Below are 144,179 nucleotides of genomic sequence, written 5' to 3'. Positions count from 1 at the left end.
GAGAAATTCGAATGTGTGTTGATTTAAGGGATTTAAACAACAGAATATGGGTTGATCGCCACCCTTTACCAAACATAGGAGAGATGCTCTCAACAATGGAACCTGCCAAATACTTTACCACGCTTGATTTATCTTCCGCATATCAACAGATTGTGTTAGAGGAAGAATCGAGACATCTCACGTCCTTCATAACTCCGTTGGGTGTTTTTCAATTCAAGAGGATGCCATTCGGATTAGCATCTGCAGCTGCTGTTTTTCAAAGACTAATGCAAGTCTTGTTTGAAGGCTTAAGTGGCGTATATTTTTTTCAGGATGATATTTTGATTTCAGCTATGTCGGAAGAAGATCATGATGCCAAACTTATTGGAGTTTTGCAAATACTCACATTAAAAATTGAAAAATGCAAAATAAAAAGGAGAGAAGTAACATATTTGGGTCATTGCATCGATAGTGAAGGAATAAGACCCAAGGAGGGTCTGGTGGATACCATACTCAGTTTGCCTGAACCATCAAACAAAGACCAGTTGAGGAGTTTGTTGGGCTTGACGGAGTATTATTCCAAATTCATTGATCACTACACGGACAGAACGAATTGTATGAGGAGTTTGATGAAAAAAGGTGTTAAATTTGAGTGGTCAGCCGAATGCAAAAGTGAATTGGATACCATCAAGACATTGATAAACAAAGCCCCCGCTTTGAAGATGTTTGACTGTAGGACTTAATCCATCATATCAGTTGATGCCAGCAATGTGGGACTAGGAGGTGTACTAGAACAAATTCAACATGGACTAGCAGTTCCAATTGCTTTTGCTTCTAGATCTTTAAGAGATGCTGAAAAAAATTATTCCACTATAGAAAAGGAAGCTTTGGCATTAATGTGGATTTTGGAGCACTTCAAAGGTTTAATATGGGGGAGTCCCATTGAGATCAAGACTGACCATAAGCCCTTGATCCATATCTTGAATCCAAAAAATTCACATTTGATGTCTCCTCGGATCAGAAGGTGGATTCTGATCATAATGCAATACAATGTGACTGTTAGCTTCACTCCAGGCAGAACTAACATGGTTGCTGATTGTTTTTCTCGTTTGCCATGTTTCTCGATAGATGAGGAGGCCAAAGGAGAAGAAGTAGAGATGGACAGTGTAATAGCACAAATACATCCCAGTTTTACAAAGGAAGATTGGATCCAAGCCAGCGGGATGGATGAAGAACAGGTGAAGTTAAGAAAAGCTATTAAAAGTGATTGGAAAGAAATGGATAATGAAGTTTCAGCTTGGCAGGATAAGAAGGATGAAATGTCTTGTGATGAAGTCTGTATATTCCGTGGAGATCGAATAGTTCCACCCTCGAGTTTGAGAGAGAAGATAATGGAAATAGCACACGAGGGACATATAGGCAGAAACCTTACAAAAGGAGAGTAAGAGAGACTTTTTGGTGGCCAAATATGTGGAGTGAAATTGAAAATATTGTTAGAGAATGCTCTGCATGTGCAGTTAGCGACAAAGGAAGGATCACCAGAGCCACACCCTTACAGCCTGTTTCCATACCAGATTCTGTTTGGACGAAATTGGCTATTGATATAGCAGGTCCATATGAGATTTTGGAACCTCACAAAATGTATATTATTGTTTTACATCAAAGTGGATAGAATGCGGTATTATGGAGGAATCTGTGTCAGCCATGAAAGTCAAGAAATTTCTTGAAGAAATTTTTAACAGGGAAGGAGAGCCATTAGAGTTAATATCAGATAATGGTGCACAATTCATGTCGAATGAGATACAAAAGTTTCTCAAAGAGAGAGCTATCAAACACAAGACCACAGCTTTGTATCATCCCATGGGGAATGGACTAGTGGAAAGAATGAATCGTTTCATTAAGGATACCATTCAATTGGCTATAGTAAACAATATGCCATGGAGAGAAACTCTCAAGGAAGCTATAATCACTTATAGATTCACGCCACATTCCACAAGAGAGGAAGAACCATTCACTATGATGAGGGGAAGAGTTGCTAATAACAGGTTGAGGCCAGCTTGGTTGATGTCAAATAAAGTTGTGGATATGGAAGCAGTCATTAGGAGAGTAAAGGATAAACAAGAAGAAAAATACAAGAAATATTATGACAAAAAAAAAATGTAGTAGAGAGCAAGACTAAAGTTGGAGATTGGATTCAAGTGAGAGAACCAAGAAGAGTCATGAAAGGTGAATCTAAGTATCGTTATCCACAAAGAGTTGTAGATTGTTCTAATAAGTCTGTGACATTAGAAGACGGAAGCAGGTGGTCATGTGATGACATTGTCAGGTCTGATGAGAAAGTAAAACGGATGATGGATGACAACGAAAGGATGGAAGGGAGAGGTGTCCAGGAGGAAGTCCAGCCATCATCATCCGAAATGGCATGCCATAGAGACAGCATAGACAATGATAGCTCTGAAATGAAAACCAGGAAAAGGATACCACGTGTCAAGGAAGATTAAATATATTATTATTAGCAGACATGTGACTTTACTGAAGTATTAACAAATTCAAGGAAGATTCCATGTTCTGTATCCTTTCAAGTATTTACATTATTATTTGAATGTTCACTATTTATAATGTTCTTATTCTTTGACAAGTTGTTGTTGTGTTCATTTTTTTTTTGTTTTTGTTGTTGAGGAAGGGAGATGTTATGATGTTGTTAATTCTAGAACCCATTCCCGGGTTCGGTGCGACGTCTCCTGGAACGAAGGAATTAAGTTCTCGGTCGGAGGAGACGTTGTACCAAGGCCGGGGGAACTCTCTTATTAATAAACAACCTAAAGAAGTAAATGATTGTGTATCTTTATATATATATATATTGTAACTGTAAATTCAACAATCTGTGCAGCCAGAAGCAGCCTTTGCTTCTCCTAAGGGCCACATTGCTCAAAAAACGGACTGCAAAGACGAGGCGTGGGAGCTGGCTGCACAGATCAAGCAAGAGGGTAAAACACAGCACACAATGCCAGGGGTCGACTCTTGATACCCATCATCCCATAGTGCACCCCCAGAGCACCAACTGACCTCCCCCCGACACAGCGATTATCCGTCATGACTTTTGAACTCACTGGTACCAAGGCAACACTCCCCATTTTACATCTCCCCTTGACTGCATCTCCCATGACAGCCTACCTAACACCACCACCTCCATGATTGCTGGGCATGGGTACAAAGATCATTCAACATCCAACATATTATGCCCTCTTCTAATTGCTTCCCATGGTAGCACACATTTGTTGCCACCGATCCATGGTCCATGAAAAAGAGCACATGTGCCTCATTACCCAACTACCCCTTGAGAGCCATTACTGCTGAGGATGAGCAGGTCAATCTTGGCACCTGCTCCCGGTGAGATGGCCAGCATTCTGGTAAAGTATTTGCTGGATTTCAATAGGATGAGCAATGAAATTAAAAGATTAACTTCAATGTTTTAGACAGTAAGGTGTGAGCCTGTAAAATGAAGGATAAATTTCAAATTTCATATTGGAGAAACACTCAAACCAAAGAACCAACCACCCGACAGAGCATAAGACATAATGGAAAATAGCCACAAAGGAAGGCTGCAGAGACTGACCACATACCTAGACCCAGACGAAAGCCCTCAAGTGACTCTCCCACTCGTACGCACCGGACGAACATATCCAGACCGGCAGATGCATCTAGATAGATGTTGGCCTGCGTAGCATCTGGATAGGATCGATTGAAGGATAACATGCCCACGCCTAGAAAAACGTGAATGCTAGCATGTGCCACACTTAGAGTTGTGAACACCAGCCTGCGTGAGCGCCTGCGGACCAATTCCGCCTGAGCGCCTGCGTACCAATTCCGTTGGTGACGGTGCGCGGTACAAATACCTTTAACATTTAACATTTAACATAAATGTATCACCACACAAAGCACTATGCAGTACCAAACGGTGCATACATAGCCACAAAGATTAATACTGATTTGATCAACTTAAAATAAATAGTCCCAATACAGCCTATTGCAAACCCAATGCTGCTCAGTAGGGAGGGGTGAAGAAATATTTTCCACAGTGGTCTAGGCACACACCACTCAGGATCTTCATGGGCACCCTGGATGTGCCCCGATTCAGTGAAGAGAAGACGAATGGGTGTGACACCTGTAAATAATATGCAACGACACCCATTGAGATACATGATGTGCTAATAATAAGATGGGGTATTATAATGGTTGAATTATCAAATGTATGACTTGTAGATACACTGGCAAAGGCAAGGCTTCACCCTGCATTGCATAGAAATTGGGGAGATTGAAGGCAAACTATACAGACTATTTGAAATGAGTTAATGTACTTGCAGTAGAGCAAATACAGACATTTCTGTTTTGTTTTACAGCACCTATCTTGCTCTTATCTCTGCGTGACTGAAAGGCTTGCAGATAAACTGGGGGGCCCGTTGGAGGCCAACATTTTCAAATACTTCCAAACATCTTTATCAAATACTAACAGAAAGTACCCGTACTTTGTATGGGTTCTGTAGACAGACATAGGAGGTCATTACAACTCAGGCGTTAAGGGTTAACGCCATCATAAACCCTTAACGCCTGATTCCAATTTTAACGGCTGCTTTTAGCAGGCGTTAAAATCCATGGCGCTAAACCGCCTTGGTGCTAATCACGGCACCATAATTTACGGTGCCGTAATTAGCGCCTTCTTCACTCCCATTATGCCCTATGGGGCAAAAATGGGAATGGGGAAGGGTAAATGGGAAATGGGTATTTACCGCCCCACTCACCTTGGAATGGGGTGGTAAATCCGCCATCCACCATGGCGTAAACGTAGTTTACACCATGGTGGTATAGTTGGTGTACTTACCGCCTGGGTCGTAATGACCTCCATAGCATTCTCATCAATTGTTCACAATCACTGATCCTGTAGGTCCCTGTTGTGCGTCGCTTATGACAATCAATGTTCCTGTAGATCCCTGTTCCGAGACGCTTATAGTTTGATGCACTTTGCACTCTGAAGTTAACGACAGTGAAAATGGGCGCGTGTGTCTGGCTTACATACTCCGGAGCAGAGGGGAGGTGAGAGTTGTCTTGCTGCAGCATGATGGGACCTTCTCTGCGCTGTCCCCACCTGTCACCTCACCCTGGCGCGGTAAAGTGTTGCGCAGTGTGTCCTAGGGCATTGAAACGTGGTTTTCGAGGACTTTGAATTTTGTTCCTATCATTGAGATTTTGTGCGTTGCTGTCATGATCTCTGCTTCCAAAAGATCAGGACTTGCCCGACTCCCTTGGAAGCAGACCCATAACCCCGGTTCCGAGTGCCAGCCAGTCCCAATTGGGACCTTTTGGACCCTGTCCTGGCGCCAGTGGCACCAGGCTCATAAAGATGCCCAGTCCCAGCGCTGGAAGCGCCGGGCTCATAATGCTTGGGTGGACTTACCTGCAGCAGACCATGCTGCTTACTTACCTGCCAGTTGAACCCCTGATCCTCTTCTGTTTGGGACTACTTTTCCTGTTGGGTGGGGCAGGAGCCACTCCCTAGGTTCAGAACACTGGAACTCTTCTGGAAAGCAGGAACTCTTTTCTTACCTAGGCGTGGCTGTGGAAGGAGACACCTAAGCACTACAGGAGGCTATTTAAACCACACCCGATGGATGAATCTTGCTTTGCGTTATTCTGCATCCTCTGCAGCAGAACGCTCATCGTGTCTTCTGCTTCTGATCCTGGGCCTAAGGGAACAAAGGCTTACCATCCTGGAATCCAGTCTTCAGCAGCACCTGTAAAGACAAAGAAAGAACAGGTTAGCACTACGGTCTTCAGTGGCAGCGCATCTCTTACCTGGTCCATCGGCTGTCACCAACGCCTCGCGCTGCATTCCGGCATCTGAAAGACAAAGGCTTACCTAATCTTCGCATGCTCCGGAGGTCTTCGCACTGCATTCCGGCATCTGAAAGACAAAAGCTTAACAGCTCTTCGCACGCTCCGGAGGCCTTCGGCGCTGCATCCCGCATCTGAAAGACAAAAGAAGGTGCGTTTAAAGACATTGGGCAACTTTATTACTCACGTGCCATTACTCCTTCCCACGCCGAATCCAGTGGGTATTCCAGCACCCTTCAGCTTCTCTAAAGCTCCGAACTTGTACCTGCAAGATAAAAGGGACAGTTAGTGCGCATTGTGAAGCAGGCTACAAGCGCTTACTTACGTGCTTCCAGGCGCTTCTATTCCTCACGCGGGTTCGATCCTCAACTCTCATCAGCCCGCCATCCGCCATCGCCGGAACCCTGCAAAACAAGAGATATCATTACAAAAGACTTTTAAGACATTTGAAATGCCCAGAACTTACCGTTCGTGCAGTTAACGACGGACAGCAGTCCTCTGAGGTCAAGAGGCCTGCACCCTTATCCAGTGAAGAAACTGGTTACGGCACCCTGCCCCGAGGCAGATGGAGAGCTCGGCGTTCACTTACCTAAGGTGAGGGTGTTAACATTTGGGGTTCTACAGGAGAAGAGAAAGGGAAGAGGAGAGAGGCACCCAATAACCCCAGTTCATTAATCCCATATTTTCTATCTGCAGACATATTACTCTTCGAGTCAGACATACAGTGCACAGAGGTCCAGCCCAAAGAGCCAACCGTGTGTTACACATCACCTTTGAAGATACGGCATTCACCCAGTCAAGACCGGCGCCTCTGCGGGAATCAGGTGAGCGTTACAGAACACAAAGCCTATCGCAAAACTCCCACCTAGGCGCTATGGAAACCTCGGATACCAACCAGCTAGCCCAGTTACTTGGGGAACTAAGAGCAGAAGTGCATGCAGCCCGTCAGGAAATGAATGCTCTAAGAAGGGAACTGATTATTTCCAAGGAGCGAAAAGACGATCTCGCTAGACAATTGCTACAGTCACAAGCCGGACAAACTCCGTTACCCGCATCAGGGGCAAATCTTCCTTCAACATCCTCTACGAACCCAGTGCAGATCAACCTACCTGGGAATGGACCTCTGGCTCCGCCCGAACGATTTTCTGGTGATCCAAAGAGGTTTGCAGTATTTATTAATCAGTGCCGGTTGCACTTCTTATGCCGGCCAGCAGCCTTTCCAACTGATCAAGCTAAGGTAGCTTTCGTGCTTTCGTACCTTAGTGGCAATGCGGCAGACTGGTCGATCCCTCTAGTTAATCAAGATGATCCGGTTCTCCATGATTTTCAAGCTTTTCAGCTCAGTATGGAAAAACTGTTTGCAAGACATTCACAGGGGCAGGCCTTGGACAATGAGCTCCTTTCATTGCGACAGGGTAATCAAGACCTTTTGGCTTATATTGCGTCTTTCAACAGACTGATAGTGGAAACTCGATGGCCTGTGGACAAAAGGATTACGCTGTTTTATAGAGGTCTACGTGGAGAGCTCAAAGATGTGTTAGCCCAAGTAGTGAATCCCCTGCAAGACTGTTCGGACTATATTGACTTAGTCGTTCAAATTGACCACAGACTGCAGAACAGGAAGGCCGATCGTTCCAAGTTTGATGCTCGAGTATTTTCCAAACCACCAACTCCTACCAAAGGAGTAGACTCCGGGGAACCCATGCAAATAGGGGGCCTGAAAGGACCACTAACACAAAAGGAGCGGGAAAGGAGAAAACAGCTGCAATTATGCCTCTATTGCGGAAACTCGGGGCACTTTCTTCGAGACTGTCCAGTGAAACCAGCCAAGAAGGCAGTAGGAGCTGCAGTTACCAGGGTCACAAACTCTGAGCAGGGAAACGACCTCGCCCGACAAGAATAGAGGTCCTCTTGCCGAGCGTTAATACCAGTTCCGTGACCTCGCATTTCGTGATACCTATGGTCCTCATTAGCCCTGAACATCCGGATCGATTACATGCGATTGAAGCTTACGTCGACAGCGGTGCCATCGGCAATTATGTGGATCATGATATGGTTTTGAGGATGAATCTGACTCTTTGTCCAAAGGCTGTAAAGGACGTCATTACTACGGTGGATGGTACGGAAATAGCCTCCGGACCAGTAACGCATACCACCCAAGAAGTGACGCTAGTAAGTCAAGATGGACACCATGAGAAGATCGTGTTCGATGTGATCAAGGCCCCTCAGTTCCAGATTATTCTAGGAATTCCTTGGTTAGAGAAGCACAATCCTCAGATCGATTGGCGAGCAAGAACGGTTCAGTTTCCAGAATGTGTCTCTACTTGTCACCCTCGACCTGGTGTTGCACTGGCAGCAATTTCCTCGGAGGCTCCCCAGTTACCTCCTGAATACCTAGAATTCCAAGATGTTTTCCGGAAGGATCAGGCTAACTCTCTACCTCCTCATAGGTCTTATGACTGCCAGATAGACCTGATACCTGGATCTACTCCTCCTTGTAGTAGAATTTATGCCCTCACCGAGCCTGAGAATCTTCACCTCCGACAATACCTGGATCAATACCTAGCGAATGGGTTTATTCGTCCTTCCAAGTCCCCTGCTTCCTCAGCTTTGTTCTACGTTCCAAAAAAAGAAGGGGATCTTAGAACTTGTATAGATTATCGCGCCCTGAACCAGATCACTGTTAAGAATAGATATCCATTACCTTTGATCCCTGAACTCCTGGACCAAGTCAGAAAAGCATGCATATATACAAAGCTGGATCTTAGAGGAGCCTACCACTTGATACGAGTAAAAGAGGGCGATGAATGGAAGACGGCCTTCCGCACCAAGTATGGGCTATTTGAATATCAGGTCATGCCCTTCGGACTTTGCAATGCCCCGGCCGCCTTTCAATATTTTATGAACGATGTCCTCAGAGAGCTCATAGATGTGTGTGTTGTTGTTTAGAGTGACGACATCCTCGTTTATTCTTCATCGGAACCTGAACATCGGAAACACGTGAAAATGGTCCTCGAGAGATTGCGTCAACACAAACTTTTCGCTAAGTTGGAAAAATGTGTTTTCAACGTGACTGAAGTTGAATTCTTGGGATTCATATTATCACCTAGCGGAGTGCGTATGGATTCAAAGAAGGTCGATGCAATTCTCAAATGGCCATCGCCATCCTCCGTAAAAGGTGTTCAAAGCATGTTAGGCTTCGCTAACCTTTACCGCAGGTTTATCCCCGAATTCTCTCGAATAGTCCAGCCCATCACCGCCTTGTTAAAGAAAAACAAACGTTTTGAATGGTCTACCGAGGCGGAACAAGCTTTCCAGAATTTGAAGACTAGATTTATCTCTGCACCGATCTTAAAACATCCTCGCCCAGAACTCCCCTACATCGTTGAAACTGATGCTTCGAGCCTTGCCATGGGGGCAGTTCTATCACAAAAGGACCCAGTAACCAATCAGTTGCATCCCGTGGCATTTTGGTCCCGCAAATTCTCGCCTCCTGAAATCAATTACACTATTACTGATAAGGAACTTCTAGCTATCAAGTCCGCCTTCAAGGCTTGGCGGCATTATCTTCTGGGGGCCCGACACACCGTTACTGTGATTACAGATCACCGAAACCTGCAATATGTCAAAACCGCAAAAGCTCAATCCTCTAGGCAACTCCGTTGGGCACTATTCTTTGCCGAGTTTGACTTCATAATTACCTATCGACCTGGTACAAAAAACGGTAAAGCTGATGCCCTTTCTCGGATGGGAGTGGAAGAACATTTGATCAATCCTAAACCTGTACCTATCATTCCCGAACAAAGAATTCTAGGTGTAATCGCCACACAATCCATAGAGGAAGTTAAGGATAAAGCCAGGCTACTGGTAACTCCAGCAGACATACAGAATTGGCATCTGCAGGGAAAGGACTTTACGGTGAAGGACAACCTATTATATTTCCAAGAACGGTTATACCTGCCCAGCACAGATTTACAGAAAAAGGTAATCTCTTGTTATCACGATTCTTTAATGGAAGGACATCCCGGTATTACCAAGACCTCGGAAAAGATCAAGCACTACTTCTGGTGGCCGTCTTGGAAAAAAGATATCAGAGACTTTATAATGTCCTGTGGAGTATGCGCCCAAAACAAGAGTCAAAAGGAAAAACCAGCCGGCCTCTTACGCCCTATTGACATCCCGCCTCGCCCTTGGCATACGCTTTCTATGGACTTCATCACCGATCTACCTCCATGCTCCGGATACAATACGATCCTAGTAATCGTGGACCTATTCTCCAAGATGGCGCATTTCATTCCACTCAAAGGCTTACCAACAGCAGCAACTCTGGCCCGAGAATTTCTCGAAAACATCGTCCGACTGCACGGTTTTCCTTCAGTTCTAATTTCGTATCGAGGTAGTCAATTTATTTCTCATTTTTGGCGAAGTTGCTGTCGGTCGGCTCAAATTGATGTGAGACTTTCGACCAGCCACCACCCTCAAACCGACGGACAAACCGAGAGGACCAATCAAACTCTGGAACAGTATTTGCGCTGCAGGCTACAACAAACTGAAAAAACTTGGAAAGATATCCTTTGGATAGCTGAATATGCCTACAATAACTCTGTCCACTCGGGAACTGGGAAGACCCCGTTTTTTCTTTTATACGGTAGTCACCCTCGAACCTCGGAGTTGGATCCACTCCAAGATCTTGGAACACCAGCAGTAGACCACCTGCATTCTACAATCAACCAAGCCTTTAAGGAAGCCGTTTCTCACCTTCAAAGGGCTAAAGAACAATACAGGAAAGGAGCAGACCAACATCGGAAGGAAGCCCCCCAATATCAAGTAGGAGATCAAGTCTGGTTATCCACCAAATATCTACCTCTAAAAGGACCACGCACATTCAACCCAAGATACCTTGGTCCCTATTCCATCACTACCATAGTAAATCTAGTAGCGGTCAAGTTGGACTTGCCCCCTCACATGAAGATACATCCGGTCTTCCACGTCTCTCTATTAAAACCCATGCAACCTCAAACCCGACTAACTACATCTCCAAAACCTATTCTAGTTGATGGAGAACTTGAGTTTGAAGTCAAAAGCATCCTGGATTCCAAGATCTCCAAATCTAAACTATTTTACCTGATTGACTGGAAAGGCTACGGTCCCCAAGAAAGATCCTGGGAACCTGCAGAATATGTCCACGCGCCTCGTCTAATCAAAAGATTTCATCGAACATTTCCTAACAAGCCCAAACCCCCGGAGAAGCCCGGTTTGGGAGGGGCTTTGAGGGGGGGTGCTGTCATGATCTCTGCTTCCAAAAGATCAGGACTTGCCCGTCTCCCTTGGAAGCAGACCCATAACCCCGGTTCCGAGTGCCAGCCAGTCCCAATTGGGACCTTTTGGACCCTGTCCTGGCGCCAGTGGCACCAGGCTCATAAAGATGCCCAGTCCCAGCGCTGGAAGCGCCGGGCTCATAATGCTTGGGTGGATTTACCTGCAGCAGACCATGCTGCTTACTTACCTGCCAGTTGAACCCCTGATCCTCTTCTTTTTGGGACTACTTTTCCTGTTGGGTGGGGCAGGAGCCACTCCCTAGGTTCAGAACACTGGAACTCTTCTGGAAAGCAGGAACTCTTTTCTTACCTAGGCGTGGCTGTGGAAGGAGACACCTAAGCACTACAGGAGGCTATTTAAACCACACCCGATGGATGAATCTTGCTTTGCGTTATTCTGCATTCTCTGCAGCAGAACGCTCATCGTGTCTTCTGCTTCTGATCCTGGGCCTAAGGGAACAAAGGCTTACCATCCTGGAATCCAGTCTTCAGCAGCACCTGTAAAGACAAAGAAAGAACAGGTTAGCACTACGGTCTTCAGTGGCAGCGCATCTCTTACCTGGTCCATCGGCTGTCACCAACGCCTCGCGCTGCATTCCGGCATCTGAAAGACAAAGGCTTACCTACTCTTCGCATGCTCCGGAGGTCTTCGCACTGCATTCCGGCATCTGAAAGACAAAAGCTTAACAGCTCTTCGCACGTTCCGGAGGCCTTCGGCGCTGCATCCCGCATCTGAAAGACAAAATAAGGTGCGTTTAAAGACATTGGGCAACTTTATTACTCACGTGCCATTACTCCTTCCCACGCCGAATCCAGTGGGTATTCCAGCACCCTTCAGCTTCTCTAAAGCTCCGAACTTGTACCTGCAAGATAAAAGGGACAGTTAGTGCGCATCGTGAAGCAGGCTACAAGCGCTTACTTACGTGCTTCCAGGCGCTTCTATTCCTCACGCGGGTTCGATCCTCAACTCTCATCAGCCCGCTATCCGCCATCGCCGGAACCCTGCAAAACAAGAGATATCATTACAAAAGACTTTTAAGACATTTGAAGTGCCCAGAACTTACCGTTCGTGCAGTTAACGACGGACAGCAGTCCTCTGAGGTCAAGAGGCCTGCACCCTTATCCAGTGAAGAAACTGGTTACGGCACCCTGCCCCGAGGCAGATGGAGAGCTCGGCGTTCACTTACCTAAGGTGAGGGTGTTAACCTTTGGGGTTCTACAGGAGAAGAGAAAGGGAAGAGGAGAGAGGCACCCAATAACCCCAGTTCATTAATCCCATATTTTCTATCTGCAGACATATTACTCTTCGAGTCAGACATACAGTGCACAGAGGTCCAGCCCAAAGAGCCAACCGTGTGTTACACATCACCTTTGAAGATGCGGTATTCACCCAGTCAAGACCGGCGCCTCTGCGGGAATCAGGTGAGCGTTACATTGCAATGCAAATATCTACATGGTTTTCAAGAAGAACTTTGAGTTTTGTTCCTGGCATCAAGACGGTTCAAATTAGCTTTGTCTGGTCCTTCTACAACCACATTGATGTTTCGCCGATTTTGAGCATTGTGGTTCACATATACCCGTACTCCGCACAGGTTCTGTAGAAAGACATGATGACACTCTCAAGTGTTGAAAATCAATGGTCCTGTAAGTGTGAGTCGCTTATCGCTTGGTGTGCTTTTCACTCTGCACTGAGAAGCTTGATGTTTCACCGCTTTCAGGCAACCGTCTCATGTGTGCAGGGGATGAAATCCAGGGAACGGGGTGGGGTGTCCACATGTAATGCAGCCAGTGATGCCCGGAAGGTCCTAACAGGTAACTATGCAAAACGTGGTGAAGATTGGTGGAACGATGTGGAATTGAAGGAGGCTCAAACAAACAGACAAACAAACAAACAAACTAATTTTACGTTTTATATATATATATAGATTACAGGCATTAGAGAGTGACATATATAGTTATCGATAAACCAATTAACTAAAGGTGTCAAATACACATTAAAGGGCTAGTTTGATCAGAATATTTTTTGTCCCAATTGATCAGGGATGTATTTTAGAGCATACATCGAACGTTCTTAAAAGAAATTCAAATGCAACTTACCTGAGTATTTTTCACTCTAACACATGTGAAAATGATGGATCGGGTACCTCCATCTTGTGCAAATCCTATCCATTGATCCATCGCCCTAAATTCAAGTGCCCTCGTGGCACTAATTCAGATTACCCACCGCTCAAGCTGACATCACTAGATGCTCACCATAAGCTTTACCTATTTTAATGACGTAAGTGGGCAGCATAGCCAAATGTACCCTGTCAACACCAATGTCAGAACGTTATCTAATGCAGAACCAGGGACATAAACACGCATATCCACAAACAGACGCAAAACCTTTGTTTCTTTTCACAAAAATGATAAAAAAAACAGTTAATTTTGAATAAAACAGGCAATAGTCGGGAGCGTAACAAGTACATTTAACAAGTATGTTTAATTTTGACGTAACGCATGAAAAGAGATAATTCAGTTCACGAAAACTTTGATTAAGTCAAAACTATATAATTCTAAAGCATAAAAGCATGCCCACATGCCCTTTGATTAAGTCAAAACTGTATAATTCTAAAGCACAAAAGCATTCCTTAATATTGCACAACACTCGTGTTGTTACAACTATTGGTCCATATAATTATGCAATTTCGGTTAAACTCAGTCAACAAGAGTTACCCAAGTGCAGGCGCCTTGTTCGCCTTTGATCTAGTCTGCATCATTTGATTTGAAACCATTATCTATTAGAGTACAATTCATGTTGTCATGAATGCCCACGCGACGTAGATTCTTGTTCGTGGTGGCACGGTGCCTTTGAACCAATGATGTAAATCCATGTGTCCTCTTCTTCTTAGGCCTCTAATCGAAGAGAATAAAAACATGCTTAATTTATAGCACACATACAGAATATATGAATTACAACATGAAAATGTAACATCAATGAAAAAACGGATAAACCAATTATGTTTTTTTTTAAAAAAAAAACTTCTGTTATACACCTTTGTTTTTCTGAATTTTCCTTGAAACAGTCAAATTGGATTTGCTGACCACCGGCCTAAGCTGGAAAATAGCATTTTGAAATTGTATAAACCTTGAAATGTGCTCTTCCATTTAAATAATCATATATACATATAAGCATATATAACTAAATATCACTATGGTAAGCACTAAAATATATTAAATATTACATCACAGTTACAAGGGATAACTGATATTTTACAATATCTTATGTATACCTCTTGTCCATGTGTGTCTTCAATTTCAACCGCTTCAGTAGTACATTCCTTGTACACAACAAATTCAAAGAACATTTATTAAATTGTTAAACAAATTAATGTTAAAATCTTTGAACTCACAAAGTACATCTTGAGAAAGTTGATTTAATGATTGTCGACCTTTCAATATCAGTTAAACCATGTAAAAAGATATGGTTAGTCGTCTGATTAAAATGTTTAAATTAGTTTTGACATAAAGTCAAACCATGTGTACATGTAAAATTTTAAAAAGACAAAAATGAAAACTGTACCTGATAACTTTGAGAGATGTCGCTTGGAATTGGTGAGAGATCATCCTGCAAAACATATTGATTACATTGTAGCTCTTTTAATCCATTGTTATGTTATTTTGTTTCACCAATTCCATTTTTCGCTAGGCAGCTAAAGGTTTAGAAACAAAGACATGCACCATTCATATAGTGAAAGGGTCTATGTTATTCAGTGACAAAGTACGTTTTTCTGAATGCTTACTTCATTGTTGCATGTGTTTCTATGATGAATACATCAAGGTGTTGACCTAATGCCCTGCAATTTGCTGACAATGTTCCAAATTATAAAAATGATAAGTTGTCTTACATGTAAAAAAGATATTGTTAATCAATAACTATTAGTATAAATCAATAAATTATCACTTCTCATATCTCATCCTCCATTCCGGTTGCAGTAGATGAATAGTAAACTGTTGAAGGTCCAGACTCCACCTATAAAACAGTAATCGTAATAATAAATTAATATTACATGTAAACGATGGTCGATATGACAAGGAAGCATACAAGCCAGTTTGTATCAAAACTATCACTATACATAACAATAATCAATATGTTTTAAGTTGAACTTGAACAAATACATATTTTGTATAGTCGCATTAGAAGGAATATACAAAAAAATTACTTTAAAGGTGAGTGAGGTTGCTGTTGACTCTGGAATCAGAAGTGTTGCTGCTGGGGGGGGGGGGTTCTGAAGGGGCTATAGCCCCGGATCTTTTAGTTGTAGCCATGGATAGAAGCTCAGGGGTTACAACCAAATAGGCTAGCTAACCCCCTGTCCCGACAGTCCAGAAATTAGCTTTGCCCTGGATCTTTTCCAGACCTGCCAACACCACTGTCCAGAATAGTGATCCAGAACAGTGATATATGCCATGTTACATGATCAAGGACTTAGCACTGATTGATGTACTGAAGCAAAACTGTGAGTTCCATTGTTTTCGTTTTCATTTATGTCTAAGAGTATTTGAATTTCCACACACAAAGTATTTGTAAATGTTTTCTTGTTTATGTTTGAATGATCTTCATCTCAATACAAACCACGTTTTATTCATCACCATGGTTGTATGTGATTCTCTTTGTTTAAACCTTATCTTCTTTCTGTATGTTTCCCAGTAATACCACTAATATCAGGATTCCCGTCCACTAGGATATAATTGTTTCATTCATTGATAACATATGGGAACATACCTGGTCAGTAGCAGTACTCATTTTTCTTGGTTCATGCATGCCCTTAAAAAGGGCATCTCTACCTCCAAACTCGTAATGAGGCCTGGAAACTTTGTTGGTGTGGAATTAAGAGCTGGAGGACATTCCGCCACCCTGCCAGCAACACTCGCTGGTATTACCGGCACCAGTAGTACCAGTGCCGGTAATACATGCAAATCTCCCATGGAATGGGGAGTTACCACCGTTACCTGCATTCAGAATACAGTGAACATTCCACCAGGCGGGGTGCTGGTAACGGTGTTACAGTTTGCCGGTATCCTGGTGGTATTACCACCAGAATATATTGTTGGTGAATACTCAGAGCTATGTGTTGTTACATTATCTCCTTTTATGACTATTTTCATTTTATTGTTATTAATACGAAAGTCAGTAAATTCGATTGTAAACCATGCACTTGCTTAAAAAAAATGAACACTGCTATTTTGCATGTTTTCTTTCGTCTCTTTAGGAATATCTTACTGCCACAATGAGAACACTGACTTGTAAGTAGAAATCACACTGAAATTATAGACACTGTGAGTGTAAGGTTTTTTCTTTATGTTCTTTGGTATATTGTTGCTGCCTAAGGAGTCCCAGAAAATGGTACGCTTCTACATATGCACCTTTACTGTGGCAAAGGAGATGGGGAGATGGGGAGATGGTCGGGTTGGGTAAGCATTGCAGGATGATGGCACAGCAACCTGACTTGATGGGCCTGTTGCTAGATCTTCAGTATTGAGTTGTATTGGTTGAATCTTTTATTCCTGCATTTAATTTAAATTTGACTGTTTTCAGTATGCTACTTCAAAATATGTATAAAATAAAGCACAAAAACAAGAACTTAAAAAAAGAATCTACTGAAATTGGCAGGCCATAAAATTAATTTGACAAAATCTGAACTTATGGGGTTGGGTCTCTCAAGAGAACAAACACATAACATGCATACATCCTCCCCGTTTCGTACATCCAGTAGTGAGTTAACATATTTGGGGGGAAAGCTGACTAATAATGTTATTCGCGTATATAAGACAAATTACCGGAATTTCTTAGAGAAACTGAGGGAGGACTTCCATAGATGGACTGCCTTAGAGTGTCCTGGTTGGGGCATATTAACACTATTAAAATGATGTCTCTGCCAAGATTGCTATATCTGTTCCAGTCCCTCCCAATCCGGATCCCTCTGTTTTTTTCGAAACAGTCCACACAATGTTAACAAAATGTATTTGGCAAAATAAACGTCTGAGAGTTTCCCTTCAGATGTTAATGAGCTATAGCGGTAGAGGAAGGTTGTGACTTCCAAGTATGAGTAGAAACTATGAAGCAGCTCCGTTTGCGGGTGATCCACAAATGTTTCACTAATAGTAGGGAAAAAATGCCACCACGTATGGCTAGAGCGGTGGCAGGGCTATCATTGGTGGGTCTGCTATGGCTACCAGAAAAGGGAAGACCGTTAAGCGCTCGGAGGAGTGTGGTATTGAGGACAACGTGTGACATATGGCATAGATATCTGAAGAGGGGTCACTTAACACCTCGCCCCTCTCCATTTAGATCGCTATTCGAGAACCCTCAATTCTCTCCGGAACTGTCAAAAGGGGCTTTTACCCAATGGAAGAGACACGGTTGTTCGAAGTTAGCAGACATTACAAGTGAAGGGGCATACCGACGTTCGAAATATGCAAAAGCCGTTTGGGTTTAAAAGAGGCAGACAAATTTGAATATGGTCAGATGATGCAATCTGAAAATAGACAAGCCACAATTAGACCTGCTAACCAAATTTTGAGACATATAGAACTACCCATCTAGGAGACAGACAATTGGCGTCGCAATTGTATCCGATACTGTTAGCTTGCAATCCCCAAAACCCTTGGCCCTATCAAAAGGCATGGGAGGGAACGTTAGGGTAAGGATTTCACAGGGGCAATGGGAAAAACTGTGGGGACATATTGTGACACTGACTCACTCACTACAATTAAGAGAGATGGGGTACAAAATAATGATGCAGTGGCATTATACACCTCAAGGGCTGCACAGAATGTATGATACAACGTCATCTGAATGTTGGAAGGGATGCAGGGCGCAGGGGCACTGGGATCACATTTGGTGGGAATGTCCACGGATGAAGGGTTTTTGGGACGATGTTAAAACAAAAATGAAGAGCGTGTACCCAGGAATAGGCTCTCTGTCAGTGGGTGAGAGTGTATGTGGGCTGCTTGGCTCTGAGCTAAGTCAAATTCCGAAACCAACAAAGAAAGCACTAATGTATATGTTAATATGTGTGGTTGGTGCTTGCAAAAAATTGGAAAAGTGTGGACCCCCGACAATAACGATTTGGTTGCACAAACTGTCGGAGATACTGTCAATGGAATGGATTATATACAGAAGTCAGGGGGGACTTGATATGTTTAGGAGTGACTGTGGAGTGATGATGAAGAATTTTAGAAGCGATTTTATGCTGCAATGGTGCCCACAAAACATTTGATTGCTGGACATTATGTGAACCTCAGGGACGGAAATTATGGACATTTGAACTATGTGACTCAGTATAGTGTCTACCAAATGGAACGAACAAGGGAACTGTGTTCTTGGGGGGAGGGTAGATGGTGGAAGGGGGAACGGGTGGGAGAGGTTTTTTTTTCTTTGTTTCGTATGTACCGATGGAAATGCTAATAAAAATACTTAAAAGAAAAACAAATAAAAGACTCTACTGAGGTGCGATTGCCCCATAGGCATCGAAGTTCTTACACAATTACTGCTGATTAGCACTTTCAGTCAAAGTCACTGCTCGCTTTGAGCTTCCCTACCCATTCCCTCCCACCATAGCGACTGCCTAATATTGAACGAAGTTACACTATTAGGACAATCAAGTATACCATTCCTACATTGCCTCCCAAGTATACAGGAATAGCAGGATGTTAATGCACACCTTCAATGTGACAACCATATAGCTTGCGGATACTGAAAAAAGAAAGTGTTTACATGAAAGAGCACCTACTGACTTGTCATTGGTCCTTGTAAAGCTTGACATTGAGAGAAAAAGATTCCCCAAGCCAATCTGTGTTCCACATTTACATTTCACTGAAATGGTTCTGACTCATATCTCTAGCTTTCTCACCACTGTCAACTACACAAAGCTCTTCTCTGCTGTCACCCTACTTGGCCTGTCAGAGGACCATGTCATGGTTGACGACCCCACTCACCACTTAACCCTCATTCTCCAAGTACGAAGGCTCTGCACTTGTGTGGAATACCTGCCACATCTCTGAGTGTTATTTTTCCATTTAATGTCCACCTGCCTATGGAGTCTCCCAAGAGGGCATCCATAGAACCCAACTCTTTGCATTCTACACTCTACACCTACTCACTTGGTATGATCATCTCCTTTGTTGGCTTCTTTAATCACCAATTTTCACACAATAAACAAATCTTCTCTTCCCATCCCGGCAGCGCCAGGCTCCTGAGGGCTCTCATCGCATCAATCCTATGATCAGAGGGAGTGCTGTGCCAAGAACCCTGAGTGGAGCGCCACTCCTCCTCCCGGCTGCACCTGACAGGCGCGGCACGGGCAAAAAACCCTCCCCGCCCCTTATGTCCCTATTTATGTTACTGAGGCTGGGAGGTGGTTCGCTCCTTTCCCTGCCTCAATGGATACCATTTTCCCTGGCATCTCCTCAATGACCAACACCACCAGGCCAATACCTTGCAGTCATGACCTGATTCCTTAGTAAGCCCGCCCCCCTTTCTTATCACGTTGCGTACGTGGTTGCTGAGAACTAGAATGTTTCCAGCAATCATGGCAGGCAGATTGCCTTTTATTTTAAAGCCCCTCACTTTACAGACCACGCCCTCAGGCCGTACCTGAAGTTGTCGGCCTGTAGACCTTGTTAAAAACTTTTGTTATGCTTGAGCCTTTAACTTGGTGTTCAGGGCCCATAACTCGGCTAGGTCTAAAAAACGTAATTATAACTACATGTGACTCTGATGTTCCTACTCATTTTTACGACTCTGATTGGCACTACATCAACTGGTCCTTACTGTTCAATCAGTCACCTGCCCTTTTTATGGGACCCTGAAAAGGAATTGCTATGATCACTGTTAACCTTCATATATTCAGTCTTTCGGATCGAAGTACTCTTTCCTTGTATCCATAAATACGATACTATCCAAAAATGCAATAACATGCTTTGCAAATCATCCTCAGTGAGGTTGTCACCTGATTTTTTTCTCTTTTCCACTCTCCCGAAAAAGTCCCATGCTTTTTAGTGTAATCACTTTCCTAGCAATTCTTTATCCACCACCAGATGTATGTTCACCTCTATTGATTAAACTAGGACCTCTTCCAAAACCATATGGCACCACCCTCTTGCATTACACTGCATACTGTGTCAACAGTAATATTTTGTACATGGCTTGAACATGCTATATTTTTGTGTTCTTTAGTACCAACAGCACAGCTGCCCCAACCAGTGTTAGACCTCATACGGGAAAATGTCTTGGAGGAGGCACTGAAGACGACACCACTGGACGACACTAACACGTTTGTGAAAGAGCAGGAGCCAGAACAGCTTGGCAACTTCCTCAATGATAAAACAAAAGAGGACACTGTGCAGACAGTGTCTGGAACAGTAGAACATGACGAAGAGAAGGATTCCAGGGCAAATCAGTGAATCTTGTTTGCTCACTAAAGAACTTGGAACCTTCATGGTTGCCCTGATTCCCACATGCTTCTGGATGCAAGGGTTGTGGAATGATCTGTGCAGCCAGAAGCAGCCTTTGCATCTCCTAAGTGCCACATTGCTCATAAAATGGACTGCAAAGACGAGGCGTGGGAGCTGGCTGCACAGATCAAGTAAGAGGGTAAAACACAGCACACAATGCCAGGGGTCAACTCTTGATACCCATCATCCCATAGTGCACCCCCAGAGCACCATCTGACCTCCCCCCGACACAGTGCTTACCCGTCATGACTTTTGAACTCACTGGTACCAAGGCAACACTCCCCATTTTACATCTCCCCTTGACTGCGTCTCCCATGACAGCCTACCTAACACCACCACTTCCATAATTGCTGGGCATGGGTACAAAGATCATTCAGAGTCCAACATCTTATGCCCTCTTCTGATTGCTTCCCCTGGTAGCACACATTTGTTGCCACTGATCCATGGTCCAGGGAAAAAGAGCACATGTGCCTCATTACCCAACTACCCCTTGAGAGCCATTACTGCAGAGGATGAGCAGGTCAATCTTGGCACCTGCTCCCTGTGAGATGGCCAGCATACTGGTAAAGTATTTGGTGGGTTTCAATAGGATGAGCAATGAAATGAAAAGGTTAACTTCAATGTTTTAGACAGCAAGGTGTGAGCCTGTAAGATGAAGGATACATGTAGTACCACACAAAGCACTATGCAGTACAATACGGTGCATACATAGCCACAAAGATTAATACTGATTTGATCAACTTAAAATAAATAGTCCCAATACAGCCTGGCAGTATGCAAACACAATGCTGCTCAGTAGGGAGGGGTGAAGAAATATTTGCCACAGTGGTCTAGGCACACACCACTCAGGATCTTCATGGGCACCCTGGATGTGCCCTGATTCAGTGAAGAGAAGAGGAATGGGTGAGACACCTGTAAATAATATGCAACGATACCCATTGAGATACATGATGTGCTAATAATAAGATGGGGTATTATAATGGTTGAATTGTCAAATGTATGATTTGTAGATACACTGGCAAAGGCAAGGCTTCACCCTGCATTGCATAGAAATTGGGGAGATTGAAGGCAAACTATACAGACTATTTGAAGTGAGTTAATGTACTTGCAGTAGAGCAAATACAGACATTTCTATTTTGTTTTACAGCACCTACCTTGCTCTTGTCTCTGCGTGACTGAAAGGCTTGCAGATAAACTGGGGGGCCCGTTGGAGGCCAACATTTTCAAATACTTCCAAACATCTTTATCAAATACTAACAGAAAGTACCCGTACTTTGTATGGGTTCTGTAGACAGACATAGCATTCTCATCAATTGTTCACAATCACTGATCCTGCAGGTCCCTGTTCTGCGTTGCTTATGACAATCAATGTTCCTGTAGATCCCTGTTCCGAGACGCTTATAGTTTGATGCACTTTGCACTCTGAAGTTAACGACAGTGAAAATGGGCGCGTGTGTCTGGCTTACATACTCCGGAGCAGAGGGGAGGTGAGAGTTGTCTTGCTGCAGCATGATGGGACCTTCTCTGCGCTGTCCCCACCTGTCACCTCGCCCTGGCGCGGTAAAGTGTTGCGCAGTGTGTCCTAGGGCATTGAAACGTGGTTTTCGAGGACTTCGAATTTTGTTCCTGTCATTGAGATTTTGTGCGTTGCAATGCAAATATCTACATGGTTTTCAAGAAGAACTTTGAGTTTTGTTCCTGGCGTCAAGATGCTTCAAATTAGCTTTGTCTGGTCCTTCTACAACCACATTGATGTTTCGCCGATTTTGAGCATTGTGGTTCACATATACCCATACTCCGCACAGGTTCTGTAGAAAGACATGATGACACTCTCAAGTGTTGAAAATCAATGGTCCTGTAAGTCCCTGGTGTGAGTCGCTTATCGCTTGGTGTGCTTTTCACTCTGCACTGAGAAGCTTGATGTTTCACCGCTTTCAGGCAACCGTCTCATGTGTGCAGGGGATGAAATCCAGGGAACGGGGTGGGGTGTCCACATGTAATGTAGCCAGTGATGTCCGGAAGGTCCTAACAGATAACTATGCAAAACTGGTGCAGATTGGTGGAACGATGTGGAATTGAAGGAGGATCAAACAAACAGACAAACAAACAAACAAACTGATTTTACGTTTTATATATATATATAGATTACAGGCATTAGAGAATGAGAGATATAGTTATCGATAAACCAATTAACTAAAGGTGTCAAATACACATTAAAGGGCTAGTTTGATCAGAATATTTTTTGGCCCAATCGATCAGGGATGTATTTTAGAGCATACATTGAACGTTCTTAAAAGAAATTCAAATGCAACTTACCTGAGTATTTTTCACTCTAACACATGTGAAAACGATGGATCGGGTACCTCCATCTTGTGCAAATACTATCCATTGATCCATCGCCCAAATTCAAGTGCCCTCGTGGCACTAATTCAGATCATCCACTGCTCAAACTGACCACTAGATGCTCACCATAAGCTCTACCTATTTTAATGACGTAAGTGGGCAGCATAGCCATATGTACCCTGTCAACACCAATGTCAGAACGTTATCTAATGCAGAACCAGGGACATAAACACGCATTTCCACAAACAGACGCAAAACCTTTGTTTCTTTTCACAAAAATGATAAAAAAAACAGTTATTTTTAATAAAACAGGCAATAGTCAGGAGCGTAACAAGTACATTTAAGTATGTTTAATTTTGACGTAACGCATGAAAAGAGATAATTCAGTTCACGAAAACTTTGATTAAGTCAAAACTGTATAATTCTAAAGCATAAAAGCATGCCCACATGCCCTTTGATTAAGTCAAAACTGTATAATTCTAAAGCACAAAAGCATTCCTTAATATTGCACGACACTCGTGTTGTTACAACTATTGGTCCATATAATTATGCAATTTCGGTTATACTCAGTCAACAAGAGTTACCCAAGTGCAGGCGCCTCGTTCGCCTTTGATCTAGTCTGCATCATTTGATTTGAAACCATTATCTATTAGAGTACAATTCATGTTGTCATGAATGCCCACGCGACGTAGATTCTTGTCCGTGGTGGCACGGTGCCTTTGAACCAATGATGTAAATCCATGTGTCCTCTTCTTCCTAGGCCTCTAATCGAAGAGAATAAAAAAATGCATAATTTATAGCACACATACAGAATATATGAATTACAACATGAAAATGTAACATCAATGAAAAAACGGATAAACCACTTATGTTTTTATACACCTTTGTTTTTCTGAATTTTCCTTGAAACAGTCAAATTGGATTTGCTGACCACCGGCCTAAGCTGGAAAATAGCATTTTGAAATTGTATAAACCTTGAAATGTGCTCTTCCATTTAAATAATCATATATACATATAAGCATATATAACTAAATATCACTATGGTAAGCACTAAAATATATTAAATATTACATCACAGTTACAAGGGATAACTGATATTTTACAATATCTTATGTATACCTCTTATCCATGTGTGTCTTCAATTTCAACCGCTTCAGTAGTACATTCCTTGTACACAACAAATTCAAAGAACATTTATTAAATTGTTAAACAAATTAATGTTAAAATCTTTGAACTCACAAAGTACATCTTGAGAAAGTTGATTTAATGATTGTCGACCTTTCAATATCAGTTAAACTGTGTAAAAAGATATGGTTAGTCGTCTGATTAAAATGTTTAAATTAGTTTTGACATAAAGTCAAACACTGTGTACATGTAAAATTTTGAAAAGACAAAAATGAAACTGTACCTGATAACTTTGAGAGATGTCGCAGGGAGTTGGTGAGAGATCATCAAAATGTTTAAATTAGTTTTGACATAAAGTCAAACACTGTGTACATGTAAAATTTTAAAAAGACAAAAATGAAAACTGTACCTGATAACTTTGAGAGATGTCGCAGGGAGTTGGTGAGAGATCATCCTGCAAGACATATTGATTACATTGTAGCTCTTTTAATCCATTGTTATGTTATTTTGTTTCACCAATTCCATTTTTCGCTAGGCAGCTAAAGGTTTAGAAACAAAAACATACACCATTCATATAGTGAAAGGGTCTATGTTATTCAGTGACAAAGTACGTTTTTCTGAATGCTTACTTCATTGTTGCATGTGTTTCTATGATGAATACATCAAGGTGTTGACCTAATACCCTGCAATTTGCTGACAATGTTGCAAATTATAAAAATGATAAGTTGTCTTACATGTAAAAAGATATTGTTAATCAATAACTATTAGTATAAATCAATAAATTATCACTTCTCATATCTCATCCTCCATTCCGGTTGCAGTAGATGAATAGTAAACTGTTGAAGGTCCAGACTCCACCTATAAAACAGTAATCGTAATAATAAATTAAAATTACATGTAAACGATGGTCGATATGACAAGGAAGCATACAAGCCAGTTTGTATCAAAACTATCACTATACATAACAATAATCAATATGTTTTAAGTTGAACTTGAACAAATACATATTTTGTATAGTCGCATTAGAAGGAATATACAAAAAAATTACTTTAAAGGTGAGTGAGGTTGCTGTTGACTCTGGAATCAGAAGTGTTGCTGGTGAGGGGGTTGTGAAGGGGCTATAGCCCCGGATCTTTTAGTTGTAGCCATGGATAGAAGCTCAGGGGTTACAACCAAATAGGCTAGCTAACCCTCTGTCCTGACAGTCCCGAAATTAGCTTTGCCCTGGATCTTTTCCAGATCTGCCAACACCCCTGTCCAGAATAGTGATCAATGTAGCATCACAGTCCTTTCATCGATGTTTATATTCATACCATTGATGGACATTAGTATTATAATTTAGACCACAACAAATACGATAAAATAAGTTTGTGCGCAAGTTGCTTGGCCTCACCATTAGGATGTTCGACCTGCCTGTGGTGTCCTCCAAGGTAATGTTCTGTAATTCCATCAGTTCGGTGTACGTAAAGACAGACATGGTAATTTTACAAAAAATGACTTATTTTTAAAGGACGCATTGTGAATGTGTTTGGAAAGGCTCCCATTGCACTGAACTATTGGAGTATCTCTAAAGTAGGGATACACAGAGTGATCTAAAGTTCAAAACGTACAAACCACAGTACATCGTGTAACAAAGGAAACTTTTAGCATGGCTGTTATCAGTGCAACTCAAAACGATACAAGAAGTCATTGTTGGATTGTCTCTATGATCTGTAAAGAAATATAAATAAGTAATACTGTTAAAAAAGTATCATTTAGTAAATCAAACATCATATTGATTTGATACAAAAGAATTACTTTATAAAAAAAATGGCACATAAAGCAAACATGCATTGAAAACATGCACTACAAATGATTACATTTGAAAACAATACCCTGTAACGTTATGTGCTAATTACAGAGATAGAAATGCGCAGGACGGTTCATAATGGTGTAGACTTTTTGAATAAAGTAAAATGAGAATAGGGTGAACATTGAGTTTAAAGCAATAGAAAGTGAGTATAAAGCAATAGAAAGTAGCCTAGCGGCATAGAACGTTGGCACTACAGAAAACAATAGTAAAAGTTGACTAACCGTTACTTGGAGAAAAAGATGAGCCGACTCAGCAAGCAAGGTAAAAGGTGGTGAGCTGGCAATATCCGCTGTCGATCTCACAGATGTTTTCTTGTTAGCCCCCACAATGTTTACAAAGGATTACAGGAGGGGGTGTGTATGTGGATGTCTGACGTGTTCGTTCACACTCACCAAGCCTCTATGACAATGTTTGAGGTGCAAACAGCCAATGATAGCGGAGGGGGGATGGATGTGGATGAGGCGGGCACAATAAGCTCTGAAGACAGTCAAAGGACACAGAAATGTTGATTGCAGGGACAGGGTCTTCAAAGGGGAGTCTGGAGATACTGGGTCTGGGGAGGTCATGTGGATAAGGGTGCTGATGCAAAAGAGCCCTTTGTGGTGTACATAGAATTCAGCACCTTGAGCGTTCCCATCCTCCGAGCCCCCTTACGAGTGCACTCCAACAGATGCGAACTGTCATTGATAGCGGAGGGGGATGGATGTGGGTGAGGCGAGCGCAATAGGACCGGAAGGCAGGCAAAGGACACAGACATATGTTGATGGCAGGGACAGGGTCTTCAAGATGGCCATGTGGATAAGGATGCCCATGCAAGAGAACCCTTTGTAGTGTACATGGTTCTCAGTACCTTGTGCGTTCCCATCCTCCTAGCCCCCTTGCGAGCCCACGCCCGCAGGTGCGAACTGTCATTGATAGCTGAGGGGCATGGATGTGGATGAGGCGAGCGCAATAGGCCCAGAAGACAGGCAAAGGACACAGACATATACTGATGGCAGGGACAGAGGACCTCATTCCGGGTAGGGCGGTAAGGGATACCAGGCACCGTTAAGGAGACTGGTGCCGGTAATCCCTTACTGCCCTACTACGAGGTCCCTTAGCGGGTCCCTCCTTTAACGCCTGGTCTGACCAGGCGCTATGGACGGGACCCGTTAAGGGACTTCGGAGCTAATAACGGTACTGCAAATTGCGGTACCATTATTAGCTACTTCCCCATTCCCATTGAGCCCTAATGGGGCTCAATGGGAATGGGGTATGGATTTTTCAATGGGGACTTACCGGTCCCGCAAAGGTCGGACTACACCGGTAAATCCCCATTAAACCAAGTCGGAGTCGGTACCGGTATTGGAGGTAGTCATGGCGCAACTAGCGCCATGACTACAACCATACTCGGAATGGGGTCCAGGGTCTTCAAAGGAGAGCCTGGAGACACCAGGTCTGCAGTTACCCTGTGGATAAGGGTGCCCATGCAAATGATCCCTTTGTGGTGTGCATGGTATCCGGCAACTTGAGCGTTCCCATCATCCTAGTCCCCTTGCGTGAGCCCTCCCACAGGTGCGAATAGCCATTGATAGCAGAGGGGGGATTGATGTGGATGAGGGTAGCGCGATATGCTAGTAAACATGTTAAAGAACACCAATCTTTTACAACGCTCTTAGATGTTTGGACGTGTTGTGAACTTACAAAAGATTCTAACAAATGTCCAGATTAACTAATTTTTTATTTTTTTTATTTAGTCTGGTAAAGTGGATGGCAATATACTGCTGCAATTGTGTAAATCCATGGTATTGTCCTTGGTCACTGGGGAATTCATCACGAATGGCTCGAACCATATAGGCAGGTATTACTTGTCAAACGCCAAATCCGAGTCGCCCATGAATCCACCATCTAAAGGCGTGATATGCCACAAGTCTGTACCACCTGTGTGAGAGATACAGCAATAGTTTACTTGAATGTACCCAATAATTGAGTTTGTTTTGTTTGCACTACCTTGCGAAATGTAAGGCATTGTTATGCTTTAAAGAGTACCTTTCCATGCAAAGTACTGACAGTACTTGCGATTTCAAGTAGGGATCAATTAGAAATGTGAACGCACATTCCAGGAAAAACAGTTTGGGAGATACTTCCAAATGAAAGAAACAGAATTGTTTGGACAATAAATCTCAAGATGAAAACTTTGGTTTCAGATTAAATGAGTAATGTATCCAATTTACAGAAAGATTATTTCGTCAGTGATCCTTCAAAGTTATATTGATGTAGGGGACCAACATATTATGTTAGTCGTCTCGGTCGTCAAACACACAACATATGTAAAGTGAATTTACTCGTTACTTGGATTACGAGTGCGAACTGTAGCTCGAAGTTCCTGCATAAGGACCATCATCATTTGCAACACAGACCTTGTAAGGCGGGCGGCCCTGAAGTCATGCAGCTGGGTAACGCATAGCAGTGGTATGTCTTCTTGGGCAATGTACGCCAAGCAGCCAAAGTTTTCGCTGCAACAGCAGTTCTCCACCAGAGTAGGCATAAGCTTACAATGATGGCAGGTGCACCAGGTGGAAACATCTTCCATGCGACTGGGTTCAGGCTCCAGTGATTGATCCACATCGTCTTGAGTTTTTTCCTCTTTCAAGGATTTCGTCCTCTGAATATTCAGGCTCGTACAGGTAGGGCTGAATTGTTGTCATAGTTCCTGAATAGAGAAGAAGCACAGAATCAACAGTCAGGTAAATAAATATGTTTTTGCTTGTGTACAGTAAAGAAAAGAGGTTTTCCATTAACATTGAATGTTAAAGAAAGGCAAGCGAAGAAACAGCCATGTTACAAAAACACAGTGAAAAGGCAAGATTAATAGGCTCAAACTTTAAAGGTTTGCAAGGACATTTGTCCATAATATAAGAAATGAAAAGCGACTACTGAGTTAATTCATTTTAGACAATATAAGTACCGGTTCTCAGTGTGTCATACTTGGCAGATAGCTGAGCAGAGCAGAAACAAGTCAGGGAAGCAGAAAGGGTTTGTTTACACTTGTCGGGGAACAAGGCGTCTTGCCATTTCCATGGAGACACATCAATAGATTGCTCACAGAGGACGTTGACGTGAGACGTGCACTGGTGTTGTGAAAAGGGGTGTGAGCATCTTAGTGATGTCAGCTTGAGGGGCAGGAGATCTGAATTAGTCCCTGAATTAGGGCACTGGAACTTAGGGTGATGGATCAACAGATATGATTAGCACAAGATGGCAGTACCCGATCCGTCGTTTTCGAATGTGTTAAAGTGAGAAAAACTTGGGTGAGTTGTTTTGGATTTTTTTTTAAGACCGATCTATGTATTCTCTAAAATACATAAAATACATGCCCTATCGATTGGCCCAATAAAATACCTGACCGAACAACGTCTTTAAGTATATAACAGCGTGCAAATAAAATGGAGTTCCAGAGACCATATACTGAAAGTACATGTAAAGTTCTATATTATCATTTTAGAAAAATTACAAATTCTTTGGGGGAAGTGACACGCACTTTGATGTTATATTTAGCAGAGGTTATGTGTCAGTTATGTGGTTCCAGTAGTTTTGCTATGTCAGTGAATAAGTGATTGCTGTCCTTGGAACCGATTTTGGGCTTCGGCTCAACAAACTATGATATGGGTGCTGCACCAAAAGGTGTAGTGAGCAGCTATAAATGCAACTCTCTGTCCCTGGAACAAGTGATTTCAGCTGTGGGCTCTGCAATTATATGTTAAATGGCACATTACACTGCATGCATAGTCGGTAGACTGACATTTGGCCATTCGATAGGAAAAATATTTGTTAAACTCAATGGCCCTCTTTACAAGGTGGGCGCAAAGGGATACCGAGTAATGACTCCGGTGCCAGTAATCCCTTTGCGCCCTATTCCGAGGTCCCTTTGCGGGTCCTTCCCTTAACATCTGGTTTTACCAGGCGTTAAGGACGGGACCCTCAAAGGGATACCGGGGTCAATAACGGTAGCGCAATTTACGGTACCGTTATTGACGTCTTCCCCCTTCACATTGAGCCCAATGGGGGCTCAAATGGGAATGGGGAATGGCTTTTCAAATGGGGACTTACCAGTCCCGCAATGGTCGGAATAGACTGGTAAATCCCCATACCACCAAGTCGGAGGCGGTACCGGTATTGGTGCTAGTCATGGCGCTAACAGCGCCATGGCTAGCACCAACCTCAGAATGAGGGCCAATGACTTTTCTAACTGAAAATAACCACTACTTTGACAAACATGAAGAATATTGTAAAGTAATCTTTAGTAAATGTATGTGTCGGGGGGCAAGTGCTGTATATTTACTTATGTCAGTACAAAAGTACAAAAGTGATTGCTAGCATGAGACGTGTCTGTGGGATTAGTCAACTAATATCAGGTGGTTCTGTGAAACTTTGCTGACTTTTTTTACCGACCTACACTTTTGCCGAATTTGTATTACCGATTTTACCTCTTTTGTTACTGCATAATGTTTACCCCTAATCCACCTTTTCTATACACCTTTTCCAAACTTACCAACTGCATTTTGCGGCAAAAAAGTGGTAAATAATTTGGTCAAAAGTCATTTGGCAAATGTGTAGTTTGTAAAAGTGGGATCTAGCTATCTGGTGACTGTATGAAAAGAGTGAAAGACCAATTTGAGGTGATGTAGACCTGTTTGCATTTACTGCGGGATGCCTAATTTGCTATGTGCTCCCTAATAGGGTTGGCAACACAGAGCCTTATAGGAAGTAGTGGGATGGCTACCCATAGTATTACCTAATTTGTATTTCCGAGTTCCTGGACCCAATTTGGAGCAGATTGGTGGTTTATGAAAGGGTTTCCTGTGCATGCATTGGTCTGTATTAGCTGGTGAAATATACATAAAATGTCCATGAATTAAAGGACATTCACGTTTTACAGGACGAGGTGGCAACGGACAAACAGGACTGTCCGCATAGAATGAAAAATATGGGTTGAACAAGTCTGAGAGAACAAACTGATTCAGTTTGTTCTCTCGGTACATGGTGATGCTTGGTTGTTGCTAGGCTGCGAAGTATCCTTCGGTGGATGTGATTGGTTGGTGGTGGATTGGTTATTGAGGTGGACATTGGATAGGTTGGTTGACTGGGTAAAGTGAGCAATGGTAAGCATTAGGTAATTGAAGAGCTTAACGAGCCCACTTTGAGCAAACTCCTGCAGAAGGGGTTGTGGTGGTTGAGGAAAGGGGGCAATTGCGTACGCTATTTCTGATCTGCTGGAGACGAAGTAGGTTGACGGGTGACTAACCCGCAGTTCATGGAGTATACCCGTGAGCCTTTGGAGTCACATGCTGCAGGGAGATCAGGGAGCATGAGAGCAGATGTTCCTTCTGTATCTGCTTGTCATTTGAGATCATACCATATTTATTAATTGGGTTCCCCTGAGGAACATAGTCAAGGTTGTTTTTTGATTCCATGAGGTGGACTAATTAAGTGCTAATTAGAGGTAAGCAATCTCAGTCAAGCAGCTTGACTACAAAATGGCTGCCTCTGTCTGTGTCGCATTTGATTATTAGTATGTTGGCTTTGTGTACCAAGCTGGTTAGATTGATGCAGAAAGGATTTAAATAGTGTCTTTGACGGCAGATCCATTCCTAATGGGTCAAGGGCACTGGGCATGTGGGTGCAGGACACTGTTGGTTGGTGAGTGTGCTAGGCTAATGCTACAGTCTCACGCACAGAGATGGCGTAGGAGTGAGTAGATCATGGGTCAACAGTTTGGTTCTTTGAGTTTGCTCAAACTTTCTTCAAATTATCTGAGGTTTTTCATTTGTCCACGCCCTAACAGTGCGGTTTGAATAAAGATTGAGTCGAAGCATTCTATACACGCTGGAGTTGCCGGTTACCACTTGTTAATGACCACCTTGTATTACAAATCTCTTGAAATGTGAGGTTTCTCAGTCATATTTCTTGACAGTGGCTTAGTAGATTCACTGAAAGAAAGACGGGCGGCAGGGTCAGATTGGCCCATCTGCCACTCGGCCCCTTGGCCGGGCCAAAATCATGTGTAGTCCCTGGGGGCTGGTTTCTGCCATGCCTGGGCCGGTTTGAAAGAAAAGCACCTGCAATGGCATAATTCATCAAAGCAAGGTAACACATGTTACCTTATTTTGATGATTGATTTGCATGCATGATTTGTGCATCATAAATTATGATCCATGCATCATTCACATGTTGGTGCAGCATGCAGCAAACTTTGCACCAGACCTGAAGACCTTTCATGATCATCGTCCTGTGTGGGAGGTGGCCGTTCTAGGCAGTGCAGCCTGACGGGGTGTTGTTTCTGAATAGGGTCCTTTCCTCTGATTCTCACAGCTGGGGAGCAGTGTTGCAAGTTCATTCTGTGTGGCTGTCGGACAGCCTTCCCTTTCTTCCTTCACTGGTGTGCCTTACTGCCCTTGGCTCCCTGCCTACGGGCTTACAGATTTTTGCTTGACGGTCTGAAGCCCTTGGCTTCCGTAGCACCCACCTTGGACCGGCATTGGTTTGCGCTGCAGCTGTGCCGTGTGTTGCGTGGCAGGCCGTGGTGCTCGCAGGCTGTGGTGAGTGTTTCTTCCATTGTTGTCCTTTGCATCTTTCAGTCTTTTGGTCCGCCAGCTCTTTGCTGAGTTTTGTGTCCTGACGGTGCGGTGTGTGTATTTGAGGTCGGTGACTTCTGCCCATTTTTGGGGGTTAGCGCATTTCACCACTCTCTCCCCGTACTGCCATGTCATCCTATTTAATAGGTCATCATCTAATTCGGCATCAACATGCCAGTCACGAGGCTGCAAGGAATGCAATTAACGACCAGTAGGGACAAGGACACAGATTCCCTACCCAACTCCCCTACTTCCCCCTGCATTAGAGAGGGGCATGTTGGTAACCAGCCTGTCACTTTGGCCATAGGTGATCGCATCATACTTTCACCACCTAGGGTTCCGAGTAGGAGCGGAAGTCGTTTCTCTGAAGTTCTGGCCCTGTGTGCCAAAAGAAGACAATAATCAGCAATAAAGACCATAAGATCAACAACAGTCTATCCTGCTCCCCTTTGGGGACGCCTATGCAACCGAATTCAAAGGCTATGGACCTTCACAAAATAATTGGAGGGGCTATTGGGGCCCCATTCGAGGACAAGCCTTTCGATCAAGTAGAAAGTCCTGTTTCAATGAGCTTCCCGGGTCAGTTAAATCAGCATTTGGAAAAAGGTGAGCAGTCTGAAGGAGTTACGGCAATAAGTGTCAAGAGGGATCGGAGGACCCCAAAACATCTGACAACTGGCTGCGCTTTAAGGATCGCATGTTGGGGGATCTTGCGACATGCTCCCATTTTGAGGATTTCCAGTTCTGGGCAGGATCTGTTGGAGTAAAAGTGCCTATGCCACACTTGTGGTCTCCTATGAAGTCCATCTTTATGAAGCCAATAAGGGTGGATAAAGCCTGCCAAACCCCCGTCCTTCAGAAGAGGATTTATTTATTTATTTATTACATTTATATAGCGCGCAGGCAGCCCAAGGGCATGGTGGTGCTGTTACTTGTAAGGGAACTTAGTTACAGGTACAGTTACAGTTGTGCCCTGGGTTAAAGTGAGGCGGGATGTGTTAATCAATAGGGAGACTCATACAACGGGGTATATCATAGACCATAGTACATCATACATGTTAGACGTTAAAGTTTAAATATGAGAGGTTGGTTAGGTGAACAAGGTAGTTTTCATGGCTTTGCGGAAAGCAGTCAGCAGTCAGCAGTCAGTGGGTGTTCCAATGTAGTGCAGCAAGGTAGGGGAAGCTGGCGCCGCAAAGAGGAGTGCAGGCCTTGTCCTCTGGCCTTCTCCTCGCGGCTTTGCCTGGTGGTGAGCCCCGTCTCCCTTTATGGTGAGGGGGGGTGGAGCTGGCAGTGCGGGAAGCCGAATCAGGCTGCGGGCTGCGGGCAGGAGCAGGCATCTGAGCGGCGGGAAATTCAAAAGATGCTTTTTCAAAAGCATTGCAGATGGTGATCGGGCCTTCCATGGTGGAGGCCTCTGTAATGTGCGCGAGGCACGCTGGGGCTCCAAAATGAAGGTTGAACGTTGCAGTGAGCTGTTCAGGCTCAGCTGATGGAGGCACTCACAGCGGAGCTGCAAAGAGGAGTGCAGGCCTTGTCCTCTGGCCTTCTCCTCGCGGCTTCGCCTGGCGGTGAGCCCCGTCTCCCTTTATGGTGGGGGGGTGGAGCCAGCAGGGCGGGAAGCCGAATCAGGCTGCGGGCGGGAACAGGCATCGGAGCGGCGGGAAATTCAAAAGATGCTATTTCAAAAGCATTGCAGACGGTGATCAGGCCTTCCATGGTGGAGGCCTCCGTAATGTGCGCGAGGCACGCTGGGGCTCCAAAACGAAGGTTGAACGTTGCAGTCAGCTGTTCAAGCTCAGCTGATGGAGGCACTCGCAGCGGAACTGCAAAGAGGAGTGCAGGCCTTGTCCTCTGGCCTTCTCTTCGCGGTATCTGGGCTCACAAACAGATCCCCTGGAGCTCCTTTATATAGCCTCCCCCATCCTCTGTCCAGGTCGGGCAGCTCGTCTGGAGGGTTTCCCGCCTACTATTAAGACTGGGTCAACTTCGGGCCCCCTTCCGCCCAATGATATCGGTCGAAAAAAATCCACCATGGCCAGAATCGAGGACCCCAATGTCTGGACCCAAGAAACATTATTCTAACTAATGTGGTTAAGTCTAGACAAGAGGAATAAAGAGAGTCCCTAAAAAACAACATTTTAATTCTAAGGTGGGCCCTATGTGTGTTAAATCTCAGGATTTTAAAGTCCTCCGGAGACTGCAGATGTGTAACTGATGTGCCGAAGATAATACGGATTGTATTCTCATAGGTTGTGGGTCCAGCAGCCTGTCTGCGTTTATAAATAGACTCTCAAATGTTCGGGACATGTCATCACTCACAAAAATAAGAATTGTCTTGAACTAATTTTTTCTTTATCTTCATATGTTTATGATTAGCCCACTAGGAAAGTCGTGGTATTTATATGTAGTCCACTTAGTCTATGTGTTACTTTGAGATGTTTGTGTCTTTGGATGTGTTCACTTTTATGTAATTGTTTATCTTGTGGCGCTTGTATGCCTCAGGGTCTGTGGCACAAATAAATAAAAAAAATAAAAAGATGAATTTAACTGGTCTGTTGTTAAATCTCAGTTATCAGTTTAATGGTAGCCACTACAGAATAATTGCTCATTTTACTATAGCCGATATGATAGCTCAGTCTGTTGAGCGCTTGTTGCTGCAATGTGTGTGTGATCTGCAGGTTGCAGGTTAAAATCCCAGCAAGGACATCTCATCCTTTCACCCTTCTGAGGTCAATAAATGAGTACCAACACAGGTTGGGTGATATTGGGTGCATATTTGTTCTATAAAAAAGAGCTTAAGCGTAAGTGCTATGCAATAACATGTTATCATTTGGCGTTGGACGTCTGCCTGCATGCACAGTAATTTTACAATATGGAGACATTGCACACAGATATTAATGATACATATGGTGATCCATTCTTGTATGAAATGTATATCACATTAGTGAAGTCATAACCATATTTTTCGTAGTGTACTTAGGCACAATGCCATTTGATGCCACTTCCTGTTTTGTCAAGGGGTGAAAAGTCGTGTTTCATCGCTTCCCAGGATGTCACTTTCGGGTGGGGTGAAATGACATCACTTCTGGTGATTTCATCAGAGATCAAGGGTCGTGAGGCGAGGAGTGGGCCACCTTTTCTTGGGTGTCCGGGCCTATTTCTTGTCCCAGTCCGAACCTGACTGGTTGTCATGGTTGGGCCTGTCTTGAAGCTCCTGTACATGTCTGCTAATAGGGGAATGGGTAAGAGGTGACGACCATACAGGATATCACAGCAAGTAGAGAAGTGCTTTGACATCCGTGCAGAGCCTGCTGATGCAGGTTCGAATCCGGGCAGGGCCAAACTCAGCCTTTCATCCTTCCGAGGTCGATAAATGAGCACCACACATAGTGGTAAATAAGCAGCGCTCAGATACCTGAGGGTTCGTAGCCCTATATAAATGCACAAACAGGATACTCTTCATATACAATATTAAAAGCCCGTAGGCACTCATTAGGCCCTCCTGATGAACAAACTCACACTATTGGGCTCATATATCCTTAAATGCTTGCTCTCTTTCTTTCAGTTTGCAGGCTACAAGCGCAGGTGTTGCCCTATTCGAAAGTCAACCAGGACTTAATATTTAATTTACAATTTGAGTTCAAATTGACCTGAAATTAATTTAACTGTTCATAATACACCCCGTTATTGTCCTGCTTAAACTTCATTATAGATCGTTGTTTTTGTATTTTGTAAGGTGCAGAAATCTGACTCTTGACCTTTCACCCTTTTCACGGGTGGTGGAATTGTGAAAATAAAATCTAAAAGAAATGCAAATCAAATAGCACAGGAATTGTGAGTCTGTGTTGTTTCTTTTTATTTTTTATTTTTTTATCTATGCATTTAGTTCATATTCAATCAAGAACAAACATTTGCACATTTAAAAACATTATAATATCATATTTACTCTAAAACAATACAAAACAACATTCCTAATTCAAAATCTAATCTGTGTTGTTTCTTCACTGGCCGGCATAGTAAACAGACCGAGACTCTGTTGCTAGCTGGGAATATTTTCCATGTCACAGGCACTTTTGACATTTGAACACCCTGCATGGCTTGGGAGCTTCAGCTACCATTTGATCCCATTGCTCGAGACACCGCTTGACTCACTTGTGTATGTGACCCTCTTCAAGGCATCCTTCTCCACTCTTGCAGAGCTGTTTCTATTTGCAAGTGCTTTTCATGTGTTGCTACTATACCCAGTGTCCATTATAAATATGTGTTAATAAGTAGCTGATTTTGTAAGTGACTATGGTTATAATTACTGCCTGCTTGTAAATTCAGGGTGTTGTGACTTGTGAGATCAAATCATTTGCTTTGCTTGCTCCCCCAAATTGCAACATTTGCTAATGGGACTTTTTCAAGCAATCTTAGAGCTTCAATAAGAGTTTAGCAGTGAGGTTAAAATGTGGCGATAATGGGATTACGGTCACCCTTACTACCCCCCAGGTTTATAGTTTAAAATGTCCTCCATGCAAAAGCATCACTGCATAAGGTAATTACCACATGTGGTAATATGCAACCCCCATGCGGTTCTATGGGCCATCAAAGTTGAGAATAGCTGCAGGATCTACAGATTAGAATCATGAGGACCCGCCCCTTTATCACTTGCTTATCAGATGCAGTCACACTGCATGATAGTGATTGCATCTTCAAAGGAAATACAGTCACACAGAGCTCCCACTAGCCTCACACAGGACACTTGGGCAACACTTCAGGGCCGGCTTATTTTTTTGGGACAGAATTTCATGGTAAAAACTGATGGTATCGGAAATGCTGCCTGTTTTTATCAGCTGAGGACTATGAAGTGACTATCGCATGAAGTTCTAGTGCACGTGGAATCAAAACAATCGACCGACTGTATTTGCCACAAACTGAACATTTAATACCGCATGTGGTATTCCTAGAAGATTCACGTTTGCTATGTGTTGCCTGATTTTTGGATGAACACCACACAAAATTCTTTACAAATATCTCCATAGTTTACCTCCAGCTAAACAGTGGAGGTAATGATGTTGCAGGTCATTGTATGAAAACAATGTAATTCCATGCAACATCAACGCTAGCACCAACGCTAGCACTTATGTGTTGTTGGTGGTGTAAAACTGAATTGTAAAACCAAGCCAAATCTCCTTTATTTTTCAGTGTTACTCTCCACCTTTCAAAAAGTATCTGATGCCTGCAAATTACGCTTTGCAGACAGCGCTTACTAGTAAATCCACATGGGACCTGCCTACTCAAAAGATCTGAGGCGTATTGCACAGGAATCCATTTGTCTGACACCTGCAACAACATCTCATGCAGGCATAAATCGTGGTACTCTTCCAGGATAGAGGGGCAACTCTCGGAGCAGATGCAAACTCGGTTTCCTGCTCGTACTGCGCTTTAGATCGGGGTGAAAATGAGGTGGAGCACAAAATGAAGGCGTAATAGCGTTGCGCCAGCTTTTAGGCTCTCCGATTGGACTTGGCTCCTTCCAAAATGATATCAGTTTCATTTGAATCTCATATGACATAGCAGAAAATATGTGTTTAGGCCAAAGACATATACACAACACAAATGCCCTCATTACAGTTTTTCCGGTAACCGGCTGGTAATTCCGTGGGATACCCGCAAATCTCCATTACCATTTCTGCCCCCAATATCCTAGTATTACCGGGATATTACGGGTGGTAGAGACACCGGTAAGTTCCCATTCCATGGACTCGAGAATTACCAGCACTGGTACCACCGGTGCCAGTGATTCCGGCATTTATTTGCCGGTAAGAGCCTGAACTCCCGGAAGGTCAGGCCTGTTGGTAGTTTACTGACCCCACCACCAAACTTGTGTTAATTTCCGGAATTACTAGCATTTCCTCCAGCATTTTTACGGACCAGGGAACTCATAATGAGCCCCAAAGAGTGATATCCTATTCGAGGTGCCTTCCAATTCTATAACGTTATGGGGCTATTAAGGGACAACATGGCCTCTAGCACTGAGCTTGTTTCTGGCGTATTCTGGTGTGTTTCATGGACGACACAGACTTTACAGGCAGAACTGTAAAAAGACATGGAAACTTGGGCCTCATTACGAGGCTGGAGGTAGCCATGCCTACCTCCAAACTCGAATCCGGGTCCGGCAGCCGTGAATGGGCAATTACCGGGCTATTCCGGCCCAGCCAGACCCCGTAATTGCCCTTTCGTGGGTGCCGGGCCCGGTACATCCCCATTCCCATTGAGTCCCATAGGGCTGCAAGGGCACCCGCAAGTAGAACTTCTAGTATGGCGGTACGGTAGCACCGGTGCCGGTAGCGATACCAGCGCCGTTGTTGCCTTACCGCCATACTTGTGATGAGGCCCATTACGTGCATATTCTACATCAATGCAGGAAAAATATGTGGACAGTACTTGCAGGGAATGCATAGGCATACAGTGGTTTTCTGGGAACCAAAAGTGGCCCTGGAAATGTTTTTCAAAGTGGCATCATATTACACGGTCTGAGCAAATGCAGGAGCAAGACCAACCCATGTAATAGGGTCTCCACCCAAAAACTTGTAAAGAGAATTGATCCAAATGGTGAATTTGAAAGCATGTTTGCCCTTATGTACATGTGAATAGTTGATCAAAAATAAGAACATCTGACGTGTAAGATTTGTCAACAGTGAGGAATAATACTAGAAGCTGTATAACAAATGATTGACGTGAAATGTATGGGGGATGAGAAGGGATGAGAAGAGATGGAAGGAGTGGAGCGGTGTGGATGAGAGAAACGCAGGAGGAGCCGAAAACCACTGGACCCACACAAAAGAGGCCCATGATAGAGTGGACATCTCCAGAGTTCCCTGTAGGCCAGCCCACCACGGCAGGCATGCCCTTTCCACTTTTACAACTGTTGAGAAGCAAAGGAACCATGACCTTCCCACCAACCTTTGGACCGCCAAAGATCACACCACACTCCTGTGCAACATTTCCCACATCTTGCCTCATCTCCTTGCCCACCATCACCATCATGCTGCTGATGGCATCCTTCCCTGCTTCACCTCTTCTGCTGTCCAGCTCCCCTCGTTCTCTCTCCTGCCCTGTCCTGACTCAAAGAGGCGGTACAGCTCATGACTTTTACGGAAAATATAACGGGAATAGCCATCTGGACCATGGCTTGGAAGAGTCATAAGGCCAAGTTCTCAGACATAGAACTCAGAGTCCTAGTAGATGGAATTGTGAAGGAAGAGGCCAGTGGTTTTGGCCATGAGATGAGGTTATATGGTGTTGTGTATACCCTGTTTTCTGACATTTTAATGCATATTGGTTATAGATCCTGTAAGAAAATGGCAAGTGGGGACGGGGAGGGTAGGAGGAGGGAGAGAGCAAGGCAAGATGAAAAAACTGACATGCTAATGAAAGCAGACCGGACTGTGACAAATTGACCTCATGAGCATCACCAGGTCTTTGAAGCCATCTGCACCTCCTAAATCCATATGTTGAGGCCAAGTCACCAAGCCTATTTCGAAAAGCCCATTCATCAAAACCTACAATTTTTATTGGAGGCGTGGCTTGTTGTCCATGCAGTAGGAGGCTGATTTCCATAGCTCCGTAGCGATACTGAGCAAGAGAGGGCATAACTTGCCGGATACATGGACTAATGAAGCAGAAATATGAAGAGAGGTGTCCGAAGGTCTGAAGGCACGCTAGAACAACTCCTATGAGAAACCGCAAACTAGCCCTCCAGGAAGCCAGAAGGGGGCATACAGGCCAGTGGGCGGGCAAAGATGGTGACAGGACTCGTGAGGCCCGGAGTGCACTTCGGTGGACGTGCAGGTGGCGTGAGGAGGCCGGCCCGCACCCAGCGGATGACAGAGACAAGGAAACCCAGTGGAGTCTGGTGCCTGGGAACCCCCAGAAAAACAGAGGCTCTAATAATCGCAAACCACGCGGGAACCCCAGGAGGCAGAGCCAGAGCATAACGGGTAAGAGACTCGCTGCATTAGATAAGGCGGGACGCCGTAACTTGATCGAGGCTTGCCGATGCAGCTCCCCCCCTGCAGGCATCACAATCTCCTGCAGGGGAACAGAGCCAACCTGTAACCTCACCTGCTGAGAACATGAGCACTGTGAAGCCCGGGGGAGTAAATTGAGGCCCGAGGTACGCTCCGCGAGTGCCAGAGGCAGCCCTCTGAGCACAACACCGGAGGAACCGACAGCTCCACGAAGGGCTGCAAGTCTACCAAAACAGAAGGGTGTGCATCACGAGACACGTGGAGTGACACAGTCCATTAGTAATATTGACAGATATCCAGGGGGCACTCCACCAGGCAGACAACATAGCTTAAAGGAGAGCAGTGCACCGCGCCACACAAGGCATGCAGGGGTGCCCCTGCCCCATAGGCAGCACTGGCTTCAGTAGCTCCGCAACACTGAAGGAACTTTGGGGAAGACCACTGCCAATAGACACCAAATAGTTAGAGGATACGCAGGCTGAGGAACATCTTACCCACAATACGAGGTTGCAGGGCAAGACTCACAGCAGCTACATGGAGGGAGAAGGACATGCTGGCCCATGGACAGCCCCTAACAGCACCTACAAAGGGTGGGACTGAATAGTTGCATAGACAACTAAGAAGGGGGCTAGAGGGAGAAGCACAAGCGACAAGGGAATTAAGGGCAACCACCAGGGGGACTACACCCACGGAGCACAACATCTAAGTAAGGTGAAGGAAAGGACGAAGATTGGCATAATACCTCGGGCACGGGGGGTGCCACCTGAACAGAAGAAATAGACAGTGATAGATTGAAGGGAGAGGACGTAACCCACTCGTTGAACAATAGAGGGGAACAGAAGGCCAGGTACAAAGTTGAGATCCAATGCAGGAGGGATTAAATTGGGCCGGGGACGGTTCACACTGCAGGAGACAAGACAGAATACGCTGTAAAGTCCTGCTCAGGGCAAATCTAGACTGGAGCAGACTGCGGGGAAGGGGGACCTACACCCCACCTGAAGAAGGAATGCCAGGCATAGCAAAGGGGAGCAAGGGCAAACAAACAAGCATTGGACCCTTTACTAAGAAATCAGACTTGGGCCAACCCACACCGTCGGAAGCAACCATTGCCACCTCTAGTGCAGTACAGTAGGAAGAAGACACCAGCCGATACTAGAAGCGATAATGGCCCTGAAGGTGTCTCTGGAGAATAAGGTAGACACAGCTATAGCAGCCTTAAAGATGTCCCTGGAGAAAAAAATAGACACAGTGATGGTGGACGTGAGCCTCCTTTGGCAGGATTTGAGGACCCTGGCAGACCGAATGGGTGCGGCGGAACAACAGGTGCAGCAAAACACCACAGACGTGGCAGCAGCCCAGACCCAAATGTCAGACGTGCTCCGGAGAGTCAAGGTCCTGGAACAGAGGGCAGAAGATGCAGAAGAAAGGGCTAGAAGGAATAACATTTGGATCGTTGGATTACCGGAGGGAGTGGAGGGGCAGGATGCTACGAATTACGTGGAAAACCTCTCGCTCCAGGAGATCGGAGCAGGAGCATTATCCCAAGGCTTCGCAGTGGAGAGAGCACATAGGGCCCAGGCTAGAGGGCCCCAACCCAGAGCCCCCCCCCGAGTACAATGATCATGAGAATCATGAATTTCAAGGACCGAGAGAAAATATTCACGTTCTTCAGAGAAGGGGGGTCGATAACCAGGAACTCCACCAAGGTGACGATTTACCCGGATTACACAATCCTGGTACAGAGTCAATGGGCACGGTATGGTCCCACCAAGGAATGCCTCAGAGCAACGGGAATACGCTACATGCTGTTATACCCAGCAAAACTGAAGGTGTTACGAGAAGGCAGATCGTATTTCTTTGAGACGACAGAAGAGGCCCAAGCATGGATGGACCAACAGGGTATCCCGCAAGGGAGACCCAGGAATGCCAACAATGACGCAAATCAACCCATGGGGCAACGAGAATGAGACTGCCAGGGGGAAGAAGGTTCCGACATCAGGAGAAACGCATAAGTCAGATGGAATGTAAATAAAGGAGCAACGAATGACGGCACTGCCGCTGAGGGAGACGGGACACGAAACCCCAAGACTTTTGTTAGTTAGGATGCCAGTTTTAAGGCACCAAGCCTCCGCGGCCCAGTCCCACCTTGGTGGGCGAAGCAAGGAAGGCAGCGGAACCCGAGCAGGGGGAGAGAGGCTGGGAGTTTGGTTAATAGTTAAGGTTAGAGAGTGGTTTGTTAGGAAGAATGAAGGCATGAGTGGAGGAGGAATAACCGAGAAGTTGGAAAGAAGCGCATACAGCAGGCAAACACACACACATCTGAACGTGGACTAACGGGGAATCAACAGGCAACCTACTTGCGATGAACCCATACCTGCGGGACAAAGCACGAAGGGGGGGAGAGTGAACCAGTCACTGACAGGTCAAGATCACCATCAGCCAGACGGGCCTATGGGAACAGATGGGCCAAGGGACAATATAACTAGATGGGCGATGATAGGGCGGTCATAGCCACGTGGAATGTCAGGGGGCTAAACGCTTATGTCAAGAGATCGCAGGGCTGAGGGGGGAGAACCGGAAGAGCTTATAATGCTGCGATTGAAGTGTTGCTCGATCTGGGAGAAACTGGGTAAATTAGACTATGGGTAGTATGTGCAGCGATTAAATGCAGAAGGGGATAAGCCGGGCAGGCTTCTGGCCTGGCTCACTAAACAAGAGAATAGGCACGAACCAATAGCTGCCATCAGGGATTAATGGGGTGAGGAAGTGAGAACCCACAACAGGATTAATGGGGTGTTCTCGCGGTTCTATGCAGAACTGTATACCAGGAAACAAGAAGCGGAGGAGGAAGATATCATCGACGCACTAGGGGAGATTCCCCTCCGCAGGCTGTCAGAGGACCAGGCGCAGACCTTAGACGCGTCCCTTCCGCTTGAGGAGCTGACCGCAGTGATAGCCGACCTCCCAACCGGCAAAGCCCCGGGCCCGGATGGGCTACCTGGGGAATTCTATAAGGAATACAAAGACGCCCTGGCCCCACAGTTGCTGGAGACGTTTCAGGAGGCATACGAGAGGAGAAGGTCGCCACAGAGCCTGTCGGAATCGGTCATCATACCCATATTGAAATCAGGGAAGCTGCCCCTTGAGTGCGGCTCCTACAGACTGATCTCCCTAATCAATCAGGACTCAAAAATCCTGACTGCAGTCCTTGCAAACCAACTCAAGCGGGTCATAGCCACACTGGTACACACAGACCAGCCGGCATATGTACCGGGAAGGAACACGACATGGAATCTGCGTAGACTCCACCACGTAATCGGAGCACGAATCACGAACAGGGAGAATGCGCAATGGCATCACTAGATGTGCTTAAAGCGTTTGATTCAGTAAACTGGGATTGGCTCCTGGGATCTCTTGCCCATTTTGGGATATGGGAAGGATTCCTCTGTTGTATTCAGATTCTTTACAATGACCCCAGGGTGAGGGTGAAAACAGGGAGACACGTTTCAGAGGGGTGGAAGATCGGCAGGGGCACAAAGCAGGGATGCCCACTGTCCCCAATGCTACATATATTGGCACTGAAACCGTTTGCAAAGTTTCTTAGGGCAGAGTACGGGAATGCTGAGATAGAGATAGATGGGGGGATACACTTAATTTCGATATATGCGGATGACATGCTCCTTTATGTTGAGGACCCAAAGGTAAATATGCCAGACCTGCTGGAAGCACTGGGGGCATTTGCTAAATTGTCGGGTATCACGATTAATAAGGAGATGTCCTCGCTCTTCCCCTTAGCGGGTCTGAGGAAGGTCGTCCCGGAACAGCAACTGAGCCTGGGACTCAAATGAACCCCAATCACCTTTCGCTATCTGGGAGTGGACATACACCAAAGCGCAACAGCATCACACGTGGCAAATACACAGGCGGCCCTTGCCAAAACAGAAAAGCTATGAAGTTTTGGAAGACACTCCCAGTGGGGATAGGAAGAACAGCCCTACTGAAGATGACGGTCCTGCCCCGCCTATTGTATTATTTTACTAACATCCCACACAACATACCCAGACCCTTCTTTAGACGATTGTAGACACTGACAAGAGAGTTCCTTTGGGGTGGGGGGAGAAACAGGATAGCGTTAAACACACTACAGAGGGGCTATGAATGGGCGGGGAGGTCAAACTACCAGACTTTGAATCTTACTACCTGGCGGGCCAGTTCTAATTTGTTGTGAAATGGCTGGGAGATGACACGTCTGTAGACACACTGCTTTTTCAGCCAGCAATACAACAGTATTATTTGAGGGAACTCCCATGGCTGGATGAAACCCAGCCAAACCACTCCCTACCATAGTTCAACTGGGTTTCACCCTGTAGAAGAGGGCATGGAAGATGCAAAAGGTTGGTGACCCCTACTCGAAACAGATCCCCCTGGCAGGTCTAGTCGACAGGCGAACAGCTCCCCTGGCCACCTAATGCACGCAGTGAGAAGACAAGGAAGTGGCACAGACCGGAAACCTATGGAAAGAAGGAAAGTGGGTGGGTTTCCAGACCCTGATGGCTAACCAGGATATAAACCGCTGACAATTCCTATTGTATAATAGCATGATAAAGAAGATCAAAAGGAGGTGGAGGACACTGCCAGGAGACGCTGATGGAGAGGGAGTGTTGGACGCGTGGTAGAATGTGTCGGAAGGCTGGCACACGATATCCAGACTCTATGAACAGCTCCTGCGGGTTAACAATGAAAGGAAGTTACAAACAAGGATTGGATGGGAAGAGGAGCTCCACAAGACCTTCACAAGCGACTATGAAATTATAGGGCTATTAGGGGACAACATCGCCTCTAGCACTTAGCTTGTTTTTTGGGTATTCTGGTGTGTTTCACAGACGATGCAGACTTTACATGCATAACTGTGAAAAGGCATGGACACATCTTTGCAAAGTCTGCATCACTGCAGGAAAAATATGTGGACAGTACTTGCAGGGAATGCATAGGCATGCAGTGGTTTTCTGGGAACCAAAAGTGGCCCTTTGTATTGTGCCTCCTTTTCGAAAGTGTTCTAGGATATTTTCCCTGTCTCGATAGTTCAGGATTTTGGCAATTATTGGTCTTGGCGGGGGGGGGCTCCTGGCGGTGGCCTCCTTGTTAGGGCTCTATGCGCTCTTTCCACTGCGAATCCTTGAGAGAGCACCCCTCCTCCAATTTCTTGCAGCAACATCGTCTTGACATAGTCCATTGGGTTTGGTCCTTCTGCTCCTTCTGGTAGTCCCACGATACGTATGTTGTTCCTCCGGGCACGTCCCTCCGCTTCTTCCGCTCTACTTTCCAGGTTGCTCACGCGTTGTTCCAGAATGTGGATCTCCAATGTATGAGACGCACATGCCTCTGTATTCGGGGCCACCTCTTTCTCCAGCTTGCCTGTGCATTCTTATAGCACTCTGACATCTTGTCTGAGGAGATTCACCTCCTCCTGCACTGTGCCAACTTTAAGTTCCAGTGCTGTCTTCAGTTCGACCATGGTTGATTCCAGCTTTGTTTCTCATGCTAGTTTCAGGTCCGCAATTGCTTCCAGGATCTGCTCGTCTTTGCTTGCCGTGGTGGTATCCGTGGCAGGGATCTTCTCCTTACTTCTTGCCCCTTCTGCCGACTGCAGTGTTCTTGCGTATTCCTCCAGCGTGGGTTGTTTCCCCATTGCCTTGGGCTGTCTGTTCGCCATCTCAGTGTCGTCCTGTACTTTGATTTGGGCTATCAAGAGTATGGTCTCCGGCTCTTCGGGGCTCTTTTTTATATTCGACTATGGTGCGTGAGGGAGGCTGTGGTAGAGGTCCTCCTGCACTATTCGTGTTGTTCCTCGAGTGGGTAGTGTCCTCCCACGTACCTGGCCCTGCTACTTTTGTTGTCTTTATATCCAAGCCCTTGTTGGGTCATGTCGCTGTCCACACTCCCGAGGGCTCCTGCTCTGGAATTGTACCGGACCCGGTGGTTCTTTATATTGGTCCCAGTATTTCGCTCTGGGCAGGCGCCTTGGATTTATCCACCTTCTTGCCGGCCCCGTCGGGGCCCCTCCTCCGCTGTACTATCCTCCCGGGTACCAGTTGCATTTCCCTCTCGGTTGTGCGCTGTGCTTTGGGTCGCCACCCGAGTGCTCTCCTGCGTATCGCTTGTATTGTACCTCTGTCCTGCTCGAGCCAAATTTTTGGATGGTTTTATGTTTTCTCTGCCTCTCAGGGACTTTTGCGTGATGCTTCACCCTAATTTAAGGTTCAGGTCCGATTGTGGTATAACCTACACCGGCACCTTACCACACTTTGCCTCTCTCAGCTGGCAGCCTGCGTGCAGTTTGGAGCAGATCTGCAACTCGTACCGCACTGCTCGTTGGATCGCTATTTTCCTTTTCACCAGGAGGGTGTGTTGTTTGTTTCAGTACGTCTGTTCATTCCCTTCCTATACTGACACGGATAGGCCTTTTATTTGGGCTCTCACACTGAGTGACTGCGGGTCATCTATCCCTCTGTGGTACCATAGGGACAAAATGCTGCACTCTCGGTGTTCGTGCCTCGCCAATGGGGCTCACAACTCCACGCCCGTCTGGATACACTGTTGGCATATGCGGGCATCTGTTCCGCAAGCTGTTGCATGCCCTCGTTGGCTTACGTGGGAGCCAGCATACAGCAAGTTTGGGTAAAATAATGTGCTTTCATGATATTGCAGATGCAGCGCTGCCTGCTCATGAACTTGCATGCCCGTCAAGCCTGTGGTACTTTCCTTCTTGTGTGCCACCCTTGTGGATGTACCTCCAATTCAGATGTTATGCAACCCTGCCCCAGCAACCCTTCATATGGCAAGCTTACTAGCACATAAGCACTGCTCTCGGTCAATGTCTCCTGGTCCCAATGTCCTGGCCGTAGACCCCCTTCCCTCTTCAAGCCTGCCCAGCAGTGCCTCTGATTTGCTGTGATTCCATTAGTAACGCTTCTCATGAAGTGCGTCCGCGCTATTGTTTACAGAGGTTTTTCCTGCACAACGGCTCCTCTGTCATCTGTCCGATCAGGGCCTTAAAGATGTACATTCATGGTGTTTGCTACATTGTTTGGGGCTGATCGTGTAGCAATCCAGCACACGCCCACGCTTTCATCTGCGGCACCTTTATTGCTACTATGTAATGTTATGCAGGCAGTCCACTGCCCGGGTCCTTTGCCACTATCGTTTTCTGTGTGCATCGCACACTGCAGGGGGCTGGTCTCCTCCGTGCGACGGCATCTATCAGCAATCAACGGGCACCCGATCTCATCATATGACCAATGGTGACCATTGGTGACAGCTTATTCACTGGTGTCCCGTTGCGAGTCGCTGGAGCCCACAAGCCCCTATTCCATAATCGCTGCATCCGGGTCCATTTGTCTTGCTGCTCCTCCTTTGTTCACGCCGGCCATCTTGGCTGCCTCCTCCTCTGCCTGCTGGAACGAAACTTGTCGGGCGCTCACTAGTTCAGTGCTGTGCTCATCCTATTATCTTTTTACGCTCAACTGTGCCTGGCATGTTTATGAATGCATGCATCAGTTTGTATGCCTCGCAGCATGATATCTGCACTGTTTCTTCCAGGATCAATCACGGATCGGCAGGAGCCATGCACGAGACACATCCTACTCCATGGCTTCTTAGCCACGCCCCCCAAATCTAGGGTTGACAAGAATGTGGCCTTTCCTAATTTATCTATCAAAACATATACGTTGCATAGGATAAGGATCGACGGCAGAGATGGCGTTGACCTGATTAAAGTCTATGCAAAACCTCCAAGAGTGATCAAGTTTAGTCACCAACACAATAGGGGAAGACCGTGGACTTGAAGAGGGCTCGATGATATTTGACTTTAAAAATGTTTTAACCTCATCAATCACTACTTGCTTTGGTGCTTCTGGGAGTCTGTATGGCTTCAAATGCAGAACGCCGCATTATTTCAGACAACTGCCGTATTCTTTCAGACTAGAAGGTGCATGGTCCTAACCAGTTGTACCTAACATTCGAGCGAGCAGGAATTCGTTGAAGCATATACTAAAGAGTCAAAAGGTGAAAAGCAGGTTTTTAATGAAGCAACTTAACCGTTGCGTACCTTTGACACTGTTTTTTGATGAATATGTGGTTCTCATAGGATGAAACCACACAATTGGCAAAAGTAAATGAGATCGGAGGTACACAATCAAGCTGGAATCATTGGCCACAAGAACAAGAAACAATAGGCTCCAAGGCCCTGAATAAGGAGTCAGGAAGAATCCGAAATGCGTTGGCAAACCCTAACAAAACCATCATTAGTGTTGCTCAGTAGGATGTTCATGATTGCATTTTTGGTTAGAAATTTGTAAAACTTTGATGCAACTATACTACGTTGTGTGAGAAATGTAACACAACTCATCACTGTATAACTTGAGTTTTGCGACACATATGTTAATTTTGTTTAATTGAATCTGAAGAATTTCTTTTGTCCTTCATGATATCTACTTAAAAATTATACTTCTGTAAACAACCTTACTGAGTCTGAAGATTTTCATTATTTACTTAAATATCTAATTGTTTGGATTTGTTTAAAGCCCCATATTAATCATGAAAGTACACGTTGGTACTATCCATCTAGCCCAGGCAGGACATACTACTTTAATACTGTAACTACGCAAATGCACAAGTGGGACCCGATCGTTAAGGTCAAAGTCCTTAGTCCATTTGATGAATTATATAGGGATTATTTAATCCCACAGGAGTGCATAGAGAGGTTACTTGTTGCCATACAACAGGTCTTGTTTTTGCTGGCTTCAAATGGACCACATTCCCCTTTTGTCAAAAAATACATCGGGATATACAGTAATAAGGTTGTTCAAATACCTTTGTTTATCTTTATATAGTTCTTGGGGAATAAGTTCTGAGTTGTCTATCTCTTCAGGGAAACAAACAAGACAATATAGAGGTTGTAGTAGCGGAAGGATATTCTTTCCAGTGTTTTGCGCGATTTACGTGGCAGAGGTGGGTCTTTTGCCTTTAATCCGGTACTATTTTAAAGGTACAGGTTCCTGTTCGCTCTGGTACCTCATAGGACCTGTGCCGCTATGAAACAAGTTTATTTCTGGCGGTATGTAAAAGGACTAACACTTTCTGACCTACGGAAAATGATCTTAGATTTACCTTCTTGTCATAAGTAAGTTTCTCTTGGGCTTGGGCTTTCTCTGTGTGAGTGTGGACTCATCTTTGGATGAGTTTCATATTCTCTCGCAGTCAGGTAGCTGTCTGTAAGAGTGGTATTCTTCTCTTCCTTCCCATGTCTCCCAGAGCATATCTAAGACATGTCATGGTTCTCTATTGTAGAGTAACACGAAAGGGGAGAAACCAGTGGATGCCTGAGTGGTCTTTCGCACTGCAAACAGGACCGAAGGGATCATACTATCCCAGGCCTTCCCATCCTCATCTACTACCTTTCTCAGCATAACTTTGAGGGTCTTCTTAAATCTCTCCACCAATCTGTCCTTTTGGGGGTGGTAAACTGAGGTTCTTAAGGTGGTAATGTATAGTAATTCTTTAACTTCACCCATGAGCTTACTCATGAAATTGGATCCCTGATCTGCTAGAATTTGCTTGGGGAAACCAACCCTAAAAAAGAATGGTAGCAGGTGTATTCAAATTTGCTGGGTTGTGTTGTTCTGCATGGGGAAAGGCTTCTGGGTACTGGGTGGCGTAATCAATGATTATGAGAACATATTTATTGCCCAGTTTAGAAGTTTCCAATGGTCCAATAATATCCATCCCGATTGTAGAGAAGGGAACTTCTATTATCAGTAGCTGGTTTAGAGGGGCAGGTAGGGGAATATGTGAGAATATGTGAGCTGATTTTTTGGCATATCTTACATCTCTGAATGAAGTTCTTTATGTCAGCATGGATACCCGGCCAATAGACTTTCCCACTGATGTGAGCTTGGGTTTTAGATTGTCCCAAGTGTTCCCCTGTCAATGGAGAATGTGCTTTCTCTAGCACAATCTTAGGGTGGGTTTTGGGTATTACTAATTGAGTCTTACCTAGACCTTCATTGGCGGTTTCCCTTTTGTATAGTATTTCCTGTTTCAGAAAGAAAAAGTAGCTTCCCTTTTCTTGTCTTTCTCCCTCAGGAATCACTTGCAAGAAAGCCTCTGTGAGTACTGGATCCTTTTGCTGGGCGAAGGCTAGGTCGGGAAGTATGGTAAGTTTGTCTTCCCCTTTTGCTTATGTAATGAGGCATGGTATCACAAGTAAGTCCCTGACACAGAGTTACAAGTTTCAAAACCTTTATCAGATTGTTGGGGTTTGGAGAAACTCCCACTATGCCCTATAGCAATGACAGAAGTAGTCTCTACCATAAAATAATAGAGAAAACACAGTCCTAGTCAGTCTTTGTCAAATCAAAATGACCTATACTAACAACACCTAATGCCTGCCATACCTTTGATATGCAAAGTGTGTAAAGGGGAATATGTATGCAAAGGAAAATCAGTGTTATAATATAAAGGATCAAAGTGGCTGAGTTAGCTCTCCTCTCCCCATTGGATAGCACGGAGAAAGGCGGCCACCGTAGATAGGAGAACACACTCTGGCTCAGGTTCTAAAAATAAAGGCAGTTCAAAACGTGGATCAAGGTTCGCATGGCCTTCCAGCGATCCAAAAGTTATTTCACAGTTCAACAAAAAGTTCACGTAGGTCTCGCTCAACCGGGGTCAGACCTCTCAATCAACAAATACCTGATTCAACACAGATCTCCCTCAGCCGGGTTCGGACCTCACAATCACAGCAGTTGCACGGGTTGCCTTCCCAAAGCTTAATTCACATTCGTTTGGGTTACCTTCCCCTAACTTATCATACTTCGGTCTCCCTCAGTCGACTCTGACCTTTTTCCGATGTTGAATACTTTCCAATGTGTGAGGATTTAACCGTAGACCTCCACAGGACCACTTTGACGTTCTCTTCGGCTCACACTCTTATGTTATTTGCCCCAGTGTCTCTTGGTCTTGGTAGTTCAGTACCATAAGCGCAAATGTTCAAAGAAATCTTTCTCTTCAAGCATTCACCCTTTAACATCCCCTTTTGCCAGGGTTAATCTTGACCATTACGCGTTTCAGAGTTCATTCACTTTGCCGCTTTATGACAAAACATTTCACATTTTGTGGAGACTTCCGAGTGGGCTACTTCCTTTCGCCGGAACACTCTGCTACTCTGTATCACTGGCTTCACAGTTATCAGCCACTTAAAGGTTAATTACTGGTTAGCTTTCTTTTGCGTCTCATCAGCATGTGAGCAACCTTCATATGTAAGATACACTATTGTGGCTTCAATCTTTCCTTGACACAACCCGGCCTTTCATGTCTTTCACCAACTCACCAGTTGCGCGCGTTCCTTTCTTATCTCTGCGGCTTTGATTGACGAGTCATGGTTAATGCCACAGGCTTAGCCTCGCCTCCCCAACTCCTTTGCTCACCCAGTAGGGTTGCTGGCATCCATGAAACACAATGCAGGTTTCTTCTTGGCTGCGATTTGGCTTTCTCTGCGTCTCTTTCATGGTTTCCTGGAAGGAACAACCTCCTGCGAGGATCTTCATGGTTTCTCTACCCTTTGCTCAAGTCGCTCGATCGGTCGCCCTGCTCCAGTAGGTTCACCTTTGCCCAGGAAATGCTGCTCCTTCCTGTTTTCCACCTTGCTCCCAGTTTGTATCTATGTTCCGCCTTTTTTCCCTGTGGGGGGAGCACATGGGTATCAGATGTACGTGATTAAAGTCAAGTGCCTGACATTGCCTGACCTGATTAGCGGGAAATGTCCAATGAGATATGTAAGTGTTAGCCTCTTTACTCTCAGTCGCCGTCTTCCTCTGACCAGTTTTTGTGTAGAAAGGGAGGTGGGAGTTGGGACGTTGGAGGATCCTATAAAGTAGGATGGAGCATGACTACGGGAAAGGGGAGAATACCGCATCTCACCATCAGTTGCCTCACTCCCAATCCCCGAAGACCCCTCACTTAGGTGATCCGACCACACTGGTTCACCCCCAGGGTCTGGATCCAAGGGCAATGGTCCTGCCCTGGCCACCTGCGAGAGAGATCCCTGGGGACTAGTAAGTGAGACGACCTTTGGTTTCTCACAACACACATTCCAAACTTCACACTGGGTGGCCAGTAGAACAAGCCAGCCAGGAGAACACATGACATAATGTCTCACTCCAGACACATACCCCATTCACACTCTCAGGAATAACCCACTCACAGCAGCATTCACTCAAACATCCACTACCAACACCCCCATTCACTAAAAATAACACTGCACTCATCCTAACCCTTACAGACCCTCACAAGAAGAAAGAAGACAAGCCAAGCTAACCACACCACAAGACAGTGGAGACAAGGATCTGAAACCTGAGGACAATGCGGAGGCATCCCCACGCATGTGCCTGACAATATTCAGTAAGCATGGCCGACATGACATGAAACTATCATTCTACCGGAAACACGATGGACCGTGAGAGCTCTGGCCTACCGAAGGGAACTATTCATGGAGAAACTTCCTGAATGACTCTCATACACACAGAATAGGGCCTGTGTTATGCTCACATCCCTGACACACAAGGACCACAAGGCCATGTAGTAGAGGCACTAACCAACTCACCAATCCCTGCCACCGAGGGAAACATTGTACCTACTAACACACCTGGGCTGGCCACATCCTTGAACACTCTCACCTCCCAGAATCAGTAGTTGCCAAATCCAGAAAAGCAACAAACCAATCACCCGGACTTCCACCACGGGAACCTCCCATGAGCTCAGCCCAGTCGTCCTGCCATGTACTTCAGAAACACAAACCAAACCCTATTAAGGAGGAGCACCTTCACCTGACGGTCACCGGATAAACACTCACAAACATAGACCATCAGAATGAGGGTGCAGTTGTAAGCGACCCAATGTTCTTGTGAATACAAGGACCGCACATTTTAGGTGGAGTGGTTTTCTGTTCAGCACCCCAGATGTTGGTGTTGGTGAAAGGTTTCTGTGTTCTGCTGCACACATTCATCTGTGAGGTGTTGGTTTGGAGTTTTGACCCTTGAGGTTTGGAAGATAGGGCTTGTATTGCAAATGGTGGGTCCTGAATAGAACCATCTAGGGGGCAGGGGGAGGGGTCTCCTCATATTTTCTGCCTCAGGCTTTCTTCTTAACTTTTTGCTGGTTCTTGCTTCTTTCTGACCCATTACCTCTATCACTCTGCTTGGAGAATTTGAATGTGCATCAGTGTGTGGGTGCTGGTATGTGCTTGTACAGGTGTGCAGTGTGAGTCGGGCTCCCTTTTTGTATTGTGACGGGAGAGGTGTGTTGGGTCTGGTGTGATACCTGAATTAGATGTCTGATGTCCTTGTCCTGCTGACTCCCCATGCATGCTGTTGTTGGTGTCTGTTAGTGAACCACACCGCAGGGAATGTTAGATGAGTGTTAATGTATACATGTTCTGTCGATATCAGTTGGGGGCTGAGATGTAATGTCTGAGGATAGATTGGTGGGTGTGCTGTCTAAAATGGAACCTGTAACAATGTACAATAAAGCTACGTGTTTTCTACAAGACTGGACTTGCATCATCTGTGCCTGCAGTATCACAATTCTAGCTTGCGTTTTCACAATTGAGTAGTGCCCAGACCCCCACGCACACATCCACAGTGTTGTCCCAAGGCGCAGAACGTGGGTGAACATGTGTTAAAACTGTTTGTGTAATAAACATCAAAAATATGCTTTGTACTTGCAGACATAAATAACAATGAACACAACACATATCAGTAAATAGGGTTCCTTTCGATTTTTTTTACCAAACGATTTTTTATTGACCAATTATTTCACCCTACTTTTATTTTACTGCTGATGTTTTGCTGCAAGATGCTGGGAGAGACTTGCCTTCTGCCTACCACCACCATTCACTCTCCACCATCCATTTGTGCTACACCCACACCACTTTTTAGCGGCCCAAACAACGGGTAAAAATAAAGTGTGATTAAATAAAAATGGGTCGATATAAAGACTGGGTACCATAAATAGGCTTCTGCCTTCAGAACTATGTGGAATGCAATCCAGCAGTAGCTAAGTGAATACAGACTTCAAGTGGTAAGCACTGTTTTAAAAAACATAAGAATACCCTTGTTAGTCTTTCTTCTAGTCTTTGATAAGTCCCTAGTAAAGGCAGCTGCTTAAATCCGAGTCTTGGAGGTCAGTTTGGACGACATCCATCAACAACCCCAATTTTCCTTCAGCCTTCGTTATGCATTTCACCTTTGCCCCTAGTTTAAAAGAAATACCCTGATCTGTAAATCTATTCTACATAGAAGTGGTGTCAAAAATGAAAAATAAAGAGAAAGCAGACTTATTTGTTCGCTGCAATACCGGCTCCAAGCGTGTTGTGTGGTAATGAACTAGCCAGGACTTGATGCTGGCGCTATACTGGCCTGCTGGATTCTGCTACAAGATAGACTCAGCACATGGCAGCAGGGCTGGGTTGCTTTCCTCTGTACTAGACTTCTTTCTTGGAGAGGCAATGCTATCTGCAGCTACAGTTGAAGATGATGATGGGCTCTGACAGCCCAGGGGAATGTAGGACCCCTCTCTCCCCCTCTGGATTTGTGGTCGGATGAGGGAGAGGACGGAAGGGCTAAGCAGTGTCCTTCCTGGGTGTGGCTGTTTCACTGATTAAGCGTTTATATTTATTACAAATCCTTCATCCCAGAAAACAACTTCAGATCCGCTGTTCAAGTCTTGGTCCTCTCCCACCTGGATGGTGGCAATGGCCTGCTGGTAGGCTGTCCGTCGACTACCCTGGCATCCCTGAAATGTGTCCTGCATGCGGCAGCGAGACTCTTTGAAGGACTCTGCATATTGGACCACATCACCCCAAGCATCATCGAACTGCACTGGCTCCCACTGGAAGCCTGTATCATCTTCAAACCCTGTTGTATTATCTACAAGGCCATCACCCTCAAGTCCCCAAGCTACCTCACTGAGAAACTCAGCATCTACAGAGGCCTGAGATACACAAGAAATAAGGAGATGTTCAGGCTTGAATTACGAAGAGAGATATAAGGGCGACCCTCTTTTTTGTAAGGGGGCTTGACTCAAGAGGGTAGGAGATACTGAAAGTGAGAAAGAGAGTCAAAGCTACCCTAACCAAAGGCGTGACATAGGGTCACCAGGTTTTGCAGAGGTGCTAGGTAACTGCTAGCTCAATAGACAAACAAACCCACGGATGCGGGAATGACAACACATGTTTTTTTTTTATTTTACACTAACAGAGAACAAAACAAATATACAAGCTGCGCCGTGGCGCTGAATATATGCATTATTGAGCATATTTTTGTCTGCGTTTTTGTGAGTTAGTAGGCAGAGTGACAAACAGTATAAATTTCAAGTATTGTTTTAAATGACAATACATTCAACATTGTTTAACATTGTCGTCGACACACAATTTTGTGTTTCTGGTTCGGTATAGATTGGAGAGAAGCAGTGGCTGTGAAACTTGTAGCAGCGCTGCTGTGAAAGTACCGAACGGTCTTCAGGACAATGACTTCAAGTCGGGTCAACGTTAAAAGAAGGGCGTCCACCTATGAATGATAGGGGACTGGGTTAGTTCAGAGAGTGATGTCTAGGAAAACATGTCAAAACTGCAAAAGAGGGGACCTACCATGTGCGGGTAAGTGGCCGCCTTGGTCGTGTTAAAGTTTGTCCAGCAGATGAATTGTCTGGGAGGCTGTCTGCAGATGTCAGAGGCCTGATGCTAAAGTAAAAATATATTTGAATGTTATTTATCATAGGGTGGCGGAAAATTTGCTCGTATGAGTGGCTATGCTCTAGTGTAAAGCCAAGATACAAAAAATCGTCTAGGGTGGAAACGTACATTTTTTTTTCTTTTTTTATTACCTTTTGCATGGAGATCTTCCCAACAGTGAGAAAAGAACTGTTTCACTGTCGGGGTGTAGTGCGCATGTCTTGTAGTGATTACATGATCACGTTGTGCGTGTCTCCGTGGATAGCAGGGGACCGCGCATGTCCAGAGGGAGTAGTGTGCTGTCACGGGAGTGAAGTGGGAAAATGGAAAAACAGGCTCCCATCTTCCCCCTCTCGCGCCTGGCCTAAAGGTACACGGCCCAAGCACCCGCCACGAGAAGAGTTTGCCCATCTACCAGACGACCAGATACCCTGGTACAGGAACATAAGGATGTGTCCATCTGCCTGCCCAGCAGCCCGCCCTGCCCATGCCCATGCCTGCGGCATGGATCAACTGGACTAAAACTATACGTCGTTAGAGATGCCATGACGACCTAGCCAACGGATAGCACACCTGTGCCAACATACACACTGGACACTCCCGCACCAATCTACACGAAGAATATACTCAGTGCTATGACGTAGGTGACAGACATACTCACGGACGTGCATCTTTATTATTTTCCACATAGGCTCTCAAAATGCAGAAACGCAAGACGCACCATGAACTCATCTAAAGAGCTTGCTTACGCTTCCTCTAAACCTAGGTGCCATAATGAGAATTATAACGAAGACACGATACTGGTCATAAGACAGTATGAGACTATAACCTAAAGCGCCTGTGCACCAAACGGTTCCACCTATACACCAGGCCTAAGTAGGCCGCAAGCAAGAGCTCCCGTGGACGTTAACAAAACAAGAGTCAGGTTGCTGATCCTGCAGAATGAGCCTGGCGAAAGCAGACAGCCAAGGTCGTAATGTTGCAAACCCACATTCCAAAAGCAGACCATCAAGGGCACGATGTTGCAACCTCGCACGCCGTGCACCAACATCAAAGTCGCACCTGCAATTAAATCAGGCACACAGTGGAAAAACAATATTAATTGTGCAGAATTCTACCTCAAACACGGTCCCACCTCACGTGACCAAGCCGAACCTGACGAGATGCCAAGCCCAGGAGGAAAGAGGCGTCTGGATCCCTCGTTACGAGACACAGGCAGATACACTTGAAAGGATCAATGGACATCTGCGACAGTAGGAGTAGTCGGCCATCCAGCTCATGAATAAGTCTTCACATTGTCTGCATGTACCCATAGTGAAACATTGTTGCAAATTGCAGGTACACCGAGAGCTGGGAACAGCGATGGTCCCAGGCTGGGAAGCTCACGGGCGCACCAATCAGAACATGGGGCTCTTATCACTGACGCCAGTAACATTAACCAATCATTAGGAGTCTTCATGTAACAATTCTCATGTATCTAATTGTAGGGACAACCCAGATATATCACCTGACTAACCCTCGTCCACTCACATTATTCTCTATACGTATGCTATACTAACCCTACCACTCGAGCAACCAATTAAGAGTGGCGATAGGTTTTTTGTTAACTTTCTAAAGTGACGCAAGTAGCGCGTCATACTACAGTAAAAAGGGCCTGCGAGCCCCACGATTGTGTGTGTGTCAGGTCAGACGCGTATGATCCTTGACCCATCCCTGCCGTTTGTGTTTAATAAACAGCAGAGTCACCTTGCTTCTTGTGTGTGTCTCATACTCTATCTCTTTTGGGATATACGGGAGGAGTTGGGGCCTCCCTGCCCGGAGGTCTGCGGACGGCCCGGCCGACCCCGGCAGAATTTCCCCCGACAAGTTGGAGGCACTGCTGAGATCTGTTTAAGATCAGCATTTTTATTTTTTTACTTTTTCCAGGCACTCCGGTTGCGAGGAGGCCCGGCGGCGCGGCCCCCTCTGCCGTTGCCCCCTTCTGAGGACTACAGGACCATCGCGGAACTGCGAGAAGACCGGACAGCGCAATCCGGATATTGGCCCTCGGGAGCCGGTTGAGAAGTATCCCGCCCGCGGTTGGCGAGTGTCCAGACATGGTCCAGACGAGGGGAGGTGGCGAGCCGCTTGGAGGGGTGCACGCAGTCGAGCGGCCCCGCATCAAGAGAACTTGGTGAGCATGCCACGCACAACAAACAATGTGAAATTGTGAGGGAGGGGGGAGGAATTAAATACGGGAGGCGGGAGGTGTTGCACAGGTGAACGGCAAAGGTTTGACAGTTTAGTGTTAGAAATAGAATGAATGATAGTTGAACAAGCGCGAGAGCAGTTGGCTACGTAACGCGAGAGAAGGGGGCGGAGCGCGAAAACATCACGTGCGGCCGCTCGTAGACACTGATTGGCCTAGGCCGCGACTACGTGTAAGGGTGTGTGTGTGTGTGGTTTCCTACGATTTGGCATTTATTGATCAATGAGTAGATGAGGATCCCTATTGTTCGAGCAAGACACTCGATAGGTAGATGACGTTTCCCTGTAGGCGGAAGCTAGTTAGTTGCCCAATACGGAAGATAATTGGCTGGTTAAGCCCTCCTGTCGAGGGGCGTATCACACGCGAGGCGACGCAGTGTGCGCAGTCCGATTATATTGTTGATTTGATTACCTTGTTCCAGGAGTGACAGGAAGACAGCTGTGGGGTTAACAGGGGTAGATTGCAGGTGTATTTTGGATTTAAAGAGTATATGAAGAACTTACCAGTAGCTCTACGTGATCGGTGACGTCACCAGTAGGGTTTTCATAGGATATCGCAAGCGCGAGGCATCTTCGTTTTTGAGAGTGGTGGGGAAGAGAACTGTGGTAAGGGAGTGGAAACGGAGATAAACGGTAAACGAGTTGATCGAGGAAAGGCGAAACGGGGAACGTGGCTGCGCACGGAGAAAGCCGGCCACGGCAAGTGTAGAAGGGGGAGGAGCACGTGAAAACAGGACGACTGTATAAGAACGTGATAAGGGGTACGCAGCCGCAGGGGGCTACGTACGCCTTGGCCGCAGGGGGCCGTAAGGGTGTTGTATAAAGGAAGAAAGGCAGAGGAAAATCTACAAATGTAACATACTATATTTTTATAATTTTCCTTAAGCGGACTATCGTAAGTCCCCAAACTTACGGGGCCAGGTAACGATATAAGGCTGTATATTGTAAACTACTAGTGGGATAAACTGATACCAGATTAGGGAAGGGTAGCGAGTGGAGCGCTACTATGTCATACGGAACAGGATCGGGAGGGTGGGGGAACACCCTCACCACGCCACTACAATACATATGCACAACACTGCCACCCCATAGGGAGAAACTGATTAAGTATTGCATAGAATGGACCCAGGGGACGGATAACAAAATGTTAACACCGTGGCCGCCTAACGGTAGCTTTGATCCATATGCCCAATATTCACTATTAAACCATCTGCACAATACATATAAAGGGAAGAAGTTGGCAAACCACGTGGAGGTGTTTAACTTATGGAGGATGTTCCAGGGGTCCCGACCAGGACCAAATGGAATATTCACTATGGGGGAAATACCAGAAGAAACAGAGATTAAGGAGGAAGGAGAGGATGGGAAACAGGGGTATGAGGACCCAAAGACCACGGGAAACAGAGGTGAGAGAGGAGAAAAGAATAATAAAGCAGATGAAATAAAAAAGGAACCGAGCAATGATATACCCCTAGTAACGGGAGTAAAAACAGAGGGAGGGGGGTTGTACCCTTTAAGAGAATTGGGAGAAATAGAAAGAGGACAGTTAAGGGCGGCTGAGGGATACTCGAACCCGGCATATAGCCCTCCACCATATGTGGCTCATAGGAAAATGCCAGCAGGGGAGGGGAGGACTGGAGAAGACCAGACTGTGGAAATAGGAAATGATGAATGGGTAGCTGCACAGATATTATTAAAATTACGAGGTTCATTAACAGGAGAAGAGAAGGAGGTAGTAAAGAAAACAGACGAGGATAATGCCAGGGAGAGTGAATTGAGGGGGGAAGAGCTGTTAAGACAAAAAGAAGAGATTTTGGAGGAACGATTAGCAAAATTAAGGGATGAACAGAATGAATTGATCAAGCAGCTTGAGAGGGAGGAGAGAGAGAGAGCGAGGAAAAGGAAAGAAGGTAAGAACGAATTGGAAAAAATAAGGGAACGAACTGAGGAGCAAAGGAGAGAAGCTGACTGGGTAAAAGCAGCAGCAGAAAAGGTATCAAGAGTAATACTGCGGGAAAAGAAAAGGGAAGAAGAAGAAAAAGAAAAAGAAATGGCAATATGGAGGAGGAGGTTACTATCAGAATCAACTAAGAAATACGAAGAAGGGAGGGTGATGGAGAGTATAGTAGAAAAAGAAAGGGCGAAATGGGAAAGGAAGAAAGAGGATGAAAGAATATTAGAACAGATGAGAAGTGAAGTGATGGAGGAATTGAAAAGGAAAAGGGAGGAAAATAGTAAGGAGATGGAGGAAAGGTATGAAGGAGAAAGAGGAGATAGGGGAAGGGAGAGTGGAATATGGGGGGATGTATATGATGACACAGAAGTAGCAACAACATCAGCACAAAGGGGAGCGGTTGATAAAGGAGAAAGAGGAGAACTGGACCTAATAGATTTACAAACAGTAACGATCAGGGGGGAAAAAGACCGAGTGGGGGGTGCCGTTTATGAATAGCTTTTGTAGTGAGGAAGAGGGAGTGGAAAATGAAGGGAGAAACAGTGAAAGGGAAAGCTTAGATAAACTATACATCACCCGGACCAACATAGACTCACCATGGATCAGTAGGAGAAAGGATGAGATGGAGAGAAGTGAGGAGGGAAAGAAAGGAATAGAGAAAAGACAGGCATATGAGGACGCAACATCCCCATCCCCATCATCCCCATCACGTCCTCCCCTATCGCACCCTACATGCTCAACCACCTCACGTTCGTTACGCAAAATAAAACTAGCGCCCTTCACCGACGAACGGACACCCTATACATGGCGGCTTAGAGACCTCCCTAGTCGCAGGCAGGAAAGAGGTATACACATGCCCACATTAAATACAGAGAAAGATGGAAGAAGGGGAAAAGATGGAGAAGAAAGAGGTATGAGCAGGGGAAATACAAACGAAAGTGAAAATGTGGAAGAAAGGGAAGAGGAGGAAGGGTGTGAGGACTCAATATTATGGAACACAAAGGGTGAAACAAGACATAATTTAATGCCACTTTTGGAGAGAGGTGGGGTTAGACCACAGTATGTTCCTTGGAAGCATACAGATAAAGAAAATATAAAATGTAGGCTCCCATCATTATGTGGAGGTGCGGGTAAATGGATATATGAAATGGAAAAACACACCGCAGGACAGAAGCTGGCAGTAGGAGATGTAAAGGGCCTTTTAATATCAATATTAGGGGATAGAGCGGATGACATATGGAAGAGAGCGGGATTTCATGGGGTAACAATAACAAATACATCGCACGATGGGGCACCGTTCGCAAACTGCAGACATGCACTATGGCAGACATTGAGGGTACAGTACCCAGACACATCAGATATAGGAGCAATTACATCCCGCAAGATGCATGAGAACGAAGATCCTGTTGATTATATCCAGGAAATCCAAGAGAAGTGGCGCATGGAAACTAGAGAACAATGGGATAAAACACCAGCAATATTTTACCATATACTGGTACAAGGGCTCCCAGAAGGAATTCAGAAACAACTAAAGAAAGTAGTGGGAATGGAAGCAAAACCATGGCCCGAAATACAACTGACTATAGTGCATCATTGTAGGACATGGCAAGGAAAAATGAAACAAAAGGAAGAGGACAGGAAAACGGAAGAGGCTAAATTAGTACAGAAAAAGCTTACTAAATACACAATGGAAGGGGCACTAATAACTACACCTACAACAATGACCCAAAGCCCCACACAAGTAGTGGCTGCACAAGATTCCTCCCAAATACCACCTTCACAGACTACAACACAACAGGTGCCGCCACTCCAACCATACACGTCCAACATGGGAGGAGGATACCCAATGCAAGGAGCTGGATATTATAATTATAACAGGGGGAGAGGAGGAATTATGAGAGGGAGAGGGTACGGGTATGATACCCAACCGCAGGTGGGAGGATTTAGAAATTCCTACCCCACAGGGCAACCAGTATACCAGGACAACACAGGGAGCTTTCCATGGCAGAATAGGGAACCACCGGTGTGTTGGAGCTGTGGACTATTGGGGCACATGTCACGCACGTGTAGAGTTAGACCAGGAACACCATCATGGAGTGATCAGGGACAACCACGGCCCGCACAGGTACAGCAGGGCATACCACAACAGCAAATGTTGCCACAAGGAAATGAACAACAACAACAATTAACACAACAACAGCCCCAAACACTGCCACAACAACAGGTAGCGATGACACAACAACCACAAATACCACAAACACAACTGGGTAGGGTGACGGTTTTGGGACACAACCCTTATACCGGAAATGGCCAGTCGTTGTACCCCCAATAGGACAGCCCACAGACGGCCTTGGTGTGTCCCATCCTGTCAGTAACACCTAATAGTGCGGAGGAACCACGCATAGAGGTAACGATAGGTGACAAAAAATTATCATTCCTTGTTGACACCGGGGCGACCCGGTCTTGCATAAGGGAAGGTAAATTTAAGATGTCAGGCGAGACCATGAACACCCAAGGATTCTCTGGGGCTAGAGGGTTGGTTCCCTTTGCTGATAACATTACCTTATCTATTGGAGATTACGATCTGTCAGTTCCACTTTTATATTATAGTGCCTCACCAGTAAATATACTGGGGAGAGATATAATGAACAGGTTGAATATGACGATCTCCTTTACTGAGGACGGCATAATTTGCTCTACTCCGGGGATTAACATGCTCACAGCACGACAAATTATGCAGGCATACTGTGGACAGACAGCGATTAGGGCGGAGCCAGTAGATAGTGAACTCTTCCAGTATGGAACGGACATGGCAATTGCATGGATGCCAGGGATAGAAGGGAAAATATGGAGAAGGCCAGCAGCCTATCTGTTCAGACCAGAAACACCTGTTAATGAACCAGAAGGGAAGGTGGTTTCAATGGATATTGAGAGCATTATTGCAACAGCTGATTATATTGCTGTACATGCCCAAAACAGAGAAGGAAGAGCATGGAGGGCAGTGATAGCATTAGCAGAGGGATGTAGGCTCACCCAGGTGTCAGATGAGGAGCTGTTTTCAGATGAAAAGGAGGAAGGTGAAATGGTGTTTATGATGAGTGTGGAAATATGGCTAAGAGTGGCCTACAAACAAGTAGCACAGAAAATTGCAATGGCACTTGAGGCACTCGCATGCACCCCGGTCCCTTTCTTTAAGGACGATATGTCAAAGGTACCCAAATCATTGTGGACTACTGGCCCCTATGACGTGGGCTGCATAAAAAGTATAGGGGGAGTAAAAATAAAATTGAAAAAAGGTGCAATACTCCCCAGAGTAAAACAGTACCCACTATCAAAAGAGGCAGATGAGGGCATATATGAAACCATAACGGCCCTTATAAATAATGGTATATTGGTCCCCTCAGAATCACCATGTAATACGGCTGTGTACCCAGTGCGCAAGGCTAAAGGGGGGTCTTGGCGCTTTATACAGGATCTCAGGCCCTTGAACAACATAGTAGAAGCGGAATATCCCGTAGCTGCAAACCCGGCCACAATATTGTGTGGCATTCCAGCAGAAGCATCACGATTTACAGTGATCGACCTTAAAAATGCTTTTTTCTCAATACCATTACACCCAGACTCACAAGATCTGACGAGCTTCACTTACAGAAACGCTAAGTGGAAGCACACCAGATTACCACAAGGGTATTGTGAATCACCTTCAATTTTCAACAGAGTGATACAGATGGATTTGGGTAACATTGAAGTAGAAAGCACGGTGTTGCAGTATGTGGATGACATAATAATTTACAGTAAAAACGAAAAAACATGCAGAGAGGACTCCTTAAAAATGTTGACAATATTGGCTGACAAAGGTTACAAGGTGGACATGGAAAAGATACAGTACTGTCAAGAATAGGTACTTTACATTGGTCAGCTTATATCTCAACATGGAAGAAAGATCGCACCACAAAGAGCACAAGCTATTTCGACCACTCCAATGCCACAAACTGTAAGGGAACTGCAGCAGTTCCTGGGGCTCTGCAACTACTGTAGAGCTTGGGTATTTGATTACAGTTCATACATAGGACCCCTGCTTGAGGCATTACGGGAAGCTAATAAAGGGGAGAAAAAACTGGGGTGGACGATGGAAATGAAAGAAGCTTTTGATGAATTAAAAGATGCGATATCAACTGCTCCGGTACTGGCATCCCCATACTATGAGCGGCAATTTTTTATATTTTCACATTGCGACTCAGCAGTAATGAAAGCAGTGTTGGCTCAAAAAACAAGCATGGGCTACAAACCCGTAGCATTTTACAGTGGCCACTTAGATCCTGTAATGTTAGGCCACTTCCCCTGCGAACAAGGTCTCGCCGCAGCTGCTTTTGCGGTGGAAAAAGCATCAGCAATCACCATGGGGTGCCCGACTACACTATTTGTGGAACATGCACTTTTTGCGATATTAAATAAACCTAAATCCACCCTAACCACACAAAGAGCATCAGGTTATGAGATCATTCTATCCAGAGCCGAACTATCAATTGTTAGATGTAGCATGGTCAACCCTGCAAGGTTCCTAGCAGAAGTAATTGAGGAGGGAGATTATGCCCATGACTGTACACAAATAACTGAAATGTACTCATGCACTAGAAAAGTTGAGGAAAACGCACTAGAGGGGGGTGAGCTCTTATTTATTGATGGGTCATCAACTATCGATCAGAGGGATGGTGTGAGGAGAACTGGGGCTGCAGTGGTGAAAATGATGGAGGTACCGGTGTGTGTGGCAGTGAAATGTGTACAATTACCACAGCATTACTCCGCTCAAGCAGCTGAACTGGTCGCACTGATCTCGGCGTTGAAGGAAAGCTTTGACAAACGGGTGACCATATATTCCGACAGCGCATATGTTACATCCACTGTCCACTCAGGGTTGTCGAAATGGAGAAGAAGAGGGTTTAGGAGAGCTGATGGCACTCCAGTGCAACATGCCCTCTTATTGGCTGAACTAATTGAAGTAATTAATGACCCCCAAGAATTAGCTTTAGTGAAATGCACCGCACACACCAATGGTGAGGACCACGTCTCAAAGGGAAACGCAGCAGCGGACGCACATGCGAAGTATGCTGCATACTTTGGTGAGATATGGAACCCCCCAGAGTCACAGAGAGGGAGAGGGAGGGGAATGGCTAAGGAGATGTTGATAAGAGAAGGGTACACCCATCTCCCAGCCACACAGATTATGGAGTTACAAGCGGCTGCACCAATGGCCGAAAAAGAAATATGGGTAAAAAGAGGGTGTACAATGTCACCAACCAACGCACTATGGCGCCAGGGTGGCACTGGAAAGGTTGTAATACCATTGGCACTTTTGAACACCGCCCTGAACCAACTACATTATCCAGCCCACACAGGCAAGGAAGTAATTGCAGCACGAATTAGGGAAGACTGGTTCTGCCCCGAGTTAAATTCGCATGTGTCAAATTTTATCAGTAATTGTCTCACATGTCAACAGTTTACGGCCGGCCACACTCTAAAGGTGATAAGAGGTACTATACCCCGGCCAGAGGGACCTTTCCGGCATCTCCATATTGACTATGTTGATATGATCAATATATGTCAAGGAAATAGGTATATGATTGTAGTAGTATGCCCATTCTCTAGGTGGATTGTGGCAGGGCCCTGTTCACACCCAGATGCATTTAGAGCAGCCAAGTTCCTAGTGAGGGAGGTCTTCCCCAGGTGGGGAGTGTGCGAGGTGTTAAGGTCAGACAATGGCCCACATTTCGCAAACGAGATGTTTCAGCACATTACATCACTGCTGAACATTCAACATAAATTTGCATGTGCATACCACCCACAGGCCAACGGTATATGTGAACGCCTGAATGGCCTATTGAAGGAGGCAATTGCAAAGATACAGCAAACAACAAAGAGGAGTTGGTTATATTGTCTTCCATCAGCTTTATTTGAACTAAGGAATAGGCCAGGGTCCGACCACCACCTCACTCCCCATGAGGTGGTTACCGGACGTCAAATGCGCCTTCCCCTAACGCCAACGTCAAGAGCATTTACCGATCACAAAAGCACTGCAAGTGTTCTGGGTGATGAAATGTACCAATATGTGTCTTCTTTGATTACTAGTGTAGTGTTTGTGTCTCAACAGCTCGAGCGCACACGGAGCGGGTCTAATAGAAGCCAACAAGAAGACGCGGATAAAGAACTGGAAAAGGAAGGACTGTGTAAGATTGCTAAAGGTGACCACGTACTACTTCGCAACTTCAATAGGAAATGGAATAGCCCACGCTTTACTGGTCCCCATCTGGTAGAGGAGGTATCAACAAGAGCAGTAAAACTACAGGACAAGCGTGCCTGGAACCACCTACACGACGTAAAGATCTACAGACAACAGACCCGCCCCAGTGCCATCGACAGGTCCATTGAGAGAACAGCAACAACATCGACTACGGAAGAAGAAAGTTCTACCACAGCCAGCGGCCCAAGTATTCCCATACCTTGTCACTCCCCAGACTCCCCAGAGACAATAACTGAAGAAGAAAGGGGTGATCCCCATACAGCCCACCCCATGATCACACGCTCAAGAGTAAAAGCCACGCCCACCAGTTGAACCCAAAAACCCCCTGCCCACCATCCACTGACCCCTGTCCCCCTTACAGTAGTAACTGAACTGAAGGACATTGTCTTGCACAAATACACATGTAAACACGTGAATGCTCTCTTTTCTTTTCTCTCGCACATGCAGGAACCGCGTATTATTGTATTGCTAAGAAAGTAGATAACTAACAAATTCACTGCCCAGGAGTAGATGGTACCCTCAGACGATAATTACCCAGAAGAATTGTCACACCAATTTGTATATGAAATAAAAAGGCCAACGTACCTGAAAAGGAAAAGGGTACGTGTCTACTACACAGCGTTCCTTTTGGCCATAGAATATTCGATGCCCCACCTTCACCCATACTTGCCTGCCCTAAGAGATAGATCGCTTAGAGTAGCGTGGGAACAGCTCTTCGCCTGGGCACTGAATGACTATTTGATAGGGAGAGCTTAAAAAAAACAACAACTAACATTTAATAACCAGCATATTGAGAATTTTCAGGCGGGCAACTGTAACGTCGCAAGAATACGCTGCCGGACTACAGCAAGGTAAGAGCAAAATGCCGGTGAAATTAGCATATGTAATAAAAGTAATAGGGATTTTGGTAATCACCGGATTCGTAGCTGCCTCTGTATGGCAGTACAGCTGTGCTATCAATATTGTTGCTGTACCCAAACCTAACACACCCCCATCCCCAGCTGCAACATGTGTTACGTCAGGTGATATTAGTAAAATTGCGCACAAGCAAAATAGAGTTCAACGCAGCACATACTCAGATAATAAAGGTATTGACAATTATATACAAGATTCAGCACACGTCTCAAACAACATATGGTATCAGCACATGACCCGCATTGGTAAGCAGACAACAGAAGACAGCTGCTACGTTTGCTCATTAATACCATACGCCATGAGCGCTTCTCGAACATTTGTTGCCACAGAAATAGACGAAAAAACAGCACGATGCATAATATACTTGGCACTGTTCCAAACGAAAGGAAGATTTCAAGGGACAGTGGTGCATATGACGTGGAAAACACGAGACTCATACCCATACGAAAACAACTTCCTCAAGACTTATTTCAGTTACCACAAGAGCAGTTTACATGCTGAAGCATTCAGATACATAACAAGTGGTCCTGCAAAAGGAGAAACAAAGAAAGTAACACTGCAGTATTTATCATGTGATTGGTACGCCACTGAAGTTCCTGGTAAACTAGGATGCTGGGAGAGGCCACTGGTGACGATAACGGGGAAAGTATACTTAGACAACAAATGGGAGATAGGAGTGGTTGGCAGCAACATGGTAACAAAAGAAACTATTTCAACTATCGATGCACACAACCACAGATGTTGGACGACTTGGATCAAATACGTGCCTATGCTCACATGGATAGAAACGGATGAAGACCCAATAACAATACTGCCGCTGACTGCGCCTAAAGTATGCTACCAACATAAAGGAGAGGTGGACGTAGGATACAACACCAATTGTGGAAGCGTGATGGAGTTACCTGAGGGGGGGGCAGGAACAGCAGTGATAATGGACCATTACTGGGCCTGTGGAGAAAAGGCATATCACACACTGCCCCCTCTGTGGAATGGTGTATGTACGATGGTGCATGTCAATGTACCATCACTAGTGGTACCCCAGAAGCATGTGAATGTGGCGAACTTTCCCAAGATGGATGAAGGGGACAAGAGAAATAAGAGATCTGCACCACCTCAGGAGGAGCTAGGGAACAGGACCAGCGGCAATGATACTGTCCTAAATAGACGGAAAAGACAAGGAGAACCTCTGACAGGAAATTACCTATGGGGAAGGTCGGAAACGGCACTGACTTCAATCCCGCCAGAACACAGACTATTCAGCAGAGCAGCAATGTTCTTCTCCTCAATAATCCATTCGGGACTACAGGCTTACGCAAACGCAAAATGGCTCCAGATAACTAGATGGGAACTTATGATGACCATCAATTCTACAGTAAACGGATTCAACGCGATAAAAGAGGAGCTGCGAGCAATAAGGATGGTAGCACTGCAGAACAGATATGTATTGGACCTCCTCACTGCCATGGAAGGAGGAGTTTGCGCAAAGATAGGACAATCATGCTGCATTCATTCCTGCCAACGATGCTGACAACGGTACACTGACAGAAGCAGTTTCACAATTGGCCCAGTTGCACTCCAAAATGGTGGATGAAAGTAAAGGTGTGAAAAAGGATGAGAGCTGGTTTTCGCTATTATGGTCATGGATGCCATCTTGGCTATCAGATGGACTAAAAATTATAGTTGGTTGTATTATTTTGGCTGGAGCTACACTGATCATAATAAGATTTTGGAAAGCCCGGAAGGCACGCACCACTGACGAGTTGCTTGAAATGGTCGGTATGCACCCACTGATGTCAGCAGATGACGGCCAACACACAGGCCTAATAATACAAGAGAGAGAGAAATTGCGCAACCAGATCATCACCAACCACCTGGACCCACCATCGGTGAAGGTCGAGAACCCAAGAAACCCCAGGAGTTACATAGGGAAATGGGTATACTGTACTCCTGGAGGAACCTGTGAATATATGTATTGGTCATTTGAAGATCATGTTAACCATTATGGACATTTAGGAGGAATAACTAAAGTGTGGAGAGTAAGAGGAGATAACGAAAAGGATATGTTTGTGGTCGACAAGTCGACCAGAGGGGGGACTGAAGTGGGAAAATGGAAAAACAGGCTCCCATCTTCCCCCTCTCGCGCCTGGCCTAAAGGTACACGGCCCAAGCACCCGCCACGAGAAGAGTTTGCCCATCTACCAGACGACCAGATACCCTGGTACAGGAACATAAGGATGTGTCCATCTGCCTGCCCAGCAGCCCGCCCTGCCCATGCCGATGCCTGCGGCATGGATCAACTGGACTAAAACTATACGTCGTTAGAGATGCCATGACGACCTAGCCAACGGATAGCACACCTGTGCCACTCTGTGGACACTCCCGCACCAATCTACACGAAGAATATACTCAGTGCTATGACGTAGGCGACAGACATACTCATGGACGTGCATCTTTATTATTTTCCACATAGGCTCTCAAAATGCAGAAACGCAAGACGCACCATGAACTCATCTAAAGAGCTTGCTTACGCTTCCTCTAAACCTAGGTGCCATAATGAGAATTATAACGAAGACACGATACTGGTCATAAGACAGTATGAGACTATAACCTAAAGCGCCTGTGCACCAAACGGTTCCACCTATACACCAGGCCTAAGTAGGCCGCAAGCAAGAGCTCCCGCGGACGTTAACAAAACAAGAGTCAGGTTGCTGATCCTGCAGAATGAGCCTGGCGAAAGCAGACAGCCAAGGTCGTAATGTTGCAAACCCACATTCCAAAAGCAGACCATCAAGGGCACGCCGTGCACCAACATCAAAGTCGCACCTGCAATTAAATCAGGCACACAGTGGAAAAACAATATTAATTGTGCAGAATTCTGCCTCAAACACGGTCCCACCTCACGTGACCAAGCCGAACCTGACGAGATGCCAAGCCCAGGAGGAAAGAGGCGTCTGGATCCCTCGTTACAAGACACAGGCAGATACACTTGAAAGGATCAATGGACATCTGCGACAGTAGGAGTAGTCGGCCATCCAGCTCATGAATAAGTCTTCACATTGTCTGCATGTACCCATAGTGAAACATTGTTGCAAATTGCAGGTACACCGAGAGCTGGGAACAGCGATGGTCCCAGGCTGGGAAGCTCACGGGCGCACCAATCAGAACATGGGGCTCTTATCACTGACGCCAGTAACATTAACCAATTATTAGGAGTCTTCATGTAACAATTCTCATGTATCTAATTGTAGGGACAACCCAGATATATCACCTGACTAACCCTCGTCCACTCACATTATTCTCTATACGTATGCTATACTAACCCTACCACTCGAGCAACCAATTAAGAGTGGCGATAGGTTTTTTGTTAACTTTCTAAAGTGACGCAAGTAGCGCGTCATACTACAGTAAAAAGGGCCTGCGAGCCCCACGATTGTGTGTGTGTCAGGTCAGACGCGTATGATCCTTGACCCATCCCTGCCGTTTGTGTTTAATAAACAGCAGAGTCACCTTTCTTCTTGTGTGTGTCTCATACTCTATCTCTTTTGGGATATACGGGAGGAGTTGGGGCCTCCCTGCCCGGAGGTCTGCGGACGGCCCGGCCGACCCCGGCAGAATTTCCCCCCTACAGGAGCGGAGGTTGTAATGGAAAGGCGCTGTACGGTCTGCACATGTCTAAGCAGACTTATATGTCAAAAACCAATTTGTTAACATAAAACCACGCATGTTTATTCAAAATGCTCTTTTATGGCTAAATTGCCAAGCATCACGCCTTGTAAACACTACTCGCCTTGGATATACCTTTCAGACATTAAGTCTGCTTAGACATGCGCAGACCGTACAGCGCCTTTCCAATACAACCTCGGCTCCCGTGACAGCACACTACTCCCTCTGGACATGCGCGGTCCCCTGCTTTCCACAGAGACACGCACAATGTGATCACGTAATCACTACAAGACATGCGCACTACACCCCGACAGTGAAACAGCTCTTTTCTCACTGTTGGAAAGATCTCCATGCAAAAGGTAATACATTTTTTACGTTTCCACCCGAGACGATTTTTTGGATCTTGGCTTTACACTAGAGCATAGCCACTCATACGAGCAATTTTACGCCACCCAATGATGAATAACATCCAAATATATTTTTACTTTAGCATCAGGCCTCTGACATCTGCAGACAGCCTCCCAGACAATTCATCTGCTGGACAAACTTTAACACGACCAAGGCGGCCACTTACCCGCACATGGTAGGTCCCCTCTTTTGCAGTTTTAACATGTTTTCCTAGACATCACTCTCTGAACCAACCCAGTCCCCTATCATTCATAGGTGGACGCCCTTCTTTTAACGTTGACCCGACTTGAAATCATTGTCCTGAAGACCGTTCAGTACTTTCACAGCAGCGCTGCTACAAGTTTCACAGCCACTGCTTCTCTCCAATCTATACCGAACCAGAAACACAAAATTGTGTGTCGACGACAATGTTAAACAATGTTGAATGTATTGTCATTTAAAACAATACTTGAAATTTATACTGTTTGTCACTCTGCCTACGAACTCACAAAAACGCAGACAAAAATATGCTCAATAATGCATATATTCAGCGCCACGGCGCAGCTTGTATATTTGTTTTGTTCTCTGTTAGTGTAAAATAAAAATAAAACATTTGTTGTCATTCCCGCATCCGTGGTTTTTTTTGTCTATTGAGCTAGCAGTTACCTAGCTCCTCTGCAAAACCTGGTGACCCTATGTCACGCCTTTGGTTAGGGTAGCTTTGACTCTCTTTCTCACTTACAGTATCTCCTACCCTCTTGAGTCAAGCCCCCTTACAAAAAAGAGGGTCGCCCTTATATCTCTCTTCCCTTCGGACAACCCTTTGGTTGTTGGGCATCATTAATTTGATACACATTCAATGGAGAACGTCAACATCGTGAGTTTCTCCGATGACCAATACAAAAATCTTTTAGAGACTCCATCGCTACTAGGTGTAACCACAACACCAATAGCTCCGGTGAAAGATCCGGCACTCAATGATCTAGACATTTTACTACAAAAAAAGAAAAAGCTCATCCGCACAGAATCACATGGCCAACTTATGCTAGAATATTTGAAAGCTGGCGTTATCCCAGAAGACCTACAGGTGAAAAATATACCTCGTGTCTTCTTATACAACCCACGCTTCATGAAACAATTCAGTGGCGTTGGTAATAAATGTTCACGCGACTGGATTATCCTAGTGATCAAAACGGCAGAAGAAGAAATCAAGTCACAGAGTGACGAACTCTCTGTCTTAGAAGAAAAAATTAAAAAAGACTCTGTAATTCCGGACATCAAAACCCAACTGGAAAAAATTGAGGAAGAAATCAAGAAATTTCAGAAATGTACTATTGACAAATAATTGTGGAAACTCCAAATAGATATCAAGAATTACAAAGAGGAAAGAACCTATCCATACCTGGTTCCAGGGTTCTACAACCAACTAAACACAAACGCATCCAGACAAAACCCACGAAGACTCCAGAAGAAGAAATTTGTGACATTCTCTAACAGTTCAAATAGCAGTGACTCTGATTCTACAACAGGTGGACAAGCGAACCCCCAACAGGCATCAAGTTTTCAAGGGAGGGGACAACGAGGCAGACCTCGCTACCAAGGCCAACACCCAATGCGAACACGACAATGGGTCCCACCACAACAAACATGGTGATCCCTATCTTTAATCTCAGTGACCACATCTTGTCCATCAACGAAATAGAAGTCCCGACTAAAGGTCTCAGCTTTATACCAAGCGCCAAAACAAACCCCTTTACCACAGAGGTTGAATTTGCGAAAATTCTTCCGCGCTATACGTCTACAGTATTTTTTCAGGGACAGTAATGATAAGGAGCCTCCAAAATCAACGGGCCTAAAACCCCCATCTGCCTTCACCCCTCTCGCCTCTATGATTTGTCCTGAAATATTGTCCTTTGAAAACCGCATCATCCTGGAACTACATAAGACCTTCGACAAACAATTACGTTTCAAGAACAACCTCTCAGCCGCACAACGACTCGCACTACAAACACTAGAAAATAACAAGACCTTCCTCATTAAACCAGCCTATAAAGGAGGGGGGATAGTCCTCTGGAGTCAGTTCTTATACGACAAAGAAGTCACCAGCCAACTTTCTAACACAAGATTCTACAAACAGCTACCTACCAATCCCACTTCAAGGATACTGTCTGAAATAACGAGTCTCATGAACCATGCATACGACGAGGGTTGGATAGATGAAGACGAGAAGGCTTTCTTGGTCAATCAACACCCCATCATTCCAGCATTCTACTTGCTTCCGAAAATTCACAAAAATCAAACAAACCCTCCAGGAAGACCTATTGTGGCTGGCATCGGTTCAGTGTTAGAACCGTTATTCATCTACATAGATTACTTTTTAAGACCCTTCATCAGCAAAATGCCATCCTATATCCAAGACACCACGGCCATGATAAAGAAGCTGGACACTATAAAAATAGAACAAAATGATCTACTGGTAACTCTTGATGTAGAATCTCTCTACACCAGTATTCCACAGATGGAGTGCCTTCAAGTTCTAAAAATCTACCTGGATAAAAGAACCAAAACAGAACCACCTACAGCATTCCTCCTTGAATGCACCAGATTGGCACTTATGGAAAATTACTTCATCTACAAACAGACCTTCTACCAGCAATGTCACAGCACCAGCATGGGGGCAACATTTGCCCCTGATGTAGCAAATTTATTCATGGATGCCTTTGAGAAAGACTCAATTTACAACGAAGCTAATCCCTTTAAATCAGCTATTGGTAGTTGGCTTAGGTATATAGACGATGTGTTTATGATTTGGAATGGGACAGAAGAATATCTACTCTTCTTCTTACAATGGCTCAATACACAGAACAACTGCATAAAATTCACCATTGACCACAGCAAAACAAACATACCTTTCCTAGACCTGGAAATCTATAAAAATCAAGATAACTCTTTAGGGACAACTCTCTACCGAAAACCGACGTCCAAAAACACCCTGCTAGAATACTCAAGTTTCCATCCATCAGGTCTCAAAATGAATCTCCCGTATGGACAATTCTTACGGATAAGGAGAAATTGCTCCACCCCGCACGCATATGAATCAAAAAGTAAAGAACTAGCAATTCGGCTAAAAGAAAGAGGCTACCCCAAACACATAATTCGACAAGCTTGAAAACGTGTCAAAAACACAAGCCGAGAATCTTGCCTAACACCAAGCAAAAGAAATCAATCTACAACCAAGATGACATGCGTGACCACATTTACCCCACTAAGTAACTCCATCAGAAAAATGATCGTCAAACATTGGGACAAACTACAGACTGATTCCTTCCATCCAGAAAAACCACACTTTGCTTTTAAACAGAGCCGGAATCTAAAAGACCATCTGGTGCACACCTATACAGAAGTCGAGACACCAAGCCAGCAACAAACCGCGCTATGGCACCTCTCAGCGATTAAAGGACATTTCAAATGTGGCTCATGTTCCGTCTGTCCATTAACAGCCAATCTCAAAACCATTGATCTGAAAGTTAACTCCTGGGCCCTCAACTCTTTCACTAATTGCAGAACCAAATGGTCGGTCTACATAATCAAATGTCCATGTGATCTCATCTGTGTGGGAAAATGTAAGAGAGAAATCAGGAAACGGATCTGTGAACACCGGTCTTGCGTGCGGAACCTAGTTGAAGAAAAACCATTGGTGGCACATTTTAAAGCAAAAAACCATACTCACAACGACATTTTCTGGGCAATACTACAAACAGTCGGTAACCCATTCCGGGGTGGCGATAGAGACCTAGCCCTACGCAAACTTGAACAGAAATGGATCCATCGCCTAGATTCCGTCAGACAAGGTTTAAATATTTATATTGAGTGGAACCTCTTTTTCAACAGTTAGTGCTGCTTTTTTGACCAAGCTCCCTTTCTTCTATTTTTGTCTCCCATCACAAGGAGGTGCCATTGTTTTTGCTGTTTTTCTTGGGTCCCTTCGGTTAATTCGCTTGAACCAATGTGTCAAAATCACCAAATAAACTGGCAACACCAGCTTGTGCGATACCTACTATAACGGCCATCTGTTGTGCTCATCACATGCTCCTTTATACATAAACAGACATGTGGCCTAAAGTATGCAAAAACAATTCAATGTTTGGTTTTAACAATAATGTTTTTTTCGCGAAAATTAATTTCTAGCCATAGAAGAGTAATGTTTGTGTCAACAGAATTGTTCCACATGGAATATCATTCTATCGCGAATGGTTTCCATCATTTTCAGTTCTTTACACGCACCAGTAACTGTTAAGCAAATGTGTACCTATGTCACCCAATTCAAAATTGTTTCAAAATAGTTGTCTATTTGAGCAACATGTTAGTGCAGCAATCCACACGAATCATCAGCTCCCACGACAATATGATTCTCAATATTGTGTGTTTTACAAATGCTTGTAAAAATAAAAACATGCATGGCAATTTAGCCATAAAAGAGCATTTTGAATAAAAATGCGTGGTTTTATGTTAACAAATTGGTTTTGACATATAAATCTTTTTACCCGCTTTTTCGGGATGACAAAACACTACTCGCCTTGGATATACCTTTCAGACATTAAGTCTGCTTGGACATGCACAGACCGTACAGCGCCTTTCCATTCCAACCTCGGCTCCAGTGACAGCACACTACTCCCTCTGGACATGCGCGGTCCCCTGCTGTCCACGGAGACACGCACAACGTGATCACGTAATCACTACAAGACATGCGAACTACACCCCGACAGTGAAACAGCTCTTTTCTCACTGTTGGGAAGATCTCCATGCAAAAGGTAATAAAAAAAAAAAATGTACGTTTCCACCCGAGACGATTTTTTGTATCTTGGCTTTACACTAGAGCATAGCCACTCATACGAGCAATTTTCCGCCACCCTATGATAAATAACATTCAAATATATTTTTACTTTAGCATCAGGCCTCTGACATCTGCAGACAGCCTCCCAGACAATTCATCTGCTGGACAAACTTTAACACGACCAAGGCGGCCACTTACCTGCACATGGTAGGTCCCCTCTTTTGCAGTTTTAACATGTTTTCCTAGACATCACTCTCTGAACTAACCCAGTCCCCTATCATTCATAGGTGGAAGCCCTTCTTTTAACGTTGACCCGACTTGAAATCATTGTCCTGAAGACCGTTCGGTACTTTCACAGCAGCGCTGCACAAGTTTCACAGCCACTGCTTCTCTCCAATCTATACCGAACCAGAAACACAAAATTGTGTGTCGATGACAATGTTAAACAATGTTGAATGTATTGTCATTTAAAACAATACTTGAAATTTATACTGTTTGTCACTCTGCCTACTAACTCACAAAAACGCAGACAAAAATATGCTCAATAATGCATATATTCAGCGCCACGGCGCAGCTTGTATATTTGTTTTGTTCTCTGTTAGTGTAAAATAAAAAAAACCCATTTGTTGTCATTCCTGCATCCGTGGGTTTTTTTGTCTTTTGAGCTAGCAGTTACCTAGCTCCTCTGCAAAACCTGGTGACCCTATGTCAGGCCTTTGGTTAGGGTAGGTTTGACTCTCTTTCTCACTTACAGACTTGAATTACGACAGTGCAGGAAGGAAAGAACCAGAAGACAGGCCTTCTCTGTCTACACTCCAAGACTCTGGAGCCTCCTCCCCGTCAACAGACTTGCCCCTTCACTACAGTTGAAAAGTGCTCAGGACCTTCCTCTTCAAGGCATGGCTCCTCCTGAACACTTATGTCCACACACCTGGCACGCCCCACCTTACCTGAGACACAGTGATCTGCTCCCCACTGTCTTCCCCCATTCTGCCAATTTTGCCACCCTCCCCCCGATAGCTCCCTGCTCTTTCTTTCTATGCTTCCATCACTCTGTTATTCTCCCTATGATTGTAAAGTGCTCTGTTGCCTCCCGAAGCTAGGTCCGCTCTCAATAAATACCCCAATAATAATAATGATCGCCGCGGCACTATCTGCAAGTAAGGCCAGGGTTTGTCTTTCTTTCCTCTCTATAAAACTTCCAGAACCCTCCAAGAGCCAGAAGGGTAGGGCAGCAGTTTACAGACTGAAACCTGGAGGTGAAACGTTTTGGTTTTCTGGCTGCTGATCCTTTTTGGATTCTATTGTACTCCTACCAGGCAGGGTCTGCTGTTTGTTTGTCTAATGCTGCATTCTGCCCATGCCAACATGGTACCAGACTGGCAAAGTGTTTGTTTTATTAGAAACCCAGGGCACAACTAGGACTCTCTGTTTTCTATTGTTGCTCTGGGGCTCAAAATGCTAGAAACACTTAAAATTAATTAATACATTTTTAATAACGTGCTTAATACCGGAGACCAGTCCCTAAGCGTGGGACCAGGACTTGAACCCATGTTGCTCTGCGTTAACTCTTTGCCTCATAGCTATTCTCCTGTCGATTTGTTTTTTGCTCCAAGCAGGGCTTCACTTTCTTCGGCTACAAATGATTGCAGGATTTGTGCTGTGGGCCATAGGTATTTTCCCAGGCTCCTAGACCTGGAGCATGACCGTAGCCATTATTATTTGTTTTCTAAAATTGCCTATTTATTTGGAGCACTGTGTAGCAGACGTGTGCCGGGTGAGAAGGCTGGACCTACAGAGTCAGGCACTGGCAGTCGCCCCTTATGTTCCTGCTCCCGGACCACCATGGAATTTGTTACCAATAACCTTCAATCTGGGTTAAAGGCAAAGATTGAGATACTCCTAGATCAGGCTGTGGGTTATGCAACCTGAATATACAAATGTTGAAATTGGAGTCTTTGAAAAAGACTTATAAAGCCCTAAACGTCACCATTGGAAAGAGCACAATTGTGTTGTTTTTTAGCTGTGTTTAATTGTGCTACTTTAATTACACTTTAATTGGTTTTCTGAATTTGATACTTTTCAATCACAAACCACCATCAAATCCTTCCAAAACAAGGATCATGTTGTTCAGACCGCACTGCTTACTATGGGCATCAGCGAGACAACCCCTACCTCCACTACTGTTTGCTTTCTCACTGTCCTTCTCAAATAATGTTAAAAAACGTGTCGTCATTTGTGCTTCTGAAATAACATACACCAAAAAAATCAGTGATACTGTAAGGGGCTACTTTTTCTGTATGCTATTCTAAAATGTGTTCTTCCCTATCTTCATTCATTCATTTTTGTCATTTGTATAGCGCCTTTCACCATAATTATGGTCCCAACACGCTGTTGGTTGAACGCCCTTGGAGGCACCAAAGTCCAGAGTATGGAAAAAGGTGGAGGTGCTATTATTATGCGTGTGAGCATTTCAGCCATTAAAGTTATGAGCGTGTGGCCAAGACTCTGCTAGTCACCTAGGTCTGAATGTCATGTGAATGGGCGGAAGAAGGTGTACTATGAAGTAAGTAGGAGGGCTGTGTTTAAGTGGATAGAGAATTATGTGCGTAGCTACAGTTCGAATATGTGTCGTGAAAGGTGGGTTAATTCTTATGACAGAGGTATTGATTAATAGTGTTTGTGTTGTATGGGAGTGCGGAGGTGTGTGGCAGTCTGGCCGTGCCTTTGGGTAAGTTACGAATGTGTGGAGTGTGAGAGGAAAAAATGGGTTAGCTGTGCAAACAACGTCTATCCCCTGGATTGAATTGATTGAGCAAAGGGCAGTGCTTACTCTCACATGCGATCTAAGTGAGATAGTTAAATACATGTAAATACTCACCCTGTGAGTGAAGTTTGGAGTGATACATTTCCAATCCCCTGTCCTTCAAGGGAGAACAAATTTCCCACCATGCATATCTATTTGTGGCAGCAATGCCCTCCCTCATATTCTTTACAGTTATATACAGTGCTGACTACAAAACAAATTAAATAGTAGCTAATTAGTCTCCTCCAAATAGATCAAATTGCTTGACCTAATGTACTTTTAAGTGTGATGCATTGCCCAGCCTCAGTGCCCAGTTGAGTGCAATACCTGGCCCGCTCTCAGGGTTCTTATTGTGTGCAAGTTATTGGATATCTTCTTTATTCCTCCGAATGGGGTTGGCTGGGCACAAGGGGGATGGTGGGGATAAGATGGCAGCGCAGAGATGATAAATGAGAGGCAAGGCAAGGGAACTGAGGAATGGACAGGAGGGAGGGAGTGTGCATGTGGCAGGATCTGTCTGCTGGATGGACCTCAGGTGCAGGGGGCATTAAAGGGTTGGGATTAGGAAGCGGGGGGAACAGCGAGGATTTGAGGGCTTTCCAAAAATGTAAGGTGATCCTCTATGAGGTGGATAGTGAGGGGGAGGGAGTTCGAGAAGGTGGGTGCAAGGACGGAGAAGCAGGCACCTCCTAGTCTTCTGTAATTTGATCATGCAGCAATGGTTGGTGCACTGATTAACTGATGCATTGATTATGCTGATGCCCAGTTTAAGGGGCTGCCAAACTATTTAGTGCATTGTCTTCAAATGACCCTATCTGCTGCTGTCCTGCTAATTTTTAAAAAACTTCCTAGAGATTCATCAATTTCCATCCCCAGCTGCAAACTGCACTGGATCACAGATCACACTGGCTTCTTATTCATTACCAAATTACATTCAAGGAATATAGAATTGGGTACTCCCCTATTTTTGTTAATGGGGGGTCAAATCTGTGTAATGGGGAGAACTATAATATAGTCAAACGAAAAGACAGATTGACTTCCCCTCTCTGAATAGTCCCTTCTGCACAGCAGGCTAAAGTGATGTGGATCGACTTTATTATTAGGTGGATGAATCACCTGCATAGGCTTTGATGTTTCCATTTAACACACAGCTTTCAGTACAAAAAACAATTCTCTTTATTTATTTGTCATAAAACATTTTAAAAAACATTTAAACAAATGATACAAATTATGTATGATCATCATTCACCACTTCCATCCGACATATACTTCTACAATAATGGGGTAAATTGAATTTGCTTTTCTTCAAACATAACAATTGATGCATACGAGAAATAGGAAAACACATTAAATTCCCTTTGAGGTCGACATGTTTCGGCCTTTAGACCGTGGGTTGTCACTTGATCAGATATTGGGCCATCTTCAGGACACAAACTGTTTTTTCAGGAAGTTGAGTTTCATTCCCCAGTGGTAGATTTAATGATCTACAAAAATACATAAAACATTTTTTTTAAAAAGGAAAGCTATGCTAGCCAGCTAATTTAAAGGTGATGACTCAAATTGTGTACTTAAAGAATCGACTACATCACTAACCTGTTGTCCATATAGTGTTGCTTGGGACTTCTGAGCTTGCACACTGGTAAATTTAATGTTATGACATCCAGTGTCTTGTTCCCTGAGAATAGAGAAGGTGGAACTAATGAGTGTTCCCTGATGTGCATCTTATATATTGTAGATAAATCCTTTGTTAAGATAAGCACTGTTGTATATCTTACGTGATTACACGTCGTTGGCCGTGCCTTCAGATGACGGCACTTGAGTCATTCAGAAACCCGGGGAAGTAATCCACTGAGTTGGAGCGGCACACCGGAGCAGTATTTTGTTCAGTTATCGGTGTTTGCCAAAGGAAGGATGAAATAACGGCATGTTTCAATTTCACCTTTCATTTTGAGGCCAGAGTTTTCTTTTTCGTTAGGGCAGAATGATAGTTTAAATATCTATCGGATGCTCTATATTACAAAACGAATTAGTTTATCGGTGTTTGTAAAAAACTTATTACGGAGGTTTCCAAATAACCTTCAGCCTTACACTATGTGGTGTAGTGCTTAAGTGCACTCCTGTCTGTATTTCTTTACTTACTTGTGAGAGCTTTAGTTGTTTCTTCTTGCGCCGGCCAGTCCGTGCTGTATGGAGTGCCCGAGCTATTGCACTGTGATTGTTTGACTTACTCTTGATCACGTAACTATACGAGTCTAGACACGTGACAAAATACGTGCTGACAGTTTTTTTGTTTTTGATTGGACAGACCAATGTACTACATTATATTTATTGCATCGTACTTAATTAATTTGGGTATTGATGATTTATTCCTAATGCTTCGTTGTGCTGAGCGACTCAACTTCACATTTAAAAAAAATGAATGAAGAAAAGACGCTTCGCACGCCGTTACCATATACTTGGTTATATAAAGTATTATGATGGAGTGCCGTAAGTATTCTAATTGCTGCTGACACAATTCTTGAAAATTACTTGTTTATTACTTGTTTAAAGGCATGATGTAGAGGTGCTGTCAAAATCTATACATACGTGTGTTGCTGCCTTATGTTGTATTTTCTATTTGTGCTGTTACCACTCTTAGGTGAATTGAGAGAAATGCATTGTGGGGCTCGAAGTCCTTAGAACATCAATTATTGATGTTTCATGTCAGACAACCATCTATGAAATATAATGATGCAGTGTTGGCACAATCTGTGTCAGACAACAGCCGTAGAGCCCAGTGTTGTTTTGAAATCAAGATTTAAGGAAAATACTTTGTTATTTCAGGGGGCGGTTCATAGCAATACCCTGGTAACATTCCTAAATGAACACAATCCATTCCACAGCGATATTAAGGCCATGTTTTACAGTGTCTAGATCGTAAATCCACCTTTGTTCACACTTGGTGAGGTTTAGATCTCTGTTCCCTCCTCTCGGAGAGTGTTTGATCACTTGGATAACGCACCAGAGCATGTCTGTGCATTTATGCTGTTTAGCTGTAAAATGAACTACTAACGGTTTGGACTCTATCTTGTTTCTAATGCACAATTTGTGCTCACAAATTCTTTGCCGTATTTGTCGCTTAGTTTTACCTATATATACAAAATCGCACAGACATTTAATGGCATAGACAGCCCATTGAGTAAGGTAATTGGTAAAAGATGTCCATTTGATGACTTTATTTCTCAATTTGATACTTTTCATGTTTTGGGTTTGCACGCATGCTGAACATTTGCCGCATCCATGGTGTCCTTCTACTGGGGGTAAGCCCCAGAGTGCTATTTGTGATGGTCTATTCCTTAAGGCATTGGGATATGTATGTACGAGGGTATCTTTAAGATTCTTTTGCCTTTTGAAGGCGAACTGTTGTGTAGATGGGTTAAAGTCCTCCGTTTTGATCATGTGCCAATTTTTCAAGATGGTTTTTCTCAAGTGGCTGCTAATTGGACTATATGTACTTACACAAGTCATTTTGTCTAGGGTGTGTCGCTGTGTTGGTTCTAGACAACTGGCTCTGTTTACGTGTAGCGCCCTCTTATATGCTCGCTGTACAGTAGCCTGTGAAACAGAAGTCATGCATCACCTTAATGATCAAACTGCATATAAAAGATTGGAAAGAGATCCCACATCCAGGCTCCAAGAGGAGATCGAGAGCCTTATGAAACATGCTCTTGAAGAGGGATGGATTGATTTGGACAAAAAAGCATTCTTAGTTAATCAATATCTAACAACACCAGCTTTTTACATCCTCCCCAAAATACATAAGAACCCATTAGTACCACCAGGTAGACCCATTGTGGCAGCCATTAAATCGATCCTTGAACCTTTGTCAATTTATTCAGACTGGTTTCTAAGGCCCTTTGTTTCAAAGATGACATCTTATGTCAAAGACACCACCAGCATGCTAAGGACTCTCCAAACCATCAATCTAAGTCCAAATGATACCCTCGTGACCCTGGATGTGGTGAGCCTCTATACAAGTATCCCGCAACAGGACTGTTTAAAGGTGATGACAAAATACTTGAACAATCGTACTCAAACATTAACGAATGTTCCAACTGCATTTATCCTAGAATGTATAAGGCTGGCCCTAACAGAGAACTTTTTTCTTTACAATGGGAATTTTTACAACCAACTACAAGGTACCAGCATGGGGGCGACATTCGCGCTGGATCTAGCCAACTTGTATATGGATAATTTGGAACAACAATCGATCTATGATATTAACAACCCCTTTGCCCAATTTATCAAAATATGGCTTCGCTATATTGATGATATCTGCATGATATGGAGCGGCATCTCTGAGCAAATAACTTCCTTTTATGAATGGCTTAACACACAAAACTCTTTCATTCAATTTACTATGCATTCCGACAAGAGTCTTTAGCCTTCCTTGACTTTGAAATACAGAAACCAGAACTAAACCATTTAGAAACAGTCCTGTACAAAAAGCCGACTGACAAGAACATGCTTCTTGACTATCGAAGCTTCCATCCACGTAGCTTAAAGGAGGGTCTTCCTTATGGTCAGTTTCTGCGAATCCACAGAAACTGCACACAACTAGACATGTACAAAGAACATGGGAAGATCCTCAAATCAAGGCTCAAAAATAGAGGCTACCCCAAGGCTACTGTGCAGCGAGGATATAAGAGGGCGCTACACGTAAACAGAGCCAGTTGTCTAGAACCAACACAGCGACACACCCTAGACCCACCCTAGAACTCAGAAATATTGAGAAAAGATGGAAATAAGTAATGGTTTATGGGACCTGTACTTGGTCAATGGGAATGTCCAGGGTGATACGCCAGCAGCGGCATCATGGTTTAGAGGTAAAGATGAATCAATCATTGATTACATATCTGTGTCAAGATCGATCTTCATACGGGGGCGCTCGAGAGCCCGACCAAGATGGCCGAAGGTCTGTGAACCTCCTCGGCACCCCCGGCTATCCGGAACGATATCCTGCGGATTAGCGAGTCCTTTCGCTGTTCACTCCGGGGTGTCGGCGTTTGAATTTGTTTGGCCCCCCGCAAGCATGGATTTAGCCCATGAGGAGGAGTGCAGCCTTGGATTGGCGCCTGAGGCACTGGCGTGGCGTGGAGGCGGAGCGGCCTGAGAGAAGCGGAGATGCCGCACAGGAGGACCGCCGTCGGTGGCAGGGGGGCCTCGGCCTGTGCTGGTGAGAGGTCGTCGAGCCCTGATGTAGTGGTGAGGAGCCTCGGGGGAGCACCTGGGCACCCGGGCGGGTGCGCCGCGAACGCGGTGAAGAGTTGAGGCCACGGCGAGAGCGGGGGACGGCCTGCCAGTTGGCGCTGTTGGCGGGGTGGTCCCTCCTGACCGCGGTAGAGGAGTAACGACGCGGCACTGCTGGAGTGCCCCTGACTGGGATCATTGCCGGTGCTCTGTGGCTGGGAGCATTTCCTGGGAGGAGCTTGGAGAGGCACTGCTGTGGAAGAGGCCGCATATCCCTTTCCACGGATGAATGGTGGGGGACTGACGCTACGGTGGGGGCTCTGAGCTAATTTGTGGAGCGGACTGCCGTGGTGGCCCCGGGAGCTGGGGGGGCCTGGGAACTTCCCTGCGCCTGGGAGTCCTGCAATGCCCTGTGGTCCTGGGTGCGCCGTGCGCTTGGACTGCAGTTGGTGTTTGTAGGCTGCAGGACACTTGCTGGTGCTGAAGCCGCCTTGCGCCTGCCTCCTCTCATTTGGTGGCTGGAGGCCCGGTGGCGGTGGGGCCCAGCCGGCACAGTGGTGGCCCTGGGAGAGGCCTGTTGGTGTGGAGGGGGGTGCTCTGCTCCGGGCATACTCTTGTTTGTGGGACCTCCGCCTTTCATTCCTGCCCCCCTTGGTCAGCCATGTCAAAACCGGGGAAGAGTGGGAAACATCAGGCCAAGCTGCAGTTTGAAACGCCTATTCAGGCTAAACCTGTAGGGGCAAGGATGGACCCCTCGGAGCAGGATGCCCTGGCAGCTGGGACAGACTCTTCCACCGCGCTTCAGGATATCAAGACTATGTTTCAGCAACTGCATTCCAGGATTCAGTCTCTCGATGGGAAGTTGGACACCCTGGCCTGCAAGGTTGATCATATGCAGGTCCGGCTGGATAAGCATGGGGAGAGATTGGATGAGGCGGAGGAACGGATTTCTGGGGTGGAAGATACTGCGAACTCAGTGTCCGGAGCAATGGTGGAGGTGCGGAAAGTCCTAAAGGAACTTTGGGAGAAACAGGAGGTCTTTGAGTCGCGGTCCAGGCGGCATAACGTGAGGATTGTTGGCTTGGCGGAGTTGGTGGACCAGAGGGATATGGAAAGTCTGGTGGAAGACATTTTGAAGGAGGCGTTGGGCTCGGAGGGCTTATCTCCGATGTGTGTGGTGGAGAGGGCTCATAGGATACCTAGTGGTAGGAGGCCGGTTCCAGGAGCCCCACCGAGGCCGCTGATAGCCCGCCTCCTGAACTATCGGGACAGTGATACTATTCTTCGGGAGGCAAGGGAGAAAGGTTGTGTCTTATAAGGGGGATGTTATCAGATTCTATCCGGATTTTTCGGATAAGGTTCAGGCTGTTCGGAAAACCTTTTTTGACGTGAAAAAGCGGCTGAGAGCCAGAAATATTAAGTATGCTATGTTGTTCCTGGCGAAGCTTAGTGTGGAGCATGGGGGCAAGGCTTTGTTCTTTCAGTCCCCTGGTGAGGCGGCCTCCTTCTTAGATATGTTACCGGAGGGGCCTGGTCAGTGAGGCACTGTATTGGGCTGGTTTGGGGGACGAGAAATATTGTGCCTGCTATGTTATCGCTGACATGATCTTTGAGGCTGGTTGATGTGGAAGGGGCCATTGATTCACCAGTGGGGTACCGGGGGGTCGGGCTGGTAGATCCCCTCTGCGCAAAAGCTGGTTGTTTATGTTGTGGAGGTGGGAAGTGCCTGAAGGTTGGGGTATCAGGCACACTGTGGGAGGGGGCTGGAGGGGTATTTGGGGAGACAGGGTGCAGAGGTGGCACCGACAGGTTGAGGGGTTGTCGGTAGGGGCGGGGGCTGGGTGGGTGTTGGGTTGTTGGTTAAAAGGGTTATGACACGGGATAAACAATGTTGCTCAGGGTTGATGGCCGTTGGTATGATGGGCTTCTGGTTGTTCGGTGATGGAGTCGCTTAGGCTTTTATCCTGGAATGTGAGAGGTCTCAACAACCCGCCGAAATGCCGTAAGGTTTTACAATATTTGCGGTGTCATCGGATGGAGGTGGCCTTTCTCCTGGAAACCCACCTGACGGTGGACTCAGAAGCGAAATTTGGTAAATGCTGGGGGTGCCACAGATACTTTTCGTCGTACTCCTCTTTTTCTCAGGGGGTAGCTATCCTGGTGCATAGGTCGGTGGGATTTAGATTGGTTAAGGTACTGAGGGATCGGGAGGGACGGGCGCTTATACTTCAGGGGCTTATTCAAGGGAAACTGTTCATGTGTATAAGTTATTATGGCCCTCACCAGGATACAATTGAGTCACTGCAGTGGATTGAGCAGCACTTACGGATCAGCCCCTTGGGGAGGTATTATGGGCTGGGGATTTTAATGCAGTACTGGGCCCCTCTCTGGACCACACTGGGCACCAGCCTTATCCGCGCAGTCAGTCTTTAGTTAAAATTCAGGGTATGCAGCAGGTCTGGGAATTGGCGGATGTTTGGAGGGTGCGTAACCCCGGGGTGTGCCAGTACACTCATTATTCTGCACCACACAATTCGGCCGTGCGACTAGATTATTTTCTGGTGTCTGAGGCTCTTTTGGGGCAGGTGTCAGGGGTTTGGACCCTGGCACGCACTCTCTCTGATCATGCCCCGGTCTCCATGGATGTTCGGTTGAGGGGTCAGGTTGGGGGGAGATTGCAGTGGAGGTTTAAGGGTCTTTCGGGCAGAGCTGGGGAAAGCTATTGACGACTATTTCGAGGTGAACGAGAGGTCGGTGTCCTCTGCCGGTACTCTGTGGGAGGGGTTTAAGTGCGTGATACGGGGGGAGTGTATCTCCAAGGAAGCCGGTATATTAAAAAAGATCCGTAAGGATTTGGAGAAGAAGGAGGAGGAGATACGTGCATTGCAGGAGGCTGCCCCTGTTCCTTCCAGAGCCCTGCAGGGGGAGATAATGAGATGTCTTCAGGAGTTCCGTGCCCTTGCCCAACGGGAAGTCCAGTACTTATGGGATAGGTCGGCCCCTCGGAAATACGGTGAGGGTCAAGCCCCGGGTAGGCTGTTGGCTAGGGCTATGGGGCTGCATATCCCGAGGGGCAGGGTGGCGGTCATCAGGGACGAGGATGGGGTGAGTCACTTTGAGGATGACGCGATCCTCGAGGAGTTCCACACGTTTTACACCCGCCTGTATGCCTCTCAGTCCCGAGCCTTGCAGGCGGATATCGATGCGTTTCTTGACCAGATTGGTTTGTATTGGTGCTCGGGGGAGCAGAGGGAGTGGTTGGGTAGGCCGGTGTCGTTGGAGGAGGTGTGGGAGGGTATACGGTCGCTGCCCAATGGGAAGTCCCCGGGCCCGCATGGGTTCACCTCCGAGTTTTGTAAATGTTTTGCGGACAAATTAGCTCCCTATTTGCTACGGATGTACCAAGAGGCCGTACCGTACGGGTCAGCTACCGGAGTCCTTGAGAGAGGCTTTGGTGGTAGTGCTCTTGAAACCGAGGAAGCCTGAGGAGGATTGTTCCTCTTATCGACCGATCTCCTTGATAAACTTGGATAATAAAATCTTGGCTAAGATCTTGACGGCCCGTTTGTCGCCGCTGATGTCCACGCTGGTGAGGGCAGATCAGGCGGGCTTTATTCCAGGACACTCGACTTTGTTTGGCTTGAGACGGATGTTCGGGCTGATGGGTGCCCTCCCGAGAGCTGATCCGGATGTGGCAGTCCTATTGGATGCTACTAAGGCCTTTTATTCTATTGAATGGCTCTTTTTATTTACGGTCCTGCGCAGATCCGGTCTTGAGAGCTCCTTTTTGTCCATGGTGTCCCTTTTATATGATAAACCGGTGGCAAGGGTGAGGGTCAATGGGCAGGTTACTGCACAGATCCTGCTCGAAAGGTGGACGCGCCAGGGGTGCCCTTTGTCCCCTCTGTTGTTCGCATTGGCCATAGAGCCTTGGGCTGAGAGGGTCAGGGAGCTTCATCTTCATCGTGGGATTCAGTTGTTTTCCCATAGAGTGGTTATTTCGCTATACGCGGATGAGATGGTCTTGTTCCTGCGCCGCTCCAAGGTCAATTTAAACCCGGTCATGTTAGATGTCCAGCAATTTGGGGAACTGTCAGGGTTAAAGGTAAACCCAGGTAAATCGGTGATATTCCCTTTAACGGACGGGCAGGTTCGCTTTCAAGATGAGTGGGGGTTCAATGGGATATGCTCAGCACTCGGTATCTCGGTGTCACGTTGGCTCGATCCAGGGAGGTGGTGTTCCGTAATAACTATGAGGCGGTGCTTCAGCAATCTAAGGAAGCAATGCAGAGGTGGGCTTCCCTTCTGCTTAATTTATATGGGAGGGTTTCTGTGGTCAAGATGGCCATTCTACCCCGGTTTTTGTATGTGTTTCTTAATGTTCCCATACCAGTGCCCAAGAGTTTCTTTCAGGCCCTCAAATCGGTGGTGACTCGCTTTCTCTGGGCCGGCAAGCAAGCGCAGGTGGCGTGGGACACGCTCATAGCACTTGTCTATCGTGGGGGCCTTGCGTTGCCCGAATTTGAATTATATTATTGGGTGGCTCAGGCTAGTTACTTACGATATTGGTATGGAGTGGCGGAGGAGCATAGACACGTAGAGTTAGAACGGTCCATCGCATCCCCGGCTTTACTCCGGTCGGTAATTATACTGTCTCCGAGACGTTCGGGGGTGGCGCGCACCATGGTGGAGTTAACATGTAGGGCCTGGTCTCGGTTGGAGCGTTCGTCCGCGAACGGTATACTTTACTCGCAGGAGCTCCCGGTTATACCTGTGACTAGCGAGGCAAGTTATGTTGCCATGACTAAACGGCTCGGTCTAGTTAAGTTTGCAGATTTGTTTCCAGGCGGCACGTTCCTCACCGTGGATCAGCTGCAAGCCAGTGGCGTTCTGTCAGCGCGAGATGTTTTCACGTATTACAGGCTCCGGGTGGCGTTGAAGCGGCTTTTTCCGACCTTTCCCGGGCAGCCCCCGGTGGCGCAGTTGCTAGATAGCGTGATCAAGGGAGATTTGGATCGAGGGTTGGTTAGGCGGCTTTATGTGGCCGGGTTAGAGGGTATATCGCGGTCAGTATCAGCTTCACGAGTAGAGTGGGAACGGTTGCTGGGAAGAGAGATCTCGGAGGAAGCATGGCTATACTGCTGTGAAGGCACGAGGAAGGGTGCTGTTAACACCAATTTTAAACTTGTACATTACACATTTTTACATCAATACTATTATTCTCCGAGGTGTTTGCATTGTTATTTTCCTCACAGATCAGCGGCTTGCAGGAGGTGCGGGTATGAACCAGCAGGGTTTTTCCACGTGGCGTGGGACTGTGCATCGCTGGGCCAGTTCTGAAGGGGGGTGTTTGATGTGATAGGGCAGATTGCGGGCCAGCGATATCCTCCAGATCCGATGATGGGCTTGGTGGGATACACTGCCCAAGTACCGAGGGGGCTTAGGAAGTTGGTTACTCTTCTTTTGATCATGGCCAAGCGAAGGGTCGCTGTGGGCTGGGGTAGTGCTGTGGCTCCGATGATTGCTCAATGTTCTCGGGACATTATGTACTGTAACAATATGGAGTTGAGGTGGGGTGTGATGAGGGGGAACCCTTGGGGAGACACTGGGATGTGGGATGCATATACGTCATATCTCCTTCATGCCCTCCTTGACCAGTCCCCCCACAGCATCCCTACCAGCACTTGCCCTCGGGCCCCCCTGGACTTTGTGGGTCCCCTCAGCACTTGCTCAGCCCCAGCGCCCCCTACCTCTGCACTTCTCCCCACCCCTCACCCACACTCCCCTGCGCCCTTCCCTGCCCTGCCCCCACTTCGTCCCTCCCACCCTAGCACTTTTGTCTCTGCACTTGCACAGTAAGAATGTCATATGGGTTAGTGCGACCGTTACTGTTGGTTTGTTACCCCTTGTATCCCCCTCTTTTTGTCTTGTGGCGCCTGGAAACACTTGTACAAATAACCATTAAATAAATACAAGATAGATATTGTTATAGAGATACAAAAGAGATATTATTGGAAAGTGAAAGGTATCACTTTGTGTAGGAAGGAACAAGATGTCTGTTTTGAGAAGAAGGAAGGAATGAGAGATTACTTTAAAGAGGAGGGCAGTGAGATCTGACAGTAGTTTTACAGCAAAGAGGAGGAGAGTCAAGCTGGTTGTGAGGCAGAGGGAAAAATCTTGAAGTTGAAAGAGAATTGTGAGAAGGAGAGATACTATCAGGAGAAAAAGGAAGAGATTGAGTCGGAAATATCTTATGGCAGAAAGAGAAGGGAAGACCACCCAAATAGAAATCAAGAGTAGGAACGTTTAGGAGGACTGTGTTGGTCACGGGGAGAGAGTAGTGGCAGATGGTTGAACAAGATAATGCCATTACACACAGAGCAGAAGGGCAGACATTAGTTCAGCCACAACAGAGAAGGGCCCACAAGGGCACACCAAGAGTAGAAGTGGCTGGAAGGTGGGAGAAGGGCCATGCTTCTCAGTGGAACACCTGCAGAGCACAAAGTATCGCCTCACAGGGGGGTGTGTGGCTTGATGGCTACGTGAGAGGACGTTCCTTGGAGGAGCTCCCGATGATCCGATCCTGATCCTGGGAAGAAGTGATGGTTTTTAGCGGACTTTCGAGCCCACGGTATAACCAAAGGCGTATGAAAGTGGGGGGCACATGGTGAGTGCCCTCCCCACCAGCGAGACTGCATATCCACGGAACTAGACTCTGAAGAAGGTGGCGGTCGCGCAAAGGAAGGGGAGCACCCAAGATGGCCGTCTGTGGACAAAGGGCCATAAATGGTCCAATGAGCTGAGGAAGTTGGTCGGAACGTGGGCAAGCCCAACCAGACAGATGGGTCGCATGCGCCTCTGGCAGAAGGCAAAAACATAAGGGCGAGCCCACACTGAAGAGGCCCTGGATCGTGGTGGGCTAGCAGAATGAACCCGGGTCCAGCGGAACCTCGCTGTGAAGAGGCCGACGAGCGAACCCCGCGAGGATACAGCTGGGCGCGTGGGCCCAACCGACGCCGCAGGATGTCCTCCAAGGTGGTGCGACCCCGGATCAAACATCCCATGATGGAGACCTACGTTAGGTCGCCCTCGGGCGCGGAAGGGGGCAAGAGCAAAGAAACCCCCGTGGCGGCGATGGACCCACCGGGTACTATCCAGGAGGTGCTGGAAGCAATTGCCGACTTGAAGGTGGCCTGGGAGACGAAGCTGGGCCTGGCCATGAAAGAGCTGCAAGAGGGCCTAAACCTTAAGATAGGAGCGGTCCGAGAAGAGGTGAACCTGTTGCGCCAGGATGTGCGAACGATCGCGGAGCGCATTGGGGAACAAGAGAAGGAGTTGGCCCCGACCAGGGAGGCGTGCAACACACACGCCAAGGAGCTTCATGCCCTCATGCAACGAGTGGGCAATTTGGAGGACAGAACAGAGCAGGCAGAGGGGCGCGCCAGGCGCAGCAACATTCGCATAGTGGGGGTACCGGAGGGAATGGAAGGATTGAACCCCACGGATTTCGTTGAAACCATGCTTTTGCAGGAGATTACAGGCGGGGAGCTGACACAGCGTTTCGCAGTCGAAAGGGCGCACAGGGCCCTGACCAGGAGACCGGCCCCAGGAGCCCCCCCGCGGCCGTTGATCGCGAAGATCTTGAAATATCGTGACCGCGAGAAGATTCTCAAATTTTTCCGGAAAGGAGGCACGATATAAAGGGGGTCAGCGAATATATAAGCGTATCCGTATTATATGCTGCTCGTACAACGGAGTCGAATGAACTTTGGAACGGTGAAGAGGAGGCTTAGAGAAGCAGGCCACCGCTACATGTTGCTTTACCCCGCCAGGTGAAAGGTGTTTTATAAGAACAGATCCCTCTTCTTTGAGACGCCGAGCAAAGCGATGGAATGGTTGGATATGCAAGGTCGACCTCAGGAATCGGATGCCCAGACAGAAGCGGCTGGAGATAAGTAGCACGTAGCAGAGGCACCCGTGAGGCCATAGCTATGACATTGAGACTGGAATATAGTTTGATATTGTGCTTGTGTGGAGGAAGTCACAGCGTCTGCCGGCGGGTCCCGTTGAATTCACTTCTCCTAAATAGATGACTGGGAGCTCCTGGGGAGCAACCTCTGCACCTGATAGTAGTATATTTAGTTAGGTCACTGTTAGATTGGTGACACCCCACGGGGTCCTTGTTCTTGGTCACGAGACGGGTCCAGACGTGGGTAGGCCTGAGATCCAGGGATGGAGCTGGGCTATTGTTGGGGGTTGGCGGGGAGGGGGGAGGAGGGGGATTTATGTGCAGTGGTGTGAGGATGGGGAAGTGGGAGGGGGGCACTGTTTGTGAATAGAAGGGAAAGAGCCAGGAAACGACCCTACGTGGGGAACATTATGGGAAGGGGCGGGATGGAGATAGACCGACCGGATGGCATCGGGTAATCTCAGAATCGTGACCTGGAATATACAGGGCCTCAACAGCTACCTTAAACGTAACAAAGTGATGTTGTATTTAAAGAGGATGCACGTAGACATAGCCCTGCTGCAAGAGACCCACCTCACTAGGGAAAGGCTGGAGGTGGTCAGGAGGAAATGGAAGGGCACTGTTGTGGGGGCGGCGTACTCGGCGTATGCCAGAGGGGTTGTCACCTGGGTGGCGCCCCACGTGCCATTTCGGGTGCTTGATTCTACGGTGGACCCGGAGGGTGGAATGGTGGTGGTAACGGGTCTCTTGGAAAACAGAGAAGTGCACATCATAAATTTTTATGCCCCCAATAACGATACAGCGGCTTACTTTAGGACCCTCTACGGTAAACTTGGCCCCCTGGCAGGGGGTACGGTAGTGTGGGAGGGGGGACTTTAACTGTACCGTAGACCCCAGAATGGACAGGTCCAAGGACAGGGCAGGAAAAATGGCACCGGCGGCTAAAGCGCTGAGTACCTTACAGAAAGACCTAGGCCTAGAGGATGCGTGGAGAAGGCTACATCCCACGGATAGACAGTACTCACACTACACAGCGCCACATGATTTGTACACAAGGTTAGACTACGTGTTTGTAACAGCCGAGATAGTGAGAGATATAGAAGGAGCGGAATACAAGGCCCGAGTGCTGTCGGACCACTCGCCCTTGGTGGTAGACTGGAGACACCAGCCCCCACGACCGCGGATCCCTACATGGAGACTTAGGACCGAGGCTCTGCAGGACGAGGGGTTTCGGGAGGGCCTTAGGGATGCCATTGAAGAATACTTTGATACAAATACGGAAAGTGTAGGCTCGGTGGGCACACTGTGGGAAGCGTTTAAGGTGGTGGTGCGTGGGGTAGCCATTTCCCAAGCTAAAGGGCTACAGGGAGGGGTCGAAAGGGAGCTCCGGGAGGCAGAAAGGGAGCTAGAGGAGCTCACGCGTTGCGAGAGCACCGCTTATGATAACAGAACCAAAGTAGAGGAGCTACAGTTGTCCTGCAGCGCACTCTGGGATAGACTGTGCAGACTCAGCTACAAGAAATATACGGAGAGGATACATGCAGGGGGCGACAAGCCGGGCAGACTGCTGGCTTGGCTGTATAAGAGTGAGACCCCCCGCTCGGTGATTAGTGAGATTCAGGGCGAGGGAGGTTGCATATGCAACACCCAGAAAGAGGTAAATGAGGAATTCCTTAAGTTTTACAGACACTTGTATGAGGACACGGGGGAGGATATGGGTCAAGACATACTGGACACATTGGGGGACATTGAGCTGCCCACCTTAGATGATCTAGAACGTTCTGAGTCAGACGCACCCGTCACCTCGGACGAGCTGGAGGTAGTGATTCGGAACTTGCCCACTTGCAAGGCGCCGGGTTCGGATGGGCTGCCCAGCGAGTTCTACAAAACATACCAGCAAGAGTTGCTTCTGCCACTGCTTGCTACTTTCAACGAGGCCTATGAGCAGGGAGAACTCCCGTTGTCCCTCCGTGAGGCTGTAATCATCCCACTCCTGAAACCAGGCAAACCGGCCGTGGAGCACGGGTCTCACAGACTGTTGTCCATGCTTAACCAGGACAGCAAAATACTCACGGCGGTGCTGGCTAATAGACTGAAGAGGGTGATTAAGAAACTGATACACCCAGATCAGACGGGATATGTTCCAGGTAGGAACATCACCGATAACCACAGGAGGCTACACCATGTCATAGACCAAACTGAGGAAGACACGGGCGAGCTGGCTATAGTGTCGTTAGACGCGGTCAAGGCCTTCGACTCAGTACGATGGCCATGGCTGAAAGCGGTGCTAAAGGGGTACGGAATGGGACCTGGATGCCTAAGATGGGTCCAGTTGTTTTATAGCACCCCGATGGCGAGGGTCAAGAAAGGGTCCATAGTCTCAGATTCTTGGCAACTAGGCAGGGGGACCAGACAGGGATGCCCCTGGTCACCCATGCTATATATACTGGCATTGGAGCCGCTGGCAATATGCCTGCGACAACAATATGGGGAGGTGGGCATAAACACTGCCAGTGGAGAGCATCTGATATCATTATATGCGGATGATATGCTCCTTTATTTGCGCTACCCAGAGGAAAACCTACAGTACGTGCTAGAGGTAATAGAAAGGTACGCCATCCTCTCAGGAATATCGGTGAACCCTGGAAAGTCCGGTCTGTTCCCCTTGGGCAGATATAGGAATGTCCCGGTGCAGAGGCTGCCTGTCCTGCCAATACCATGGCAGCCCGTGACATTTAGGTATTTGGGAATAAATATTTAAGACAAGGTCAAGGCAGAACACAAGCACAACACAGAAACGGCGATTGAGGGGATCAAGAACAGCATGGTATTCTGGTCCAGATTGCCCCTGACCATGATGGGGAGGGCAGCCTTGCTCAAGATGGTGGTCCTACCTAGACCTTTGCACTTCTTCGTAAAGTCCCGTTTCTGATACCCAGGAGCCTATTCGCGAAACTTCACAGCGTGTGTAGGGGTTTTGTGTGGGGCAGCTCTAGGAATAGGGTGGCTCTGTGGAAGATCTAGAACCCGTGTGACAGGGGGGGGATAGGCCTGCCTAATTTCGAACTCTATTACCTGGTGGGGCAGCTGCAGTACGTGGCCAGGTGGCTCTCGGCTGAAGACTCGGCGGAAGCCAGGCTCCTGCGTGGAGATACAGCCCCATACTTTCTGATGGAAGTGGTGTGGTTGGGCAGAGACAAACTGGTGGGCAAGGGGCGGCTACTGAGGCTGGGCTGGGAGATCTGGCACAGGACATGCAAGATTGGGGGAACTCGGAGCCGTACTCCCAGCAGGCTCCTTTGGCGGCGCAGTGCGGGAGCGACCCCCAACTACTTGAATCGGTCCGCAGATACTGGGAACAGGTAGGCCTAGCCACCCTCGGGGACATATGACAGGAAGGGGAGGCAGTGGACTTTTAGAGGTTGCAGGAAGAGACGGGAGTACATGGTGACCAATATATAACCTACACTAGGCTTGTGAAAAAGACTAGAGAAAGATGGCCTGAGACAGTGCTAGCAGAAGACCCAGACGCCTCCCTGGAAACCATGTATGATGTATCGGAGGGCGGGCACGAAATATCGAGGATATATGAGCTCCTGCGAGTAAGGGCAGGGAAGGAGTTGCTCCAATTGAGACAAGATTGGGAGGAGGAGGTGGGAGGACCCATGACGGATGGGCAGTGGGAACGGGCTCAGAGGTACCACAAAAAGGTGTCCCGGGACACGAGGTTCCAACAGCTTCAACTGTATGTTACCCACAGGGCTTATTTAACCCCCGGGAAGATTGCAAACTTTGGGGGATCAGCTGTGCGGCAATGCCCCAGGTGTGGGGAGGTGAATGCGGGATTGCTACACATGTTCTGGGCTTGCCCGGAGGTGCATAGATTTTGGGACGAGGTCAAGACGAAACTGGCCGGCGGGGGGTGGTGCTGGATGTGGAATTGGCCTGGTCATGCATGCTTGGGCTTTTCCCTAGACCACGGCATTTGAAACACATAAGCAAAATAAAGGACCTGGCTTATGTCTTGGCCAAACGTAGGATTGCCATGGGCTGGAAGGCTGCCCACAGACCTAGGGTGGAGTTATGGTGGACAGACCTCTTGAGGTGGGCGGAAGCTGAATCCGTAGTCTGGTTTGAAGCGGACAATAGGGGGGGCGAGGAGGAAGTAGGGCCCTTGCTGGCCTGGTGGCAATTGGTGGCCTCGTTGGCAAACCCTCACCAGGGTGACAACGAAACAGAGGACCCGGATGATGGCTGCCTAAGTATAGTGCCACCCAATGATGTTCCCGTAAACGACATGTGAGAACCGGCTCTAGTTTAAGGGGGGAGGGGGTAGTTGGGGAGTTTGAAAATGTGCAATGAAGAGTTCTAAAATTCTATTGTTAACAAATGCTTAGTCTCCTCGCTACCCTAAGCTGTGACAGGAACGTTCCAAGTTTTCACCAACAAAAATGTTCTCAGAATGTGTCCTAAATGTCCAAACCTAGTCTAGCAAAATATAACAAAACATTCCCTACGGGAACTCTCTTCTGGGAGTCCCTCCAAGTCTGGGCTTTTATTCAATCTGGTTCACCAGTTTTCTGAAGACCTCGCCCAGATTTTCAGGTTATGGCTTTTCTCTTTTTGGGCTCCTCCTCATTCTGCAGCATTCACTAGCAGGCCAACCCAAGACCTTGACATTCTTCCTGAATGTAGGGTTCTCAGCATTCACGTCAGGTTTCTCTCAGAATGTGGTTTCTCAGCATGCACATCAGAGCATCCCCAGACCTGGAGTTGAATTGGCATTAGATCTCCCCGAGGGCCTGGCTTTCTTTGCATTAATACCAGAGCTCTCTCAAATGTTTACTTTTTTTAAATTCACATCAGGTCTTTCCCTGAACTATGTTTCATTCAATATTCAAATCAGGTCTCTCCAGAACTTGGTTTTCTCAGTGTCACGTCAGCCCTTTCTTCAACCTTGGTTTTGGCAGGATTCACATCAAGTGATTTGCAGTCTCCCAGGCATTGGGTGTCTCAGCTTACACATCAGGTCTCCTCTTGAACTTGAGCATCTCCGCGTTCTCGTCAGGTCTCTCCCAAAGCTTGGTTTTCTCAGCATTCGCGTCAAGCCTCTCCCAGATCTTTACTTCACACGTAATGAGAATATCACCTCCCCTCATTTAGAGCCCTTTTCAGGCAGATGATGTTATCTCACCCTCCAGCTGGTGGTACTTCTTCTGTGGTCCTCTAAGGAATCACCTAAACTTCAGGCCCTCCTTTAGGGCTCTGCTCAGGGTTCCAGAACCTATCTCTTGGTTTTTTGCCCAACTCACCAATTTGCTCAATGGTAAAATCCCTGGTATTGAGGAATGACTGGAGCGTGCTGCAGTTCTTGTCCAAGAGCAGTATGCCCTCCATGCTGTTAGGTATGTTTTTCTAAAGGCCAACTGATGTGGGACTTCATAAAACTTATCTCTTGGTAGTAGGGACCCAATTCTTAGTATAGGCCTATGCTACACAAGTCGGTAGAGTGGCTGAGCAGCCAGGCTTATCTTAGAAGGGGTAATGTGAGCTGTGGAGCAGTACACTGAAATCAGTAAACACAATGATCCAAGTAAACACTTACACACTCACATTTATATTAAAATATGTATTTACATATGCACAAGACAAATCAATCAAACTAACAAGGGAGCAACTAACAATAACATTCAATAGAAGAGGGATTTAAATTAATATAAGAATCAATAATGCAGGTGACACATTTCTTTCTATGCTACACAATTCCAGCACACAGAGTGACATCAATAAAGGTCAGTAATAGCACTTATATATGCATCACCTTTACACATTGAGTTTGGGAGGGAAAGTTTCAAAGTTAGATAGAACACACTTTAGCAACTGTTACAATAGTCTGTTCTCCCAGAGGAATCTAGGTAGTCTGTTTCCTAGCAATAGAATGTGTTACACAGTTTAAAACCTATGGAGGAACAGGCACAGTCAAATCCAAAAGGGTTGAGAAGAGGAGCCTTTAGGGAGCCAGGATAACCAAAGTCAAGTGGATAGTTCTAGTTCCGATGCAGCTCTTCAAAGAAAATGTTCACCAAACAGTCGGTAGTTCATTAAGAATCACAGGAGCTGAAGGAGAGCCTACCTAATGGTGCACCAGCTGTAAGGCCTGCACAAGTGAGTTGAGGTCAACTCTAAATGGGTGAAAAAAGCACTTTCCAAGCCAAGAAGCACCAGAATATGGCACAAGGTAGTTACACCCCAGGCCCCAGAGTGCCTTAAAGATGAAGAGGATTTTCCAGCTGGCTTCCTTCCTGATGCAGTGATGCAGACCCTGATTCCTACTCCTTGGTCATGGTGATGAAAGGGGGGACTTTGGTGGGCTTCTGCGGCAGCACACTGGAGAGGGACTCGGCAGCCATGGATTCCACTCACTTCAGCGACTCTTTGTGGTTTTGGCACCTTTTTCTCAGCACCAAAGAAGGCACTAATATCCCTGGTTGGGTTTTCCTCAGTCACTCGGTCATGAACGCTGGTGAGGGGACTTTTGATGAAGAATTCCTGCTTCTGTAGGACCCCACGGATACCTGCGAAGTTTCAGCCGGATTTGATCTTCGGAAGATGGTGCACTCAATGATGATCCAGGTACCTCGGGTATTGGGTTATTGCAGCCCAGGAAGGTCACAGCAAGTCAGGGGTTGAGCCCAAATGAAGCAGGTCGTGGGGCTAGTTGGTCTTGCCAGCCTAATGGAGGAAGCCATCCTTGGCAGATGTTTCCTGTCAATGTGAAAACGAGGTACTTTCCTGGAAGGTGCTGCTGGCATGTCTGCTCATCCTCTTCATCAGGTGTCTTGTTCCAGTGGTTGACTCTGGCTGTAATCGCAAAATCCTTGCCTTTTATGCAGAATTTCATTAATTCACAGTCATGCAACTGTCAATCACCTGTTGGGAGGACAAGCAACCACCCAGTTCTAACTGGTTTCAGCCAGGCATTTCTACAGACAAAGGACAGTGACGTTTCGGGCTCCTCCATCACTTGCTGCCTTCCCAGACACACTGGAGCCTGGGCGGGCTTCAGGGTTGAAGCCCTTCAAAGGCAAAACACACAAAGGACTCAAACCTAGCCTAAACGATAAAGTAAAAGCCCAGAAGGAACTGACAAATAAAAAAATGGCAGCAATAAAACATACAGGATCAGTTTTTGGTAAATGGTCACCCAAGGGTGCTGTACTGCGGGTGAGAAATCAATCTGCTAGTCCCCTGCACAAAAGGTAGTAAAAGGTAACCACTGCCACCAGCCATTTAAATCAGTCAGTGTAACAAAAAGTTGCATGAGAAGTGGGATTAGGGGTTAGTATGTAACCCCCAGCACTGCACATAGGGTGGTGTGTTCCAAACCCACAAAAGAAAGGTAAGTAAGATGATAAAAGTTATGTCACTAAACTGTAATGCACACAAGTAAATGTATTTAAACATTAAGAGTCAGTGGCACTGCTCTGAGGGTGATGGGTATCACTATGCAAAATGCAGAAGTCTACGGAGCTTACTAGGCTCCATTAAAAAGTAAGAATTAAAAATCCCAGTTAGAGAAACAGAAAGATTGAGTGGTAAAACGTTTTACTCACTCAGGGGGTAAAAATCTAAAAAGTCTAGAGTCCAACAACGGTGCTGGGGGTCTATAAGGTTGAAGGGAATTAGCAGAGAACTGAACATTCTCCCTAACACATGGTATAGGTAATAAAAATGCTTTCTGGTGTCCCCGCAGTTCGTGTTGCATCCACGTTTTATGTGCGGCAGACTTCTGCATGTGAAGGGCTTTCTGACTTTCAAACCAAAAGAAAGTGTGCCTTTAAAGCGCGTACCATGCATGCAGATATTCGTATCTAGTGCATCATTTATCAGAGAACTCTCATAAGGATATAAGCCTTTATACTCACTAGCTTCACTGTTATTAAGCATATGTTGTACTGATGCCTGCTGGGACTTGTAGTTAATGCTTACACTCACTTGTATTGTCCCCCTTGACTGATATTGTGTCTATTTTGAAGATGAGATGACACGCCAGTGGAATCCTGCTCCATCCACCCTCTGGCAGGCCCATTGGGTAGTGACCGGACCAACCTCGCATGGAACCTCCCTGGAGTAAGAGAGAGGGTCCCTGTGCTGTTGTATTCGGTCTTAAGAACCCTACTGGCCCATTCCCACACATATCCTGACATGTAGAGCTATTGTCCTGACAGGACCTTTTGAGCACCTGTTTATCAAAAAACATGATATTTTACTTTGTGCCTGGGCTCTGTTCTGGGGACACAGAGAACATTGTTCTACCAGCATATCACACCCCGAAGGTCAGTGTGCCTGGAGAAAAGTGTTAAACTGGCATCTGATCAAAGGAAAAAGGGAGAGAAGTGGTAAAGAAAAACAGGCCAAGATTGTACGCATTAGAACGTGCAGTCAAATAAGTAACAGGAGCAGGGAGCGTATACAAAATCACTGGCTTCTGATCAAACAAAATGAAACCATTGTTTGCAGTGACAGGCTTGTGTGGTCTTCCGCCAATACAATGACACCGCAGATGTGGTCAATGTGCAAGTAACAGAGTAAAAGTGATGCTGTACAATGCTATGAAATGGCAATATCTTACTCGTATGAATTGTCTTCTGAGTCCAAAAGTGATTAGTGCTATTGTACAGGCACCCTTCGTGGGAATGCTTCCGCCATCTGTAAAAGTGTTTTTATAAGTCATTTATGTTCGAAATTGATATCCCTATTCTTCAAATAAATACAAAATACAAATGTGTGTGATTCAATGTTGCTGTCCAGTCCACTGATGTGTTTGTTGGTAAAACTAAAAGACAAATAAGACAAAGCATAAGTGGAAATAAGCCATGAATCAGAAATACTATACAAGACAAGTGATGCGAGGTAAGACATGACGAGAATGAGTGGAAGAACTTGAAGTTTATTAAGTTACGGATAGAGCAACAGGCACCCAGCTTAGCCCGTCCCCAACTCCCATGTGTTCCAGAGTCCACCAGGGTTCTGGAACACCTGTTAGAATATAAACAAAATAAAGCATAAAACATAGAACACAACACATCTCCCCCCTTATAATGAACAACCCAAAATCTTAGTCACAAATAAAATCTTTAAATCTAATAGGCACTTTCCTGATCCTTCCCACATCTCGTCCACTTACACTTGACTCACCACTTCCTCCACAACTCTCCTCATACACACTCCTGACTCCCACAGGTGCCCTACCATCATCCAACTCAATCTCCCTTTTCCTTGCTCTTCACACAACTGTGCACTGGTTAACACCAACCTCCCTTTTGACCAAACTTCACCTCCCCCAAAAACCACCACACTCCCTCTTACAGCCGAAATTATTTTTGGACACAAGAATTTGCTTTCTAAACACTTGAGACCATAACTGGGGTTTTTAATAAGTACCACATCTCCAACTGCCCATTTTTGCTCCTAAATTAGAGACATCATCACACATATTCTTGTATTGGCACTGAGCCTCTTCTATCAACTTTATTATCTCTTTGCAATACATATTTACACTACCAGCTAACCCCACCCAGCCTGGACATAACTTAGACCCCGGTTGGCGCCCCTTTAAAGACACAAACAGTGAAACCTTGTTAACCGAATGGGGCGTGGTACAATAACTCCACACTATTTCCCTGAGCACATCAGTCCATGACAATGCAGAGCTCATGGCCAATTGAATGCCACCTTTCAAGAACCTATTTGCTCGCTCCACCAACAGATTTGCCCTTGGGTGGTACAGTGCAGTACGAGTGTGCACCATCCCAAAGCACAACAAAAATGTCTTCATGTTTTCAGAACAAATTGTACGCCATTGTCCGTTTCAATTTCTGAAGGGAACCCATCCCTAAAAACACATCCTCAAAAAACGCCAGCAATTCCACAGTGGTGGCCTCTCTCAAACCCCTCCACTCTATCCACTTCGAGGGGTAATCAATCAACACCACAATTCATTTAAAACCATCACCTAACCCTTGTATGGGATCCATTAAATTTACTGCTACTTTCTGCCAGGGCTCACCCGTTACACGCACCGGTAAGAGTGGCGTCTCTCTTACCCCCTTGTTCTTGTCGCACGCCACACATACTCCACATTCCCTCGCCTTTCTGTCTACTCCACTGTCCATGGCTGGCCACCAATAACTCTGCCTCACCAACCTCTTGGTCCCATTCATAGCGCAGTGTCCTTGATGGGTAATATTAATGTGCTCCTCTCTGACTCCTTCAGGAGGAACCACCTTACTACCTCTTCTATGTCTTCCACCAGCTTCTGTCAAACATAACTCCTCTTTAACCTCATAAAAACGATCGAATTTCCTTTCAATTTCTTTTTTCCCAGGCCAACCTCCCACTGTCCATTCCTTCACCTTACTAAGTACGTCATCCACCATCTTAGCCACCATCCACTCTCTCATCTCCACCACCCCAAGATCACTGCCAGCAATAATCATTTCATCTTCTTGTAACATTTCTCCAACCTCCCCATGTTCCTCCACAGGAAGCCACAACAAACAGCCGCAAACACATTTTCTCTACCTGGTACATAACACATGTGAAAATTGTACCCTTGCAGCCCTAACATCCACCTCGAGATACTAGGTGACCCATTTGCCCAGCCTTCACCAGCCAACATTTGCACCAGAGGCCTATGGTCGGTTTTAATCGTGAACCTCTGACCCCACAAGAAAAACTTAAAATGTAAAACCGCCCAAAACACGGCCAACGCCTCTCTCTCATGTTATGTTATGTTATGTTATGTTATTTTATTTATAACGCGCCAAAGCCCGAAGGCATCCAGGCGCCATAAGACAGGGATGAAAAGAGCCAGAGGTAAGAACAGCAGTTTTAATCATTGTTCAGAAATAAAGCGGTTTTCAGCTGTTTTCTGAAACCAAGTGATTTTCCATTGTGCGTAACTGTGATGGTAGGGCATTCCATGCTCATGCTGCCTGTACATGAAAAGAGCGGCCGTATCCACGGGTCCGCTTTACGCGATTTACTTCCAGGAGACAGGCCTCAGATGATCGCAGATTTCTTCTGGGTTGGTAGACATTCAGTCTGTCTTTCAGGTAGGCTGGGGCATTTCCAAAAACACACTTGTGGCAAATGAACAGCAGCTTGAACTGGATCTGCACCAATACTGGCAGCCAGTGCAGTTTCTTTAGTTTGATTTCTACTCTACAACCAAGTAGTTCTTTTCTGCACCCCTCAATGGTCTGGATGCAAACACAATTACATGCTCCTCTGTCCCACTATCCACCTGTGAAAGAGATGCTCCCAAACTTAATAAACTGGCATGCACCGTCAGCACCGTTTTCCTGCCACTCACAAACTCTCACAATGAGGAAGCACCAGCAATCCCCTCCTTAATTTTTTGAAAAGCATCCTGACATTCATCCAACCACAAAACTCAACACCTTCTTGAGCAACTCTCTCAAAGGGGTTGAAATGGCAGCACAATGATTAACAATTTTGTAGTAGAACTCAACCATTCCCATACGTGACCTTAGCTGATCTTTGTCTCGTGGGGCTGGAGCTTTACCAATGCTTTCTCTGAAATGGAGTCGGTGGGAGTCTGAACGACAACCCAGTGCCACTGCACAAAAGGTGCTGTGTGACACACACAAAGAAGGGGGCTACTGAAGTGGTGCCCTTCAGACCCCACAATCACAAAAACAGGTGGAAACACATAGCAAAAAACAGGCAAGAGTGGGGAAAAGCTCTCACTCTTACCAAGTGGAACAAAATAAACTCCAGAAGTCCAGCAAAGCTGCTGGGGGATTCACTAGATGAGGGAAACTAGACATGGATGAGAATTCTCCCTAACACAAGGTACAGAGTGGTTTGAATTCGAGCATTGAGTAGAACAGCTTGATAGGGTAGACATTTTAGAATAAGAGACAGATCAGACAGATTAAATAGATAATGTGCAATGCATGCCCTCAACGGAAGTGAAATTGAACAGGTAAAGGTGTAGGTTGGTCAGACTAGCCTTCAAGAAATGCACGGGAGCAGATAAGAGGAGTGTGTATCCTGCACAGGTGCAATGTGGCAGGTTGGCCATTTTGACTCAACCAGCAGCAGTCAGCAAATAAATGTTGCAGAGCTAATTCACATATATATTCTAGATGGGTAAACATTGACTATAATAATACTGAAACAATCCCAGCAGTGATATGGTAACAGAGAAGCTCAATAGATCTATTAAAGTCATCAAGAGGGAAATTCAATTAAAGGTTTAAATGGAAATATGTGGGGCACTAGAGAGCCTAGAGCAAGGTGGCACTCTGACCTAGAGCTCTGCTACCTGGGTTTGGAACCTGGTTCATCCTATGGAATCCTGCTTTGCTGCTGTACACATTTAACAGTGATACATTGTTTGATACACAGTGCATGCATGTGTGCTGTTTTTCTCCAATTTGGCCTGCTCACTTAGGATTCGGGGACCCATCAGTACCTGGCACACCCATATACCCTACCACAGACTTTGTAGCCCACCCGGAATCAGGGGCCGGTTGTGATCCTGGGAGAGCCGGCTAGCTGTATTTTGTGGAGGCTGTAAGTGTAACCGCCTGAATCACTTCTACGAATAACGTTTTGCTCCGGGCATGGGTGAGACACTGAGTGAATTCAAGGGTGTGGAGAAGGCAGGAGACATCACTGCAGCACAGAATTCAGGGACGGAGCCCGCTGGGTCCCGGAAGACTTACTGTGCAGGGCTTGGCTGGTATTGAGAATGACATACTGTGCTGAGAACAGTTCTGAGGTACTGCCCCTTTGCTGTGGTTCCTGATTCCTGGTGAAAAGTGTTGTTGGAGCCTGCTCCAACAGTTGCAATTGACGTAGATATTCAACCTGCAGGAAATGTGACCAGAATAACAAAGCTAAGTGGTCAGGTATCTCAATAGACAATCATGTCTGTAGACTGTAAAGTTCTGGACACAAAAACTAACCAAAGTAAAATATTGGGGAACATACACGCAAGGCAAAAGGGGCTGCTCCACAGACTGAAGTATCCTGTGCTCTTGGATAGGGATGTGGTGAGAATAACACCAAAGGCCGCACAGTAAAGCAGGTGTTCGGTCTGTTGTTGAAATAATGAACTCCAAATTGGAGGACCTAGCCTCCAAAGTTGAGGAGATCCATGTCTGCTTATATGCCCATGGATGGAGGTTGGACAAAGTATTGAAACAGGTCTCTTCTGGGATGATGCTTCTACCTCAGTTAAATCCAATTGGGAAGAATGATGGCTGAAGTTAAGTCATTGCAGTCGAAAGTAGAAGAAACTGCGCAATGCTGTAAATGCCTTATGGAGGTACATGGACGCATAGTCCTTGTCCTACTACTAGTCTCTGTGTGTTTTTTTATGTTTTCTGCCACTGAGGTCTAGCCTGGACCTCTGTCAGGGCAGCTCTTCCTGTTTTCCTTCTGGTGAACCACACTGATGGGATACCCTTATGGCACCCTTGTGTATAGGCGTGCTATAAATGCCATATCATATCATATTATATCACCCATGTTTGGGGGTACGCTCTTGTACCCCTTATGTGTGTTGTTGGGCACTTGTGTGTTGCCAACAGAGCAAGGTATGGGCTGGTGGCAGCTACATGCTGACTTGGCTGAGGCTCTGAGTGTCCTCCATTTTTGGGACACCCCAGCCGTGCCATAGGAATTAATGGATTCCTGAAGAAAGGCAAGATGACCACTGTGGCCTCATGGTTTCTATTGCCTTTTAGCTTATTTTGCAAATTCCTGGGAAGCCCTGCCTCTGTCCCTCTCCTCCTGACTGGCTGCTGGTTGAACAGACCATAAATGGCTCTGGGGCTGCCTCCTTTCAAACTGACTGGAGCCTTCCCAGGGGCTGTGTGTTGTGGATACCCCCTTGGGGTGGGACCTGTGTGAATGGAGTCTGAAGTGAACTCACATTCTGTGTTGTGGGTGTCTGTGTGTGACACAATGCCTGAGACAGCCCTGACTGGAACTGACCATGAAAGTAGTGTAGTGTGCTGAAAGGCTGGGTGCTTACACCAATCAACATTCTTTGTCATGTGTGCCTGGATGGATTGAATGACCTGAATGCCTGTGAGCCTGATTGGCTGTCTGCCTGCATGAATGCCCTTCTGTGTGTTTAGTTGATGGAGCATGGCGCAGCCTAAGTGAATGGGGAACAAATGCGTATTACTAGGGTCCCTACACTCACCCATTTGTTCAGAAGCTGAAGTCGAAACCAAAGTTGATCCCTGGAGTCCAGCTGGGGGAAGGAGATTGCGGTTGCTACTCTTCATCGAAATCCAAATGCTGCTGTGCTGCTCCAAGTACTGATCCAAGAGAGGAACTGGAAAGGAGACCTCTCCCCGAGCAACGGGAGACCATTATGCAATCTGCTGCTCTTCATCAGACGTACCCTGGAAGCCAGTCCTGTGTGCCTGCCATCCAGAGAAGGGGTCTTTGGAAATCCAGAAGTGGAGAACCTGAACATCGCAAGTTGAAGAAGTCCATTGGTGTCACCCAGGGTCTGGAGGAGCGTCCATGACCGCTGGAAGCCTGTTTCAGTGTAGCACCCAGAAGAGGGGGGGGTACCCTGGCAGCGTGCTGCTAGACACCCAGAGCTGCAAAAGTTTCAAACTGCTGAAGAATACCTAAAGGGACATCCTTTTCATCATCACTGACCACTTTTTCCCACCGGAGAAGGAAGAGGGTAGCTGAGTGCAGAGGAAGGCACTAGAATCCAACACAAACATCCCGAGGGTCCAGACTTGGTGAGGGTCCATTGTCTACACCAGTGCTTGAGTGCAGATGGCCAGAAAGCATCCAGAGGTCCATGCTGCGGCTGCAGCACCGAAAGAACCAAAAGGTGGAAAACCGCGATATTCCGAAACCTCACACGAAAAGTGACATCTGGACCCGTCACCGCCAGAAGTCATCGAAGGTCCCTATGGCGCTTACTCTCATATTCCAAGCCTTTTAGGATCCCACAGAAAGCTTCATCTTCCCAGGACTCCTGCAGTCGGAGAAATCATCGACCAAGTGAGAGCACCACAAAGTGTAAAACTGCTGCACTTCAGAGAGAGTTTGGATCAATTTCTCTTCTTGGACTCGGCATCTCAGTGGCTCCTTCTTCCAAGGGGGGTCCATCCCCAAGGGGAATCGTGAATTCAAACAAAGAAACTCTGCCATTTGGCCTGGCAAGGCACCATAGGTACTGTGACAAGGAAGGGCATCTTCCAGCCTCATGAGTCATCCAGTGTTCCCAGATTCGTCTTGGATCCTGTTCTCCTGTGACCTCTAAGGTACTTTGGGGTGGTAGAACCTTTAAAGTAGAGGGTTATTGAAAATGTTTGGACTGGGCTGTAAAAGGCAAGATAAGTTACTCCCTAACTTTTCCATTTCAGGTTGCCAAGATGGGGGATCCTCACACAGAATTGTGTATCTAGTGTAAAGAAAGCATTCTGCCACTGTTCACAACTAACCTGCCTTTCTTCCCTAATCTATGCTGTTACACCTCACTTAAGAATTCACATGCCTATTTGAAACTGTCTGCAGTTGGTGCATTTATTAGTGAATTTAAGTATTGTGTGGTACCACATAGAGTGTATGTATTTGCCATTCTTTTGAATAGAAGAGTACAAAGTGTTATTATTTCTATGTATGTATATTACTGAACCTTATTTTATATAAAGAAGCTGTGTTATCACCTAACATAGTGTATGGACATTCCTTTCTAGGGACTTAGAGACTCACTGTACTTAAGAACCAGCCAGCATCACCTTATGAGGGCTAAAGCCTTGGTTGCTTGTCCAAGCTATCATATAGAGAGCCTTGGCTAGGGTGCTCTGTGCCTTTGTCCCAACCATATAAAGGGCAGATGTACAGATACTCACCTCCAGTCTTTACAAACTGGAAGGAAATTCCTATAGAAATAATATTCAGTTCCGCATGGTGCTTGAGGCAACCCTCAATACCGATATGGAGCTCTTTGTTTAGAAGTTCATTAAGGAGATTATGGCAGATGTCTCCTTTTCTTCAGTTCATTGTAGAAAATGCACACAGGTCTTTGGCTGCGAAACTTCCTGTTATTGCTAAAACTCTGAATTACAGGGAGGGTGGCCTGATCATATTTAATAATAATTGGTTTTTATATAGCAACAGAAGCAGGCAAAATAAGCCACAATGGTAAACGGATCCTGATCTTCACAGAGTTTACCAGTTCCATCCAGTCTGCATGCAAATCTTTCATGCAGGAGTGCAGAATAACGCGAAACGTGTTCTGTACAAAGGGCGTGGCTTATATAGTCTCAGAAACTAGTCCTTAGGAAAAGTAGTCCCAGCAACCACACCCAAGCAAATAGTTCCTTAGGCAAGTAGTCCCTTCAGCCCGCTTCAGATTGGTTTACACGTGCTTCACTGGGTTTGAAACTTGTCATGTTGTATGAGCCTGGCGCCAACGTCGCCAGGACCGAGTCCAGGAGGCCCCTGTGAGACCTTTTGGGGCCTTTAAGGCCCCCATGGAACCCAAAGCCCTGGGCATGTTGGTCTGCACCTGAAGTTTGGGGGTATGGACCGTGACAGCAGTCCCCCCCAAGGCGCCTCCCAAGATGGTTTGTCCTACTGGCCCGGGTTTGGTCGGGTAGTTTCGATGGAAACGGTTTACTAGGCGTGGTGCATGAATATAGTCCCTTGGTTCCCATGATCTTTCTTGGGGACCGTAGCCTTTCCAGTCAACTAGATAGAAAAGTTTTGATTTGACCCACTTTGAGTCCATAATGTCTTTCACCTCGAATTCTGGTTCACCATCTACCAAAATGGGTCTTGGCGGTTTCGTTATCCGAGTTCCTGGTTGTACTGGTTTCAAAAGGGAAACGTGGAACACGGGGTGGATTTGCATGTTTGGAGGTAGCTCCAGTTTTACTGCCACAGGATTGATGATGGCCTTGATGGTGTATGGTCCCAAATATCTGGGATTAAATGTGTGGGTTCCGTTCAGTGGTATATGTCTTGAGGCTCACCAAACATCATCTCCAATCTGGTATTTCGGAGCTTCGCTCCTATGTTGATCTGCAAATCGCTTGTATCTCTCATTAGCTTGTTTTAAATGTTCTGTTGCTCTTTTGAAGGCTTGGGTGATGGTTGTGTGCAGACTACTTACGGCAGGCATTTCCAGATGTTGAAGTGGGTTGAGTTCTGAGGTTCTTGGATGCATTCCATATATTGTATAGAATGGAGTTTGCCCCGTGATGGAATGCAAAGAGTTATTGTAGGCATACTCGGTTATCCATAAAATGTCCTTCCATTTGTTTTCAGTTTGATGCAACATGCATCTTAGGTATTGTTACAAAGTTTGGTTGGTTCTCTCGGTTTGACCATCCGTTTGGGGATGGTGGCTGGTCGAAAGTCTTACGTCAATTTGGGCCAACTGACAACATTTTCTCCAAAACTGTGAGATGAACTGACTGCCCCGATCTGAGTCTAAAACGGAGGTAGATCCATGTATCCGGAGAATTTGTTCTAGGAATTCCTTTGCCAAAATTGAAGCGGAGGGCAAACCTTTTAACGGAATGAAATGAGCCATTTTGGAAAATAGGTCCACCACCAGTAGTATGGTGTTGAAGCCGTTACAGGGAGGTAGATCTGTGATGAAATCAAGGGACAACGTATGCCAGGGGGTAGGTGGAACATCTAGGGGCTGCAGTAGACCAGATGGTTTCTTTTTCTGGGCCTTGTTCTGAGCACAAATGCCACATGAAAGCACAAATTGTTTGATATCCTTACGCCATGTCGGCCACCAAAATTGTCTCTTGATCTTGGCTTCGGTTTTTGCAATTCCAGGGTGGCCTTCCACCAATGACTCATGGTAATTTCAGATGACCTGTTTATGAAGTTCCTTACTAGGCAAGTAGAGACGTCCTTAGAAATAAGGTAAATGATTAGTAACTGAATGATGTTTGCTTTTGGTTGACCAGTCTTGTAAGGTCTTGGAATCGAGGAGATGTGAAATTTCCTTGTGGATGTCGTCCAGGGTCAGTGTGGAAGTGATTCTGAGGATTCTCCCCCCTGGAATGATGGGTACAGGGTCCGGATTTGAATATGCTTCTTCCATCTCTATGCGGGACAGTGCATCAGCCTTGCCGTTTCGGCAACCAGGTCGATAAGTAATCACGAAATCGTATTCTGCAAAGAATAATGCCCATCGGAGCTGACGAGAGGATTGAGCCTTGGCCGACTTTAGGTATTGTACATTTCAGTGATCTGTAATCACAGTAATGGTGTGTCTGGCTCCTAGGAGATAATGTCACCAAGCTTTGAATGATGCCTTGATGGCCAGAAGCTCTTTGTCGGTTACAGCATAGTTCAGTTTTGGTGCTGTGTATTTTCGCGACCAAAAGGCCACTGGATGAAGTTGACCTGTCTCTCGGTCTTTCTGAGAAAGAACCGCCCCTATCGCCAAACTGGAAGCATCAGTTTCTACTACATACGGGAGATCTGGGCGAGGATGTCTCAGAACTGGAGCTGAAGTGAATTTTTCTTTTAAGTCTTGGAAGGCCTTTTCCACTTCATCCGACCACTGAACGCGTTTATTCTTTCGTAATATGGATGTGAGGGGATGCACCAAATGCGAAAAGCCTGGTATGAACCTGCGATAGAAATTTGCAAATCCAATCATGCTCTGAACTCCCTTGATTGAAGCAGGAGAGGGCCATTTGAGGATAGCGTCTACCGTCCTTGAGTCCATACGCACACCACTTGGAGTTAGAACGAAACCAAGAAACTCGACCTCCGTAACGTGGAAGAAACATTTTTCCAATTTAGCATACAGCTTATGTTGTCGAAGTTTTTCAAGTACGGCGCGGACGTGTTTCACATGATCCTGCTTGGAAGCTGAATACACCAGGATATCGTCGGTATACACGACGACACAAACATCGATTAGCTCTCGAAGGACATTGTTCATAAAATATTGAAACGCTACTGGGATGTTACAAAGCCCAAAGGGCATCACTTGATATTCGAAGAGCCCATTCTTAGTGCGGAAGGCGGTCTTCCATTCGTCCCCCTTTTTAACTCTTAAAAATGGTATGCCCCTCTGAGATCCAACTTAGTGTAAATTTGAGCCTCTTTTACTTGCTCCAGCAGTTCCGGGATTAGAGGCAGGGGGTACTGTTTTTTTATTGTCACCTGGTTTAATGCGCAGTAGTCGATACATGTTCTTAGGTCTCCTTCCTTCTACAGGACGAAGAATAAGGGCAAGGCCGCCAGAGATTTGGATGGACGAATTAAGCCATTGCCAGGTACTGATCCAAATATTTTTTAGGTGAAGATTTTCAGGCTCCGTGAGGGCGTAGATTCTACTGCATGGGATATGAGCTCCAGGGATTAGGTTGATCTGGCAATCATATGGTCTATGGGGTGGTAAGGTGTTGGCTTGGTCCTTTTGGAAAACATCCTGAAAGTCCTGATATTCCTGGGGTAGCTAATTTACCGGACTTGTGACTGTAGCAATTGTCTTGCTCAGGGATTCTTCTGGATAGCAGGTGTGAGCACAGTTTGCGAAAGGTCAACCTCTTATCACACCAGTCTATACAAGGATTATGCGTTTCTAACCACTGCATACCCAGAATCACTTGAAATTGGGGGGCCTTGATTAAGTCAAACACTATGGTTTCTCGATGCCCATCTTGGCACAACAGCGTCATCTCCTTCGTCGAGTGCGTTACACGACCAGAAGAGATCTCTGTTCCGTCGACGGTGGTGACCAAATCAGTTGTTGCCTTTGGGCAAAGGGGTAGGCACATCCTTGAAGCCAATTCTTGATCCATGTATTTACCTATAGCTCCACTGTCGAGGTAAGCCCTGACTGCGTGCATATGAGACGGGTGCTGGTGACTAATGAGGATGATTGGCAAGACTAGATGTGAGGTCTGGGAATTCTTCTTCTCACTCGACAGGCGGACCTCTACGCTTGCCGGGCAGAGTAGTTTTCTGACTCAGGTTTGGTGCTGACCTTATCGGCAACCACGACTGCCTTCTTGGGTGGCTTCACTGGACAGTCTCGGAGGAAATGGCCGGCTGTGCCGCAGTATAGACACAATTGTTGTTGTCTTCTCTTATCCCTCTCGGACTTAGATAATGGCCCTCGTACATCTCCAACTTGCATGGGTTCAGATGTGTCTGTAGTCTTGGCGGTATTATCTTTCGGATGCAAAAACACTCAATTCTCAAATCTAGCTCGGTCAGCTTTCCGATTCTGTAGTCTGTGATCTAGTTGTACCACTAAGTCAATGTATTCCGCACAATCTTGGGGTGGGTTGACCACTTGAGCCAAGATATCTTTCAATTCGCCTCTCAGCCCACGATGAAATAACGTGATTCTTTTTTATTCCGATCAGCTGGTTTCCAACTCTTATCTGTTAAAGGTTGCAATATAAGTTATATTAGAAGCAGATCCTGGTTCCCTTGATGAAGAGACAGCAGTTCATTATCTAAAGCTTGGCCTTGGGAGTGCTGGGCAAACAGCTTCTCCATATTCTGCTGAAACCCCTGAAAGTCTTGAAGAAGGGGGTCGTCTTGATTAACCAGTGGTATGGACCAGTCTGCCACACTCCCACTGAGGTATGAAAGAACAAAAGCCACTTTTGCTTGATCATTCGGAAAGGCCCCTGGCCTGCATAGGAAGTGTAGGCAACACTGGTTCTTAAAAACTGCAAACCGTTTGGGATCCCCCACAAAGCGTTCTGGTAGAGCCAAAGGTATGGCTCCCGGAAGGACCACTTGCACTGGATTACTTTACTGAGTTGGGATTGATGCCCCCATTGTTGGCAACGGCGTGTGGCCAGCCTGGGCTTGAAGTAGTTGCCGGGCTAAATCATCAGTGCGCTCTTTTGCAATAATCAGTTCTCTTCTTAGAGCGTTAGTCTCTTGTCGAGCCGAATGCACCTCTGCTCTGAGTTCCCCTAAAAGCTGAGCTAATTGGTCAGTCACCGAGGTTTCTATGGCACCCAGGTAGAGGTTTGTGTGAGGCTTCACGTTCTGTTACGCTCACCTGATCTCCACGGGGGCACCAAATGGAGCTGAACGTTCTGGTGATGAGTGGTTCCTGGTGCCCCCCTATGACTTCATCACGAAAGCATATTTGCCTAAAAATGTTAAATCAAATGTTACCAAACCATAAGGACGAGGGCAACACCCGCTTCCCGTGACCCGTGACCTCCTCTTGCACCCCTCTGATATGTCTCACCTTTGTATTGTGAATGGCGGGCTCTCCGTCCTACGTCTCTATGCAGGGGTGCGTAGTAGTTCGAGGATCTAGTTACTTCACTGATCCTGTAGAGTTCCAAACAACTGTGACTCAATAGGTAAGTCTCTTTCCAATGGTATGGATTGCTTAAGAGTTCAAGTTGTAAAGTCCACTCCTGTGCCCCTTCCTACAGGTTTCCCCTCGTGCTTAATATGGAGCGAGGTCCTTTTCAGGAATGGTAGCTGGCTTCCAAAGGTAAGTTGTGCGTCAGCGCTATGCGAAATTCTTCCCCACGGTATTGTTCTCTGCACAACTAACCTGCTGTTCTTTGCATTCTGCAGGTGTGGAATCTCCGGAACAGAGTTTGCGTGAAGATGTATTGCCGGTCCACGAAGAATTGCTGTCTCCGGGTGAGTAGAGGCGTTGCGCAAGATTTCAAGTCTAAATGAGGCTTTCCCCACTTCGCGACTATCCTGATGTCTTCTTTTATGTTTCTACAGATGTGGCAACTCCGGAGCGGCGAACGGATGATGGGCGGCGATCGCGTGATGGTGCTCCGACAGATAGCTGGACTGAGCAGGCTTCTGGTAAGTATTAGCGTTGCGCTGAATAGCGATGTAGCTTGCGTGGTCTGCGCAGCTAACCTGGTGTCCTCTCCCTTGCAGCTCGGCAGTAACAGAGACTGCAGGAATACCAAGATGGAAAATCAGGTAAGTGTCTTGTTCTGCTCTCTTTTCTCTCTTTCTTCCTTGCAGGTAGCTCGAGACAACTGGACGGGCGTAGCTGAAGACTGGCCTGGAGTTTGCAGACACAGTGAGCGTTATGCTGCAGGAGTGCAGAATAATGCGAAGCGTGTACTGTACAAAGGGCGTGGCTTATATAGTCTTCAGAAAGTAGTCCTTAGGAAAAGTAGTCCCAGCAACCACACCCAAGCAAATAGTTCTTTAGGCAAGTAGTCCCTTCAGCCCGCTTCAGATTGGTTTACACGTGCTTCACTGGGTTTGAAACTTGTCATGTTGGTGATGGCAGTATGAGCCTGGCGCCAACATCGCCAGGACCGAGTCCAGGAGGCCCCTTTGAGACACTTTGGGGCCCTTAAGGCCCCCATGGAACCCAAAGCACTGGGCATGTTGGTCTGCACCTGAAGTTTGGGGGTATGGACCGTGACACCATGTCCGTTATCCGAGGAGCTTGATGTCTTTCTCTTGATATTGCCTCGTTTAGTCATCACTTATTGACGCACAGTCCGATGAAGTCAGATCCTTTTTTTGGAACTGGTACTGTGGGAGATCCTGGTGTGGACCTTACCGCCGATTCAATTATGTCCTGTTCGAGAAGCCTATGCAGTTCTTCCTCCACTTGTCATTGAATATTTCCATGTACTCCCCTTATAGTGCTGAGTGATGGGTCGTATGGATGTATCGATGTGCAGTTGGATTTTCCTGTTTGTGAGGTTCCCTAACCCTTGGAAGAGGGAGGGGAACAATTGCTCAATCTTCGCTGCTGAGTCAATGTATTTCTGAGCCTTCTGTCGATACAGCACGTGGATGAGACCCATGTCTAATGGTTCTTTGAAGCTCAAGATGCAGCCACTTTCCACTGCGGCCTCCAGCATGTGTATTTGCCGTTTCTTGGCTTGTGTTTTATATCTACATTCGGCCACAAAGTATCTCTTGCATGGCAATGGTGTTTTCGAGCCGTAGGGATAGATGTCCACCTCTGCCAATTTGAGTTTGGGGGCTGATGGTAAGTTGTTGTAAATCTCTTTGCTTATGACATTTTTGGTTGCCCAGCTGACCACAAGGAATTCTACCTGTAGTCAGTTGATTTGTAGTAGTAGTGTGGGGATCTGCTCTATCGTCGTTGGTGTTCCTGGAGTATAGAGATAGTCCCTCCTTCTTGGCTCCTCCGCGGATGAGCAGCTGGAGCTGCTATGTGATGGAAATTGTTCCCCTAGACATCTGATGTATTATTTTGTTCGCCTCTTAGAGCGCGACATCGAGGTGCAATGTGACCACCACTCTGGCAGCTGTATGTCTCTTATCTTCAAGTCTTCCTTTCTTTCTCGGTGTCATCTGTAGGCGTGCTTCTGGTGTTGCGTCTGCCCCGATGAATTGTGGAGTACCCTCTCCTTTATCCTTGGCATTGCAACATTCAATCCCTCCCCTCTTGCTTGACTATGAGACATCCTGCACACCGCCCTGAAGTGATTCTCACCCCTGCATGTCGAACATAGCTGCCCTATGGCGGGGCAAGTACCCTTATGAGAGAATTCACACTCACACCTGTAGCCGAACTAGCCGTTGTATCAGTGGTGTAACACAAAATGTGGGGGCCCCCCTGCGAGCCATGCTGAGGGGGCCCCCCAACTCAGCAACAAATCACAGGTCGCGCCACACTCTGGGCCGGCCTAGATTGTCACGCTTGCGCAATACGCATGAACGTGCTGCTGAAGGGGTATGTCGCACACTGCACTAGGAAAAAGATATAAATATGTGTTTTAATGCAATATACAGCACACTTTCTGAGATAAATTGGCTATAAAGCCAGAGTGTTTGCAATTGTTTTGTAGGGTAACACAATCCAATACATGCAAGTCACCAACAGTGCACAGGAACATTAATGCTTCCAACTGGCTGCACAATGTAGACCAGTGTAAACACGTAATAACATTATAGTACAGCATGCCAGGCTAAATTTAGACATACCTAGACTGGTTGCAGCAAAATGTCAGTCAAAGCAATAGCACTCATCAAGAAGAGAGCACACATTAAAGCATGTGTCTCCACGGCCTCGAACAACACGGCCAAACTCTTTAAAATCTGCAAGGAACTGGTCAATCCTGTTGTGGTCTATACTTCTCCTGTTCCCTCCCAGGCCCGCTGTACAGCTTTGGCCTCTCATTTCTCTGCTAAATCTCAGGACATCCTGTCCTCTATGTCCTCTTCCTCTCTCGGCCCCTTTTGGCCATCTCTACCTCTCCTCCTCCTTTTTCCTCTTTCTCTCTGACAACACCTGACAAGGTTTCTAGACAAGTCCGATCTACGAAAGTGTCGTTCAAACAGGTGCTCCGCTGCTCCTCCAGAACCATCAAAGCCCATATTGACAACCTCGCTCCAGCCTTGGCCGATTTCTGTAATCACTCTTTCGCCACTGTAATGTTCCCCTCTCCCTTTAAGCACTCCCTTGTGAAACCACTCCTCAAGTAGCCGTCTGCTGATCCTATATGCCCGGAAAACTATCGCTCAATCTCCATCACCCCTTTCGTGAGCAAACTCTTGGAAAAGCTTGCCATCTCCCAGCTTACTCTCCACACTAAATCTGTTGGTTGTCTCCATGACCATTAGTCTGGCTTCAGAGCTGCCAGACGCATGGAAACTGCTCTCCTTAACACCTGTGCTGCTCTCTAACCTTGATTCCAGCATTCCTTCTGTTCTCATCCTTCATCTTTCCTCTGCTTTCAACAGGGTCAACGTCGCCATCCAGATCAATTGACTCTGTGAGAACCTGGGCATCACAGATCACACCCTAGAGTGACTGACTTACTTCCACTTGGACCGCCACTCCGCTCCCAGGTCGATCGTGGTCCCATTCTCTCTGCCACCTCTCTCTACCTGTGGCATTCCCCAGGGCTCTATCCTCTCACGCTGGTTTTTCAACCTCTACTTGGCCACTTTGGCCTCCATGATCTCTACCTTCTCCTCTAACTTTCAGTGTTGTGCGGATGACTCAGCTTTCCTTCAGGCTACCCTCAGCCTCCTCTCCTTTCTTGCTCATTCCTGACTGTCTATCCATGATTCAGGATTGGTGCACCTCCAACGATCTCTGCCTTAATGCCAGTAAGACAGAGATCCTTCTCATTGGGACCCTTGCGTTTTCTCTCTCACTATAGCAGACCACCTTGGGCCCTCTTCCTTTGCCTTCCGGTGAGGCAGAAAACTTGGTGTCATCGTCAACGCCACACTCTCTTTCTCTACTCACATCTCGGACATCACCAAGAAGTCCCACTACCAGCTGCTCCTCCTCAAAGGGACTCTTCCCTTTCTCACTCTCCACCAGAAGCTCACTGTCTCTAGGCTGGACTACTGCAACAGCCACTTTCTCAATCTGTCTTCCTCTAGTCTCCGTCATCTGCAAATAATCCAGAACAGAACTGCAAGACTTAGCCTTGGCCTCAAGCCCTGGCATTGTATTTCTCCAGCCCTGAAATCTCTCCACTGGCTGCAAGGATCAAGTTCAAGAACCTTTGCATTGCCCACAAGGCTTTCTGGGGCCAGTGCCCACACTAAATCCAATGCTCTCTTCCAAAATACCTTCTTTCTCTAGCCCTTCACTCAGCTACATCCAACTCTCTAAGGCTTAGACATTTCTCCAGGCAGAGAGTGGGGTTAGACCTCTCTCCTCTGCTGGTACCTCCCTCTGGAATGGCCTCCCTGCCCCTCTCAAACTTGAGGCGGACAACCTGAAGTTTCGGAAGCAGCTAAAAACAATCCTCTTCTCTGCTGCTTTCGCTCTCTCTCCCCCCCTGCTAACCTACGTGTCTGCTGTACCCACTGGCTGCTTGGCTACCCTCTGAGTCCAGGCTCTTTCTTGATTGGTCACCCTTGCACTGCCTCCGGGCCTACCATGCACTTAGGGGCTGTAACTGTAACCCTGCAGTCCCTTGTTCTTGTTCTCCTTGCACAACCAATACTTGCGCTACCCTGGCTGCACTTACTCAGAGCATTGCTGCCCTGTTTTCCCCTCCCCTCTCACTTGCACTTCCCCCCCTCCCTTTTCCCTTGCACTTCTCGTTCTCACAATGACACAAGGCCTAGTGAGATCGTTTGTCTTGCCCTCTATCATCCCTCCCTTGTGTACACTTGTGTACAGGCGCGTTATAAATGACTTGAATCACATCATATCATTTTATCACAGATGCCCAGAAAAATATACAATGCTGCAGTAAGAAATGGCTAGACTGGCAGCACCCAAATGCCAATCTAGCCAGGTAATTAAAGTTAGCAGGACTGCTTTATCAGAAATGTCCAGTTAAAAGAAAGTCATACCAAACTGAGGAATGACTAGACTGGCTGCATCAAAATGCCTCTCTAGCCACTAATACCACATATCATGCCTGCTTAGCCTGGACATGGACAACCATTATGATTTATCACACAATCCCGCCCCCCGCACACATCCCCTCTCCCTCCTACCCACTAACCCAACCTCCACAATCAGCTCCTTGGCCCAGAATTACCTCTTCGTCCCTTTTCCTTGTCCCAGAGCTTACGTATGAGGCTCCTTGTCTCATAGGTAAGTACTGGGATGAGGAACAGTGGGACTAGGAGTGATGAAGATTACAGGTAGCTAAATCATGCATTACCTCCATGTACCTCTACCTCCTCCCAGTACTTGTGTATGAGGCAGAGTGCCTCACACACACGTACTGCCTCATACATAAGTACTGGGACGAGGAATAAATGGGCTAGGAGTAAGCAAGGCATTAAAATCAAGTAGTAGCGCAACACCATTGAGTTGACTGGGCTTCAGCACTACCCCCCTGACATTTTTGGCTATATTGACTCAACCTGGCTAACCTTTAGAGCAGTTGCCGGACCGAACAGGACACAGATGTTAAACGGCACCTGGTTTTTGATGTTAACAAGAACCCAGCAATTACCAACGTAAAGCATTTCACTGTTAGTACCAGCATTCAAATGCCACATTGCTTAGGCAATTGAAATTGTGATGTGGGTTTAGTACTTGCATGCCAGGGGAGTGATTGGAAGGGTAGAGAGGGAACAGGAGACTTATAGGAGAGAGTTAACTGCTTGTATCATTGAATCTGCACTAGAATAGTCCCATTAAAATGTGTAAATAATTTGGATGCGCCCACACAAATAAGTTTCCCCCTCCCCACTGCATGTGAAGATATCACCTCTCCCAACATTTGAAGGGTTAGCCCCCCCTAAATGAAGGTTTTGTTGTGCCCCTGTACACAAGCACACACACCATTCACCATATACACACCCAGTCATCCATACATTTAAGTGTGCACCCTTTCACCATACACTCACACAGGTAGCCACCTATACATTTAAGTGTGCACCCTTTCACCATGCAGGCACACCCACACAGCCACCCATACATTTTAGTGTGCACCCTTTTACCATGCACACACAGGCAGCCAGCTATACATTTGTGTGTGCACCCTTTCACCATAGACCCATACACGCACACGTCATGGAGTTGAGGGGAGCCCTATTACTTCAAAAAGAAATTGGGGCTCATTACGGGTCCAGTGGTAACCGTGCCGCTGCTACCGGCGGGTTGCCGCCGGTCCCGTAAAAAATTACTAGCGCCTGACTTCCCGGTGCCACTGTGCTATTTCAAGTCCGGCAGCTGGGAATTCAGGTGCCGGTAATTTCGTTAATCCCCAGACTCCACGGGAATGGGGACACGGAAGCACCTGCACCATTGTTAACGGTGACGGTGCTTCCGTGACAGGTCTGCCTACCGTGGCTGCTGTGCCTGCCAAGGTCAGACCTGTCGGGCACGGCAGCCCCACCAGGCAGACCTGTAATATGCCGGTCCGGAAACAACAGTGCCTGTAAGCTTACCAGCACTGTTGTTTCTGGACCGGCATGGTCAGAATGAGCCCCATTGTTTCTTTTCTAAGTCCCTATAACTTCATTAAGAAATTATTTCAGTTAAGGACCGAACCATAATCAAAATAATGTATTTATGATGGCTGAGTGGCTTCAAAAACAAACTATTTCTTTTTGAAGGCATAGGGCTGCCCCCACCCCATCACATGGAGGCCTCCAGCCTAGGGTCTTCCATGTCATGGGGTACGAGGGCCCTCGGACTTCAAAAAGAAAGTTTCTTTTTGTAGTCACTCTGCCTTCATAAAGAAATGATTTCTGTTACAGAAATGTTCTTTATGAATGCAGAGTGAATTTCAAAAGAAACTTTATTTTTTTTAGAAAAAAAAAATATATATATATATATTTTTAACTGGGGTCCCCTCCCAGGCATGTGCTGGCGGGGCCCCCCACACCGTGGACCCCCCGCACAGCGGGGGCTGCGGGGGCCCCTGTTACGCCAGTGCGTTGTATCCCTGTTGGGTTGAGGTTGTCGCTATTATGATGACTGTTTCAGGGCGAGGGTTGGTCACCTTAATGTTGCCCATGGCCTCCGCCTGTAGCTCGACTGCCATGTCAGATCTTGCCAGCAGTCGTATTTCCTCTAACGATCAGAGGTTTTGTAGTAGGCGTTTGCGGAAGGCCATGGTCTCGCACCCCACTATGACCTGCAACCTCAGGGCTTCTTCGTTTGAGTAATTATTGAAGCCACAGTACTTCATGTGGATTCCGACTTGCATGACAAATCTATCCATCATCTCTCCTTTGTTCTGAGTCGTGGTGTGAAACACGTGGCGTTCGTAGTTTACATTGGTATGGGGTGTGCAGTATTCTGTAAGTGCTGCATGGAGTCCAGCATACGAGTCTATCGCATCTGGTGGGAATTCGTCCACTATGTCTCAAACATTCAGTCCTATTGTTAACGAGAGCAGGCGTTGCTTCTTGTCATCGTCCAGGAGGCCTATAGCTTGAATGTACACATCAAAGTCCCTGGACCATCGGGTCCACCTTGGACCCAGGTTGATAGTCTCTATGAGGTCAAAGTGTCCTGGCAGCTGCATCGCTAAATTGTCTTGCAGGCGTGAGAGTAAGCCTGCTTGTCGAGTCATGAGCACTGTGTGTCTGCATCTTATGCCCCCTCACCTCAACCGCTCCCACCCTGCCTCGCCAGAAGCTCCCGCCAGCTCACGAAGGAAAGGCTACTGCCCTTCCTCCAAGGCCCAGCCTTCAGACCACCTTTTTCATCAGACCCAGAAACACTCGCAACAACCTATGATGTTGCCATTAAAGCAGCTATCAACTCCATTGCCCCTCTCAAACCTCCAAACCCACTACCCACTCCAACTCTTGGTTCACCTCTGACCTCCTCACACTCCGAAATGAGAAAAAAGCCGCACTCACACAGTGGCAAACGTCCCACTCTGAAAAAGACAAGATGATCTTTAAAGCCCTATCCACCAAATACAAAAAGGCAATCACCCAAGCAAAGGCCAAATCCTTTGAACACAGAATCCCGGAAGCCCAATCTAGCACAAAAGAAATCTTTGCCATTTTCAGGGAGCTCGAGACACCCACTCCCGCCCCCCAGAATTTCAACATAGACAAAGACTGGTGTGATGAAATACAAACGGCCATGCTTACCAAATTAAGCCTCCTCAAAAACAAAATACTAGCCACTAAACAAGCCTTACCCAATAAGCATATCCCCATCCCACCACCTGCCCCGGATCCCCCCTACCCTTCTCCTTCAAACGAATTCAGGAAAAAGACATCATCAACATAATGAGGAACATCAAACCCTCTAACTGCAAAGGTGATGCATGCCCAGCCTCCATTATCAAAGACTGCACGGAAGCGCTAGCTCCCTTCCTAACAGCCTTTGTGAATGCCTCCTTTACCACAGGGAAAGTCCCCGCCTCCCTCAAGGAAGCTTGGGTACGCCCTCTTTTGAAAAAGCCAACTCTCGATCCCACCTCCCCCAACAACTACAGACCCATCACCACTGTCCCATTCCTCCTCAAAATATTGGACAAAGCAGCCTACCTGCAGGTCCAGCACTTCATTGAAGAGAACAAACTCCTTGGACTCCGCCAATCTGGCTTCCGCCCCAGACACGGGACCGAAACCGCCCTACTTGACCTGAAAAACCAGATGGACGATGCTAGAGACTTGGGTAAACCAGCACTTCTCCTACTCCTTGACCTATCCGCAGCCTTCGACCTCGTGGATCATAGTGTCTTATGCCACCACCTTTCCTCCACTGCCAAATTCTCCCCAGGGCCACAGCCTGGATCACCTCTTTCTTACAAGACAGAACCATGCAAGTATTCTCTGACCTAGCCGCCGCATCACCAACCATTATACTTTGTGGTGTACCCCAAGGCTCCTGTCTCTCCCCCACCCTATACAATATCTTCACACGACCCCTCTTCCTCATCCTCGACGCTATGGGCATATCCTACACCAACTTCGCCGAGGACACGCAGATCCTCCTCACTCTCACAGGGAACTATGACACTGACTCCCTGACAATCAACAACCTCTACAACACCATCCAAGCCTGGATGGCAGACAACGGTCTATGCCTCAACTCTGACAAGACGGAACTCCTCCTGGTAGGTTCCCCCGACACACTAAAAAATCTAGATTCCCAATTCAGCCACTTCACCATTGACTCCATTAAAATTCCGGTCTCCGACTCTGTCAAAACTCTGGGAGTCTACCTGGACTTCAGCCTATCCATGGATAGACAAGTCAGCGCAATAGCCTCAGCAGCTGCATATCATGCCAAACTTATCAATGCAGTCAGACCCTTTCTCTCCAAAGAGAATTGCACCAACATAGCCAGAGCCATCACCGGCTCTAGGCTAGACTACTGCAACGTACTCTTTCTAGGAACCTCCAACAAAAACTTAGAGAGACTACAAGTAATACAGAACAACGCTCTCCGGGCAGCCCAAGGCATTGCTAAAAGAGAACACATCTCTGAAGCCAGAAAACTAGCCCACTGGCTCCCAATAAAGGAAAGGATCATATTCAAAGCCCTGACACTGACCCACAAGTGCATTCACCTCACTGCTCCAGCATACCTCTCTCAAAGGATCCACCCCGTCTCCACTACCTGGCCAACCAGATCACCGTACAGCAACATGCTCTCAGTGCCACTAGTAAAAAGAGTAAAAGCTGGTGGATCCAGCTTCCCCTATCCCGCGCCCACTCACTGGAATGCCCTACCTCCCACTATCCGAGGGGAGGCCTCCCTCACCACCTTCCGCAAAACTCTGAAAACTACCCTCTTCACATAAGACCCGACACACCAGCACGAATACTTATCATATATGTTGTAATATACGTCCCAATGCAATATCTGTAACAACAGTATGATATCTTGTAGTATTCATAATGTGTTAACAATCGCTTTCATGCCTGTACCATGTAACGAAGTTATTGCAAGTAACAGCGGCTCAATGCCCCTGGGCTTCTTGCGGGCTATATAAATATAAATAAATAAATTATATGTACTGGGTGTTTGTCTTAGCAGTGCACGGTGGTTGCCCAAGTTATGGTTGCTTAGTTTACCATGACGGGTGCATTTCTGGGGGGTTTTGGTTTAACGTCCCTTTAACAATGTTTTTCATTTCATTTTATAGGTTTTTATTATTTCAACTTAACCACAATGTCCCTTTAAAAAAGTTTTTTCAGTAAATTTCATGGCTTTTTACCAGTGCACCCTAATTTGCTACAACTTACTGGTATCATATTTACCCCAATATAGCATTTTTTTTTCCAATTTTGAAAGCTTCACCTGCACAAATGATCTTTGTATTATTTTAGTTATTTTGTATATGTATTGGTTTGGTTTTGGATTATAAATTATATAAGGGGATCCGGTGGAGGTTGTGGGGGATTTTGGATTGGCTGGGGGCTGAGGGGGGGGGGTTTTCCCTCCGCAAATATGTTCTAATTGACCTTTCAAATTAGGTCAATTCTCCCGAGGCCAATTCTCTTGAGGTTAATTGTGAAAAGGTCAATTAGTATACATCCGATACCCCACCTTCTTGCATAATTTGTAACACTTCTAAACAATTATTGCAACTTTTTCCACTGTTTTTGTGTTTCGTAGACCTTTTCACGAACGTCTGACGTCATCGCAGACTTTCCAGACATCACCGCCACACCAAATCCAACCACTGCAATGCTCTTAGAAAGGCTGTACCTTTCTTAGGAAGTAGTAGGGTGTCTTCCTCTACCTCATCTTCCTCAACCAATACTGGAACCACACAGCCTACTTCTGTGGGACACAACAGTACTCTGTATATACTGCAACACACCACTCTGCAGGGGGGAGCAATTTCAAAGTGCTTTTGAAGCTGTAATCAAGGAGCATGAGAAACACTTCCCCCTACCTTAAATTTAACACATGCGCAACATCTTTCCCTGTCCACCATCGCCTCCATATCTTTCGTTTGTTCCCCTTCCCTCGTTTCCCTCCCCACCTTTCTTTCTGGCCTCTCATGCAACAACCAAAAACAAATTACAAAAAAGGTTCCTTTAATAAAATTACAGATACTGTCTACTTTACATTTTTCAGTAAAGTAGTTAGATTCAATATGATTCTCCAACATTCCCACTAGCATTTTCTACTATGCTAATGGAAATAATGGATAATTGTATACTAGAGAAAAAGAAAAAAGCACAGAAACAATTTTCTGTCTGAAATATTTCTCCCTAGTAGACAATAAAGACCATAATCCGTTGCCCTTCATGACTATCCATAGTTTCCACAGTCCCCTGTCTAGCCCACGCCTTATTAGAAAACCCAGGTTGCACATGCACACCATCACACAAAAACTTCTACTCTTTTTACTGTTATGTTTGTAACACTCCCTCATTGCCTGCTTTAAACCATTCACACATATGTCCAGCAACCTCTACATATAGCCTGTCAACATATTAAACTTCCCCCCACCAACAGCCATTTAACAGTGTTCTACAAATCTTTTGAATCTGCATTTCCCATATTTATACCAAACAATTGTTCATAGAGCTCCTATAAATGCACATAGGCATTGTGCAGTGAGAGAAGTGCATAAATAAAAGGGGCAGTACGAATTGACAAGTGCTCATGAGAGCCCAGGAGGGAAGTGCCAAGGGATGCCAAAGTGGAAGGACACTAGCTAACTGCTGGGGCAGAGGAGTCCCAAGGGTGGGGTGCATCTTAACAGTAACGCCACTTTGACAAGGTTTTTTTTTAAGTCAATTGAATAGGTTTTTGTAAAGACTAGTAGGGGGTGGTCTGTACTTCTGCTCTTTATATGGTAGAGGAGAGGCACAGAGGACCCCAGCCAAGATTCTCTATTATTGTTAACGTAGTCGAGCAATCAAGGCCTATCTTCTCAAGAGGTGATGCAGTCTGGTTCTTAAGTACAGTGTAGTCCCCAAGCCCCCACAAAGGAATGTTCACACACTGTATTGCTGAAAACACAGTCTTTATATAATTAATATTCAAAGGTTATGTAGACTTATCACAATAACTCACTTTGTGCTCGGGAAAATCAACAATGGTAAATATCTACAAGTCTAAAGTGGTACCACCAATATTATTAGATCTCATTAAAGTGTATCAACAGTAATGTAAAAATGTCACACAATATCCAAACACACTTTCCCAACACATTCAAATCTGGGCCATACATCCTTTTTCAAACCTTTTTTGCAGATTCATAAAACAGCACCAAATGTATAAGCCTTTCAAATATTTTGGGGCTCCCCTCTAATTTTGTTCCCTCTCTGCAATACAGCACCAAACTTTGTAGAACCATTTAAGGTCAGATCTAGAATGATATCGCAATATCTCATGCAGTTTTATTGAATGGTGCGAAAGTTATAAGCCATCCAAAAACTGCTTTTCACCAACCCTGTAATGCAAAAATATGCATGGATGCCCCCAAACATCTGAGATGTAAAACCACAAGGTTTTTGGGTTTTTAGGGCCATATCCCAACCCATCCTCATCACCCTCACCTTCCCAGAGATTGTTTGGGGTGGAATTTTTATAATAAGTCCAACAGTAGATACCTTTCTAAAGTATTCCCTTTGGAGTCTTTGTGGTGTATCGGCAGTGCGGGCAGAGCACTTGTCTCAGTCTTCTTGGTTAGTCAAAGTACGGTCTTGTAGTAAAGAAGATAGTACTAATGAAAAAAGAGAGAGAAGCAAGATCTGCTGTGCTGTAGTGGAAAGCATTGCACCCCTCCCATGCACGAGTGCTGCAGATATCTCAGAGATATTAACCGACAGAGTGTTTTTTGATAAGATTCTGCCTTTTGTCTATAAATTAAAAATTGGATTGAAGTAAATAGTGAAGCGAGGCAATTTCAGTATAGACGAGTATAGTGAGTGTGAAGCTCGACTAAGGAATTGGGTAAGGGTGAAAAGGGAGTTCTTTGGTTTAATTTTTTTGTTTTTGTTTTGTGCCACGAGTTGGGCTCAGTATCAGGTTTTTGTGAAAATATTTTTGGTTGTGATAAACGTGGGTTGGGGCATGGAGACTCAGTTGAATCATTTGTGCCAGCTGTTGCCCGGCTACAAGGCCAACATTTTAAAGTATCATAGAGAATGGTTATGGGGAAAATTATCAGACCCTGGCCTTTATTGAGGGAACCTATGATACGGGGTACTGAAGAATGTGCTTACCTTCTTGACTACGAAGTTTAAGGGCTCGAAATTAGAGAAGTGGCTAAGTGTTTTAGAGCTCTGGCAAACATATGAAAAGGTTGGGAAGGGCCATAGTGTTAAAATCATGGAAGACGGGCCAAAAAAGAAGGATGTGGAAGTTCCTTCTGCACCGGCCCCATATGGGTGCTATCCTTTATCACTCACAAAGGGGTATACAGACCCTGAGTTCATACCTCCATTTTACCCAGCGGCTACTCCAGTGGCTACGGGACAGACACAGTTAGTGTCTCCATTAGCTGTGACTCCTAGAAATTGGGATCTTGAACAAAGTGGAAAAATAGCTCCTTCAGTGGTTAGAGCTGCAGAGACATTACGAACAGAGAGCGGGAAGGGAGTAAACCCCTCGACTGCTAAATTATCAGCTGGATTAAAAATGGAATTTGAAGAGAGAATGACACCAGCAGCTAGAAGCATGGATAAAGGTTTGAGAATGAGGAAGAAGGAGGATGTCAGGCTTTTTACTGCTAGGATAGAGGATAGGAGGCGGGAAGTGATAAAGACGCAGGAGCGAGAATAAATGAAGGAATTGCTAAGGCTAGCAAAAGAAGCGGTAGTGTTGCTATGGTGACAAAGATGAAGAGTGGAAGGAAGGTAGAAGACAAAGGATGTAGAGGAAGGAAGTTGGAGGCATGGGCAGTTTCTTGTGAGGCTCGATAAATCCGTCATCAGAAGGGTCAAGGTGGACATGGAGGATGAGGACACTGCCACAGGTACAGGGGCTAAGCAGGGAGGACGGGAGACAGCACCCTACGGTACTGCTGATTATACTTCCGTGCCTGTAGAATGTTCAGGGGATGCAGTAGCCAGAGTACAAGATGAAAAGGGATGGGAATCAGATGTCAAGCAGGGCGGGAAAGGTATAGTCACCATACCTCCTGCTCCAGTAGCAGTGATAGAAAGTACTCAATGGAGCATAGGACATGCCACGGTACTCGCATGGCTGTAGCAAATAGTAGGGGAAAGATGAGGGAAGCCCCAGAAAAAACGAGTGTAACTCAGCTTCTGTTGCTCCAGAAGGGTTTTGGAAGGACGTATTATGTCTTGTGGTCACACATGGACTGGAGTAACTTGATGAAGGCACTCCCTTCGCTCACTTCAGGGGTGGGGAAGTGGATGTATGCATTAGAGAACCACACTGCCAGTGTCATGTTGGCCAAAGGGGACATGAAGAGCTTATTCACGGCCATAATGGAGGAGCTGTAAGATGAGCTTTGGAAAATATTGGGGTACCTGGGAGTTCAGTTGAATACAAATACCCATGAAGGAGCCGCTTTTAATAATCTTGGGGTTCAGGTATGGGAGGCCATGTGGATTATGTATCCTGATACGCCTGAACTCAATTCAATTAGAGCTAAGATGATGATCCTGCCAAACACATCCAGTTAATTCAGGAGATGGGTAAGGCAGAAACAGGAGAAGCATGGGACAAGAATGTGGCGATTTTTTACCACATGCTGAAGGGACTTCCCAAAGAAGTCCAGAATGATTTAGATAAAGTGGTCGGGAAGGAGGCCAAGGGTTGACCAGACATTCATGAACATATTGTGCATTTCTGCAAAAGAAGACAAGAATAAGAGAGGCTAAGTTTGTTCAAAAGTGATTGGCAAAGATTTGTCTAGAGGAGCAGTAATTACAAATTCTATGGAGGGACAGCAGGGACAATTGGTACAACAGGGGCACAGTGATCCGGGTATGACACAGGGGTGGATGGACGAGTATATTTCCAGTCCAAGGCCAAACAGGGAGTTTCCAAGGGCAGAGGAGGATTTCCACAGGGTTGGGTCCTCAGTTTAATGGATCGATGGGAAATAGTTATGTAGGGTTCTATCGGATTCAGTGTTGGTCATGTGAAAGTTTGGGACATGTGTCATGGATTTTCATGAACAGCCACAGTACTTTAACATGGACGCTCAACAGATGCATGCCCCAACCCTGCCATATGCCCCAGACTCTGTGTAATCACAGCAGGCAAGGGTTGAAAAGAACACAGTGATTAGGCTGCACAAACCTTTGGGATCCCACCGACCATGCCAGCACAAGCATCAGTGCTCTCTACCCCAAGGAACAGTTATGCACTACACTGGAGCAAGTGTTTTCGGGGCAAATCCCCTTTCTCTCCCCGTGCCAACATGTATCATGGGTAGGACAGCCCACAGAGTTCTCTGATGTGCCCACTCCTGTCCATTACCACCGATCTGGAAGAGGAACACCGGATAGGTGTGCAGGTAGGTGACCAAATGTTCTCATTCATGGTTGACACAGGGGCTCCAAAATCTTGCATTAAGGAAGGCGAGTTCCCCTGGTCAGGCAAAACGAGGGACACACAGAGATTCTCGGTGGCTATCCTTTCGGTTCCTTATACTGAAGATCTTCATATCAAGGTGGGTAATCAAAATGTATCAGCCCCTTTGTTGTAATGTACAGACACCCCAGCAAATATTTTGGGAAGGGACATCTTGAGTAAGATACAGATGTCGATTGCTTTCACAGAGGACAGTATTGTATGCTTCACTCCAGGGTTGGATCCAGTAAGGAAAGCAGCACATTTTCAGATCTATTATAGCAACAGCATGATTAGGGGGGTTCCCATGCATGCAGCATTGTTTCTTTATGGGGGATGGTTTTGTTGAGTTGGGTCCCGGGGATCAGAAATCAGGCCTGGAGGGTACCATTTGAGTTCTTATTTCAGCCTAATGTGCCGCAGGAAGTAACGTCAGGTGCCATTGTTACACTTCTCTTAGTGGCCGTAGTGATCAAGAAGAACAGGGTGGTTCTCTCTGGCATAGATGTGGAAGGCGGAGAATGGCGAACAGTTCTGTGCATCGTTCCGAACTTGTCATTGAGGGACGTGTCAGATGAGCAAATTGTTCAAAGACACTGAAGACACAGGAGGGACAGTCTTTGTAATTGGACTGCCATGTCAGATAGCAAAAGAGCAAAGGGAAGTACCACGGACCATGCTCACCGTTGCAAATACATCACCATTTTGGAAAGAGGGTTTTTAAAATGTGCCAGACCATTTATGGACCCGCAATCTTCATGATGTGGGACTTGTAACGAGTTCTGGGGTGGTGAGGATAAAATTGAAACCTGGGGCCTCATTACGAGGTTGGCGGAATGGTGCCGGTAAACCCATTCCACCCTATTACGGGGTTCCCTTGCGGGACCCGCCCAGAATGTCTGGACAGACCAGGTCAGACCAGACGTCCTTAGCAGGTCCCACAAGGGGACCAGGGAGTTAATAACGGGCTCGTTATTAACGGGCCCGTTATTAGCTCCCTCCCCGTTCCCATTGAGCCTTATGGGGGCTCAAATGGGAATGGGAATGGGGATGGGGTTTTTCAATGAGGAATTACTGGGTCCTCCAAGGATGGAATGGCCCAGTAATTCCTCATTGAAGGAACCCGCTCCTGGAACCCGGTATGGAGGCAGCCATGCCCTTATGCCCTCGTAATGAGACCCCCGGTGTTCATCAAGGTATAATACAACCTTCTGTGTCCCTATGAAGAAAGCGAAGGAGTCCAGTTGGAGGATGGCCCAAGATGTGTGCCCCCTCAATAATATTGTTGAAGCAGAATTTCCAGTGGTACCGAATTCTGCCACCATTCTCTGTAACATCCCTGCTGCGTTGACTCACTTCACGGTAGTTGATTTAAAAAAATATTTTTTCTCGCTCCCTTGCACTCGGATTCGCAGTACCTCACAGCATTTACGTATTGTGGTCAGAGATTTGAGTACACAAGGTTGTCCCAGGGCTACTGAGACTCTCCCAGTGTTTTTAACAGAGTGGTTCAGATGGATTTGGGAATTTACATGTGTCCAGTACCGTAATTCAGTACATGGACGATCTATTAGTCTGTCGCGCTTCAGAAGAGCAGTGTTGAGGAGACTCTATTACACTCCTCACCCTGATTGCAGAAAGCGGTACAAAGTGGACAAAGAAAAATGTCAGTATTGCTAGAAAGACATACTATATTTGGGGCAAGTAATATCACCTGCAGGAAGGAAGGTAATGCCAGAGAGAGCCACCGCAGTTCAGAGTATGTCTCTGCCACTTACTGTGAAACAGATGCAGCAATTTTTGGGGCTCTGTAACTATTAGAGATCGTGGATCTTTCATTACTCTAGTTATGTGAGTCACTTACTGCAATGACTTAAAGAAGCACAGAAGGTGAAAGGTCCTATAGAGTGGTCTGAAGAAATGGGGACTTGCTTTCGGTAGCTCAAGGCTGCGATCAGTAATGCTCCGGTCCTGACGACCCCAAATTGCAAAAAAACATTTTTTTCTTTTTTCAACACGGAGGTGATGACAGTGGTCCTGACCCAGCAAACATTGCTAGGGCATAAACCTTTAGCGTATTACAGCAGACTCCTAGACCCAGGGATGCATAGACAGTTCCCTTGTGAGGAAGCTCTAGCAGCAGCGGCTAATGCTATTCAAAGGTCTTCGACCATTACCATGGGTTGCCCGGTGCCATTGTCCACGTTAATGACTCAGATTGTTTCAGGGTATGAGGTAATTTTATCAAATGCATCGATTCATCCCCTGCGATGTCACCTAGTAAATCCTGCAACATTTGTAGCAGAGCCAGTGCAGTCTGAGGACATTGTTCACAATTGTGCCACATATAAGGGAGAAGAGGAAGAGAGGGTGAATGTGAAAGAGGATGCCCTGGAGGGGGGTGAGGTGATTTTTGTTGATGGGTCTTCAGCCATCAATCAGGAGACGGTTGAGAGGCATATGCGTGCAGCTGTTGTGGGTCTCTTGGATGGGGAGTACTGGGTCAGACTGAAGAGATGGTTTGCTTATGTTTTCTGTGCACAAGTGGTGGAACTGGTGGCACTCATAGAGGTGCTACAAATGAGTAAGGGGAAGGCAGTGACTGTTTATTCTGACTCAGTATACGTCACCTCCACCATCCATTCTGTGTTATGAAGATAGCAGAGAAGAGGGTTTAGGAGGTCTGACGGTTCCCATGTCCAGCATGCTGCGCTGCTATCCCAGCTAATTGAAGCGTTAACTTTGCCAACAGAGATAGGATTAATGAAATGCATGGGCCAAACTAACTGCACTAATTCAAAAGCTCTCAGAAATGAGAGCTCAGACAAGGAAGTGAAGGAAGCAGCATATTTACCTTTTACAGTTCCCCACCAAATAGACATTGGCCTCATTACAACCTGCCAGGGCCGGACCGCAGTAAATCCGTGATGGCGGTAAAAACGTTTCTGTGTCCGCAAGGTTGCGGAAAGACCGTCCGATTACGTGTTGTCGGTCGCGTGCACCACATGGACACGGAAACGTTGTTACCGCCATCACGGAAAAAGTCACGGAAATGGACATAGAGCTGCCACAAGTAGCGCAAAACCCGTGTCCGCCTCCGTCGCCACAGACACGGAACTGGAAATACCATGATCGCCAAAACAGGAAACAGAGAGGCGGCCATCATATAAAAGCACAATCCATTGCCATCCAGAGTCAGCACAAGCACAATCCATACTGTGAGAAGGCAAAAGGAACCACCAGCATGTCTGCCAGGATTCCAGCTCAGAGGCAGCGCAAACAGCGCTTCAGTGAGGCGGAGCTAACTGTCCTGGTGGAGCATATTGTGGAGAATGCAGAGATGCTGTTCAGCGCCGATCAACGGCGTGCCACACAGCAGCGGAGGAAGGAAGTGTGGGCGGAAGCAGCACGCAAGTGCACTGCTGTGGGCGTGACATTGCGGAGCGTCAACGACTGCCACAAGCGGTGGGACGACCACAGGCTGAGGGTATGCAACCTGATATCCACACACCGCCAATGCAGCAGTGGTACAGGCGGAGAACCCCCTTCCCCACTGAGGCTGCAAGCATGGGAGGAGCGTTGCAGCAGTGTCCTCCACCTTGAGGGCATCCATGGGATCGGGGAGGCTGAGGCAGGAGTGAGCCCACCTGCAGATGCTGGTAAGTGGTGAAACCTGAATGCCATATGAGAATATGTAGATGCAGTACTGGGCCAAAGGACCCATTAACAACACCCCCCTGGCAGTGCATGACTGGCCCATAGGACCCGTTAACAACCCCCCCCCCGGCAGTGCATGACTGGCCCATAGGACACATGAACACACCCCCCCCGGCAGTGCATGACTGGCCCATAGGACACATGATCCGTATGGCAACCAACATCAGAAAAATGCATACCCCCAGCAATCAGATGCATGTAACTAACACTATTCAATGTCCAACCTGTATGACGCATGTGATGCCCCCATCAGCCACCACCACAACACTAATTGCATGTCCTTTGTGTCCCCACAGCCGTATCAAGTGACAGTGACACTGCACAACAGGCCAGGCAATCTGCACCGGCAAGTGCCCAAGCCACCGCCACCACACAAGAGGATGCTGCCGGCAGTTCGGCATCTCTGCCCACATTACCAACTGCAACAGATGTGCCGCCCACCACCAGCGACATCCCCACCGTCTCCACACTGCCTGAGGCAAGACAGGGGCCACGGGAACCCATAATGGCCACCCAACCCAACACAGAAGGCAGCAGCACTGCAGAGGGGGCGGCCTGTAGTGATAAAAATGCCCCGCAAGAGCACTCTGATACTGGGCCACAGGGGGAAACGCCCACATTTGAGGACATGGGTTCCTTCCATCAGCTGGAGTTCAGCCCCACCTCACTCAGGAGTCCCATGAGGTCACCCACCCCATCTGTGGCCGAGCTGAATACCCGCATGCAGCGGATGGAGGAGCAGCAGGCTACCCTCACCCAGCTGGTGGAGAGGCAGCTTGAGGAATCTAGGCTGCAGAGGGAGAGCTATAGCACCTCAGTGCATCGCCTGTCAAGGTCTATTGGACGCTTTGCAAGCACAATAGTCACCCTTGCACGCCATGTGCGGGAGGGTAACGACAACACCTCCAGGCTCATAGAGGCCATGTTGATTGGGCAACAGGCAAATCTGGCACGGATGCCATCAATACCAGATTCAGTGCCATCAAACACCACCACCCCATCCAGCTCCACTACTGCCAGTCCAAGGAGGCGCTCGAGTAGGCTAACGTGGCCCTCGGGCAAGGTTGCACAGGCACAGAAGCGCACACAGAAGTGATGGCATGTGTGTGGGGCAGTGCAGGACACACATGGACTCAAAGGGTGTGAGAGGGGTGGGCACATTTGGGTGGTGGGGGCGGTAGTTTTGGGGTATTGAACAATGGGGCCTGGGTGGGGGTGGGTACGTTTGGGTGGTGGGGGAGGTAGTTTTGGGGGTTTGAACAATGGCGCCTGGGTGGGGGTGGGTACGTTTGGGTGGTGGGTGGGCTCGAGTGTACAGCTTCCCTAACCAATGCACCTCCTTCCCTGTTGTGTTTACATCAATATATCACCATTTAAAATCAAGACATACATGTGTGGACATTGATCATTTCATTGGCAGTGCAACTAATCATTTATTGTCGACACCATGTTCGTGCATTGCTGTGAATGTGCTGTGTCTCAAAAGTAAATGCGAATCAGGCCATCCCATGCTCTCTGGCCATCAAGTGGACCCCCAGGGGGAGGTGGTGCCATCCCATCCCCATCCCCATCTCCATCCCCATTCCCATCCCCATCTCCATGCCCATTCCCATCCCCATCTCCATCCCCATCCCCATCCCCATCTTCCTCATCTGCGTCTGGTGGCATTGGGATGTTCCTGCGCAGGCATATATTGTGCAGCATGGCACATACGAGCGTGATTTTACCCGTCTTCACTGGGCTGTACAGCAGTGATCCGCCAGATCTGCTCAGGCAGCGGAAACGTGCCTTCAGCAGTCCAAATGTCCTCTCAATCATTCCACGTGTGCGGACATGTGCCCTATTGTATGCCTCTTCATGCCTGTTCCTTGGTCTCCGTACAGGTGTCATCATCCATGGCGTGAGTGCATATCCGGCATCACCTACATGGGATGTGGATGGGGGAACATGTCAGTGTTTGTGGCATCATGTACTCATCTGATGCTGTGCAATCTTGTATCATTGTTCATTCATGCATATATGCCATGCAGTGTTTGGAGGTATATTGGGCATCAGAATATATGTCGGAAACTGGATATGGGCCAACACATTAACGTGCATGTCTACTGTGCCCTGCGGGTGACATTCAATTGTGAGCATGTCACAGTGCAGTGCTGTCCACACATGGCAGAGTGACTCCACTGTACTGAAGTAGTAAATGCACGACGTCTCATTTACAGGCATCTTGTGCATTTTGAGGGCAGTGTTTCATTTGAGGGTGGGTGTCTGCAGTGGCACAAGCATCATGGGACAGTGACGGGATGGGCTGTGGCAGGGTGTGCACGGGCACATTGTGGTGACCTGTCATGTCTTCCTTTGTGATGTTTGGTATCCGCTGTGTATTTGGCTAATGGAAGGGGGGGTGATGCATGTGCGGTCACAGCGGCACACTCACAATGCTCATTGGCCTGGACACACACACACCACTTTGACAGGGTTGGTGCATTGTCAGCTGTACTCACCCAAAAGCCATGTGCTTTGTCCGGCATAGCGTTCCATGTACCGTGGCAACGTGGAATTCCGCAGTACCATTGAGTCATGGGTTGAGCCTGGGAAACATGCGCAGCAGTGTGTGATCAGTTGCATGGCCTCACATACCATCTGTACATTCAACGAGTGACACTGTTTCCTATTGCGGAACACCAGCTCAATTGTACGTGGTACTGTCAGCTCAATGTGGGTGCAGTCAACTGCGCCTATGCAATTTGGCATGCCTGCTATGACATGGAAGGTCAACTTGGTGGCAATGACCTCGGGGAGGGTGCGGGGTAGGGCTATGTGTTCCGACACATGGCGCAACAGGGAATCCAGTACCTGTACCAGGATTTTTTAAAAACAGGGTTGTGATATGCCGTGCAGCTCACCAACCGTGTGTTGATAAGTGCCAGTGCCAAGGAAATGCAGTACTGCCACAACCTTCAGGAGGGGGGATGGCGGTGGGGGTGTCAATTTGGCTGCTGATGTCATCCTCAATCATGGCAGTGATGTGCAGTATTGTTGCACAGTCCAGCCAGTATAGTGTGTGGATCTGTCCTGAGGTAAGGGTCCAGTGTGAGGCCCTGATGCGTGGTATTGCTGGCTGCCTGTGGGGTAGGGCCGGCTGGACAATGGGGTTTGCCATAGGTGCAGGGTTGGCTGGTTGCCACCTGGGCCTCCTCCGCCTCTCCTCCTCTGTGCCATTACTGCCATCATGTGTAGTGCTGCCTGTTGGTTGAGTAGGCCCAGTCCCAGTGCTACTAGAGCTGCTGCCTGCATGGTTCTGTGTTGTGTTCGGCTGGGTGTGGCCCTTTTTTTTATAGGCTCCCAGTGGGCTGCTAAGTCCAGCTGGGCTGATTTGGTGCACCTGTGCCCTGATTAAGTTCAGCAGGCAGTGTTTAACGTCATGTTCGCCGTGGTGGTGGTACCGCCACCGTGATCACGGTTTTAACGCCATTTTTCTGGTGGTATTTCCGTGTCCGCGCTAGTTGTGATGCTCGCGGTGTTTCGTGTTGCCGGTAACAGAGGGCTTTCCGTGCAGACGGACTTAATGGAACACTTATTTCGGCGTTGGCGGATGGGGGTGGTGCTATTTCCGGGGCCGTGGGTCATGATTGGGCGGATGTGGAAACGGTGCCGGTATGGTTTTACCGGCAGTGTTAATTCCGGACCGGAGTACTTGTAATGAGGCCCATTGTGTCCCAACAGGTATAGTTACCAGCTCCATACACTGCAGTCCAGGTACTCCAGATAATAGAAATATATGGTAAAGCCTCTAAAGAAGAACAGAGGCTCCAAAAAAAGAGAAGATATGTTCTCTCACCCATGTATTTGCTTTGATGACAGGAAGTGATGGGGAAGGTAGTAATGTCTGTAGAGCTGCTACTTTCGGCTCTGGAGCAACATTACCTGTCACATACTTCCTGATGACAAATTGCAGCAGAACTTCAGGAGGACTGGTTTATCCCTAACTTACAAGAGCAGGTAAGTAGATTGGTAGGGAACTGTGTGGTATGTAAGGAGTTCAATCCTGGAAATACCATGAGGTTGGTGAGAGTGGTCTTGCCCCGGCCCTCTTGTCCATTCACGGAGCTCCACATCGACTTTATGGACATGATCACGCTGTGCAGTAACTTCCGATATTTATTTGTTGATGCTTGTCCATTCTACCAGTGGCTTGAGGTTTGTCCCTGTGTACATCCTGATGCTAAATCGGCAGCAAGATTTCTGGTGAGAGGGTTGTTTCCGCGATGGGGAATTTGTGAAGTTTTAAAATCCGATAACGGAACCGACTTCTTTAATGCCTTGTTCACAGAAATCACTTCACTGTTGGGAATAAAGCATAGGTTATGCTCGGTGTACCACCCGCAGGCCAACAGGCTCACAGAGAGGCTCAATGGGGTCCTTAAGGCCAGGTTAGCCAAACTGTGTGCAGAACTAAATAAATCCTGATATGTGTGCTATGAGTTATTTATGCAATCAGCCAACGAGGGACCAACACATGAGCCCTCATGAAATAGTGACTGGGTGTAAACTACACACACCTCTCTCACCTACAAGCATGGTATCAGACGCACACAAGACTGCAGCGGTCCTAGGAGAGGAGTTTGGGGAGCACCTTAGGATTTAACGTAAAGTGTTAAGATTATATCTTCACAGGTTGTGTTTTCTCACCAACAGACAACAAGAGAAACCGGTGAGACTACTGATGATCAATTCAAGACACAGCTACTCCCATGAGACCTCATCTTTGTTCGCACTTTCGTGCGTCATTGGAACAATCAGCATTTTCATCGGCCACACCAAGTGATTTTTTCGACACTGCTGTGAAGGTGGTGGGCAACAAGAGTTGGATACACTTGAGTGATACCCGAAGAGATACCGGCAGCCCTCCACCAGCGCAGGAGCAGGCATAAAAGTTAAGTATGCCATAAGGATTCACAGCTCGTTTCAGTGCAAAGGGGGTTGGGGTGTAAACAGGGATCTGGAATTCAAATCATTTTTGTTCAGGAAAGGAAATAGTTAAAATTGTGAAATATGTGAAAATTAGTGTTTTGTGTAGTTCACTTCATTCATGGGTCATTAGGTCTGAAGAGGACAATTTGCGTAAACACAGACAATTTTAAATCGTCTACATTTGTGAAGTCCGGAGAGAAAATGTTAAGAGTAAAAATAAATGTTGATAATAATCTTTCTGATAATAATGATGATTTATTAGACCCCACAATTAATGCACATGGTTTTGCTGCAGACAACATATGTTATAGTCACATGAGGGAGGTGGTAAGAGAGATCCGTAGGATATTGCTACATCTGCTCTCTCATCACCCATGCTTTTGGCGTTCCCAGGGTATTTATCCAAAGTGAGGTAGAAGTAGCAGATGCACTATAAATAGTGCACCTGGCCTTGTGCAGGATTCGAGGGCAGTTTAAAGGGCAGTCAATTACGGCATCAATCATATCAATTGATGACGATTCTTCAATTACCGAGCGTACAGAGCACAACAATATTAGGTGTGTTGAAAGAGCCCGGTTGACCTTGGAAGGAGCAATTTTTAAATAAAATCCAGTGGGAGCAAAGGGTGAAGAGTTGCTAAGATGGAGAAACGAGGGGATTTTCAGAAGAGGGAGTGACACGAATAAATCAAGAGTGTGGCACAGTATGGACAAATTATTTGCAGTATCTGACATGGCTCAAGGAGCCAGAAAAATCTGTTAAGATACATACACTTACCCATTTTTCTCTATGTTTGAGAGTGGGAACTGCAGCCACAAGCTTTGCATCACAGATCTAGCTAGAGATACAGCTGCTCGTGTTGATGAATGTTGGACCTGTGGACTGTATGCGTATAGGCAGTTGTCTCCAGCCTGGCGAGATGTGTGCAGTCTCTTTACCCTTCATGTGCCCGTTCTCTTAATCCTAGAGGAGCACCTAGTTTTGGCCCGTCCGAAGCCCGAAGTTACATCTGTGCCCCCTTTGTCCCCTGTGCCCCTTTCATCCCCTTATATGGACAAATCAAAGACTATGTTTGATTATGAAAATCACAAACAACTGCATTGTAGGAAAATATCTAACTACCTTTCAGCAGCATCATCACAGGCTTTAGCTGATATTCCTGATTGATACTGGCTATTTAGCCACACCAAGACCTTCTTCGCCTCCCTCCTGGCACCAGGCGTCCAAGCAGCAGCCAATGCCAAATGGCTCCAGGTGACCAGGTATGAACTATTACTCTTTATGAACACTTCTGAGTTATTGTTCAGTGTCATTGGGGAAGAATTGCCAGCACCCAGGTTTATAAACAAGTTTATAAACTTGCAAAAGTGGTATATACTCAACCTCCTCACAGCCATAGAAGGCGGAGTATGCTGGAAAATCGGGGGTACCTGTTGCACGTTTGTGCCTCCAAATGATTCCGAGAATGGTACCCTCGCACAGAGTATTGCTACCTTGCAAAAACTGAAAACGACCATGGAGACAGAGGCTGGGATCACCAACTATTCATGGATCAACTCCCTATTCTCCTAGGTACGTTCTTGGTTGAGCCTCACTGCATAGATGCTGCTACCTATTTTTATCTATTTTTTCATTCTTTTCCGTTCCTGTCAAATGCTCTTACGATGTTGCTCTGCCCAGGTACCAACTGCTGCTGCCATGATGACTGTAACCATGTCCAAGACTAGGGCCAGCACTGCTTCATTCCATATGGGTACTCAAACTGATGTTGTCTTGTGTCCTCCACAAAATTGGCATGTTTGTGTGAAGCAGCGGGTAGATTACAGAAATGGTGGGGGAACGAGTTGGGGTTGTTTGGCAGAGGAGTATGCCCATATGATGATATGTATGGGGAATGATTGTAGGGTAGTACACCAAGAAGATGATTATAATTTGTTAGTTAAAGTATTAACTACATGGGGGAATATTGGCGTGGTCAGGAAAGGTCCCCATGATTACAAGGGGTTCATGTTGCGCATGCCGTATTAATAACTGGGGGTGGCGACAAACTGGGCATGATGATGCAATTTCATATGTATTGAAGTGAAGTTACTTATGGATGGGATATGTTACTTTAGCATTGCTGTTGTCTAGAATTGATACATATTAGCTTGCACGCACGTAGAAAGATAAAATGTCAAACCCACCAAATGTAAAAACATACATGCACATTAACACAAATACATGGGGAATTCATGAATCTCGATATAGTGGGCTTTTCACAAATGAATCAAAAACACAGTAGTTAAGGGCTGTTTTGCAGAGTGAACTTTGTAACTAGTTCTGTGAGGTTTTAGAAGCCAGGAGATGGGTGAATAAGTAACTTCACAACCTTCACAGTCAGCACAGCTGCAGGAACTAGCCATAAATTGTGTGGTCTGGTAAGTATCATAGATGGTAGATGTAATTTCCTGGTGCCTGAGAGCATGACAGAAGGGGTTTCATTATTTATTTTTGTCAGCAGTAAAGCACGGGGTAAGCCAATGCCCAAGGCTACCCAGGAGTTTCAATTGTGCGATAAAGTGACAGTTTTGTCAGATTGGACATTTTGAATGGAACATTGACCTTCGTGAATGAGACAGTATCGCTAACTCAAAGAGAAATGGTTTAACTAGCCTTCATCGTATTGCTTGAAATATTTACGTGAACCATGTGCAAATTAAAAGTTACTGTTAAAGAGCTTAGGCCAGTTATTGCAAGTAATGAATTATGTTTCAATACCAATGTTTAACCATGTGCTGATGTCATGACCTACCATGGACGAATCCTACATATGATCTGAACATGACAATTAAGATAAAATTGGCCAATGAAAATATATGAATTGGGAAAAGATGGGATTTCTTTGAAGAGGTTTTTGTCCAATCATATGTGTGGGGTGGATTGTAATAAAGTATCTGGGAGTGTTTTAACTGTTGCAAAAATGTATGTAAGCTGTGAACTGATGTGGTTTGTTGAGACTTGGGTTGGTTTGGTTGCACAGGACTATCCAACTGCTCCCCGGATTTTTGTACAATAAACCTTGCTTTATGTACAAAACGTGCACTCGTTCCTCAGGTGGTGGACCCCGGTTTCAACTGAGGTAATTAGGATCCTGCCCCTACATACCCAAGCATTTCTTTATTTCTTTGAGATATGTGTGAATCTTATTATTATACTGGCATGCCTGAAGCTGAATGAGACAAGATTATAAATGCATTAGCACCTCCACACAGCATGCTGGGGAAAAATATTGTGATGTTACCAATCTTGATATGATATGATATGATATGGCATTTATAATGTGCCTATACACAAGTGTTTCAAGGCTCGACGAGGCAAGGGAGGGGAAACAGAGGGAAGACAGAGACAGCAATCCTACTAGGCCAGGTGACCTTGAGATCATGCAGGGGAGGGGGAAGGGGAAAAGTGCGGGGGATAAGGGGAGGGGGCAGTGCAGTACATAGGCTAACAGTAAAATAAATAAAGACAATAAATAATAAATAAACGGTGGCCAGCTTGTGGCAATACATAGGATAACAGTAAAATCAAGACAATAAATAATAAGTAAAAGTGCTGCCAGCTGGTGGCAAGTGCAAGGGTAGGTGCAGACATCAGGTGTCAAGTGCTAGTAGGGGCTGTAGGAACAGTCGAAGAGTGCAAGGGTTGCCAGGGGGGCGGTGCAAGTGTACAACTGGTGGGGAGGGGACCTGGGCCCAAGATCAGAGGGTGGCCAGGTAACCAGTGCAGTTTCAGATTCAGCCAGGAAATCAGAAGGGTAGAGGAGGAGAGAAAGCAGAATCAAAGAGGAAGGTCTTGAGGTGCTTCCGGAACCAGAGATGGTTCTCCTCAAGTTTCAGAGAGGCAGGGAGGCTATTCCAGAGGGAGGTGTCATCAGAAGAAAGAGATCTAAGATCAACTCGCTGCTTGGAGTACCGACTGACCCTGATGGAGTTGGAGGCGGATGAGCGAAGAGCTCGAGAAGGAAGATATTTAAGAAGAGAGATTTGAAGGTATTGAGGCTGCAGGCCCCAGAAGGCATGGACAATGCAGAGCGTTTTGAACTTAATCCTTGCCATCACTGGGAGCCAGTGCAAAGATTCCAGTCCTGGAGAGATACGATTCCTGGGTTTGACGCCAAGGACAAGTCTCACAATCCTGTTTTGGATGAGTTGCAGAGTGCGGAGAGCAGAGGCAGGCAGATTTAGAAAGAGGCTGTTGCTGTAGTCTATCCTAGAGAGAACAAGAGCTCTGGAGACAGTGAGCTTCTGGGGGAAGGAGAGGAAAAGAAGAATACTTCTGAGGAGTTACAGCTGGTAGTGTGACTTCTTAGAGACGTCATAGTTGTGAGGAGAGAAGGAAAGTGTGGAGATGAAGATGACGACAAGATTTTTAGTCTCACATGTGGAAGCTTGAAGAGGGCCAAGAGAGGCCGGCCAGAGAGTGACAGGAAAGGAGGGTGCAGGTATGCTGATGAGAAGAATCTTAGTCTTACTGGAAATAAGGCAGAGATCATTGGTGGCACCCCACTTCTAGATGGCGGACAGACAGTCAGAGATGAGAGAAGGAGTAGAGGTGGCAGAAGGGAGCCTAAAAATGAGTTGAGTGTCATCCATATAGCACTGGAAGTTGGGGCAGAGAGCGGCAATGTGGTGGGCAAGAAGTGCCAGGTATTGGTTGAACAGCCAGGGAGAGAGGTTAGACCCCTGGGGAACACCACAGGTAGAGATAGAGGAGAGGAAGGACCCAAGTTGGACCTTAGAGGGTCGATCGGAGAGGAAAGAGGTCAGCCAAGCCAGGGCCTCATCAATGATACTCAGGTTATCACGGAGACGGGTGAGCAGGATGGCATGGTTGACCATGTCAAAGGCAGAAGAGAGATCAAGTAAGATGAGGACACAGGGGGTGTTGGAATAAAGGTTGGAGAGCAGGTCTTCATGGATGTTCAGGAGAGTAGTTTCCATGCTTCTGGCAGCTCTGATGCCAGACTGATGGTCATGGAGACAACCGACAGATTTACAGTGAAGATTAGATGGCCAGCTTTTCCACGAGTTTGCCTAGGAAAGGAGTGATGGAGATTGGACGATAGTTAGCCGGGCAGGAAGGGTTGGCAGAGGGTTTCTTAAGAAGAGGGTGCACAAGGGAGTGCTTCAGAGGGGAGGGGAAGACTCCAGTGGCGAAGGAGTGGTTGCAGAAATTATCCAGAGCAGGAGCCAGGGTGTTGATGGTTTTGGAGGAACAGGGGTGAATCTGTTTTGACAAGACCTTCATAGATCGGACTTGTCTAGAAACCCCGTCTGAGGAGAATAAGAGAAAGGCAGAGAAGGAGGGGGGAGAGGTGGCCTCAGAAGGGCCAGTGGAAGCGGAGGGAGTAGAGGGAGGAGGGAGAGAAGACAGGATGTCCCAAGTTTTAGAGATGAAATGAGAAGCCAGGGCCGTGCAGAGGGCCTTTGAGGGGACAGGAGAGGTAGAGGCTGCAGCAGGATTGGCCAACTCCTTGCAGATTTTAAAGAGTTTCGCCGAGTTGTTAGATGCCACGGAGATACAGGCTCGGATGTGGACTCTCTTCTTGGTACGGATGGAGAGCCGGTATTGCCTTTGGAGCAGGCGGCAGGCCAGTTTGTCAGAGGATGTACCGGAAGCACACCATTTCCTTCAAGCCACCCTGAACTTGGGTTTAAGGGTGACGAGGTCTGAGTCGTACCAAGAGTTGCACTTGGCTTTGGGCTTCAAGCGGATACTCATGACAGGGGCAAGAACATCGAGAGTATCAGATATAGCAGAGGGGAGCATGGAAAGGACTGTGTCAGGGTGTGAGTCAGCCAAGG

Source organism: Ambystoma mexicanum, chromosome 5p, assembly GCF_040938575.1.
Source record: "Ambystoma mexicanum isolate Mex_15411 chromosome 5p, UKY_AmexF1_1, whole genome shotgun sequence".
In the NCBI taxonomy this organism is placed as follows: Eukaryota; Metazoa; Chordata; class Amphibia; order Caudata; family Ambystomatidae; genus Ambystoma; species Ambystoma mexicanum.
The sequence above is the reverse complement of the archived record's forward strand: the minus strand, read 5'-3'. Positions refer to the sequence as shown.